Source organism: Trachinotus anak, unplaced genomic scaffold (assembly GCF_046630095.1).
Source record: "Trachinotus anak isolate AG129_WGS33_773 ecotype Australia unplaced genomic scaffold, CSIRO_AGI_Tana_v1 ptg000015l, whole genome shotgun sequence".
NCBI classification, from domain to species: domain Eukaryota; kingdom Metazoa; phylum Chordata; class Actinopteri; order Carangiformes; family Carangidae; genus Trachinotus; species Trachinotus anak.
This window is the reverse complement of record NW_027273866.1, coordinates 125,673-233,408: the sequence shown is the minus strand read 5'-3', so window position 1 is coordinate 233,408 and position 107,736 is coordinate 125,673. Positions and strand designations below refer to the sequence as shown.

The window sequence follows — 107,736 nt, the reverse complement described above, 5'->3', positions numbered from 1 at the left end:
TGACAAAAAGGTGGAAAGGCAGTGTTACTTTATAAAATTCTGTTGTGATGTATGAAGGAAAGTAAGAAGAAAAAAAGGATAATAACACAGGGAGATGCAGACACTCTGGTCTGTCCGTCACAGCAGTCTCAACTCTACAGTTTTAACCACGACATGTGAAATATGACTCCAATAATATTAAAGGAAGCTCTCTACCACATCTAATGGATATTTTGACAGCAGCCACGTTGGAAATCCGACTGCTGAACTGCTCAAACTGCAAGACAGCCAACCAAAATTGTCCGGGAGCCAGATCGTTGATCGTTCAGGTGATTAACTCAAACTGCACCTCAAACAACCACCGAGCAACCACAACCACAATCAGAGCAGTGTCTGCTCGGTTTAAGTGGACCAGCACTATCGCCGCCCATCAGCCAGCCAGTCTAAAGACTCCCTGGAGAACACTGATAAAATATACCTGTCCCCTAGTTTCGAGAGGCTGGTTTATTGTGTCTATTAACTTATGTAAGGTGATTGAATTGATACACCAAAGGCTTTTTAAAGTCTCTAAGTTTAGTGACTTTTGAAGCTGATTTGCAGTGAGTCCATGTCGATGTGACAGGCAGCAGCCCTCACAAAAATCCATTGTCTTCCTATGGCATGACCAGATTCCAGAAACCAAAGAGCAGGTGTTGCTTGCCCTTAACTCGATGTAGATATTCACAAACATTCAACATTGTTCTCGACCCTTGTCCCGCTCCAATAGCACACACACAATCAGTCCTGGTGGATGGGGTGGACCACTCAGGTACACAGTCTGCTCAGGTGGAGGACCTCTGTGCTGCCATTGTCACGCCTGAAGTGCAGTCCACTGACAGACATATAGCCTGACGCCTCTCTCAGAGCAAAAATCACATCGACCAGCCTGCCAGAAGCTTCTGTTCCAATACACCTCTATTCATTGAATTGTCTCCCTGCCTCCTTTATGAATACAGCCCGCGTCCCTCGTGTTCAATTACCTGAGTCAATATGAATGTATTGAACCCCAACATATGAGTCAAATCATAAAGTGTATATACAAGAGCGGGAACGTTGTGGCCACCTCAGAGGGGCAGTGAAAATTACATTGGTGATTTGCAGCCCAGGAAGTAAACAAAGTGGTAATATAAGAGGGTAATAACACACAAGTGTGGTTCCAGTGTGGAGAGCATCTGGGCAGTTGTAGCTTCCCACCAGTTTGACAACACAGAAGATGTGTTAATGCACTTAAAATGATAGAATCCTGTAAACAGACAACTTCAGTTCCACAATAAAATAAAAGTCTATATGCCACAATAATGCCTGTGTGAATGGGTTCACGTGAGACCATGTGTGCATTGCGTGTATGAGACAGCTGCTGCTTTTTGGCACACACACGCATACACAGCACACACACAGCACACATGCATACAGCACACACAGACACACTCAGGTAGCAGCTGAGCAGGCTCACCTGTCATATTAATAAAACCAGACAATCCCTTCCATCAGCAGCACAGCAGCAGCAGCAGAGGCAAAAACAGACAGAGAGACAGAACAAAAGAGCGCTGAGGGGAAGAGACGTGAGGGAGAAAATGAGCAGGGTAAGAGGAGGAGTTGGTAACACTCTGTGATGCCCATATTTATAATATAGTAGCGATACTTTATAGTAAAGGTAAATTACAAAGAATAAGAGAATTGGGTCTTGTATTAGCATCAATGTAGTTTGATGGTTGTGTCCAAACCTGTTTTCATTATATCAGTACACTTAGCTGTCATGACGGCATCATACCACAACCTCCTTTCATTATGATTAAAGAAGGTACAAGGCTGTTCAAAGAGCACACACATACATATATATATATATATATATATATATATATATGTGGTCTTTGAACATCCTTGTATATATATATATATATATATATATATATATATATATGTATTTGTGTGTGTGTGTGTGTGTGTGTGTGTGTGTAGCGACTCCTACAATGTAATTGTTTTCGTAAATTATTCAGATGAACACAATACAGTGACTGCACATCTGGGCGTCATAGAGGGTTTTCTCAAAGTTTCTGTTTTTTAACATTGAAGTTAAATTAATTTGAAAAAAAAAAACAACTGATAAAATAAGGCCAGAATTGAATTTAAAACATATGGCGAAAATTATAAATATGGATTTAAAAAAAAAAAAAGTACGATTATTTATTGATTGATTGGTTTATTTAGTGCCCAGTCCGTTTGAGCCTACAAAACACAAGACGGCAACAAAGATAGTGAATAACATACAGTTCCATAAATCCACAATGAGAACATTTCAAAAGCAAACAGAAATATCCGCTTATTCTAATACGCTTATTCTTATTTCACAACTCCTCCTAACTATAAACCCTACCCTGTTTTTTGGAGTCACTGGGCAGTCAGACAAGAGGATTGGCTCTGGGTGATAGAGCGATGACAATACTGATAAGATAACACAGCCCTTTAGAGACTTTCTGATTGTGTGTGATTGTTCTCTGTCTGTCTTTATGAGTGTGTGTCGATGTGAGGCTGCATGTTGCTGCTTGTTTGTGTGTGTGTTCTCTTGGCATCAGAAAAGGCCTTGGACGGAGTGGAGAGAGGGCCCAGGGGAGAAGGAAAAGAGTGAGTGAGTGAGAGAGAGAGAGAGAGAGAGAGAGAGGGTAGAACAATGAGGGGTGGTGGAAAATGACAGGCCGGGTAAAGGAGGGCTTCCTGAAAGCCCCACATCTAACAGAGGAGGCTGTGCCTTACAGAGAGACCGTCCGCCTCCTCCTCTTCCATTAACCCCTGAAGCTTCGTGGCCCAGGTAGAACTGATTCATTGAAGCCACTGACAGCTGCTCCATGGGTGGGATCCTGTGTGTTTACTTTTACCTGTAGACTCAGAGGACTCATCCTAAAGCCAATGAAAGCTCTAATGTGTCCTAACTGACAGCAAAATGAAAACACTCTCATGGACCCAGAAGATCATCTGACAACCTGGTGAGATTGAAGCTGATTAATCTAAATCTATTTCTGTCAGCAAAAATAAAAATACACTGATTTTTTCCCCCCTCCTTTTTTGCATAAATTAAATTAGTAAAGCATCCATGCTGCACTGTGGCTGAATTGTTGGTATCCAGGCAGCCTCAAAGTCCACAGAGTGTGATTAGGCTGATTACCTACATGGGTGAATTGACAAAACGTGTCCGAGGGAAGAAGTAGGAAATGCTCCATAAAGAATCTTTTGAGACAGACTGACAGGGCCCAGTGAGTGAGCACCGATTTATGGATGAAGGCACAAAAAAGAAAGTTCCCAGTGTTCATCGGAGGCCAGTGAATCCAAAATGAACTCTTTTTATGAGGCTGACTTTGCCTCCGTGATGGCGCTGGCACAAAGCAGCCAACAAAGGGCGGCAGTAAAGGGGGAGTTGTGACAAGATAGCGGCACAAAGAGAGAATCAACTTTCACGTGGCTGAATGCAGACAGGAGCCCGGCCCAGCTGTTTTTAATGACGATGCATTGACAGGAGGGCAGGCTATTTTTAATCGCGTGCACTTCTTTCAGACACACACACACAAAACCCCCCTTTCACCGAGCTTTGTCAGTAACCTGCGGTGACCTGCATTCAAGGCTGCGTCAGGGTCCCCTGCACAAAAGACACTGGAGGAGAGGGGAACAGGGATGTCTGCAGCTGGATGTCCAGTCCAGAGCCTGGAATCTAGACCACCACAGACCACGTCAGACCTCCATGATGGACAAGAAAAGAAAAAAAAAAAAACTGTAGTAAAACTATTAGAATAATTGACACAAGAATGTGTGCAGAGACATGTAAAGCCATACCAAGTTTGCTACATTTCAAGCTAAATACCTGTCTATAATATCTCTGCAAACACACACGCACACACACAAAGAATGTACAAACAAGCTGGAAAACAAAAGGCCCTTGTAACAGGCCTTGGGATCTTGATGAAAAATTCAAACAATATTAAATGGGGAGTGTCAACAGCAGACACACTTCTGCTGAGGGCCCTTCAAACAGACAGAGTAACTCGGCACACACATTACGCCGCCACAGTTCAACCTCTTAGCGTAATGATGATGGTAGCTTTAACTGGGGCACAGCTTTTAAAATCCCTCTCCCGCAAACACTCTCCTGAGGTGGTGGTGGTGGTGGTGGGGAGGTTAAAAGCTGAGGGAGGAGTGAGGAGTCTCTGTGTCCGGGCATGTCACTTCCTACAGATTTACCTGCCGGTGAACGTCATGGGTCACCTGGATTGCCTGCCGCCCCTCCCTCCCTCATCTAGTGACCACTTCATCAGGAGTCGCACTCCTGAAAGACGCAGATTAAGATATCACTGCGGAAGGATTCCAACTGTCCTCCTGCACAAGACGGAGCAGTAATGCCTCCTGACAGGCGAGCTTTAGAGCCCGGCCTCGGATTCTCACATCCATCAGTGATCCCTCATCTCGGCGCGTCGGAAAAAGAAACAACTCACATAAATATGTGGACTTCACTGCACACATGAGGAAAAAGCGCATGAGGGAGGAATGAAGGGCCACTCCACTACAATGTGATGCTTGTGTGTCTGTGTTTGTATTAAAGAGAGAAAGTTTGTATGTGAGGCATTCCATGTACTGACCCGACACGGGACCTCCTGTAGGAGCGTAAAAGACCCTACAACAACCAGGAGACTCTAAATAAGAAAAACTGTTCAGTGTTTTTGGAACAGTTCTTACTGTTTAATTTAATAACTGGATTTTTTGTTTTTATATCTACACTGTGTAAATTTCATCATGTTAATTTTCTTTTTGCTGAAATTTTAATTTCAGTTGATAGCTGATTTATATGTGGGTGTTTTGTGCACAATACATGCTTAATAAGCTTGTTATCCAACATCTAATACTATTATTGTCACCTTGTGTCTTATAATAATATTTAATGGCAATAAAATCCACAGACGTGCATTAAGCAAAGTAAACAAGCACAGACAAACAAACACATTTCAAACAGGCCAGGTACCAGTCATCTATGGTGTGTAGTGACTCACTGAGTGCAGTAAGATACAAATAACTGTTCTGCCAATACTAAGAGTTTATTAGGAAGTAACTCAAGTGGCAGATATAAAGAACACACCTCGTTACAGATATCTGTAACTTTCACCTCCAGTTATGGAGGGTAAAGAATTGTCAAACTGCAGCAGAAGACATGGAGATATCTTAACTTTTAGTCTTAAGTACAGGTCAAGCTGCAAAAACGCTAGGTATTACTTTTCCCATAGCGCAAATAAATAGGTACTTAAATGTGACATCATCATAGTTACTTTTACAGACTTGAGTGAACTGAACTTCATGTGTAAAATTGGTGGACTGCTCCTTTCAGGCAGCATTTGAAATAGTTTACCTGTTCTTAGAAAAGGAAGTGACTTCAAACAGCTAATCCTACAGAAAAAACACAGTCATTATCAGAGCTGTTTGCCATAAGTGTGTGTATCTGGCAGCGCTGGAGGGTCAGTAGCTCCTCCGCCACCTGTAGGCAGACAACCACACTGACTGGGAGGGGCTCGACTAGCTGTGGTCAGACACAGGAAACAGAGACAGCAGGTGCACTGTTATCACCTCCATAGAAAGGTAATGAAGCCACATCACAATCAGCAGGAAATGAAGCAGCACAGCTGAGCCTGATAGCCTACTCTGTAACGCTGAACAACATTTTCGACATGTATGAGGGGCTGCATGTGATCGCACATCAACACTCTTGATAAGGGAAAATTTCCCAACTTCTGTGCCTTGCAGTTGTATCCCTATTGTTCATGAGTGCTCCATGCAGACTCAAAGTGGTGTGACATTTACGGGCGCCTGCTTTGAAGAGAAGCCAACTGCTCTCCGAGCAGTAAAAGGGCCACCTGCTTCGCCTCACCTGCCCTTCTGTGAAGGCTTAGTGAATAAAAACTCCCGAGTTCTAGTGTCAGTTAGACCCTGCCCTGTAGCTCCTGTACAGTGCAGCACACCTTCGAAATCCCCCCCCAATTTTGGCTCTTGCAACAGACAGAAAAAAAGGATATAAAGAGGAGAGCTGTTTTCTTTTCAGTGTCTCCCCTCGGCTAAGTCTGGGGTAAGCCCGCTAATCCTGCTTGGTGTGATGACTCACAACGGGTGTGGCCAATGTGTTCCCAAAGATATCTTTTCCAGAGTCTGAATATCAATAGGAATGTTTATGTTGGCTTTGAGAATCATGTTGTGTGGCATTAATAGTTTCTAATGGCTGCTGAACCTCAATTCTTATGTTTATATTTATATGTCTGAACTAAATAAAAACAGAAAATAAATCATCATTTCTCATTTTTAGTCCATTTTTTTCAGATGGATGTAGTGTTGTACGAGTGTGTATGTTTCTGACACATGTGTGTGTTTGTGTATGTGTGAGAGAGAAGAGGGTGAGGGAGAGAATTGGGCCAGTGTCCCACCTAATTGTTATTGCGTCTGTGTTTGGCCTGGAGACAGTCGATAGGAATCAGCAGAGAGCCTGGGGGTGGGGGGTGGGGGGTGGGGGGGTTATGGAGGGCTGTGTCTCCCACTTCCCAGTGTCTTAGTTGTAATGCATCCCTCCACTAACAGGGATCAAGGTATTAGGGATTCAGGTTATTTGTATTGATTTTATGTGCTGTCATGCCGGGCTCGAGGACGCCCTCATATTTGTGGAAATTGCAAATTCCACCTCGGAAATGTCACCAGCGTTTAATCTCTTCCTGAGTGGTCAATATGGGACCCTCACTCTGGTCCGACCACGTTTATTAAACAGAGACCAAGCGTTCCCCCGGTTACCATGACACCATACAGCGTGGAGCGGGATTGGTCTAGACCATATGGTAACATGGGAGTAAGGAAGTCGAACTTCAACATTAATAACTTTTAATAAGATCTGTGTCAGTGGTTATGAGATTGTACACAGATGAGGACAGATGACTCTGGATTAGGTTCGGCACAGGGAGGATTATTCATAGTTGGATTTATAAATCCCACTGAGAATATAATCAAAGGTCATTCTGAAGGACTGCAAACTTACCTACTGTACTGTAAATCAGAGTAATTTACAACAATGGGCATTTAAAATGGTTTTTATTTCCTGTAAAAATACATATTAAAAGGAGAATTAATTTCCTGCCATTATTGCAAGACCAGGAGCAGCACTAGTACCGTCAGTGTCATTACTCTATGAGGACTCTTCAAGGTCTGCAAAAGCAAACTACTTTGTTGCATCTGCCAACATTTGCATGCTATTATCATCTTTGCTTTATCCATGTCATAGCAAATGTTTCTCTTTCTCCAGTGTTTACAGGAATGGCCAGGCCACCCCTCCTCTCTCCATTCACCACAATCAAATTTACTCTGGCTTGAGTACACGTTTAGTGGGGACCATTTGTTTGAGGCAAACACTTAGGGCCCTCGTATGTCATTGACCAGTGTCCACAAATATAATCCTATCAAGTTCAATCTTAGGATGTTCTAGGCTATTGTTTTCCTAATGCAATAAATGAAAATAATCCTATCCGGCTTGTTTTAATATTGAGCTATCTCCTTTTTTCAGTGCATTATGAACTTCCTCAAGTCCCCCTTCTATTTGTTTGAGTGCTGGACAAACTTGTTGATGATACTGGGATGGTTTCACTGAAATCCTATTGTTGACATCCACCACGCTTGAAGTATTTACAGTACAAGTAGAGGAACGGCACAGCTAACAAACACGAACCTGCCGGGTTGGGCGGCATGCGTGACCGTACCCTTTCTTGCTTGTTGATAAACCCCTGCTTCTTCCAAAAGCCCTCAGTTGACATGTACCTACAGAGAAAGCCTTAGCAAAACAAGCAGGACCCTTGTAAATATGCAGTGTCCAACAGTGGCACACGCAGTGTTGGCTTACATACTGCTAGTGGTGTTTTTCTTTTTACCTCCAAATTTGCTCGGAAAACTAATCATGGTCTGATAAAGCCCATGGTAAATATAGGAGAGATTGACACCCACATGTCAAAGTTTACATAGCCAGACCAAGTGTACATATAGGGCAGGAGAACTGTGGGGTAGAGTGAGGCTGAACTGGTCTGACCTCAGTGAGTCTGTGCTGGTGGAATAGACACTTTGTGAGAGAAGCCACAGAGGAGGAAGATTACTCACAGTCCCCGGCCAAGTAGGAAGACTGTCTGAAGAGAAAGTTTCCGTCTGCACATTGTGGTTTAACCAAAGGAAAAAAAAAAAAATCAAAAGATCAACAGAGTAATGGGTACATATATCGGAATATCAGAAAAAAAGGAGTTTCTTTTTTTTTTTTTTTAATCATTCAATGTGGTTATAATGTTTCTGCTGTTTTTCTTTCCCCCCTCCTTTGAAATACATTAAAATGAAGACTGGATGTCTTTCTTCTTGCCAGTCACTGTCAGCCATCCAATTGCTTGATAATCCACAGCAAAGACACTGCAGCTAACAGAAAAGGTTAACCCCTGACTGATGTGTCTGATGTTAATCTATAGATCAATTAGGGAGAGGCACACTGGGTCAAGCTACAGATATTGCAGTGGCTATTAGTTCCCCTATCTGCCATTATTACACAGTCACATGCTCAAACATTGCGCTGGGTTGGTATGCTAGGCACAGATGCCTAGGGTAAACAGACAGGCCTACAAGGCTTGCACAAAATATTGATCTGACAGCAGATGGGAACCTTGATATCAGCCATTCAGTTTTCCTGTGTCTGCGTATTCTTATGTGTGTGCATGTGTTGGAACATTTGTGGCAAATGTGTTTGGGAAAATATTTAAAAGCACATACTGTGTATTTGTTTTGCCTGACGTTAATCCAGAATATTTCACTTCCAATTTCAGTTTTAGCACATGATGCCATGCTTTGTTCTCCTGTTTGCAATATAGATGAATGCATATGGGCTGACAGTTTACAATTTATTTTTTAAATGTATTATTTACAATTTTTCATGCAAAATGTGTCAGAAAAGAAACATTTTGTATTGTTTATGCTAAAGTAGTTAGTTCATATTTCCGTTCTTCACCTCCAGACTGCTGGCTGTAGCTTCACAGATTTCAGTATTTTCCCAGTCCTAACCCTGAAATGAGTTCACAAAAGTTTAAGTTACAAAATTGACGACACAATGGGTTCTTTAATTTAACTCTAATTTACAAGATAATAGATAAGAGCTGCTACACATAAGATGTAGTCAGGATCAACCGTTCACATCTAATTTTGAGATTTCCATTTGATATGACGTTCTTTGACTTTTTTTCTTTCCAAATTGAACTTTTGCTCTCCTTCACAATAATCCAAACCTAGAGGCATTTTTTTTTCTCTCTCAAAAACACCAAACAAAGCACGAAACACACGAATCAGCTTCTTTTGTTGCATTAAGCTGCGTGTAAAAGAGGGAAGGGTTGTGAGTGAGAAAAGATGGATTGAAATTTTCCATTACTTCACTCAAAGCTTCTCTTTCAGTTTCAGTGAATTAGATGGATGGTAAAATAACTGAGGAGATGAAATGATACCTTGTCTATCAGCTGAATGAAGGAATAAAGTTCTTAAATCCTCTTTCGTTGAGTCTGAACTCTTAGATTTGTTGGGTGACCAGAATGGTTCATGCTGGGAAAAATGTCAAAAGGAACGACCCATTTATTGCCAAGGGATGGTTCTTTCTTTTCCAAAGCTGGCAGTAAGATTGAAGCATCCCATCCTAATGAAGAAATGTATGTGCTCTCAATGGTTATGAATAGGCAATCTCTATATATGAAATTTGGATTTCTAGAGAGGGTTAGGCAAGGTCACATATTTCTTCGGACTATCCCTGAGTGCCACAATGCAGCCAACTTGTCCAAATAGCACTGATGGGTAATCCAACATTCCTCAATCCTAAAATCTCAGGATCATCACAGCAGGGGTATGGAGGCATATTCATGAGTAATTATGTTTCTATATCTGCCTTCTCCGCCTCTCTGTGTTCAGAGCTCCATGGTGTGTTCTGGCCCTGGGGATCAATCACTCTGAGCTGCCTGGCCAAACACCACTGACAAGGCGGACGTAATGCAAAGCCGGTCCAGCGCATCCATGGCATACCACCATTCAATTAGTCTTGGTCAGCAGGAGGCATGATTATTCCAAAATTAGTGATTCTTTCCCTGGGTAAACAGGCCAGATTGGGATGTGTCATCCCTTGTGCGCCTTGCTGGTCACTGGGCCTCCACAAAGGGGGCTGGGGCCTGGAAGAGAGGCCAGGGTACAGAAGACTGCTTCTCCTGAAAGAGCAGCCCACTCCCCCTTCTCATTGCTGGACCTCGCGGCTCGACACAGCCCTCCCTGATAAAGTGGTATTTCCCGCATACAAAGGAGGCATCGGGCTTAATCCTCAGCCAACCCACACCCCCTTCTTTCTTCCCAGCAAGACAGCACAATGAGCGTGGACCTTGTCTTAATCCAAAGGTGGGCTATCACAGTAATCTGATAATACATGCTGATCAAAGTCTATTCAATGCTAATCAGGACAACAGATCAGCATTATGATCTAATTAGGGACACCCGATGTGCCACTGAAGTGAAATACCAGAGCACTGTAAACAGCAGAGGATGGCATTGAAATGATAGACAAGAAGAATAGGCTGAATGTAATGCTGTGGCATAATCCTAGCTCAAACCCACATGAACAAAACAACTAAATAGCAGCAAGTTAGATGAGACAGAATTAAATTAACTTAAGAATCATGCAAGATTTTACAAATCTTTACAATGGTGACTCAGAAAAAAACCCCAAAAAACTGACGATTTGGTTCTTCTCACAGGTTGTATGTCTTTCTTTTTTTTTTTTTTTTTTTGCAGTTTCATGGAAGCAAGAGGCTACTCTTGACATAAAAGATGATGAAAAGGTCAGAGGTCGGTCGTGGTAGTCTCACAACATGTCATATGCTCTACCTCAATCCACAGTAAGAAAAATAACAGAACTTTTTTTTATCAGCTGGAAAAGGGATATTCAATGAGCACTGCGGGTAGTTCTGATTTGTGTAAACCCATTGTGTACTTTTGTTGATTTTGCCACTCACGGTATGCCCAATTAGCCATGAGCTATTAACAAAGCACCAAATCAATTACCCACTTGCCTTTCGGAAGTTGTCGTTCTCCTCTGGGAGGCGCATCAGTCACGCCCTGCCTGCAGAGTCATCCCCTGCAACTCCAGAAATCTGGGTGGCCACGGCTCTTTCAAAACAGCACAATACAGCTTCTACATTTGGACAAACTAAGTCTACTATAACAAGGCTCCTAGCAATGGCTAATCCTATCAAAATGGACTCCTTTTAAAAAAACATTAAAAGCTAGTGCACACTAATGACAGTGATATGTTACGCAAGGAATGCAGCGAAGGCAGAAATCAGCGTGCAATGAAAATTCCTTGTGCGGCGACCAACATCCCTTCCACCTGGGCCTAAAACAACAAAGCTGTTTTCGAATTCAACACTGTTTAGATACTCCTTAGCTACGAAAATAAAGGCCAGATGTGCAGGCAGCAGCCTCATGTGGCTACATGTAGTCTACTTGTGTGTGACGACGAAAGGCAGCCTTGTCGACAGCCATTGCTTTGCAAACTGACTTTCCCTTTCAGACAGTGTACAAAGAAAGGTTTAAACCTTTAGTACTAACAAAATGTACAAACATCACTGGCACCGTGAGAGTTGAACTTGGCAGAACTTCAGTCATGCTGTGTTTATGTGTTTGAAAATATTCTATATCTATTACATTTTTCAAACTACAAAATGTTATGCTCAGTATTTTAAAGGCGGCATGTCCAGACAACAAAGTAGATTAACTGGATTAGTCAATGTACAAATCTGATGACTTTAAAATGAGTCAAAGAGAAAAAAAAGTTAGTCAGATTAAAAGCCAGCCCAACGTTTCACTTTAACCCCTTAGCAGCTTCTAAGTTTCTTGAACTTTATATGTTGTCCTCTGTGGGTCAGCTCAAGGCACTGCCCCCACCCCCATTCGTAGTCCAACTCCCACACACAGGCAAGAACAAAAAGACCCACCTCAGTGTGGCCCTATCAATGTCACCGCTTTGTGTAGCAGTCTTTCAGGGTACATGAAGTGTCTTTAGCCTCAATGAGATCAATAGCGCGGCCAACTGTGCAGCAGCTAGCGGCGGCAGCAGCCGCACAGAGCTGCAAGGCTGAGAAGATAAAGCTGATCAGACTCGACACAATGTCAGATCTCTATCTTTGATCTACTTGTGCACACTCTGCTTTTATTTAGAACTTTTCAGTCCGGTTTGTCTGTTGCGTTTGCTGTGTATATTGATGTGCCATATATCCATTTAGTTGAAAATGTCCCTGAGGACCTTTCAAAGTTTTCTGTGTACTCTGCTGAGCCAGATCTTTCCTGACAGTGACCTCAGTCAGCCTATAGGTACACTGGCTTGGACAGGTCAGTTCCATTGATTTCCCATTCCCTCTTGGCACAATAAAGACTGTCAACGAACCACTGAGATGTGTCCTTGACCAGAGTGTAACCCACGCAGTTTTATCATGTCTACTTTTGAGCTTTTAACTCAGTCAAAGGCTTGTTCATGGTGCAATGATCCATTGAATAAAATGCAGATTTAACTGTCCATTATTGTTACTTTGATCGTTCCCTTCTGTAATCATGTAAACTGTAGATGAATATATCATTATAAATAAATGGGGACCACCAAGTTAGACTTTAGAGGTTTCTCCTCTTTTTCCCAACAGTAAAAAAGCCCAAGCCTAATTTGCCATCATCAGCTTCTTTTGTTCAAACAGGGGCTGGTATTTGAGAATAATCCTCCCTCCATAGATGAAATAGTGCCTCGACAGGCAGCGGCAAGACTCTGTCAAAACCTTTTCCAGAGGCGAATCTTTGTGAGATCTGCAATGTTCAAGGCTGAAATATGTCTTGTTAATGACAAAACAAGTGATGTAAACTTGCCACCTGGCTTTGAGTACAGGAAATGTGCAATTAAAGCCCGGGCAAGCAGTTGGATGTTTGCTTTGTTTGTTGTTGTACTGAATGCTTTCCTCCGCAGTGGAAATTTATTTTATCCTTAAACAAGTGCTTAATGTATTATTAAAGTAAATCTACATGTGTTTCACTAATTTTCCTGTTATTTGGAAACACAATATGAGTTGAACTAATATATGAAAGTGGATCTGTTCCACTTTACTTTATATTCAGCATCTAGTTATCCTTTCAAAATGCCATGTGTAATGTCATGCAATATCTGACAAAATGACCTTAATTTAAAGGGCTGCCATTGATGTCAACACCAGGTAAATACCAAGTTGCAAATGTGCATTGATTGTTTAGATGCTCCAGGTGACACCATGCCAGTAGAGAGAACTTTTGTTTACCGCTCAAATTTCACAGAATGTTGAAGTGGCACTAAAAAATTATCGACATATTGCTAAAGTGTCTGTGCTAAAAGACAGATTGAATGATAAACATTATACATCAAGTTAAAAGTTCTTTTTAAAAATGCTTTTTCAAGTGTAAGAAAAATACAACATAAAACACATGCCCTCGAAAAATAAAATCACTGACAATGTGTTTGGAAAACAACCAAGCTGGCCAGTGTGTGCGGCGCAATTCAATAAGGAAATGAGATGCAAATTACTCCATACATCTACAGCATATTTAAGGAACGTTATTCAGTGTTTTGATCTAGACTATCCTTTGTTAGTTAAAATGTACAAACTATTCAAAAGATTTCTTTTGTTCTTAACCTTTGTTAGAAAGTGGAGAAAATATTTGGAATGCATTAAGTTCTGAAAACCGCCTGTCATGGCCGACAATAAAGGGTAGCCTAATAGATGTTAGCATTGATGGTAAAGAGGACAAAAAGAGGCGGCTCTCTGTTGTGCACAAACTGCCTGGCGCAACTAAAAATGAATCCATTTACTTCAGACTGTTTACTTTGTACTTTTGGCTGTAAAGGCAAAGAAAATAAAAAAACCCCAATTCACGAGGTGCAGGAGCCAAGGCCTCAACTTCTCTTTCACAGGCCACGTTTTTTCAGCTTTTTAAAAACTCACACGCCAAGCGCCCTGGCAGCCAGCGCTGACAAGATGCAGGGGAGAGAGAAAAGACGGAGCGAGGAGACAAAACCAAACACAAAAACAGTAACATCTGCAGGCGCTTCCAGCCAGACAGTTTGATGTGAATAACTCAGCACTTTGTGCCCTGACCTTGGCTAACAAAGGCGGGGTGGGGGGATGCCTCAGGAGCGGAGCGGGATGCCCTGGGAGGCAAGCGCCCAGAGAGCACCCCTGCTCGTTTCGCTGAGTTGGAGTTATTGTCTCCCGGCAGGGCGGAGAGGTGCCACCAGGGCACCCAGGCACTGCATGCCACTTAGACTGTCATAGTTTCAGCACAAAGATGGCCGCTTGTCAAATGAAGCAGAGCGGTGCTGCAGGAATAAAATGTCATTTTCAGACTGGTGCACTGCTGGGATCCCCGCATGCCACATGAATGAAGATCAGGGTCAGGCAAATAACTATAGTGCCTATAGTATAAGTGCCTGATACAGAGATTGGTAAATGTAGAGATAAATCAGTGCACGGGGGAGTGGATGAATATTTATCAATCCTGTCAGAGGACGCTAATACATACACAGATTTATTTCACCTCAGTCCAAAGTTAGAAAAGGCAAATTCCTCCCCATCAAATCAAAGGAAGACACAACAAAGCAACTGTGTACTTCAAGACTTAAATCTTACAAGTTCCTAATCCTTCTGAAGTCCACACGGGACCTTTGGTCTCCATGGCAACGGCAGGGCATTCAACCAAGTGATTGCCTCCAATGAATTTCAGATAAGACAAAATGGAAGTGAATTGATGTGATTTTAATGCAGAAGTGAGCGGTGGAGGGGAGGTCCACTCGGTTCATATTTGAATAAAGCAAACAGAGCAGACAAAAGGCTGACAGCCGTAAATGACATTGTCAGTACAAAAATTATCAGCCAGTTTACAATCTGTTTGCTCATGTAGAACAAACAGAATGTGTGTGGCATCCCCAGGCTTTGTGAACGGCAGGGACGGCAGCCGGCGGCGAGAGAAAAGCAGATATCAGCTCCCCCTGCAGCCCTGCAACAATTAGATAGCAATTTGACAGGCACACTCAAAATGTGAGTTTGTTATTCTCTTCCAAGGGCACCACATCTTTTTTTTTTTTTTTTTTTTTTTTTTCAAATCAAAAAGGAAATACATAATTGAGGTGTTGGGAACAAAGACAAATTGTGTGACCTATGGCCAGAGGACTTGCAGGGTGGGATATCACAAGCGTAGGGAGACACATTCCAAACATAAGACCCTCAGTTACCTAGCAGGGACTCGAATCAAGGTCCCCCTTTTCTGCATTGCCCTCCTTTGGTGGTAGGGGACTAACAGGGAGATCCTGCTTAAAAGACAGCCCCGTTAGGCCCCGTTCACTCCCTGCTGCCCTTTGTTGCATTTTGTCACTTGTTTTGTTTTGAGCTTGTTAACTTCTCTATAGCCGCATGGACAAGCAGCAGCTGGTGAGCTTGCGGTGGGCTGCAAGGCATCAATTTTATCCTGGGACAAGGAGGGAAAACAGGCCAGGCTTGCTTCTGACAGCACCTTGAACCTTCTCACTGTAATGTCATCTGTCCATGTTGCCAAGCAGCCATGAGCCTGGCACAGATCAGTGACTGGTGAGTTGTGCAAAGGTGCTACAGGACCACAAGCAATGTGACCTGTCATTGGTAATGTAACATATTTCCACTGAGTCCAGGGTTGTGAAAAGTGGCCTTTTCAAAATGTTTTTAAATGAATTTGCAGAGAAAAAAACTTGAAACATAAAAACTGGTTTACTGACTGCGCCTACAGGGGTTCACTGACAGTTCAGGTGTGTTCAAGTTATGTTCGGAAAATGCAAAAGAAAAGCAAATGTATTTAAAAGACGTCAGCAGCAGTAAAGGTGTGAATTCAGGTGCGACAAACAAAGCAGCCCTGGAAGAAATTCCAGCTGAAAAGTCAAGTCCAGCTAAGTTGAGTGCTTTCCTGCTGATGAACGATGAGATGTAGTATGCAGCCTTGTGAAGCACAGTTTGCCTGTCAGATCTGGAAGCAGCAGACAAAGTCGGTCGAGTCTTCTTGATACTGTGTCAAACTTCTCATCGCAGAAAAACAGCATGTCAGAGTGTTAATTGATATTCATCCCAAGATTCTCCTCCCTGTGCTGTGAAGCCCTGCTCTGTTCTCTGGTGGTGGAGATGCCGTTTAGTCTTATTAAAAACTTGTTTGATTAGCCGGCCCTGGAATGGAGGCTGTGGAAAGGTCTGGCAGCAGCAGATAAAAGGGGAATGATAAATAGGCGAAAAGCCAGCCGATTGCCAGTCAGCCACTAGAGCATCAAAACACATCCATTTCTCTGCAAAGTTGATCCAATTATTGTCAGCCACTCACAGATAGATACTATGCTTTACTCCTTTCATTCCAGGCTAAATTGCTCTTCCCCTTTTTTGCCGATACGGCAATCGGTCATAAAGGGCCAGCCATCATTAGTGCTGTTTGAATTGGAGCCCTGTAGTGTTTGGTTAAGAGGGTAAATGCAAATTTGATGAAAGAATAAGGCTGCATTTACATATCAGCCTCAGCTCACATGGGTAGGGTAAACATTCTGTTTATCTCAAGTGTCAATTTATGATTTCAGTTGAATATAAAACCGACCTTGGCCCAGTCGGAGCAAAAGACCAAAGAAATTTACTGTTGTTTAAACACTATTTATTCAAGTAGAACTTGTCAACAAATCTTCTATAACTAGGCAAATAAGAGAAGAATATCAGGATGTTTTACTGGAGAAGGATCAGAGAATCCCCATTTTAATGTTCACATCTTAATTGTTCCTCAATTTAATGATTTTTCATCCTAAATAAATGCCCCAATTAGTCATTATGTTCTTATTTAATACCTACAAATGAAATTTTATGTTCAAAGGAAAATGAGATGATGCCATGTTTAAGAACACTTTTAATTTATTGTATAATTGACAAAATCAAACAAATAGGTCATGGTTAAAAATGAAAATATAAAAGCCTCTAAAATAGACCTTTGACACATTTACACATTATATTTTCTTCCGCTCAATAACTGTTACTCAGGGGAATCACTGTGCCACACCTGAAAAAAATCACTCAAATGGTAAAAGTATGAAAAAAATATATGTTCTCATGTTAAGATGTAGAATTTAAAACAGTGAGAAGACATACTCGGTATATGAGGCACTCTTATCAATCTACCGTGTGAAAATCACCATTATTAAGTATTTGATTAATTCAAGAAATTTACCTTAAGTAGTTTAGAGAAGAGTAGATTAAACTGTCAAATAAAAATTTGACAAAATGTACACCCCAACAAAAAAAAAAAAAAAAAAAGTTCACACAAACAATATTTTATTTCTGCATAGCCACAGAGCTGAGTGGGCTGTTAAAAATAAGGCAAAACACTGCCATCTATGGCTATGTTCCTAGGACTGCTGAGGTCCTGTGCACCCAACACAAAGGCAATCAACTATTCTGAGAAAAAAAAAAAAAAAAAATTGTATGGCTTGATATTTGTAAATAAGATTAATAAAATATAATTGTAATCATAAAATTGTAAACATGCCTGACAATTCTCAATCTAGTAAAGTAAAAAAGTGTTTTGGAACAGTGTTCACACCAAAGTTTCTTGCATTGCTCACGAAGCTGACACGTTTTTGGCTTCCGAAATTGACAGACTGAAACCTAGATTTTCATCCAAATGGGCATCTGGTGGCCATATCCTTTAAGCAACACAATTCTGCACAAATCAGGGGTTCTGTCAGAGATTTTCGTACCACCTGCTGTGTATCTTCCCCTCAAAATGATTGAGCCTGCCTTTATTGTTTCATCATAATTTTATCTTTACAGTTTGTTGGCCAAAACACAACACACATTGCACATTTTGTACTTAAATGGGCAATATAATGATGCTTTAAGCGTCATATACAGTGCGCTGGTATAACTTACTGTATATCTTATGGCAGATACTTCATATCAAAGAAATTTATATTGGCAATAAAAACACATTTTAGGACTAAATTTTGACTGTGATTCAAGAGCGCATTAAGGCGCAATAATGAAGCGCATATAGCTGCCAGACTGGGGTAGCAGGTTGGCGGTGAAGCATAGAAGAAAGCCAGATGTCAGGGCTTCTATAGCTTAGGCCTTGACCAGGCCTTCGTCTGCGGCGGCCCTTTATGTAGCTCTCTGTGTGATGCACTGGTCCCCAATGGGAGCCCCAAGGCTTTAGTGGTGATGAGACACGATCTGTCCCGTCTGTCACCTCTCTCCAAGTTATTCATACACCATCCATACAGTCAGTCCTCCAAGGCCTCTAATCCCTGTCTCCCGAGGTGGAGTACAGACAGGGAAGCAGACAGCCAGGCAGGTTGCAAGTCTGCTCATAAGATGTTTAACACGCTGAGCATGACAGAGCATTTCACATTTACAAAATATCAGAATTGGTATCAGCGTGAGGCTGCAAACAGTGGGTTATTCCTGCAAGTGGAAATCCTGATTTGTACAATAATGTGCAAGTGCATGAGCGCTGAGATGCAGACATGGGACGTACACTGGATTTCCCTCCTGACCTTGCAGATACTGTGAGACCTGTTTCAGGGTTAGGAGTGGGGCTGTGCTTCAAATTCTGACTTTTTCTGAAATTTTCAGTAAGTTGTTTTTGATGAGTGGTGGAAAACAGTTTCATATTTTCATATATTGGTCATTGCAGAAAGGTATTATTCTTCATAATTAAAAAAAAATCCAGGAGAGAGCTGGTACATAATGTTTACAAACTCATCTTCAGTTTATGAAAACTGAGTCTAAGTAAAATATCCAAGTGGCAATATGCATTAAAGTCCCTAGTTGTTAGGTGGCATTATGAATTGGAGCTACTTCAGCACCCCCATGACCACACACAAGAGTAAATTTGCTCAGCACGTCATCTCCTGATGTTTACAAACAAATACAGAAAGAGTTTATGTAATGCATTTATTTAAACAAGACCTAAGAAATGAGCAAATAGATCATTCTTAGGGATTCTTTGCTTTGCAAACACACCTATTATAGATTGAAGTTTGACAGTATGCCAAAGTTATCAAGGTAAACTAGAACTGACTGACAACTGAAAGTGGTTTCTCTTTGTTCCAGTGTGTGTGTGTGTGTGTGTTCGTGTGTGAGTGAGTGAGAGAGAGAGAGCGAGAGAGAGTCAGCAAGGAGAACCATGCATGAAGAGGTTCAGCAAGTCTCACTGTGTGGCACTTATTTTACCTCCCTCCTTTCTGGAAGCACCATCAATTTACTGGGGACAACTTGACCACTCCCTTCAAGGATCAGCACAAAAAGACTGACCTGGGACAGACACACTGGGTTCACCTCAGAGCCCATTAATCAAGTGTCATGGTTGTGTGTGGATGAGGTCAGATCCTGGTATGTTGTGTTGCAACTGCTAGGTCATGTGCAGGGCACTGAATTACACCCACAATATCTTAATAATGCCAAAAACGGGTGATTTGTGTTGGTGTTTTCCAGTTGAATATTGATTCACTATGTGTGATCAGGAATGTTTGTCAAACTCAAATAGTATTGTTTTTCCTGCAGAGATTAACCTGTTTAATGCAGAGAGCAATCACCCATTGAGATCGCACTCCGTTGGTAGGTTGTCGACATTTGTGTGTGTACATGTTTGTGTGTGTGTGTGTGTGTGTGTGTGTGTGTGTGTGTGTGTGTGCGCGAGCAAGTGAGTGGGTGTGCGTGTGTGCATGTGTGAGACAAAGACCACCTGTGCAGTGGAGGGAGCCAGTGAATTTGGAGCCAGAGTGCGCTCTGTCAATTGGCATTTGATTTGTCACTCAGCAGACTCAGGCTCAGGCTGAGTCACTTAACAGGCCACACCCGCTTTTCTCCATCTCTCTCTCTCTCTCGCTCTCTCTCTCTCTCTCTCTCTCTCTCTCTCTCTCTCTCTCTCTTTCTGCCTTTCCCTTTTCTTCTCCCTCAACACAAGGTGTATCCAAGAGTTCACTTCCAGGCCAGCACTGTTGACACACATACCTTATTGCGCGTGGCTAACACCCATGTCTTTCAGAGACTTGTGTTAAGCTGCAGCAAGGAAAGAAAAAAATCATCATAGAATATAAACTCTTCATGATCAAGATTTGCTCTTGATTATTTCTTTGAAAGATCCCCAGGAATATTACTGATGCAAGCTCAGGCCAATATTTGAATAATTTGGTGCATTTTTTCCCACGGTGCATGCCAAAGCACCATTTCGTTTTCATTATTTTAAATCATAAAGAGGTTCCCACCGCATTTACAGGACCGCACAGCTCTGTATGTTGCTTTTGACTACGGTGTGACCATCTGCACTCTGAATTGTGGCGGTGGTTACATTGTCCTTAAATCTCATGTGAGAGTGCATGGTCCAAAGCAAGCTTTTATTTTATGCACACCTACCAACGTAAAGGATGTCTGCATGTGAAAGCAGAGCACCATAGTGCAGGTATTAGTGAAAGCCACATCTGAGCAGCAGTGCGGGGATGCAGGTGGCAGACAGTATCACGCTCAGAGAGAGAGCTGAATGGATGCCGCAGCCAAAAAAAGATCACAGATGCACACAGAAGCCTGTTTATTGTACACGCCGTGCCTTAGAGATGGTAACAGAGCTATTAGAGACCCAATTATGTAAAAGTAGTGGTAGGTAACACACTGTATGCTACTTGGATTATTCAAACAGCTAAACCTAAATGTTAATGTGCACTTTTACTTTTAATATTCTTAATTTTAATAAGTAAAAGGTTGAAAATACATTTTCATTTTATCAATCAAAAGCATTCCAGTAGGACAAGACGTTTGTCTGCATGCAACCATGACTGAGATAGCAGCGTAAACATATTAGTCTTGCAGTGAAAACAAAAGAAACGCCTGAAAATTCCTGACTGAAGTCGCATTCTGAAGTTGCTACAACGGGTTCATTCATGAAGGCTTTTAGGGTGTGGAGCTAAATGTGAGGCCAACCACATCAAACACTTGATTAATTGACGATGTGATACTGGAAGAGGTGTAACGTGGACTGTTGCTGCGAAATGTCTCAATCAGTGACTCTCGTTTCTCTGAACTTCATCCCACGCAGTGTTGCACCAAACTTAAATCCGGGTCAGAGTGAAACACTAACAAATAGCCCACCACTCCCTTTAGTAACAAAGCACATCTATCTGTAGCAGAGCCGTCTGACAAAGGGACAAAGCATGTCTGCACTGTACCAATGGGTTTCAGAGATGATCTCTGAATGAGCTGAAACCTCCCAGGTCAGGTGAGAGTAAGTTTCCCATGACAGAGAGGTCTTTGATGACACGTTTGGAGGCTTCAGACAAAAGTGTGAGACTGTTTTGGCTGTTGTATATTTCCTTTATGTGTGTCTTTAAAAAACCAAGTCACCAAGATGAAAAAAAAAGGATAAATATAAGCACAAGCAAGCTGCACACCTGAAAATTTGTGGTTTGGCGAGCCGGTTTAAAAACACCAGGGTCAGTTTTTGCGCCTGTGGAGACAAGCACGAGGGAAGGTCTCCATTGCAGTAAGCAGCTAATTGATATGGTGGCCCAGACAATAGGCGGGTGCCAGCCGGTCACATTCCTCACATGCCAGTCAGTCCGTCAGTGACCCTGAAACGGAGCCCACTTTCCCAATTAGGGTCATTAGTGTGAGCCAGTAAGTGCCCCAGTCACACATGGCTGCAAACCAGGCCCACTTCGGCACTGTGGAAAGACCCAGAGCAAGACAGCACAAAAAAGGGCCAAGCTCAGTGTTTTCACCTCACATGTCCATCAAGGCAATCGGGGGTTATTCAGTGCAGATGCAAGTGAGATTCGTTTCCCAATTGATGGAGTTAAAGTATTATGAGCCACTGAACATTTTGTAAAAGAAGGAAAGCTGCATTAATGATTCAGCGCAGGATGTCAGGCTTGTGAGTTTGTGAATGAGATAGTTGTTGGCAGTTAGAAAGTTGCTCATGGTTGAGTTAAAGGCGCCAGACTGACAGTTGTGGCAGTTGCTACTTTCTCAGTCTTGTAAAAAACAGCAGACCACATGACACAAAATAGTACGGTGTGTTTTCATGGATACAAGCCAGTGAATCACCTCCTAACCACCATTCCTTGTCGGACCATCTGTATGAGCTTTTAGGCCTATTATCATTCTTATGTCATATGGAAATAGATATTGATTCCTTGAATGATATTTTCCTATTCCTCACAATAGTCATCAGAATGATGGAGCCAGTTTAAATCCGGTAATTTGAAAAGAAAAGAGGCATTTGAATCTGCGGTCATATGTTTTTTTTAATTGTGTCTGGAAAATACTGTGACGTTAACGTATAGCAGATGTTGTTGCTCATTTGACTGCTAATTTGGTTAAACACTTTAAATGTAGCTCCGAAAATTCGTTTATGGATATGAGGAAAACGATGCTGATGTGCAAGCATCATCAGAGTTTGTTTGATGTGATTGGCTGTTGTAAGGCAGCTCGGATGCTTTTTGTCTGGCCTTCTCGTATCTAAATATTTGCCCTGAAACATTGAAAGTATAAAATATTTCACTGAGGGAGAAAATGATGAAGGTAAAAGTAATGACATGCTGTAGCATCATCACGCTTATGGTTGGCTGATGCTGCTTGGACTCTGATGCTGCTGCCTCTGCTATCAGCTCTGTGTTGTGATAGTTGTCATGGGGAATTCAATGGGGTTTAGGCTACATACTGACTGCTAAGACTAATTTAGTTTGAATTAGTAAGTAGACTTAATGTTAAGCTTGTTTTCCCTACTCAGGCAGAATTCTTAGCACATTTCTTTAAAGTATATACAGTGTTCTTTAGGTTTATATCCCTGTGGTATAGGGATTTCGTTTCTCCCTGCTACAGTGTGCAATGAACACTAATGTGCACCTGCATTCACTTCAACCATTAAGAGGCACTGGCTTTTATCTTGAGATAAGGTGCGCTGAGAGATTTGGAAGATGGCAAAACACTAACATAGTCAGTCATCAGCTTTCACATTCAAGAAACAATAAAGTGAAATGAGTGAAAGAGAAATCAGAGGAGTGAGAGATTAGTGCTAAAGCTGTTGCCAGGTTTGTTGGTGAAAAGAAGCCTCTCTACTGTGCAGCTGGGAGCTGTGCACATTCATCAGGTGAGATTCAGATAGCAAGTTGAGCCGGCTAGCAAGGTGCTGAAAGGTGTTAAAGCCCATGTAGAAAAGATGGCACCTCCTTATATGCTGTATAAACACAAAGCGTTTCTTAATACGACAGGTGTCAACAGAGGAATAAAGTCAGCAGCTTCTGATCTTTTCAAGTTCTGGGAATAGATGAGAAAAATGCAAAATGCATGTTCCCACCCAGTCCTTGTGTAGTTAAATACTGTGGTGTTTGAGCAAATAGGAAAACATTGTTATTTCATATAATGCACATCACTAACATATATATGTGTAAATGGACATCAGCAGTGTAGTGATTGACTGGAAGCTGTAATATTGTTCTAATGTCAATAAAGGCTCTAATAATACAAATCAGATGGTACAGAGTGAGTGTACTCAGTGCCTTTAGTGTGTTTGTTTGATGAGTTGTCTGGCTTGTAGTGTCTGAAGCCACTCACCTCGCTCTCTGTCATAAAGAGGCTGTTTGCACAGCGATCCTCAGACTTACTGCACATCATGCTGAAAAGTAGAGCACTCAAAAAGCTAGCTGTTGATCTGTTGATCTTGAAGGCATGTTGGTAAATCAAGGCAAAAAATAATAATCAGCCAGGTCTGTTTGTATAACTGCTAAGCCGACCAAGCCACCGCAAGTGAGTGACTATTGTGTACAACTCCAACTGTGAGGCCTTGCAGATAATCTTAGCAAAATGGACAACAGGGAACCATATTTGCTTAATGACAACCAGTCTGTGTTCATATACAGGCTGGTTGCATTAAGCAAATATGTGGTAGCCTGTCATTCTCACCTTCTCTGTTCTTTCTCTTCATATGGAATTCCTGAGGTTTAATTCTAAAAAAAAAAAAAAACAAAAATAAAACACCAATGCTCATTTAAAAAAACCCCCAAATAAATAAATTAGAAAGATGAAAATGATCAAAAAGGCTCCTGTGATAGTGAGCAACACTGCCCCTCAGTGGACATTTTGGCCCATAGGACACATATCTTGCTAGATCTTTTAATGTAAGAAAATATATCTCTCTGCAACTATAAGAAAAAAATCTAAATGACCAGACTTAAATGAACGCAAACAACTGGATTATTCCAACAGCCATCCAAACACACTTTATTATTACTACAGTCATATCCAGTGCTGGCCAGGCTATCACTACATACTCTCTTATTGTCTTATCATTGTTCCGACAGGTGGCCTTACCTAGCTGTGGCTGGGAAGCAGGCAGATATGAAGGGGATGTGTGGGGCAATAAAGCCATAACCGGCTGCTTGTATGGAGGAGACGTTACATACGGAGCACCACCTGCTAGATGTGAGGGCTCTTTATCACCAGCTGGCCAGTGTTTTATTGCACTTCTTTTACAGTGGCTGTGATTAGCAGAAAAGGTCAGGAGGAAAATGGAGAACCTGTCATCATCTGGATGTGTGATACCGAGTTCGTATCTGTTAAAACACTCAATGTGTCAATCAAGCCTTTAGTCTGTATGGGACAACACAGTGAGCTAAGTCTGTTTTCTCAGTGCCTATGCTGGAACAGGAGTGACCACACCTTATTCTGTGGCACCACCTTGTGCTGGATATGGTGTACTGCAATGGTTTATCGTCGTTTCAAACATATTCCTGCACTGTTTAAAATAAGGCTCTAGTCTGTAAAGACCAGTGTAGGCTTACTGTATGTGTGTTTTCTCAGTGACAGTGTCAGTCACACACTAAGAACACACTGCAAGTCAAATCTATAGGCATGTCTAACTGATGATAATGAGCTGTGGGATCCTGATTATGATCTACAGTGTGGATGAAACATTAGCATTTCATTTTTTCAATTATTATCTGCTATATGGATTTTTTTTTTCTTTACAAATGCAAAATAACTAGCGCAAACAAACCTTACGCAAACACAATAAAACATAAAAACTGCTCTGAAACTTTGATTCAGTTGCTGTCAAACGTCACCGCATTTAAATACAAATTCCAATCTACCAGAATCTACTTTTTGTTAATATAACAGAATAAAGAAGAAATTCATAAAGCACTTTTTTTCTTTCAAATAAAGTTACATGCTGACAACACTCAGTCTTAGTGGCATACTACCACAACATGTCAGTGTATTAAACATTTTATTTTGAAATTACCCTGAACACAGCAACAAAAAAACAAATATGAAGAAATATTATAACATCCAGCTCTGGTTCTTCACTCAGGTGTTTTAAATTAATGTGGCTGCTTAGATTTTGCCTCAGGTTATGGTTAAGGTTGAGTCTATAACAGATTTACAGCTTTTACTTTGTTTCATTCAAAAAAACTCAGTTTTATATAAAGAGTTGCTGGGCAGCGGTTTGAAAAAATTCTATTGTCCAAATTTCTTTTTAGAACATTTCTGGTACCAACATTCAAGAAGCAGTGGTTAGAGTTTGGGTTGGTTTTTACTTTCAAGTGCCAGTTTGCTTGCAAAAGAATGCTTATTGTCTTATCATAACTGATCTCTTTTTATATCAGTTTTTAAGTTTTGGTGGCAGATGATATGCACAGTTCTACTCATTAGGGTTGAGTAATGCGCTTTTGATGCCTCTTTCTACAGATCACGTCTAACACTGCTAACCTACTAGGTTCACATTTTCATTTCAGCAAATGTATAAATAATTATAAAATCATATCAATGTTATCAAATTAATCACAAAGCATTTTCAAATTTTCACATTTTGACATGTCAGATTAGGAAAAGTACATGTGTTGATAATTAAACTGAGGATGACTTAGTTATAGCAGCTTGGTTTCAGGGTCCTGGTGTTGTGCATGCAAGCACGCTATCACACTGTTGTGGTTTTGTGCCCTTATTCACCTAGTAATGTTTCTGGAGCACTGCAGAAGGAGGACTTAACAGCATTAAAGGCTGGTTCATAGTCTTCATCCCACACAAAAGGAACAACAAGACCACACAGCACAGAGGAGTTTCTGCAAAAACACTGATAATAACTAGTAGTAGGAGCTGGACAGGACAACAGAGCTGTGACCTTGACATCTACCAGACAGACTTGTCCATGACCAACCTGTTTACCTCGGTAAGTAACAGTGGCCTTAGCAAACTCGCACTTGCCATGATTTAGGGTTAACAACACAACTGCCAGGCTGAGAAGATGATCATCCCAGGTGTCTGAGTACACCACCACATCATCAAGATGGGAGATGGTGAGGCACATCTCCCAACACAAGATGCATCAGGTTCATTCCTCGTGCCAAATGCCCTTACTGTGCACTGCACTTTCCCGTCAAACCACTGCTTCATACAGCTCTGGGAGGAAAAGAGAGCTTCTTTTGCTACTGAGGAGGCACAATGCAGCAGTTCCCTACACTAGGAAAAAAAAATCCAACACATTAGTCCTTTCAGAAGAACCAGACTTGAACTGCTCTTTCAGCATTTTCATAGGGTCACACACATTGTGACTAAACACAATTTCAACAGGACTAGAACCAAGAGACTCCTGTTTAGCTGTTATTTCTTCATCCCAGCTTCTTCCTAAATCGTGTTAGTACTTTCTCAACACTGACTTCAGGGTTTGATGACAACGTTCAAGTGTGCCTTGTGACACTGGGTGGTACGCGCTTGACACCAAATGAAAGTCACCTAAAGCCAGTAAAGTATGTTTCAAACTTTTGGAGAGGAAATTAGGTCTTTGTTTAGTCTGCACAATGTTTGGTAGCCCGAAGGGGGTAAAGAACTTTGTTAGAGCTTTTTTATGAGACTTCTTCTGAGGAACACAGTAGTCAATGATGCATTCAAAAGGCTCATCAAGACGCAGAGGGGCTGTAGGCACTGCTTGGTTTGGCTACCCAACCATTTGATAAGTGTGGCAGGGTTTACAGGACTGGACCACATCAGCTTTCTAACCTGACACCTAGATGACCACACCATAAAGGCTCATGTGCTAGTGCTTGTACATGCTGTCAACAGCCTATCTGGTAAGCAGTACCCCCGTCCTCACCTGCATCATCTGCTGCTTCACGAGACTGTAAAAACCCACCTACGCATCAGTACACCATTATCCACCAAGATCACTTTTCTCGGCACTGATGATTGCCTCTCAGTATTCGTCAGTGTATTGTGGTACTTTTTCCCTTGGATGAAACAGAGGGAAGTGTATTGTGTAAATCTAATAATTACCTGATGATATAATAATTCACCCATCCACTCTCCATATACACATGCATGCAATCCAGGCTTTGAATTGTTGGTTCTCAGCAGAGGCTACTATCTGCTGCAGACACCAGTAGTTTATATAGGATTTACACTGACAGGCTACAGCCTATGATCACAACCTGAAGGACAATATCACCACCTGCAGATATAGTCTATCATACAGGATTCTAACCCTAACCCTAACACTTCTTTCAATCAATCACACACACACACACACACACACACACACACACACACACACACACACACACACACATTGATCGATTCATACTGCTCTGTACAGGTACAAGTAATATGTGTAACCAGTCTCATACAGATTTTCCATACATTACATACAAACAGATAGTTCCATACATTTGACGTAGAGACGCAATGATACAATAGCCAAATGTTTCACAAAACAATCAATCTTTTTCTGCAAGACAAAAATGCTATATGGACATAAACCTATATTTTATGAGAGAATGCCCCCCAGGCACTTCATCCTGGACGTGGCCTGAATGGTTGACAATTAGCTAAAAGTAGCCCATGCTTGAAACCGGTAAAAAAGTAGCTAATATTTAAATTGTAGGGGTGTTGAAGTGGTGACCTACCTGCCACCGGGTCTTTGCCATCCGCATCGGGTGCTGCTAAATTCCCACGGTCACCACCTGACCTGACGTCATCATAATGTTACAGACACAACCAGCAACCCAGTCATATATTGTTATTATTTTCAAATGATTTATATAAAATATAAGATTGAACACACATTATTAGTTTATTTTATTGAATTATGATAATTTAAAGAAAAGCAAATGAGACCACAGTTGGTGGGAGGGGTTGGAGGCCCCCTCGAGGTCGGAGGCCCCACGGGTTAGGGTTAACACAATGGATAATCTGTGGATGCGTCCAGCCATTTTCAGTGACTCAGATCTTTTACCTCTGCTCACCATTAACTTGGCCACTTTGTCTCCTCCTGCTGATTCGTTTAAGTACTGGAGGATATTTCATTTTATGTCATTTTGTAGATAAATAAAAAAAGATTTTAAAAAAATCATGCAATGCTTTGTGATTATTTTCTGCAGTTCAATCTCTTAAATTTACAATCGTTAGGCTATACTGTTAACTATATTATTACTGGAAATAGCTCAGTTGTTTCTACTCTCTAAAACGACAGCAAAGAGTGAACATAAACAGAGTGAACATTGAAATCAGGTCACTCTTTAAAAAGTCTCTGCACACCCGCACAGATCTTCTCACTTTTTCCGACTGAGAGGACCTCTGCACAGGTTGAGCTGTATCCTGCTCAGCAGGTGGATAAAACACAGGTACCAGTGTGATGTCAGTCAAGCGTGCTCTGCACACGCCCACTCAGTCAGGACAAGAGACCTAATCAGGCAACTGAAAACACCTTTGTGGCTGAGCGTGGGTGTGAGACTGAGCTGTTCAATGAGGAAGACTACCTCACTCCCCCTTCTCTTCCCTTCATTATTTCCTCGTTCACACCTCTTTGCTGCTTCATATATAAAAATATTACTTCTAATTCATTTTTCTTCATCTCTCTCCCATGCTGCACCCCCTCCTACTTGATGCAGTCCAAGTGTGGAAATATGGTCACCCTTCCTGCATTGAGTAACAGCCAGAGGTGTTTTTACAGAACCTTATAATGTCACAGTGAAGTTCACCTTTGACCACTTGGATATAAAATGTCACCACTTGATTTTATCCTTATGGACATCTGAGTTAAATTGTGTCATGATTAGTGTATGAATTCGCGAGTTATGGGCAATGTTTTGTGAGGTCACAGTGACCTTGACCTTTGACCTTTGACCACCACCATCTAATCAGTTCATCCTTGCACCCAAATGAATGTTTGTGCCAAATTCGAAGAAGTTTGCTCAAGGCTTTAAGAGAATGGGACAGATGGATTGATGGATGGACAGACGAGCAGATGGGTGGACATGCGTAGGCCTACATACTTACAGATGGATGGACGGACGGACAACCTGAAACCGTAATGCTATCTAACATCATATCTAATATAATTAGATATGAGTCTTAAATAATTAGATATAAATTCTTAATAACCTGTACAAATAAAGCCTGTGGATTTTCAGTGAACTTTGTGTGTATGAATAAACAACAAAAAATGGGAAACAAGACTCATTTATAATGAGATATAAAGAGTCATTTTTAATAGGATGCTGAATTCAGCCCATTTTGTGTTTTTTGGATTGGATTTAAAGAGGCTCTGGAAAGGCCGACCAATGAGTACTAATTTCATCAGAATTCCTTTCATGTAATTCACTTTAGTAACTGAATCACTCTGAATAAAAATACACATCTAAGAATAGTGCCATTTGAACATTGTGAAAAAAAAAAAAACATCTGTGACCCCTGTTTCCAACAGTTGGTGTGAAATATCTCTTGGCTGCTTTAACCATGTGACTGTCTCTCTTTAATGAGAAAACTATGGCCTCCAAGGGTTGATCAGCTGAATGGCAACATCAGATATACTGCATCACCACAGCAGCAACAGACATATAAAAATATCAGTGGAGTGTGGGAATATAATTTTGGTGGTTTACAGAGAAAGCAAACTAAAACTGAACTGGCCATCTTGGTTTGAATCTTTTTTAACTGAGGGAAAAAAAATCAATTTCTTTCAAATAACCTGTGAGTAATTTGGAGATTTTTGCATTTCTGTCTTCATTGTTTCTCCCTCATTATCATGACTAAGCATGCAGTAGTGGTCTACAGTGTATTATGCAACTTCATGTACAATGTATAGTGTTGTTTTCAGCTGCCAAATGAATTCAAGCCAATCATGAGTAAAGGCATCTCAGGTCACTGATGAAATTACCCAGAAATAATATCTTATGTTATTTAAAATGAAGAATTTGAATTTTCTGTTTAATTCCCGCTTGTATTTTGAAGACCACGTTCTGAATTTTTACTAAAAATATGTCTGTTCAAATGTGCCTCTAATCATGTATTAAGGAGCATCTTTGAATTATAATCAGTCAGAGGCAATTAAAAAGCTCTTCGGTTCTCCTCCCCTTGTTTTTTCTGACTCCCATGTTCTGCTAATGGCTTTGGATCATGGCTAAGCCTTACTGCAAATGGCTCTTAATCCAGTGGGCCTGCGTTTGGTTACCTGAGGGAAATACTATCCAGGCTCTGTGCTACCCCCACTGCAAGCCTCCAGATTAGTCCAATATATATTAATCCCCCCATTTATCTTTGTCAACTAAGGGCCAAAAATAATTTGAGAGAGAGTAAATAAAAGCGAGTGCAATAAAAGAGGCATGCCCCAGGCAGAAGGCAGGTGCTTGCCACCTCATACACCTCATCACTGGGATTGGTTCTCTAATGAACCTCTCCGTACGGTAAATATGGCTCTGCTCATTTTGCTCATCAACATTTCATGGGTGAGGTGATTATCCTTTTCAAGCAAACAAGGGATGTTTCAGAGTTTCTAAAATGGAAAATAGTCATCAAAAACACATGACTCTTCCAAGCCCGAGTGTTTGCCCAGGAGATGAAAGGAAAAGAGATTTTTTAAGAAAAGTGATTTTTAGAATAAGATCGGAGCCTGCTCTTGAAGAAAATAGAGGCAAGAGGTTAATCGACAGACTGGAAATAGAAATAACATCACGCCTTTTTTATTAGCTAAACCTTTATGTTGCTTAAACATTCTTCTCATGTGCTTGTACACACTGAGCAGCCCAACCCTGCAGGACGCGTCCAAACTTTGACATTTACTGTTTGGTGGGAGACTAATAAATACAACAGCAGAGTATATCACAGGAGGAATGCGTGTGATGTTTTGCCAAAAGATCCAAATATGATTTCAGCATGATTTCAGAAGGTTATTAGCTGCAGACATATTTTTAAAAGAAGCAGTAAACTTCAGAAGTAGGAGGTTCAGTCATCGGGGTATTTCTTTACAGGAGATTTTTCGGGGACGACTCAGCAGAAATGAAAGTCTCTGATGACTCTGATGCAGGGATGACTTTCTGTCCTGCGAGTGGGACTCATTACAAGTGACATGCCTCTGAGATACACCCACTGAGATGCTGGCACAGCCCCAGTTTTCTGACATGGTGCAGATACACCATCAAAGGTAGGGGTACCTGTGTAAAGGACCTCATGAGGACTGAGTGTGCTGCTGGACTCTGCTTTCAACATTTCATGGGCTTCAGGATTTTACCAGTGATCTTTACTGAAAAACTGGAAATCATTTCTTCTTCGGTAGATGTTTCTTCGTGGCTCACATGGATATGATTGATATGCAATGCAGAAAACTAATAACATCACATAGTGTTACAGATGTGCACCACTTTTCGCCGTGCACCTTTGGTTATGTGACTATTGTTTAACAGATTATTGTCTCAATTTTTTACTTAATTTTCTAAATTTGTATTGTATAAGTACTGTACACCTATTTGATTGCAAATTAGCAGTGAAGAACCCTAAGGCTGCACTTAATAAATGTTTTATATGAACAATAAGTCAGATGATTAGATGAATGTGAAAGTGGCCCTTTTGCGGTGACAAACAAACACAGATATATCTTCTGATTCTGCAGTCTCCCTCAAAGGGCGCTCTAAAGCCTTTAGCACCACTGTACACTTCACTGTTCACTGCCAGCACCAAGTGACTGGTCAACACAGTGGAGCTTAAGAGCCAGAAAAACAGAGCTAAATTCAGGAGGGTGAAAATCGACATTGTCTGGTTGACTCCAAATGAATACTAATAGTGCTCTGTCTCTGGATGTGGTAATTATTTGCTTGTATGTTAACTTTATCACATGAAATGTTTGTGTGTTATTTGTTTTCAGTGTGTGTGTTTTATTGTGGAATTTTGTTTCCTAGTAGCCAAAAAAAAAAAAGAAAAAAAAAAGAGACTGCAGCTTTAAAAATTCATGAAAAAGATTGTTTTTGTTTTAACATGTAACTTAGAAACTGAGATAGAGATATAACAAAAAGAGAATATTTTGCCAAATTTCTTACTAATGATTATAATCAAAGATTTCGACATCTGTCAACACAACAGATTAGTTAGATGAAGTCAAAAACTCCACAAACACCGGCTAAATGTGTTGTAAGTGTGAGTGGGTTAAAAGCCAGATAAGTTCATGAGGTGATCTGTATCTAAAAATGACCGAAACTCAGAAATATGTATTTAAAAATAAATAAATAAACTTTGACTAAATCTTTTCCTGGAATAAAACTACCAGTGGAATTTGCGGTCCCCAAAAAGTAAACAATTTTCCTTTTTTGGCAGAGAGACACCTCCCCAAAACCATCTTTTGTTTTGAAAAGTATTTCTTTTCTGATCCAAGATTTATAAGCTACCATCTGCCTGTGGGCAACGCTCAGCTGGATTATTTACCCAAAGAAAATATAGTGGTGAAAAATTCATGTCTGCATGTCAGTCTGACCCTTGGTCATCTCTTGGCTCCCACCTCTGTGATGAGAAAAGCCTTTCAGTGTTGCTGAGTGATGGGGTTTATAGAGGAGGCGGGCCAGACGGTCGTCTCTCTGCAGCCTGTGACATCCTCTCCTACTCTCCACCCCCCCCCCCCCCCCCACCCCCCCACCCCCCCCACTTTTCACCACATCAGAATACATGGCAGCCGCTGACAACCAAAACCGTACATGTGTTCTTTAAAAGTGCACGAGTGGGAAAAACCATTATAAATAATTTCATGTCTGTTTATCTCCTGTACCATTTAAAGGAGCAAGCAATTATTCTATAAAATAAATTGTGAAAACATTTAGACATCCATAATATCTCACAAAATTTTGATGGTGGCAGTATGGTTATCTGTAACATATATTGTATTACATCCTCTTCACAAATCACATTTCATTTATAACCTCATGACGTAAGTACTGTGTAATATTTGAGTGATTCCTCTGCAGGAAACATAAATGTTGTGCAGTTGATCAAGGAATTCAGGCTCCACCTTCAGGTCTTTAGACATTAACTGATTATCAAGGTGATGCTGTATTTCTGCAGCCTCTGTGTTGATCCACATTTCTCTCCTTGGTGGAGATGTAGGGTTTGATGTCACTCATGTGAGGCCTCAAGACTTCCAACTAGCAATAACTGTCAAGTTCATGAGGAAGTCAAATATTCAGTGTGAGGAGTGAAAAGCAGCCCTGTGCATCTGACTAGCTCAGGGGGGGGTTTCGGCCTGCCAACAGATTAAGTGGTCACTGAAGCCCACATGATGTGTTCTGTGTATTTCATATGAAAGTAGTATTTCCATAATCCTACATCTCTCTGTTAACCACTTGTCTAAATAGACATAAATCACCACTGAATTCCTGCTTTTATTTCGAAGGCACTCGCATCCAGAGCTGCTGTAGGAAATCTACAGTGGGACCAGAAAAAAAAAAAAAAAAATCACCAAATTATCTCCTTTCAAACAAAAACATTTACATTCACTGAACAACAAAACAACCTGTGCTGTTCTGCAGTAAAAGATTGCCCCAAATTACAGAAAATGATTGCCTTGTTTAACATGAACCAGTCCCTCTGCATGTGCACACACACACACACACAAACACCAGAGTTTCTCACCTTTCAGTTCCACAGTAACTGCTAATGTCCTCTGGGAAAGGAAACCAGCCACCAGTTAGAGGAGAAGACTTACTGAGTGAGCCATTCTTCCCTTCCACAGATGAGAAAGTTAATAGGTTATATCCTCGTCCTCAGCTGGGATTGCCATTTCCTCTCCCTGTGACCTCTACATCAGATGGTCGACTCTTACAGGAATCAAGGTGAAGAAGAACAAACATGAAGGCTGGAAACTGGAAGGCTGGACCCTGGCTGAGGTCTGTTTCTGGGGCTGAAAGGGCTGTGGGACTGGGGCCGCCTGCTCTGCTCCACTCCACTTGCCAGCCTGTGAGCGAAGATTGGAAAAGTCATCAGCAGGCCTCAGGCCAGGGCCCTGCTTGAACAGGGGTGGCCACCAACACAATGTCTCCAGACAAATGGCTTTTCATGATGTGATCACTATCTGATGCGCTGCAAGGGAGGGCGAACGCAACATAAATGGCACTTTCCTGTTGAAAGAGAAATCATGGATGATGTAACAGCGCTGTTTGAGGGTGGCCAGAGAAAACAGATATGAACAGGGCTCTGTCTGTCTGCTGCCTGGGCAGGCGGCCTCAGCCTAGGTAGCCTCTCTGTATTCAGAAAGTCAGTCATAAAAATTTGTGTGAGGTGAAAGATAGAAGTGGCTTTGCGGCTGCCTTCATGCTCGCTGAGTAAAGGGGTCAGTCAGTGTGGTGTAAAGGGGAGGAGATGTCTGTCAAGTTAAAGTAACTGCAGCATGCTGCAGAACAACTAAACACATCCTCTGTGCGTTATGTCATTTTGCCATTTGGAGCAAAACAGAACAATTACCAGACTAATTTATGCATTTGGATCATTTGAAATAGAAATGACTCCTGCCAGGAAAATACAGAACAGCTTGACTATGACTGTAATAAATGTTTAGACCTGGCTCCAGTTCAGTTCCCTTCAATATGACCCTTGCTTTGAGACTGACACGATTCCCTACAATAAGCTAACTGTGGAGTTGGCTTTGTGCAACAAATTTTTAGATCATATGATTTGTAGGCAGGGGTTGCCACAGCTTCTGCCCAACATGCCAAATATTGTGTGGTGCAGCATATTTAACCACTGATGTAAACCAGTTCCATATGGCACGGCAACGTGGAGTAAATGCAGAGACCACAAGAGGTCGCAACAGCCACACAACAGATCACATGATCAGCCGGCGGCAGACAGGCCTGCACACTGTCGTCCTTTATAGGGTTGTCTTACATGACATATTCCTCAAGTCAGTGTTCACGGTGTAAAAATATAAAATTTGCAAGGTTATGTCAATGAAGAATACACTGGATGGAGATAATAGATTATCTATATTTTTTCTAACAATCAAGTTTACTGATTTAATTATTAAAAAAAGACGATGTGTATTTTTCCATCTTTGTGAAAGAGAACCCTCCTTTCACCTGCAGCCACATGTTGCCCCCCCTCACCTCCAGCTGAAGCTCCCTATAAAGACATGGCCCTCTGCTTGCTCTTTGTGGTTCACGTCCCTGAACGCTGGTCCTCAGGTCAGACCACCGGTCCCTCAGGAGGAAGGTCCTCACCTCTCTCCCTTTAAAACAACAGCGGTGGCCAGGTCAAAGCTCTGGTTTTTGCTCTTTTTTTTTTTTTTTTTTTTTACTGACATTTCCTCAAGATGGCTACCAGCAGGAACAGCTGCAGGTAGAGGACTAACCACAGCTGGTGCTGAAACATTAACACTGTGATGTGAATGTCCTAAAACATTTGTAAAATCGTAGTTTCTCCTCTCTTAACGTTCAAAAAGGCTTGGCTAAATACACAAATTACAGCCTGTATGGTCAATATAAAAGCTTAATGAGAGGACATAACAGCTCAACTCGAATTTGTAAGTTCTGGTAAGTTGCAAGTTGGTTTTACTATAAAATGCCCATTTGTATTTTTAGGTACCAATGTTACTGGACCAGTATCACTCTCTGTGCACACACACACACCCACCCACAGGCACACACACACACGCAGACGTAGACAAATATGTTCGCCCTGCTCTCTCTTATTTTTGGAGGCGCAGTGAGATCTTTTGCCAAATACAGCTTTATACTGCCTGGCCTCCCATCCAAATGGCTCTATAACAGTTAAGAAACCTCCAGGGCCCACAAAGACCAAAAAGAAACAGAGGAAAAAGTGCAATTGGCAGCCAACCACACATATTCACTGAGCTCATCCCACCAGGCAGCAGTAAATCATTATGAAAGCAAAAGACATAGCGGTTGATGCTATCATCTAAGACCAATAAAGCGCCCATTTGTACGAACAACCTCCTCACATATAACTGTCACTAACTGTCACATCAGTAGACATTTCTACATGTGGCTTTCACGGGATCACGCTGTTTCAGTAATAGGACAAAGGCTGGGGGAATCCTCATGTAACAGACTGAGAAATTTACCGCTTTTGTCTCTTTAATCAGCTTCGCCCTTGTGATGCAGGAGCCAACTGACAGGGACTTGCCTGGAGGGCGTTTACAGCCTGTTCCCACAAGAAACAGGCAAAGAGACGATACATTGGTTACTAATGAATAGGGAGCAGGAGTCCTGATAGTGGAAGCAATCAGCCTTAAGTTTTATCAAAATGGAAATATCATGTTCCTTTTGGTAGAACACAAATGTGGTCTTCAGAGACCTCCTGTAAGAGGCCACTTGGCTTGCTCTTTTCCGTGCTCCTGGGATATTATTCCCCCTTGAAAAGTTTGATGTCCAAACAGCTCAAATAAACAAAATGAGAGGATATGATTAAGAAGCTTTGGTATGTAGGACACCAGAGATTTTTTGGTTCTTAGTTCACAGTATTTCATATCGTTTTCACTTTGATTGCAATTTTGCCTGTAGAATAGGGTTACCAGTTGTTTCAGTAAGTATTATCTGAGCATGTGGTCCCCTCCCGTGATGCACTCTGCCTGATGTCCTATATTAAAGGGAAGAAAACCAAGGGCGTCATCCTGTGACACGGGCGTCAGAAGGCACCTCATTCCCTCTGGGCCTCGCTTTGCCTTCGGCTCCAGAGGGGCGTGAGCGGTTTGTCTTCTGTTTGAAAGATGTGGGGCTCTGCCAAGTTCAACCCAGTGCAGAGACATTGACTACTATTAGCTGGCTTCCTGACCAGGATCGGGGGATTCACAGCGGGACAGGAGGGCCCTGGCGTGATGTTCCTCTCTGCCTCAGGCCTCTGCCCTGTGATCTGGAGGCAAGCTGAGACTGCAGAGCGCTGCCGTTTGACCACAGTTTACTCTGTGAGCGAGGGAAGGGGACGTGGCCATGCAACAGTATTTACTTCATCACTGACTTCATGTGGGTGGTCCCCCCCCCCTTGCTGGAATACAATGGCTGCACCAGACACTGCTCACTCACATACTGTCCTGCCTCATTGGAAAAGCCATAAAACATGAGTCGTCCAGGGCTCCCAGGCTGTGCATGATATATTCTGAGTTTTCTGTTTCCTCACAGATTACCTTACATTTGCTGGTTTTGTGCCAGAAGCCTAAAGGCATTTTTATCAATCTCTGTCTGTCTTTTCCCTGAAATATTTCCACTACAAGAAAATGTGATCTGACAAATTGAGCTCATTATTGTAGCTCATTAATATCATTTATGAAAAACATCCCACCCCTGATGTTTTGAGAAGCCCAGTGGGACATATTTTTTCTCAAGGAAAGAATCAGTCAGGTCCACTTTAGCAACGTGGCCCTTGTCATTAGTCCACTTAGCTGCCATGTGAACCTGAAGACACGGTGACGATACCAAAACCTGACCCACAGAGAGTGTGGGAGAGTATCTGCTGTGATTTTGATGTGTCGATAAGAACAGAGAAGCAGCTTTTGTTGAGCGGTCTGTGTATGACCTTGCTACATGACCTGAGGCAGTGGAAATGAAGCAGACCAGCTTTGTAATTTCTCTGAATTGACATCTGACCAGAGAGGAAATCTAGTCCAGTATGGCTTAAATTAATTCACTTCCATTTTTCATGCCTCACTGGAGATGGGAAGTTGCACTGTAAACCGAGGTCAGATCATCAAAGTGTTGGCTTGTTCACGTTAAACACGAATGAGTAACTGTCACTTGCACATTAGATCAGCAATAAAACAAGGCTGTGTACATGTAACATATTACATCACTGATTTTACCGTTGATAAATTCTTTAGATGATTTGGTAGAATATCAAATATTCCTTCAACAAAAACCTGCTTCAGCACTAAATTTTCACAGGCTTCTTCCCTATTTTCCTTCCTCTTTTTTTTAACAGAACAAACAAGTCAGACATACAAACACAGACACAAACACACATGTACGCGTGCCCACACACACACACACACACACACACACACACACACACACACACATACACACACACACAAACGGTAATGGAGATGTAACTGGAAGAGTTCTTGCAGCATATGGATGCCATTTGTAAGCTGCACTGAGAATGTATAGGTCAGTCTTACCCTTCGGTATCTCTCTATCCATCTGTTTTCACATTACTTGCAAATTATAGTGTCCTCCAGACCCAAATGAACATAAATCAGGCCGGTGAAAGTGCAGAAGTTTTCCCATCTGTCATAAAACAATGATTTAAAGTACGGGTTGTCAAAATATGGCGCTGTGAATTCGCCCCGCTCCCCAGCAGTAGGAACACAAAGCACCATCTCATCGGAGTAATTTATGGCCTCTGAGGGAACGGAGGGTGATTAGGGCTTAGGCCACCAACAGCCAGAAAAACAGTAGGAGCTCCAATAAGGATGGCTGGAAAACCTAGACTGAATTTATCAAACAATTCAGAGAAATCTATTTCTGTTAGGAGAGGAGAGCGAGATATATGGCCTGTTTAGTATACTGGTACATCACTGGAACATTTGGTCATACTGCATTTGTGAGTTTTGGAGATTCTACATTAAATAGTCGTAGCCCAGGACATGTGATGCATTGGTCAGCTGAGGTGCCAGAGGCCAAATCAAATATACAATGGGACGTTCTTGGATTTTAAACAACATATTCGTGTAAATGATGTCACCGAGTCTCTATAAAATTGTTTCTTTTAAAGGTGGAGTTTGAGGGTGAAAGCTGCTGTGTTCAACAGTGGCCGCAGGTTTTTTGGCATCAACAAACAAAAGGACTAGTTAAAAAATGCTTGTCTTAACCGCCTTTACCTTAAATGGCCTTTAAAAACTGAAAGGCGTACATGGTAACTAAAAGGCCACAGTGGGACATGGCTTCCTGTATGGTCAGTTAATATATTATGATTAGCTCAGTACCACAGTCAGTTAGAGGAAATGCAGGGGTACAGCTCCTGGAATAACAGCCAGTTACTGTCGAGGTGAGGTTTGGTGGCTCACAATTAATACTTCTGCTTATTGATACTTTCATGTGTCTCTAAATAAATACAGATTTCCTGTGAACCAGAAACGGGGGCAATAAAACCAGCTTAGGTGGTCACCACAAATCAATATGCTGTTATTCTGTCCACCTCAACGATGAGAGTTTTATAAAGAGAGGTTTGTCCTGCAGGCCTTTCTCCCTTCACGAGTAGTCTGTATGAAAATGAAGACTCGCAGAGATTTGAAGTTCCTTATTTATCTACCCAAACTAAAGACTAGCTCCTCTGCAGTCGTATATCAGATCTACATCATATCAACTCATCACCTGCAGCTTTCTCTACATGGGGGGCGTCTTCCATGACTGGGCAGGTATTGTTTTTGCATCTATTTTTACAACTGCTCTTCTGGGTCCCTGGCCAGTCATCAGCTCTGTGTGGAGGGAGTCATGCCCTCGGCCCCCACACAGCGTACAAAGTTCAGAGCTTTTCCTCGCAGGGCTAAAGGTGTTTTCCTCCAGAAGTTAAACTCTTCTCACTATACTGTCACTATGGGCATTGGTGCACATGCTGTTTATCGCCCTTATTGCCATCATTTTCATGTCATCTCTAATGTGAAATGTAATAAAAACACTGTGTTATGGAAGAGAATGTGAAGCTGAATGATTTGTATGATGAAGTATGGAGAGTAGGACATAGTCTCCTTAATTTGTATACTCAGCAAGGGCCTGACACACATTAAGTAATTCTCCACAAGCTTATTTGGGTTAATTGTGTGGCAGCTTGGCAATCTCCTGAACCACCCAAGCATCAGTTCCCTGGAGGACGTTCTGCATGTCCGCTAACCAATCAGCAGAAGGGTTCTGCATCACCGCCGGCGGTCCACCCTGGGATCCACCCTGGGATCCAAAGGCTGTTCTGGCCAAGCAGTTCCTTATTTCTCAGGAGAACGCCAATGCCCTCGCTGGGACTCTTAAACATCTGAAGCTGAGCGAAGTTCAGGGGCCTTTGCAGCCGCGGCCACACAGGCCCTGCTATCTGTTTAAACAGCAGGTAGTCCCCAGCTCTCCTCTGTTTGTGTCCATGGCTTCCTCCTCCAGTTAGGGGGGATTTTCCCATACAGTCCATCGTTCCGAAGGGGCCCTGTTTTCCAGGATGGAGGTTTATGGAAACAAAAACACACATTCACAATATGTGCCAGAATATTATTATTTTCGTTTATTCTTTGTAGCAGGAATAGTGATGCAGCAGATGTAAATCAGTGAACTGGATTTGGTTGAATGCAACAGGAATGCCATGTTTGTGCACTACAGTTATTTAGTAACACTTTTTGGGCCCAGCATTAAAAATAAAATTAACAAATTTTGAATGCTTTTATAAAGCAAATACTAATCAGAAAAAAAACACTAAAGATCCAATATGTCTGGGAGTAGCTGTGTCCACTGTGCAGCCCAACAGGTCTCCTCCATCAAGGTGGCCTCAGCTGGGTTTCTATTGCATCCCACGTCAACACCACTGACAGCAAAAACCACTTAGGGACCAACAGATCACTTTACCATTCCTTCAGCAGGAAGGGAAGCCACGAGGTGGGCGGTGGGGGGTTGGGAAAGGGGCAAAAGGCCTGCAGCGGTGCACACTGACAGACACTGGCCTGTAGGTGGTAGTATTGATGCTGGTTTAATAGTCGGACCACTGGAGGTACTGAAAATGTGCAGTGAAAAGGCACAGTGACAGTATTCAGAGGAAGACAATCATTTATCTTAAATAACTGCTGCTTATTATTTCATACCATTCACAATCCAGGCCCTGGGAATTTCCTTTCATTTCAATCATTTAATGTGTTGAAATAAAAACTCTAAGATATCTGGGAAGTGCCCTTTATATGAAACTAAGTCTGTGTGGTGCGTTCAGAGCCATCAGGTCAATGTAAAGATTATTATCTCTTTTAAAAAGTAAAAGTAAACGAACAATTTTTTCCCTTTTTTTTGTAAATCTGCCAACATTTTTGCTTCTTTCAAGTTAATAGCTTAATTGCCAACATTATGGGTTGTTCTGGGGCACAAGTGGAAGACATTATTTCATTTCAATGCTTCATTTGCAGCTAGGTAAATATAAAAACACCAGCTGAAATATTTCCGGGCATGTAAGATGTTTTGTCCGTGATACAGTTCTGGTGAAGCTGGGGTTCCCTGAAATGGGACAATTAATAAGAAATTAGTCAGGAAGGGTATAAAAAAGAAAGTAAGATTTGAATTTTGTCCCTAAAGACGAAACGCAACTCTAAAAACCTCTTATCATTTTCCTTCTTACTAAACATAACAGAGCCATTGTATTCAAATGTAAGCAACCTAAACTGATTATTAAGTCAAAAGTAAGAATTTCCTGAACTCTACATACAAATGGGAAGACTCTGAGCCTGTCTCAGCGCTCAGAAAGAAAGATCTTATTTGCGTGTATGCTTTCATCAAGTGGGGTCACCCTCAGTGGATCTCACCAAGCTGTATAATTCAGCCGCGTGTGGCCCAAAGTTTGTGGCCCAGAGCCCACCGCTCCCTCTCTCTGTGGGTTACCAAGGGTGAGCATACTCCCTGTGGTACCGCACACGCATATGCACAAGTGCAACACATGCATTTAAATACGCACAGATAGATCCATTCATGCCAATATATGCAGCACCTCTATAGTACGCCCACACAAATATTTGAAATGAAAGAAATATAGGCAGTTTAATTGTAGCTCTGTCTGTGCACCTTTAATTGAATTTTGTTTCAAATGAGAAGACAAAATTAGTTTTGTAAAATGCTTGCATGCCACATATTAAACACAATATATTTTATAATCATAAATAAACAAACTATGTAACATATACAACATTTTAGGGAATTTGGTATTAAAGCAAACCATCAGACTGGTGGACAAATGGAAAGTATCGAAGTGTTTGTATCTGGCAGCTCTCATATATACAGTAAGAGTGTGTGCCTGGCTGTGGAGCGTGTTGGCTTGACTCTGGTGAAGTAATGTAGCCAGGTGAGGCCAGGCGCCAGTAGAATTTACACAGTCACACCTCCACTAAGATCGACCCTGAAGATGTCTTTTAACATGGGGAAATGTGGCCATTCACAGCCAGCCAAGCGTTTCAATGAACCACATTAGCAGTTGCGCCATTGTTTTTCAAAAGGCAGCTCAGAACTTGCTTTGATGGCCGGGAAGCTGGTCCGCATTTCACTTTGTCAGTCTGATGAGTCTCTTTTCATTCTAATCCGCTGAGTCTTGCAACCTCCATGATATTGTAACGTGAACCGGGCCAGGATGTGGTTAGCCAAATGTGCTGTAGCCCCTTAAATGAACTTGGCATTCTCACTTTAAATTGTTTAAAAAAATAACTTGTAAATCAGTTCAGTAAATAGTTTAAATACAAAATGTGTGAAAACTGTGTAGCAAAGACGTGATGAATGATAGAAGTCATTCAGCAACTGTAAGATTTAAAGGGCAAGGAGACTGATCTAGTTTCTCACTTTAAGACAATATTTATGTCAGAAATATAATGTTTGATGTTGTCTTGATAGTAAACTGGAGTTTTAGTTGTATATGCTATGGCCGTTGGGTGTGTTCAATGTGTGTGTGTCTCCTGGAATCCTTTGAGCAAAATTAATATTCCACAAAGGGGATGTCAGCCATCTTTCATGTCCTCCGTCACTCATTCACAGCGAGTCATTTGTAAGTCACACTTTGGCTTTAAAGGGAGTCAGGCACTCACTAGAGAGGAATTCCCGTTGAGGGTAAAAATCCTCTGGAAGAGACCTATGATTATATCTATATTAATGGCTCTGTAAGTCTAGAAAGATGTTTTGTCTGCTAGATCGCACAAATAGAGCTTTTTCACAAAGAGGAGGGTCATCTTAAACTGATTAGGTTGCAGAAATATCAGGTTCTTTTTGAAAGCTTGTGCTGTGCCTTTGGTCTTGTTGCGCAGACCCTGATGCCAGATGCAATAAATTATTAGTCTAAATCAGAACAGAATGCCAGCTTTACATCAGGATAGTGATCCATGTCAAGGAAAAGAAAAAGCATGTTTGAAGCAAAGCAACGACCCAGTGTCAGGGTCTATCCCCACTAAGTCCCAGGCTATTATTTACTATTTCACATTGCACATGGATTTGGGTTATTCATGAAAGAGTAAAGAGCTTTGCGGGGACACGAAATGATTTAGTATGTTTTATTCTCAGCAAAAAAAAATATTAAAAGAAACACAGCAATGGTAAATAAAATCACACAGCCAGCTTTGTGGTGGTTTTTTTCAAAAATGCATAAACAATATATATATATATATATATATATATATATATATATATATATATACACACACACACACACACACACACACACACACACACACACACACACACACATATGTGCATATATACATAGATATAGTGGGGTCCAAATGTCTGAAACCATTTCTCCATTCAGACAGTGCTCTCAGACTTTTGGACCCAGACTTACTGAGCACTGGTAAATGATGCCATACAAATTGTTGAGGACAATATGTAAAAAATGAGAAATTCAGCATTTAAATTTTAATCTTTGCAAAGACTAAAAACAATATTCAGTTTCAGCCTTGATCATTTGTGTGTGTAACCCAATAAACATTTTTATCATTTTATAAACATAAAACAAACCAAACTCATATTGTGCAAAGTTATAATCTACATTTTTCTCATTAAAGTTATACTGTCTGGAATAAGATGCAATCTATTGCTCGCTCCCGCAAGGCCACAAAATATCGCTACACTTTAACAGGATATCGTAATCACATGGGTTTCGTGGGCCTTATCTAAAGCAGTGTGTCATTTTCAATATATCTGCAGACCATTTACTACCTCTGCTCTCTTGTTATAGCCACAGCAGCAGAGGGAGGTACCGATGGGAGACTTAGGTTTCTGCTCTATTTAAAAGTTTTATTTAAAATCTGGGCTTGCTTTCATTTGACCATTGCTCTTTGTAGAGGCTTAAAAAGTTTTATCTTCCAAGTTGTAATAACCTTCATATGCCCTGTACAGGCTTGAAAGGAAGTGTACCCAAATCAATTTTACTCCAATGCATTTTCATGTAATTATCACTGAAAATGACTTTGTTCTGAATCTGAAAAAAACCCATTTAGATTTAAATTTACAACTACTAATAGTGGAAAAGTGAGACCATACAATAAATATTCTCAAGAATATTTAGCCAGTGAAGCAAACCATATTGTACAGTGAATTATATACATACACTCAACAGTATATATTGATAGTAATATACCTGCAGTGCAATGGAGTTCCCAGCAGAAGTTACTCATTCAGTGCCAAACACAGTATACCTGTGTGTGTAACACACTCTTCCTACACTGAACTGCCTGTGCAACAGAATACAGTCATGCTGGCGTGGGGCTTAAGAGCCACACCTCTTCCAGAATGATAGACAAACAACTTGACACAGTTCAGTGAAAACCCAACACCCCCTCCCTCTTCTGTGGAGCCGTAAATGACTAAATAGGTCTACACAAACACTACCAAAACAAGTGTCATCTTGGCAAACAGCATCTGTGTCCATGGAGCACAGCAGTCTAGTGCTTCCAGGATGTACCCATGAGCCCCATGGGAGCTGTCAGAAGTCAGTGAGGACTAGGCAGGGGATATATGAACAAGATTTCCAATAAAACAAGGCAACTCTGACCAGCATGCAGGCTGCAAAATCAAAACCAGGTGAGCTGCCCATGTTCAAAACTATCAAATGAACACCAGATCATGATGCAGTTGGGGTGTATATGTTTTTCTTCCTCTCCCTGTGCTACTAAAAGACACAGAAGTGATGGGCTACATTTAGCAAACACTACACCTTGTTAGCATGGTAGAACGATATGTGAGAATGGACCAGAGCCAAAAAGAAAGAATTTTTCTGGGTTAAGCTCAGTCCATTGTCAGTCCAGTCCAGAAGTGAAAACGCTCTCAGTATATTAGCTATACCACACTCCTATTATTTCCTCTTATAGCACATATCATGTTAAGCATTTGGCCTTCAAACATTTTTGTACATTTGAAATGGGTTGGTATCACTTGTCCCAATCAGGAAAAATGTGATTTGAATAAGGCGAGGTGAACTGTTTAAGTGATCATGCATTTGCCATGAAATATGTCCTCATTAAGGATGAAAGATTAGGTTACCTTTTTGCAACAAAAACGGTAAACTGAGTCAAGAAAACACTTGGCTTTCAAATGTTTTCCTGCCAGGACTGTAATGCAATTTTCTGCACTGAAGAGGGCCATATTCAGAAATAAGCCCGGAGACATGCAAAAAGGCACACACAGAAACACTTTGCTCGGGGTCAGGAAGGAAGTACCTTGCCACTGAAAAGTGAGTTAGGAATAATGAAAAATACAAAAACAATCAAATGAAAACTAGTCTATATAAACGTAACAGGAAACTGTTGGGAGTTAGGACACTTTAGGGCTATTTCATTGAGGTTTACTTCCTTTGAACCTCAGATATAAGAAGACAAGAGACTTGTGAGAAAACCAAAGTACCACAGATGTGATGTAATGACACTTTAAATCTCACTCTAAAAATACTAACCGTTAATGTTAAACTGAGTGAGTCAGAGGTTCGGTAGTGTCCGTGGCGATGGTGGTGGTGCTGACAGCTTTTAAGAGTGTTGCCAGCTTGAATGTAGTTCACAGTTAAAGGAATAATACTTGGATTGCTGAATGATTGGCCGTTAGTCAACTTCGCTGCTGCACGCAGAGCATGGATGCTAAAATCATTTGTGTGCCTGGTAGATCATTCTGTTCTGTACATGCTAGCTATGTAGCATGTGCAGTGATAATATGTGACTGGATGGGCAAGAACGTGAGTATTTTAGCAACAAAAAGATTTTATGGAGGCTCATTAAATGCTCTGGAAGTATATTATAACTAAGCTTAAAGCTACTATATCCTATATTACCAAATAGCACCTGCAAATCCACAAATGTCCTCTCCTGTTGTTTGGAAACTTCACTTTGAGCTGTATTAAGTTTCAAAAGCTTTTCAGTCAATTATATGTTATTCCTGCATTTGTGTTATGAAATGAAATGTGATTGGCTAATAGCAGTGGTTGGAAGTTATTCAAAACAGAATATTTTTATGCCATATTACATGTGTATTTCAGGAATATCCACCACAAGATTTCCAAACCAGGCTAATGTGTGTCATTATGTGACACTGAGCTGTGTATACGCTGAACATAATGTTGAGATAATGCTAGTTCTCTACTATGATTCAGTGCAGTCTATGAATGCATTACTTAATGGGCAAAGCCTGTTTCCCAAAATATTAAAGCTGCACTAATCAATATTTTAATATCACCAATGAGTTAAATGACTATGTGTAATGTGAAACAGGTCACACTGAACTCTGCAGTTCTGTAGCTCTACGGAGAGTTTTGTCCTCTTTCAGCTAATTAGTTTTACTGCCCACAACTTTAATGTTTTGGTTCACTCCTCCCATTGTTATCAGTATAGTGTTACAGTGAAAAAGCTCTCACAACCCCAGTGGATGATACCTGTCCAGCAAATAGCAGACAAAGTCAGTAACTAGCTGGTGAACATTGTGGAGTATTTAGCATTTAGCAGCTAAAGAGCCAGATATTTCCCTTTGGAGTTGATGGAGCTAAAAGAGGAGTGACTATTAGACCTACAGTTGTCAGGTGGCCACAAACATGACTCTGAATAAATACCAATGTTGCTCTGTGTCTGTTGTGTTAATAGACAACTGTTTGTCTGTACATTTGCCGTTATAACTTCTAACTAATAATTTTATACCAGCTAGTGGTGTTAAATCAATAGGGTACATGGTAATGTCTTCATTTGCCTTGGATAACACCCTCAGTAAATACAAGATGCATCACCTGCCATTGCTGAGCCTGTGCGTGCACCTCTTTATAGGGACATCTTTGTATAACTGAATTGCCTTTCTGACAGGATGTAGGAGAAGTGCCCTAAAGCAAGGCGAAAAAAGAGCAATCAGATTAGGACGTAGTGACATCATCATCAAAACAGTTTTTCATGGCTATCATCGTGTGGAGCGACACAAAGCATTTGAGTGGAGGACATGAAAGGCCTGTGACAGCATTTTCTCATTTGAAGTAACTTAAGCTAAACTTTCACCTCTCGGTTGTGCTATTGGCTCTACAAAAATACCTGTTGTGAGAAGTCTGGCACGGTCTGTTTGTGGTTAAGTCGGCCATGGGTACCCCTGAGGCCATTTCATGTATTTCCTTCACACTTCGGTCAAAGCTCGTAATATGTGACAGATTATACCCCCAAAGAAGGACTGGAAGGAAAAGTACAACTGCACCAAATTTAGTGTAAAGTGTGTGTTGCGTGTACACCCTGCTGTTAGCATTAGTGGCAGTCATATACAGTATGTAAGATAAGGTTAGTGCATCAGAAAGCTGTAGTAAATGATAACGTATTTTATAATGTGAAAATGACTGATCGCTTTTGCCTTTTGAATCCCTAACCACAGTTTTTTAGTATTTGTATGAGTTCTGAATACTAATTCAAAAGACTATCTGGCAGTTTTAAATCTTAATAGCCCTCCCCCCACCCCCAGTTTCGACTCTCTACCCTTCCTTTTATATCTGTACATGTTCAGTCAAACCTTCTACTCTGTGTTTAAACAATGTCTATTTCTTTTGATATGGCATTGATAAAAATAAACAAATCTTTTAAATAATTTATGCAATTACTTTGACTACGACACTACATCTCTGTGACCCACATGTTGGTACTAAAGTAAACTATGCAAGTAACTGGGTAGTTTATGTAAACAGAGTGAAAATGGCTGCTTAGCCCAGTAGCAGCAGCAAATCCCTAAGTACTGGAGCCTATGATTAGACCCACTCAACCTTTGGAATAATAAACTTCAGCTTCTGGTCGTCCTTAATCAGACATTTAATCTCTTTTTTTTTCTAGATCAGAGTTGGTTCAAAAGCTCCTAACTGTCCTTTAATGCCCTTTAAGTGCTGCAGCTGAGTAGCCCAGTTTCATGTGCAAAAGCTTTTGCCAGCTATTCATAGTTTAAGATAGGGGTTGGATGAAGCAACTTGTCGTTGAGTTAGTTAGTTTCAGTACTGATGCCAGTTCATTGAGTCCGTTTTTCTGTCAGTGTCAGCTGCGTTTGTGCCTTAGCTACAAGGCTGTGATTGCCAAAATAAGAGCATTGTTAACAACACCGTCAATGTTATTAAAATCTAGTCTGCTTTTCGTGTGTGGCACAGTCAGAAAGTTCCCAAAGAGAGAATATCTTCAGCAGAACTGCACCTTAAAGGCCCCACTCTATCATTTCCAGCAGCTGCACACCATCGTAATGATAATTAGCTATATTGAAATGGGTGCACCTCAGCATTTTTTTGTTGATTTTAGATAGTAAATTGGTCGCTGTGTTTGTTTGCTCCACTAACAACTGAAGAAATAGCTGCTGTCCCAGTCTGGAGTAATCAGGGTGTATTCTGTTTGGCATGCATGAGTGCTCCTGAAGTCCACTGGGTGAAGGGGAACTACACTGGATTTCAGCCCAGCTGGAAAACTGTCCTGTGAGAAGCTCTTCAGCTGTGAAATGGACAGTCTGCATTTGATACAGCAAACAGTATGAGCTCAGATGAAATGACGAGACAGTGACTGAAAACCTGAAATCGATCCTTATAGAGGCAACTCGAAGCCTTTTGAATGTAAAGCAAAGACAAAAATCTTTGAGTGAAGCAGTGAAGTTTTGTTCCATTCATATCATGTTTGTTTACACAGTGATCAATTGGTTGCAAGGGCAGCAGTCAGCTACAAATTATGTGCGAGCACGAGTGCTTACCACGCCGCACTCACACTCAGCTGGTTTTGATGCAGGGATGGGATCATGGGACAAGTCTTGGACGGCTGTGAAAGGGCTGCGGACTCTGGCGGTGTGCTGCAATTCTCTGTGGGTGGGAACACACACCAGTGTGTCCTCAGCAACCCAAAAGCAGCCCTACAGTGCTGGAATAAGTAGGCTCGACCCCATGGCCCACGACGCAGTGGTCCAACGGCGCCTGTCGGCTGAGCCCAAAACACCATTTCTTCACCAGATGTATTTCTAAGATTTGGTAGTACAACAACTTCAAAGTCCAACTTGATTGTTTTTGATTGTATGATTATTCAATGCTGCCGTCTTTTTCTTTTATTTCTGGGGGGAAAAGATATTATCATTCAACCACACTTATTTAATTGCAGCAATTGGAGCCACTCTAATTGAGCCTTGCCTTTCATCTGTAATGGTAATGATTATGAGATTGTGTTTGTGCTGAGCAGTCTAGTCTGATGAGTAAGGGAGGAATGATACGACTGCTTTAGCTGAGATTTCATCTGCTTCTTGAATATTGCATTTTCGCGTCCCACGCAGTAAACTAAGCTACAGACGATCTGATTTAATACAACACTTATTTATGTTTTTGCAGATATCAAACAAATCCAAATCAGACGTGCACTCACATTGTTCTTCATCTTGGCATTTGTAGCTGATTGAATCTTTGTAATGGAGGTCTTGAATAAGTAAACAGTGAATGCCTGTTCACAATGTCAGCGTGCTTTGTCAGAGCCACGCAGACATTTAAAGAGCATCTTATCATGTTGATTTAAGCAATTAAACATGAAGTTGCCCTCTGCAAGCTCCGACTGACTGTATCATCTTAATTATTATCTACAGAACCTTATCCTCAAAGCGTTTTCTGTGGCCCGATAAAGAGAACTTATCACAGTGATTACGTGGTTAAATGTCTGGCTATTTGAAAAAAAAAAGTTTGAAATTGGGAAATGTAAGGCACAGTCCAACTTAGCCTTTAATGTGTTTGGGTATAGTGGTTTACAAATGCTTTCAGGGTGCATGTATGTCAAACAAAGTAATTAATCCTTAAACGATACCTCATACTCTAATTGTTGTGTGTGACAAGCACGTTTCGATTAAAGGAGCAGAAACAGACGGCGCTTTGACCCAGGAAATTGTTAGTGGGGTCTGAAAAGTAGGCAGATTACCTATCATGCTTTATGAAACAAGGTTTCATAAAGCACAGTGATTCAGGATTAAGCTTTAAGGGTTTGAGATCAATTTTAATATCAGAGGTATCTTCCTCTTTTTCCATCCAGTGGTGAAGATACAACTCTGCAGCTACAGTTGTGCATTTACTCACTAATATTCATCCTATGTGATTGCAGTCTTTTGCCCCTAAGTCAACCACATCCAGATCATGATCTAATCAAATGTGACAAAGCTTTTCAGGGAAAGATGGGCAGCGATCTGGACTCTACCCACGCCAGTACAGGAGCTGTTTTGACAAGGATTATCACTTTCATCGCCAGGTAATTTATAACAACCCCCAGCTTCTACAGACCTCATATCTCTCCTAAAGAACTGTGCTTACAAATACGAGAGCAATGCTGGTAGCTTGGTTTCTCACCTTCTGCTGAAGTAGGAGGGGGAAAGAAACCAAAACATTCAAACATCACGTTATCTTTGGCCCATATTGCAGGCTGACTCTTGCACAGCAGTCCGGGCTGTGAGCGTCTTGGCAGAACAATCACCTGCATGGTGACGCAAAAGCCGAAGAATTTATCCAGAAATCTTCATAAATCATCTCTTTATGTTAAAATAAACTCTGCCCATGCAGCTGTGATGGGCAGCAGATAGATTCTGGATGTTCTAAAGTTACGTAATTTTTGAAATCTTGTTTAATTCTTTTTCCAACAGTTTCTGTCATGTTCTCAGAATATTCACACAGTTCCTGCTGCAGTCCTGACAGGCACAGTAGCAAAGACATCATCACACGCATGGGCAAAGAAGTACGACATATGTAATGTTGATCATTCACAAACACAGCAAGTCCTGTCTTGACTATCACAAAAAAATATAATGTACAGACTCTCATACAACAACAGTGGGCTAACCTGAACTCCAAATCCAGACAAAGGTTTCGAGAATGTTTGTGATGTAAGCATGCCATCTATTCATTATGGACAAGGCAAATGTTTTCACAGTGCAGCGCTATCATAACAGCATCTGAAACAAGCACCTCCACCCCTTCCTTCAACATTAACAAAACCCTATTACACACAGGTAAGTACAATTAGACTGCGGCGCCAGTGGTCTGCCGAGTATTTTGAGTATTTTATATATTTGAGTATTTTAAAGCACTGCTGTAATGTACATTTTTACAATTATATCTTCACAGCATATTTTGCTATTTATATTTCCAATGTATCAGGTAGAAAACAGAGATCAGTGGGATGTTGGTAGATAACTAGTGTTAAAGCTCCATGATTTTATTCCAGAAACTATTAACAGCTATGTGTTACCACGGTTCTGGCAGATTTTCTTCAATTTCTCAATAGACTATCTTTAAATGTTAGCATTTGCAAGATGTCGACTACATTTCAGATCTACTCACCACAGAGTAATGAGACTCAGTCCGATGGGATCCTTGCAGGAATGTATGTTAACATATAATATAAGAAAAAAAAATATCAAAGACAGAGAGGCAACCAGAGAAACCATCCACCAATGTCCTACTCATGTTCTTGTCAGTCTGCCTGCTCTGCTTAAAAAGCACTGAAAGGACACTGTGCTCAAGCATTATGAGGGATTTCCTACACACGTTTGTTGTGCATCAAGTTGAAAATTATCACACAGAATTAGCAAAGACAGGGATAGACAATGCAAAGAAAGCCAAAAATGTGGCAGCACGAGATTTCCCTCATTGCTTTTTTGTGTGTGTGTGTGTGTGTGCTTAAAGTACAGTTCCAAAAAGCCACCCACACTTCACCACGTAGGGAGAAACCAGTCTCAAACTGGCACCTATTTATGGACTGCTACTGCCAGACAGAAATTCCTCCTACAGCGAAAAAAGCCCATTGACTGTGTAGCTCATCCATCATTCCAAAGCCATTGGCTTTGAAACAGAGGCAGCAAGGCTATGATTTGGTAACACACTTTGCTTTGAATGGTTTCCCCACTTATGCTTTTGACTTCCCTTTTAACTTTTTTTTCTTTCAAATAAAACCCTTCTCCTCTAAAGCACCTCGCTAGCTGAATGCTCTACATTTCGGCTGGTTCCCTCCATGGCTGAGTTTACGACCTTCAAATATGTGCAGTATGTGAACGCAGAGGTTCGTCCTGTGTCGTGTGAACTCCTCACTGGTGTGACAGGTTGGGGAGCTGATGTCATGAACTCAACTTCACCTGCGCAGGCGGCTGCTCGTGCAAAGAAAGATGTCGTGGCCCCTGCCATACCTTCTTTGATGCCAATTAACTAATCTTCTCACCAGTTCAGTCCAGGTATGCAAACATTGTCGCGCTATCTGTGTGAAAATCAGTCCACTAGTCAAAATGACGTTTATTCAGCACACTCTAAACCAAAACAGACGAAGCATTCCTCCCGGCGTCAGGGTGAGCTTCGAATGCCGGTGTGATATCCATTCACCCTGTTATTTTTGATCAATTAAGCCGTTGTTGATGCTGTGACAGTTGACAGTTCGACTTTGGCAGCTATATTGTTATTACAGTCATTTATCCAGTTGCAATCAAGTGTATGCTGGTAAGCTTTACATAGGGGTGGGAATCTTTCATTGTTTATTAGAGTAATGAAATGAATAGTGGCTGCCTAGAAAAGGCTATTTGAACATAACAGCTGAGGATAGCTAAAACAGACCTGTTAGCTGTAGTTAGGGATATAAATGTATTTCTGTTTGGGGCCGTCTGGCCTATTTTTATATTTCATTTCCTTCTGGCACAAGCCAGGTCTCTCAGCTACTGTAAGTCACTGCTCAGTTTAGCTGACAAAAAAATGTATGGGCTTTGATGCTGACCACTTCAGTGTGCTGGAAACAGGGACGACAACAACATGCAAACATGAAGGGTTTGGCACCGGTGGCCGCAGTAAAGTTTCTGCCCTGATTCTTCTAGAGATCACGTCAGTCAGAGAAGATGGCCAGTGTGCTTAGAACTGCACAGGCAGCATGAGGCAAAGCAGCCAGTCGGTATGCATGTCATATAGATAAAGGGTGAGAAACATGGGAGATCTTAGTGATATGGTGACAACAGCAAGCTGAGCTTCAACTTTACACACAAGTGCAGGAGTGCTGTGTCATGACGGCCAGTTACAAGATATATTCACCTCGTTCTTTTGCAATAAAACTTATTTTGACTTTCCAGCGGCCTCCTCCTTTCATTGAAAAATGCAGGAAAAATCTTTTTGTGGCCATAGACTATATTTTTTTGTACATAATGTGTTTACATAATCTATTTACAGGAACAATAGAAAAAAAAATAAAGCAAGGCAGAACATTTCAGAGATTAGGAATCTCTGGTGAGGATTGTCACAGAAATGGTGATGATTATATAAACAAAAATAAAAAGCATCACATGGGGCAAAGCATGAAGTTATTCAGTGCTTTTATTCACAATTTATCTCTACCAATAATACTTATGGTTTCAGTGCTTCCTGAAAACTCTACGCTAAGAGACAAGTGACAGCAGGCACATTAGAGTGGCAGAGTCAGGGCCTTACAACACTTAAAGAGTAAAAATCAGGCAGTGCGGTGCACTGTTGCACACTGACGATATTGTCCAGTAGAGAATTAACAATTAAGAAGAATCACTAATTGATGCACCCGGGCCTTTAAATTGAGCAAATAGTTATATCCAATAGTTAATATTAGCAATAGTTAATCCAGGTCGGTCAGCTCGCTGAGGCCGGAGCTTGGACAGCTACCAGCGGGGTCTCTTTCCTCCAGTTCACAGCTTTAACAAGTCTGATTTTGAGTGACCTGGGGAAACGGTTTAATGGCTGTTTCTTGACTGTGTTTCAACACAGTGTGGGTGGGTGGTCTGACGCGACTGGGCAGGGACGGCACTCTGATGTACAGAGCACTAAATGGAAGTTAGATGTTAAATGCAGAACAACAAACACTTTTCTCTTCACCATCCCAGGAAAGTACCAGATTACGTCACACTGTGTATTTATATGATGGTTCTAAATTGTTTGTTTTCTGAAAGAGGTTAGTCCAGTGATTTCCCACAGATAAGGTTTTGTGTCACATTATTTTTGATACTTTTAATCATACTTCAACTCTGTTTCTTCAATTTCTCTTCTCCTCACACATTTTTTTTGCCATAAGGTGAACCTGGGCTTGAAGGAAAATCAATTGAGAGTCTAGAGACAGATGACCCCCCCCCCCCCCATTATGCCAACCTGCAGGATGTCCTGTGAAGATACTGTAATACCTTTTCACAAGCCGAGTCTTAATAAACATCACAGACTTTTATAGGAGGCCCAGTGCCACATCTCTCTAGTTAGCTGTGCACTTTGAGAACATTTCCTTTCAGCCCAGTGTCTGCGTGTCAATTGTTTCATCTGCAATCAATTAATCATCATGTTTGTTAGGTTCACCTCCGCATCCCTCCCCACAGCTCCCGCCACGTTTACGGTCAATACAGCGCAGACAACAGGGTTCAAAGAAATTCTGCCGCTCAACATACTGTTTGACTTTTTATTCCCCTGTAATATCTTTATAGACAGATGACTGAGAAAATGTCCTTTTTTTTCCCTTTTTCGATGAGATATTTAAATACAACATGCAATTTTTTTTTACATAAGACAAAAATTAATTTCAGTAGATCAGTATGTAATATTCTAATATTAACAATATATCAAATGATTGCATGTAAGTACCCTGCAGCTCCTCTCGGCTCAGTGGCATGTCTTAGTTTCATTGTTTTGGTTTTATGCAAGGCAACTTTAATCTTTTGCTCTCATCAGTATTGTTTTCAGCTACAGCAGGTAGCTTATTTCTGTAAAAAAAAAAAAAAAGCCACACTTTACTAGCACCCATTACCAAACTACAGACAGAGTTAAAGTTATTGACTAGTTGGTGCATCATTTAGCAGTGAAAGAAACAGATATTTAAGGCACGAGTTGGTGGAGACAAAATCAGAGCTAAAAGGATGAATATAATATTAGAATATGAAAGGTGAATATTTTGACCATGTGGACAGAAACATGCAGGTTTAAATTTAATCTGACAATTTAAAACCATCACAATAACTTTATTTTCTCAAGCATTATTTGCCTGAACCACCACCTGAAATTCACAGAGGACAAAAAAAAAAAACAACAAAAAAACAAAAAACAAAAAAAACGTGTGCAGTTACACGTCAGCTTCTCAACCAAAGCCATGTTAATTTATTTTTACTTCCCTAATGGAAAAATATTCCCCCTAATTACGGTAAACAGAAAGTTGCTATTTCATATGGAATCATTCATGTTTGATGCCTGACTCTGATAAGACACTTTTGAAGTTTCACTGTATATGTTGTAAATTGTTTCTTTGAGCTTGCTCAAGTACCAAAATCACCCCTGCTTCACCCATGGGAATAGAGAGCAGAGCGGGTACCACTCCAGCACTTGGAATCTGGGCCAAAAGTTTCCAAACATCTTTTCCTGGTGCCTAAAATTAGCAGCATAATGAGGTAGTGGCTTCCTTTTCTCTGAACTAATACCCCATCCCTGAGGGACAGCATGATGTGGACTAACACTCAAGATCAACAGAAAAATCTCACACCGACACTTAAGACCCCAGGACAGAACATTTAAAACTGAAGAGAAGGAATTTAACTTGACTGCCTCCGATTCGGAGAGAGCTGTAGCACAAATATAAAATAGAAATATAACGCAAAGGCATAAACACATCAAGTGTTGCCAAATACAGGGTTCATATCCTCTTTCTTCTAAGCTGCAGTATTTAAAGGTTGCAAACAGGACCCAGAGCAGTTAAAGCTTTCTCTGCAGTCTCTGCAGTTCACCTTCCCTAAAAAAGAGTTTTATGTGAGCTCCAGGACGGCTGGGGAGAATGGAAAAGACATGCTTAAGTAGACTCCACTTCATTATTAAACCTATAGGTCACATTTAATTGCACTTGCATTAATCTGTTTTATTTCAACTAATGAGTACTGCCATAAATTTAACTGAAGGTGAGGAATTTTTATGACCTTCAGCAAACTTTTGATCAGGTGCTGAAACTGTTCAGGGGAAAACGAGTTGGAGAATCTTTACTGTGTACAGTACAGTGTCCGATTACACAACGGTTTGATTTTCAGCTCTCATTAGGAATTCTCCATCACACATAATGGATGCCCTTTGGGTTTTAGTAGACTGCTTTCTTTGAGGGCAAACTAAGGTAGGGACAGGTAATCTTACAAAAACAGGCTGCATAAGATTTGCACCTTATATTCTCAAACATAGAGTAGGAAAAGGCATTCTGGCACCATGCTTATACTACTTCTGTTAGGTTTTGTTATGGCAGTTAATTTTTTCCCACGTCTCTATTTTGATACAGGGATATGTGATGCAGTTCGAACACACATAGAAAATAAAAAGAATAATTTTAGTGTTAACTAAGGTTTTCTTTATGGTACGGACTTGAGGACAGAACAGTAGCAAAGCTTAGTTAGGTTTACATGACAAGGACATAACTTTATTTTAAGAATGTAGCTGCCTGGATAAAAGTCTGCATTCAGAGTAAAATTTCCACCCACAGAAGGTGATGAATCACAAGCTCATTGCTGAACCCCACCATTAAACAGAAACTGGACAAACCAAAACTAGAGTTTTGGGCTCTCCAGTCCTTTGGGTGTCCTGTAATATAAAATGAGTACAGCACCGATTGCTGTGATACACAAGTGTGCTGTGTGTGATTTACAAACATCATGTTCACAGTACAAGTTAAAATTGCTTCAGTGCCATTTGGGGCCTTTCCACAGGAAAAAGCCAAAGGCAGCTTTGATGTTAATGTGACGATTACTTAAAGTTACTTAGAGATCATGTCAGTCAGTAGTTTTTAATTCCCTATATTTGCACAGTTTGTCACGTAAAAAAAACAAACATTATTTTTTCCTTCATTCTTCTTCTCTAAGTGAAGTATGTTGAAAAGATATTGCTCTTCTGGAGAATGAACAGCTACTTCAAAGCTGCAATAACATACTGTTACACGTTAACATATCATCAACAACATAAGCTTTTATTTGGACCCATGTTTCTAGCCTCATGATGAATGTTGATCCAATATTGCTCCTACCTTTTAGCTTTGGTTTGGTCTCCACAAACTTTTGCTCCTTAATGATCCTGTCCATGTCATCCAGCTAGTCACCAACTCTGTCTGCTGTTTGGTGTCATGCAGGTGCTGTTTCTGGAAAGGGTGCTGATGACAGATATGAGATTGAACCTGAAACAGTAAAGCTGGGAATTGTAAAACCAAAACAATGAACTGAAACATGCTGAAACACTCTGTAGAGCTGAGAGGAAATCCAGAGTCAGATGATAATTCTGTGTAATTTTGCTGTTACGAGTGACCTCTTTCACATTACACAAAGTGGTTTGATCATTTGTTGTTATAAAGATATTAACAGAGCTTTGGACTTGAATCTCCTTTTCTGAGTCAGTTTGGCAGGACACTGTCCTGTGAAACCCATAGGTCGTCTGTGGAAGCAGCTTATTACGACCCATAGTTAAGTTTTATTGGTAGGCGAACTCTAGCGGCTTCAGTAATTATTATGGGAGCAAAGGAGGAAGTTAAATGATGCACTGTGTTATAAAGAGTGACAAAGTCTGCATGACGACGAGGTGGATAGATGGTTCCACAAAAACTGGAGACTGCTGTTCCTTTCCTTGTTTCTTTTAACCACGACTATTCCTTAACCTTAACTGCATGTGTATTATAGTATCATGACAACAAAGGTCCACTGACCTTAAGGAAGTAGTTATTTAAAGAAGCTATATGTAGGTTTTCTCTGCTTCCAAACATGAGTTCTTGCCAGGAGCAGATGTTGGTGGTGGTGATAATAGTAGCTTGCCAAGAGCTCCAGCCATTGTTGCATTTACATGACTAGAGCAGAGAATACACCCCTACTACTTCTTCATCCTCACATACTGAACTGAAAGCAGACTGGACGCTACAGTGACTCACTATCTCATAGTGGTATTATATGATGGGATGGGGCTAGCTGGTTAGCATGCTAACTTCAGTAGAAGAAAGAGCAAGAGTTAAAAATGATGTTGCTTTCCTCCACTGGAGACAGCTCTTGGCAAGTTAAGGAGTGAAGTTTGATGCTGAACTTGCAACATCTCTTTAAGAGTGGTGAGTGACCAGCTGTTTATGCTAACGTTGGCTATGTAGCAATAGCTAAAACTTTATCGCATCTTTAAACTCAGACCACAATATTTCCCTAAACAGTTTTTTGTGCTTAAACCTAACCAAACAGTGACCATTCCATAAGCTTAACAACATGTTAATTATTGTAACCATGGTGATAAATGTCCGCCGTAGGGGCACTATTTTACGAAACACTCCTATGGGTTGTTTCAGAGCGTAGGGACAAATATCCCGTATGGTCGGTTAGGTTGGAGGACTTGTTGTAAGAGGGCATGAAGAACTTTTTGTTTCCATGAACCTGTGAATATAAGTTGCCTTGCTCATTGAAGGAGAAGACAGAAATGAAAGGAAGAAATAAATTGTAAGAAAAATTATGTAATTTCAGTATGGATGGATCATCCAGTAAGCCATAATATTATCTGACGCCCAGACACGTAGCATCTCTCTGTGAACCCTAGACTTCCTTCAGTCCATTGACTCCAGGACGTCTCTACAAGAACTGAGCATGTTCTCAAAACAAACAGCGCAACCTGTACAGGAGTCCAGACCCGGACCTAAAGAGCCAGACACTGGGATTGCCTCTGACAGCTGTTTCCTGTTATGTAACTACACACAGCTGCTATTTCTAAGAGAGGGCATCTTAGAGTTGTAGACATTTCCAAGGGTCAAGAGGAAGAAAAATAATGCAGCTTTAATAGTGACCAACAATGGACCACCAAGGTTTCCTCCTCTGGCATGCAATGTTCTGAGTCACCAAATATGTCAACCTTCTTCAAGCATCAGGAACCAACTCATTTAATAAAGTTGTGGTTAGTGACAGTCAGCTTATGGCAACTCCAGATGATTACTTGCTTATATTGGTGGTGTATGCTGTAATTGTTCTTTCATATGAACGCTTTTGAGCAAGAATGAGACTGGGAGAATGAGACAGATGTCTTAATGGTTTACCGTTAGTGATCCACACGCAATATGTTGTTCCACAGAATGTAATTGTTCTTTTTCATCTTTTATTTCTTTTTTTTAGTTGTGAATGACACTGTACTGCTTCAGTACTGTAAAAGTGGCTGTCTAAGTATTTGCAATTGATTGTTGTTACCTCTTGCAAAGCATATAAAGTGAAAGCAGTTTGAGCACTTCCTCCTTTCTCTTAATTTTGCATCTAATATTAAAATAATAAATAGTTTCATACCATTAAAATGCACACTAAAGGCAATATATACAGTAATATTTATGTAAGGCTTTGTGAGTTAGTGTGATTAGGCTTCTTACAGGAGTTTGATATAATCTTCTAAACCCTTCTTCTTTGTCTTCATAGTAGCAGTAGCAAGAACAGCTGCAGAATTATAGTGACATTAATTATTGCACAATATCCTGATAATGTGCAGACGTGCTGTATTCTAAGACCGGCAAATACATCAGGGAAAGGATTTTTTTTTTTTTTTTTTTTTACAGTGATTCTGTGAGATATGTAAAAATAATACAGAGAAAATGTTATAGTGTCCTTAAGGCTTCAGGCACATTAGTTTCCTTGTTGACATTTTGCTCAAGAGAATAGAAGATAAATGAGGGAGCAGTAATGTCTGGGAAAAAGGCAGAATATTTGGCTGCCATTCTCTGTAAATATTGGTTCAGTTTGTTTGAGGTCCCTCCACAAAATAAACATTTTACATATTGAATAGATTATCATACTTATCCGACCTGCATACTGTATGATAGCATGTGAACGTGTCTTTAACCTCCATGCATGGCAGACAAAGAGAGACCACCCTTAGACAGAGAGGAGTGGAAGTCACTCTATGTGGAAGTTTGTGTCCTTTGAAATGCACCATTTGTGGCAGCTATCAGATGCAGCTCAGTGAGCATCACAGTCCAATCTTCACTTAGGACTTCCCAGTGAGCCTGGTGTACTTGGCTACTATTACTTCCTAAATCTCATAACTAATTAAAACAAACATTTGACATGTACATTATGGCAGACAAACCTCTAGCCTAAAAAAAGAAAAGAAAAAATTATTCCACATTAACCCAAGTGAATCAAGCAAGAGATTCAGGACATGAATACAAGTCAAGCCTTGCACGTCAGACAGAAGACAAAAGAGCACCAATTGAGTCAGACACACCAACATGGAAATGCCACGTTTCATGGGACCAGTCCTGGTTTCAAAGCCAATGGAAAACCGAAGACATGTCGCAATAAATCACAAGAGGACATGTAAATCTCTCCTTACAGATGTTTGTGGAAAGATTAGAACGGCAAGGCGATAGGTCATAACTTAGTAGCAGACCTTGTAACGGGAGGCAGATTGTAGCAGCTCACACACTGCTCCCACGGGAGCTGGCAGTGTGTGTAAGCTAAGCTGTTACTTTACCCAGTGAGTTTTTAAAGCATCACTGTTTCTTGAACACCTATGCCCATGATGACACGAAAAGAGGCTTTACACATCTATATTGTAAACCTTGCAGTTTAGTCAGGTGTTGACCAGCTAGCCAAGTCAGTCTGGCATGCTACAAAAAAAAGGCCTCGATCACATGCTGGAATGTCTTCATGGGTCAGGGGTATTTACTGATGACATCTGTTCTAGGTTAAAGGGCCACAGAAGGTACAAGTACATATGGAAGTCTCTTTTCACATTAGAGGGGGCTTTTCCTCCATGACTGCGGATGTCCAGGGTGTGTGTCCCCTGCTCCAGCCTTCCCCTTCAGCTCTCTGCACATGTCAAGTGACAGCCGTCCACGGAGATTCATCAGGACAAGATTTATGTTTTTAGCAGCCAGCTCTCATTTCTTAGTAGCCGTGCACACTGCAGGCAGTGTTTTTCTTCCTGCACATTCTTATTAGTTTAGTTTATTACAGCAGCACGTCTGGTGAGGTCATTTATGGCCAACCATGGTGGTATGACAAACTCGTTTATAATGGTGAGGCTTCAGCACGTTGGATGAGATCACTTGTGCCTTCCTCTCTCTCCTTCGCTGCCCAGACACCAAGCTCCGTAGGTAATGAAATCATCTGTTTATCTGTATATTTGTGCAGGAATACGATGGGCCGGGGATCACTGTTGTTGGTGTGCGATCGCTGGCTGGGGGGCCATTTTACACACTGCTGACTTTCTTCTCTCAGAGTTGCTAGACACCATTGAGATGATAAGAGAGAGGTGGCAGGTTGGGATGACATGCTGTTGCTGTAGATCAAAAACAGACTTTGTGAGAAGCTGAAAGCAGCAGTGACAGAAAACACTGCCCTTTTTTTTCTTGAACTTTTTATGCATGAAAATGTTGATCTAAGCTGTGTGTCCCTTGAATTTGAGAGATTTGATTGCTGCATATTTTCTTTTACCTGCGTGATTGTGTGAGTGTGTACATGAAGACAGATTTTTTTCTTTACTTATTTGTTGTTTTTATAAGTAAAATACAATCAATCTTATGTGTATAAGTAGAAGGTGAAGAGATGTTGAAGGATAATTAGCAGGTCAACAGCATGTGTTCGTCTTAGCGCAGGTTCCCCGCTGGTATTGAACTTCTGACCCTGGTCCCTGAGGGGGATGTTCAGACAAAGATAGAGGGCAGCAGAGAGATTTAGACGTGCTTATGGAACCTGTGTGGTCTCCAGATATGCAATGTGCAGTCCAACACACACATTCAGGCCTTGGCTGAAACTTAGACCTGATTCATACTGAGTATCCATCTGGTAGAATACCCAGCAGTGTTGCACCCAGCTCTCTGCAGTTCCCATTTCAGAGGAGAAAGCACGCCGACAGAAGGAAGCACAAAGGAATAAAGCTGTCCAAATGTCCAAATCCCAAATGATGAAGATGCCACATAATTTGCTTATTTTGAAAAGGAAGTGCTTGCTTCAATAGATGTGTATATTTAACACTTTCAGAATGAAAAATGACGGCAAAACAGGCATCATGAGTCAAGACTGGAACTTTTCCACTTAAAACACAGGGAACTCTACATTTTTCACATTAATATTTGAAATATATTTCTTCAGTTCAACACACAACTCAAACCTTGTGTCCATCCAGTTGTTGTACATACTGTATGTAGTAGTTAAACACTTAATACAGTGGGGTCCAAAAAGTCTGAGACCACTTTGGTCTATTTTCTGTATAAATATTGTATATAATTCAATAAAAAGATTCCATGAAGATGTGGCATTTCATCTGTTTTTCTTTTGCTTTCTCCATCACACAACACTTCATATCCATTTGTTAGAAACAACTTAAATGTTTGTTTTATTAAGAGAGAGAGATTAAATTGCATCGCATGCCTTGTATTTTGAAAGGCAGTGGAAATTTAGCTATTGTGAAAGTGGAGATGGTGAGTTTTTCTCATGAAGACTGTGCAGCACAATTGCTATCCTTCAATTGAGGAATGTAATGAGAGTTGTATCTGCGGCAACAACTTCTCACAGTGCGGCAAGGGGCGCGAGTGACAATAAGGAAATGTTACTCATCATTTCATAAAAGTGGATCATACCCAGACTCTTAACAGATATTTATGTTTTATGAAAACCAGTCTTGCAATTTCACCAGCAGAGTCGGTGCCGGGGCGTCTTTTACCAACTCTGAATGAAGGCAGCTGAAGTGGATTAGGCTAAATGTCCTTGGAAAAAAGGGCTCACCACAAGAGCGAAGGAAAAAATTTACAGCACAACACTGACCGCTTGGTTTATTCCAACAGATATGAATACTAAGTCTGGTCATTGTATCTTGCACGCAGAAATACTGAATAAAAATTGAGCAATTATATATAATCGTTCAACTGGATGATCAAGATTAGCTCAAGAGTGTTAAATCAATTCAGTTGACTTTTATTGGTTTTGACAGTATTTTAGTTACTGGACACAGTTTTGGGCTTGACTTTAAAGTATTAGCTATCTTGCATTACGGTACTGACACACAAAACTTCACAGTTTACTGTAGTAAAGTCAACTGCAGGTGAACTAGTGCGGTATGTGCCTGACAATGTTGGCTCCTACAAGTTTAATCAGGTTATCTAACATGAGAAAAATCCTCTGCTGGAGTAGAGAAGATGATATCAGGTAAGGAGATAAGTGCTAACAAGCCTCCTCTGTCACCTCTGGAGGGCAGCTGTCAGAAACATACACTTTCCATCTGTTTCAGCCTTGCAGCAGGGGTCAGTGGCTTGAAATAGGCAGACTATTGTGCTTCCCTATGGAGACAGATGTCAAGGTCAGTGTTAATGTACAGCTGCATTGTCTGCAGCTGGAGAGAGCTGAGGAGCAATCACAGCTATCCTAGAGTTGTGAATGCTGCAAAGACATTAGATGATTGCTGAAAGGCAAAATTATGCATCATCAGAGTTATGTCTTGAGTACAAATCAGTTTTTGCATTGTTGCCTTCAGCTTGTTTATCTTTGAGCATGCAAAAAAGCAAGCATGGATACCATTTCTATTTTCTTCTTTTACCACCCATGTGGATGTCTCCTAGATTGAGATACCTCCCTCCATTGCACACAGTCAATGTGCCCTCATGTAGGACAAACCCTACACAATCAGTTGGACCACAGCCTATGCAGATTTGTTGAGATTGGAGAAAGCACATTTTGTCAGTTTTGCACTGGCTGAGTAAAAGAATGATGCTGACGGTAATGAGGATAAAATGCGTGTTTGCTCTTGCATGGGTGACATTTTTCTACTGCAGTTTTTAATTGGTATGCAAAACACAATATTTCCTTTGAAGTGCTTGACAGACTTGCTGATGGCCCTTGAAAAGATTGCAAATAAAAGTATGATAGGTGCAGTAAAAATAGCAGTGAGTGACAAGGTTTTACAGTTCGTATCACATAGATGAGGAAGGAATGTTTGAATATCTGAGATAGAAAAACTCCAACTTTCTCCCAGCTGTTCCAAAAAACACTAGCTGAGCCCATGAGAGATCATGTTGTACAAGTTTGTGGGGATGTGCGCAGGACTTTTTGAAAATCATCAGCAATCATCTTAGCCACATCCATCCAAACCAGTGGAAAATAAATGATATGAGGACGTGCTGACATGTTGAAGTTTACTCTAATTCTCATTTTGGCTCATGCACCGTTGCTCTAGCCACAGAGGAGGATCTTCGCTCCCAACTGGCTTACTGTGCAGCACTGAAGTGCAGGCCAGCACAGTTGGGTCATTACAGAACTAAATCCAACTCACAACGGTAATTGCTGAATGGGTAATATTGGAGTTAAGCCCTTAACTGGATTCAGGAGGCTGACTCACTTATGATGCACAAGGACTTAAAATGAAATTAGAGGGGTTGTCACATTTTTAAACAACTTTATGAGACATTTTTATATTAGATTACATATTTGAACTCGTGTATATGTCTACATTTCTCATAAACTAAATATAGAACATTTTTATTGTATGTTTTTCTCTTGAATTTTTATGGGTCTACCTGAGGGGATGGGACTCCCTCCCACCTACATGCAGTGCTGATCTTCTAATCCCCTGGATCTGAAGGTAAACAGACAGACTCTCGGATGTAAAGAGGGACACTCACAATATTTAGTTAAGAGATTTCAGGCTGGAGGAGGGTTACTCACCTGAGCACTGGGAATGGCTTTTGTGTGGCTGGACAGGTCAACAACATATCCATTTTCACTAGCGGATGGGAATGTGTTTGCTCAGCCCTATCTCCGGTCTCATGGAAGCCCAAGGTGTTTCATCCTGAATGGATAATCTATCTGTGATGGTATCTTCAACCAATTTTTCACCTTGATTATCCAAAAATGGACCTGTTTGGTTTTAAAATATTTCAGTTAATGTGGTGTCTATTTTAGCTGTTTTGAACTACCATGAGCATCACGAGACAAACTCGGATCTTTGGATTTAATTTTAGCCTTACATATTTAACCAAAACCTCATTAGCTGTACAAACAGAGGTGAGAAGACTATTCCTTACCTGTTTAGGACAGGTCAGCACCTGTCACACCTGGTAAAGCTCTTCTCTCAGCAGCATATCATCTCCTGCTTTATCTGGTCTTTACTCAGATAAGCCAGTCTTTAATGGACATATGAGAAACTTAATATTACCATTGTACCAAGCAAAATGAGAGAAAGAAACTGAACTGAAGTGAACTGACAAAGTGTATGTCCGATTGTTCATTGCAATGCTGAAATGACTAAGGCACAATGACCTAACTTTCAGCCATGCTAGTGTGAAGGAAGGAATAATGTGTATTCCTAGTCTTGAGGTCTTGAGCCAGACCCAGCGGTAGAGTGAGATATAAATGGGATGCGAGCATTTTCATGTTACTCAGTATTATAATCTTACTGTTAATTGCAGCAGCTGGAGCACAGTATTTATTTATTTTTTTAAAAATGTTTTCTCATATCTTAAATTGGCGTCATCCTAACAACAACGGTCTTAGAGTATAAGTAAAGACCCGGAAGTCTCCAGCAGGGGGAGCGCAGAGCTGTTGAGCTGTGTGAAGGGGAACATCACTTCCTCCTTTCTGTCATCACACACATGAACTGAAAACAGTTTGCCAAATATCCCTCTTTTCAGGTAAGAGTTCCGTCACGATAACGGTTCATTTTTGTGAGTGTGTTAGATAAATGTGTACACATGCAGAGGGAGGTGTTTTTGTCCGACTATGTTGGCGCTTTGCGGAGTAACGAAGTAAATTATCTGACGACGATCAGGCTAGCTAACTTAAGCTAACCCCTTGCAACGCTAACCGTAAGCGTGTTGAAGCGTGTAACCTATTTTGTAGTTATGTTGCAGAAATGTCTGTATCACTGTATGAATGCACTGTTAAGAGTTGTATTTTTGAAATATGATTTTAAGTTCGTAAGCATATTAGATACAAGCTGCTTTAGCATATGTTTCAAACTGCTGTGCTGGTTATTTTACATGGCTTATTACTGATGTTTGTTCTGGGTCAGTGCTGTGGAGGTTTGGTGGGATGGCTGTGCATAGAGATACATGTACTGACATTTGTGGTTGTTGTATGTGGCTGTTGTGACAATTCAGTCATTATACACATGAGCTGAAGAAAATTTGTGCTTGTCATCTTTTACTGAAATATCCCCCTTTTCAGGGCTTTTACACTATACCAGCAGGGCTCCTGGGGTTGAAATGTTGGTCTGTCATGCTCAAATGTTAGCCACAGCTTTGATCAGGACAGAAATATCTCAGCAACTATTGGATGGATTACCATGAAATTGTGTGCAGACAGTCATAAGTCTCAGATGATGAATACTGATGACACTGGTGATCATCTGTCTTTCCTTTAGCACCACTAGCAGGTTGACATTTTTTGTTTTTGCCAACATGTCTTCAAAAATTTTGGATGGCTCACCGTGAAATTTGGTGCAAACATAAATTTTCTCCTCATGATAAATTGTCCAATGTTGGGGTTCATTGATCAAATGTCTGCAAAACTAATGATGTTCCCATCAGCCTTAGCTGTGCTTAGTATTTAGTGCTGTTTAGCAAATGTTAGTATGCTAACACACTAAATTAAGATGGTGAATAGGTTAAACATTACACCTGAAAAATATCAGCCGATTTCTTTGTAACTGTCATTGTTAGTATGCTAACGTCAGCATTTAGTTCAAAAAGCCCCACTGTGTCTAAGTACCAGTGCTGATCGGTGTTGTGTGATGTGAACATGACACCCGTGTGAACATGCTAATTTTTGCCCCTTTTTTGTGCTGTGATATCTTTCAGAGTTAACAGACACTGCAGACAGACCTGTCACCTGCCCAGCACAGTGCTGATAAACCAGTAAGTTTCAAAAACACACAATCACCAACCAAAGCGTCTCACAGTCTGCACAGCGGCTAGCAGCACAGTCACATCTTGGTCACTGGCAGTTTAAAACTTGGGCAAAGGATATAAATCCTTACACTTTTCCAGTATTGATATGCTACATGTCGTTAGCTCAGATAGATTCTCCACAATTCAACTGTGCAGTTCATTTTACAGAAAACATGACAACAAAGGTATAATTAATTCAGGTTTACCGCCATCATAAACCAGCAAGATGGCAAAATGTTGGTGACTCCTTACCTCTGAAGCGAGCATGAAGTCTGATTATCTGTCTACTCCTTGATTATTTATATTTCTTTTGTTTGTTTTTCACAAAAAATATTCCAAGTTGTGAATATTGTCATGGGAAGTTGTTGTTTTTGTCCTGTCACCTCGCCATTTGTACTGTGACTGCTGTCTGATCTGTTAGCTTAAAACCCTCATGAGATAGTTCTGGCCTTGAGCATTCATGAAGGCCTAGGCCTATGAAATCAAAATTTGATGTGGTTATGAAATCCTGACCAATGTGTGAGCTAACTAACCTTTTCTCTGGCTATGAAAAAATCAAAATCTGACTGGATAATTCTATTTTCATGGGTTTCAGGCAGTACCAGGCTAAAGGATGCTCTAAAAATCTATTCCATGGACGCAAAAAATTGCTATGTGTCTGGAATAAAAATATCTATCTAATCTAAAACTCCAGTCACATATTACAAAATTTCAAATGCAAACAGAAAAAGATGCCCACAAAGTAATCCTTTAATTTTACAAACATCGGGTACTGGGCTGATATTTTCACTTAAAATTATAGCTGCTTAAAGTAGATTTACTTGGCATGATTGATTGCAGTGATGACAGCATCTGCCATGATTACAGTAATAAGTCATTTTGGCTCAATTCATTACACCCTTTTTTTAGGGTCAGCTTAGGTTAGAAATTAGAAAACAGAGCCCTGGGTGTTGCTAAGAACACAGTATTATGGTTGACAGCTTGTCAAAGTGGGACCGACTAATTACAGTTCTCATCTAGCCTAGGGGAAGAGCAGTTTGTTCATGTTATTCATGTCTAATTATTATGACATGACAGGATGAGCAATTCCACAAATATCAGTCAAGTATGACAGCAGACACCCACTGACTGATGCCTTGACTTTTCTCTTGTTTTTTTTTTTTTTTCTTCGAGAAAATGTCTCTGCTACTGCTTATCAAAGACCACAAACCTACATTATGAAGCTTAACTGGGCCTCAACAGCTATTAAACCTCATTTGCAGTATCAGCATAGTATTTTGCAAATTATACACAGTCTACTCTGGATCTTGCAGACGATAAGGACTCTCCCTGGAGATTGCGGAAATGGCTCAATTTGGGCCTTTCAGACGCACTCACAGGGAGCTGTGCTTGTGCATCCAGTCGCCAGCCTAGCTGTACAGTATCTCTACCTGAGATCAGAACGCTCCAACAAAGAGTCAGCATTCACATCGAAAGATAGATCCCGGGGCTGGGAGGGGGCCCATGGTGTTCAGACTTGGAGTTGTTGAGTTGGGCAAGAATGCCTCACTGGTGCCAAGTTTTATTTTGGTGTAGGTCCATTGCAAGAGCAATCTCTGAGTGTGTGGCATTATGGAGGACATCCAAATGGTTAAGATGGAATTCCCTGATTGTTATTGAGACCTGAACCCCACTGTTCCTGAAATGATCTCTATCAGCCAGCACTCCTTGAAGCACACAGCTATTCATTAAAGATGGTTATCGGTAGGTCTGAGGCGAGAGAAGGGTTTTCAGGGGCAGTCAACGAGGCGAGATCATTGGGTAGCATCTAAGATCGGCTTGCTTGACATTTTTCTACATGCTCTTTCACAATTAACACAACTTCAAACAGTCTCACAGGTATCCTTTTGCCTCCTTAGATGTCACAGAGAGAAAAAAGGGCCTAATGAGTTTGTACTCATAAAACGTGCTCACAAGGATACAAAATTGCCTGACGTCCCATAACAAATAAACATAAAATACCTCTGAGATGCAACAAAAGATCAAGGCAGCGCTGCGAGGAATTAGCCATGCTGAACTCCCTTTGGACTCAGTGTAGCGTGAAGCTGCTATTATCTCTGTGAATGTCATATCTAGACCCTATTTTTTTCCATTACTGAGTAGTCTGTCTATCTTGCAGCTGGAAATCTGCAAGATTTGTTCATACAGCAGCTCATGCGTCAGTGTGGTTGAGTTGGAGCTGATCTTTGCTGGTTACTTTCATGGTCCAGTGATTGCATGTTTAAGTTAGAAAGCAAGGTCATTTATTTCTTAGGCATACATTACCAAGTCTGGATGTGTTTTCAGTCTGTCAGTGTTATGTCTTTTTTGACCTTTGTAGATTGATTCATAGTTTTTTTGTATGTGTGTGTGTAAAATCTCTAATCTCTGAGCAGCTTGTGCACTCTTACTGACCTAATGAAGCAGCAAACACTTCCTGGTTTATTACTACATGCTGTAACACAGAGCAGAGTGTGTGTTTAGGACTGTATGGTGTCTTGACTCAGCAGTAGAGGGCTCCCTTTTCCCTCTGAGCTCCTAATTTGACAGTGGTCACCTACAAAGGAGAGATCCCACAAACAACAGTATATAAGCTTTGACTTATCAAACTATAATGAGAATTTTAACTCTTGGAGAGTATCATGATCATGTTTTTTACAGCTTAAAGTGTGTAATGTTTGTGTAGTGTTTACTCTTAACACTATAAACACTAAATACAGGATCAACATATGTTTATACAGAATTTTTCTTACAATAACATTATTATTTTTCTACTTATGAATAACGCATTCCACAGATATGCTCCCATGCAAAGTAAAGCAACATGTCTGTGCTTCTACTCCGTATTTCAGAACAGTTTCTCATCCCAAGCTATCTGTTTTGACGGAGTGGGATGTTTGCCAGAGAGGAGTTCCCCTGCCATTAATCTTACTGTGGCTCTGAGTGACAGACCGAATTATCAACTAAAACTTTCAGCCACTTGAGACTGCTACTGATGTTTGGCTTTCAAGAAGAAGAAAGAGTGGGAAACCATTCTTCTGGTGGAAAAGAGCAGACGCCTGTGTAACTTAAGCATTGTGGAACCCCTCAGCAGCCCCGTAGCATTATCTGGACAAACTAATATTTACTCCAAGACAGAGCAAACACACTCTGGCTTTATTCAGTGCTCTGGCATTGTTGATGGATTAACTCTAAGGATGAAATCTAACTTATCTTCTCAGTTTGATCTAAAGGCTGCACTTCTTAGAGGGCTGCGCAGCATTCACTTACAAGTGAAATGACTAGAAACAGTTTTTCACAAAGAAGTTGACAACAAAAGACAATTATTGGTTAATACAGACTAGCTGATGTCAAATAAAAGTCTACATATGAAAAAGTGACAGATTGAGACAGAGATCTTTGCTTTACAAATTACTGATCAGCTGCTTCACCATCAATGTGCACATTATTAAGAACACAGCCTCCCACAAGGATGAAAACAAAATCAACAACAGTCTGTTTCTTTTTTTCAGCTGTGTTCAGAGGGATGGGAGATTTGCAGCAGTCTGAACATGAAACAGGCAAGTAACGAGTTGGTCTGAAGTCTGACCACAGTGCGGTGAATCTCCGTTTGAGTCAGGTCTGCTTTGAATAAAGACTGATTTGCCTCCCCCCCTAAATTTAGCCTCCAAAATTACACACCCTTCAGAGCATTGTCGGAATGCACGAGACTTGAAGGTCCTCCTTTCTCACCAGAGTGTAATGAGAAACTGCTTGTAGGGAACGCTGCTCATAAAGGCAAACACCTGCGATGATGAGACTGAGGGAATCAATCTTCCTTCACCCCCTTCCATCAACACCAAATAGAGAAACTAGATTCTCCTGACCTACCCATTCGCTTCGTGTGATGAAAGTAGAGACAACTGCTTTGCTGCTTGAGCCTGGAGGATGGATGGATGTGGGGAGAGCCTAATACCTGAAAATCCTCCACCATAAATACCAAAGAAAAATACAAAATAGCACATGCAAAATCCATGAATGACGCAGAGATCATTTGCTATTTTTTTTCCAGTTTGCCTGATCAAAGTTTCAGGATTCTGCTCCCTTGGTTTGCACCAAGGGAGCAGCGCTCAAATTTCGTTGTACTATGTATAATGACAATAAAGGCGATTCTGATTCTGATTCTGATTCACCATTGATTCATGTAGTTAACCAGTTATCCAGGCATGAACAAAAGTGACTAATATGTCATGTTTGTGTAGAATTGAGGCAGAATTTCAGTATTTATAGTGATGATATCTATGTATAAATGTTTGATATTTACTGGCAACTTGTTTGTAATTTTTTGAACCATGCCTTCCTTAACATGCACATTTTAAAATCCCCATACTTTCATAGCAACATCAAACTGACTCTTAATTAATTAATAATTGGAGAAAGGGTGTTTGAGATCATGCGGATCCTTGATTTAAGCAAATGTAGTAAAAGAAGAATTTAGAAATACTGCAATACAATTAAAACTCCTTAAACTGACAAAATGTACTTCAAGTATCAAAAGTAAAAGTACTTGTTCTGCAGAAAACTGTCAGATGTTTCATTACATGATCGGACTGTTAATACTGATGCATCAATTCATGTAGCATTTGACTGTTTATAGCTTGTCGAGGTGGAGCTAGTTATAATACAGTCAGGTAGTTTGGTTCAGTGGTTGCCAGCCTTGGAATAGGGCCTCCTCCAAAATACAGTTGAGTGAGGTATAAAGTAACATAAAATGGAAATAAGCAAAGTACAAATATCTCAGAATTTGAGTAAAAATACTTTCCACCAATTGATGATTTTTCTTAATGTAAATTATCTTAAAAGCTGCTTTTTAGTTTTCCATATAAATTCTTGTGTTCAAACGTTTCTTGGAAGTGGTCTGATCTAAGCTGCTGCACTGTGAATTCACCTTGCTTTTCTCAACATGTTTTCATCGGGTCAACCAGCCAGTCTGGCAGGACTGACTTTTCTTTGGGGGAAATGTCAGCCTTCCTACAAGAATTCCCCTGTTTACATTTGCAGGTGGACCCAAGATGGCATGATGGTGTATCCATGTACTGTCTTGTTTTTAATGGACAAAGCCTCAGCATTCTTTGGCACATATCGGCCCCCGAGTGAAACCTCGACGAATTCATGTGTGTGTTTATTTGTTTTTTCTTCCTTGTGACAGACAGACACACAGCCTTGGATTTCACTTACAGAGCAGCCGAGACCTTGTTAACTCAGTAATGGATAGCCTTGGTGTATGCAGAGACATCCTCTTCATTCTTGTGCCACTGAGAGCAGGAAGAGAAGACGAGCACTTCCTCTATCACTCTGACACTCACCTTTTGTCTGTCTCTGCGAGCGTCGCACAGAGAGCTGGTGTCTGTGCAGTGGAGGTGGTTAATGGCTTTCCTTTGGCTTTTCCCATGAAGAACCAGATGCAGGAAATATTTTTGCTTCATGCGAGTTGTGTGTGATGGTACTGATAAACAAGACTGCACTGGCGAGTTACACCACACACAGTACGCCGTATATAGGCAATATTATATACACTTATATATGATGTGTTAGAAAATTTCAACCTTTCTATTTTTTGTAAGTGATATTACATGACATTATTTGTTAATTTACATGATGGGAATAGAGTTTGAATGTTGATCATGTTTATCAGCATGGATGCAGTTGTTGGGATTAAACCTCCAAAGAGTCCATATAACTTCAACATGAAGAAGCACTTGAGCTGCATTCAATGCAGTTTGCCAAAGTACACACACTTTCTTTACTAAGCTACTAAAATGCTCCTCAACCAGAGAATAAAAAAAAAACGATTGTGTTTCTCATTAGGGTTTCACATCATGACAGACAGAATATTGGAGCTGAAAGACAGAGAGCTCACTAGACAATTGAATGCAGTTTAAGCATTTCTGCAGAGGCCCACCTTGCTATTGTGGCTTGGAAGTGTGACTGGTGGTCGACTCAGTCTGCAGTGGAGGGTGATGACTGAGAGGATCTCCAGTGTGGAGGAGCCACCCACATAGCTTTGTATCTTGTCTGCAGATGAGGCCGATACATTTCTTAACAAAAAATTACACCAGATTTTTTTTTTTTTTTTTTGCTTTACTGCATTTCAGCAATTGTTTCTCCACTAAAGCAGATGTATGTACTTATGTCATTACTTGTGTGCAAGAAGATTTGGCATCATAAAGGTGTTTGTTTGGCTTTGAATGAGGAATTACTTTCAAAAATCTAAATAGTTTAAGTAAGGCAGTGAAGCATTTTTATATTGTATTTATTTATTTATTGTCAGGATTGTCATCAGCTCGTTTAACATACACCTAACAACATTAAAACCTTTGATTTTTTTTTTTAATACATATTTTTTTATTTTGTGATAGTAACATTATCAGCTGAACAAACTACAATTTGTCTTTACAAAACAGGGTGGTGTAGTTTTATTGTTTTAATATGTAGAACATTTCTACTGTGTTGACAACAGCCATATATTCAATAAATAAGAAGGTAAAATGTTTACTGACTGACTTTGACTGTACATTTCAATTTAAGATATATATCATTCACGATACCTTTGCAGCAGTGGCAACTAAGTACATTTACTGTATTACAGGACAATTGAATGTGGAACAATTTTGACATTTACTTCATATCATTTTATGCTACTTTATATTTTACTCCCATATATTTCAGAGGCAAATATTGTACTTTTATACCCATCTACATTCAGTTTTGTGATGTCCCTCACTTGTATGTAGCTTTGAATAAAAACATCTGCCAAATGTAAATGTAAATTTAAATCTATATTTAACAGACACTTGTAGGTACCAGTGTCTTTGCAGATTAACATTTTGAATGCAAAATAGGAACAGTTTATGATAGCATGATATAAATATGAGGATTAAACTACCCAATAAATGGTGTTAAAATTATCTCCACTTAGACCAACTGCAACAGATAAATGCTGCTCATACATTAACATATCAGTAAATATAATATTGAAGGGGCCATTCTGCATAATGAGTACTTTCACTTTTGATACTTTTATAGTATCAAATATAACTTGACTTCATAATAACTAAAAACTGTATCTCTAGCGCTGAGCATATTTCAAAATCACCAGATAGAAATTTTCCCTAAATTTCCTTTTCCTCTTGCGTGCGCACCATGTCATGTTGTCTTTTGGTTATTTTGATATTGGTGTGATGTAATTAGGTCTGTCCTGTGGAGCCCTGCTCTCTTCCCAGTGGAGTGGCTATATCAGACCCTTCGTTCAGTTTAAACCCATGTTTTCGCCATGCCAAATTAACAGCCACCCTTTGGGTCAATGCTGCGTGCGAGTGCTGAGATGGGAGAGGCGTGTTTGAGTGAAAAGCGCCAGTAAGAGCAACATGCATGGTTCTCCACAACTGGCTGCACTCCGTACTCTTCAAAGGGCCTTCCTTCTCTCTGTGTCTCTTTTGCACTGTGAGCTTGTTTATAGCTGCACTCAACTGCGCAAGAGATCAGGCTTCCTGGGCCTCGCTGCTCACGAACACACCTAATAACCTGATGACAGTGTCAATATGGGAAAGGTCAGGCAGTTATTTATATGTTTTATTTCATCCTGGATGTTGCTAGAGTCAGTGGTAAGTTTGTGTTGATTTAGACATGAGCCTTTCTTGGTTATCAGCCAACAAGTTCCTTAAAATATGACAACTCATAGGGGCTGGCAGCTCTGACTGGCGCCATTGTCACGAACCCCTAGGGAGTGGCAGCAGCAGCAGGGCATGGTCAGAAGGTTGATTAATGACAGTCATTGTTGTTTGCTTCTCACCTTTTGTTGCATTATCTCTTCAGCTCTACATGGTGACACGTTTACTGCTGGTCTTGCTATTCACATATATACACACACTAGTATTCAACACCAGAGCAACAGGCTCTGCGTGCTTCAGGCCTGTACCACAGAACAACAAGCTCCAGTTCCTGATATCTGAATACAGAGGAGATGCGCACACACGGCTCACAAACCACAAACTGGGTCATCATTTCCTTATAATGAACTGACCTTTGTTTTGACCCTGGTCAGAGATGCAGTGAACTGAGTTAGCAACATGATGAGTGAGCCTCAAGCAAACGGCCAGTTTTGGTCTCATAAAAGCATTTTGAATTTGTTAGTTCAGCTTTATTTGTTCATGAAGTCCCATTAACATCAAGATCTCTTGAAGAGTGCCAAATTACACTTATACAAGATTAGTATACATCCGATATACAAGATTTAGGAGGACATTTATTATTAAGTGTATATTTGTGGCCCATGTTTATGTCTTCAGTAGGAACACATTTGGGCTGAGAGCCACTGAGGGTAGGAAGGTCACAAAATAGTAAGACACTTTGTTGGTTTTGGTCCTTTTATGGGATTTGTTGACAAAAACAGAAGTATAGAATAATATCAGGTCTAACATTGAATAAGAATACCCTTATTTTGTTACTAAGCATATTCCAGTGCATCAAGGTACAACGTCCAGAAACATCTTTTCAATCATTCCAAAGCTCCAACTGAGCTTCAGGCAGGATTTTCCCTCCATAAACCAACAGACAGTATGGTGGTTTACCACTCACATATTTGGGAGAAGAGTCATCATCTTATTATCACCTAATACGAATTTGAGCCAAAAATGAACTTGAAGGCAACACTTAAATCCAACGCCTTATAGGTTTTTTTTTTTTTTTTTTTTTTTTTTTTTTAGCTGGTAGCATTTGGCATGTGTGTAGCAGCATTTAGCACAGTATATGTCTCGGCTCACTTTAAATAAATCACAGATGGGCAGTCGGGCAGAACATTAATTCTATAGTCTCCACAAATTAGAGAGGATCCTGAGGACTGTCTCTGTCTTTGCCCAGAACGTCACTAAAATAGCCTTCCACTACAAAACTGCTGACAAATTTCCATTATGACAGTCTGTATTTTGACTTTCCAGTAGAAGACTACACACTCTTCTAGACGCTGATATTTACATACCGATTACTGACAATACACACAAATTACAAGCACTCCTCCAGTTTGACAAAAAATATGCTTGCTTTCAGGGGCAGTGCTTTCAAAGAGTTCATTTTAATTGTGTTTGCAAACATAATTTCATGCTCTTTTAGTCATCTGTATGTAATAATCAAAGCTGGGCTCTGAAATCCAATGTGATCCTGTGGTTATTCTCTTTATTGCTGTGTTGCTGTATCCTCCGAGGACCAAAAGCGGCAGAATCTCCTGAGAGCAAATGTGAAATGATACGTTTTCATTTAGAAAGCCAAATGTCATCATCATGTCTCTGTCCCTTTTGCTTTTAGAGCCTCTGGTTGATGTGGTGAGCTGGCGGAGCAAGTAAGAACATGGGAGGGAGACATTTATCATCCTCTAGACTACAGAGCTGTAACTCTGCCTGCTTGGAAATCCTGTGGACAGTCAATGGGGGAAAAAAACAGTCAATGGTGATTGCATTACAAGGATGACATCGTCATGGACCCGTTGCTTTGGTGTTTTAGTTTTGGGTGGTAAAAACATAAATGCGTCACTTACAAATTCAACTAATAACAAAATGTCACTATGGATCTGTATAGTCTTTGAGCCTGTATAACTTGCTGCTTTACATTCTCTGTCTTTTCACTAAATGCATCAAATGCTGTCACACAGTGTAAACATTATGCTGGCAGCTACGAGCAGAATTTTCATTTATGACTTATTTTCTCACATGCTTGTCAAAAAATTACACCCAGCTTGTCAAAGAGCGTGGCAGGTACATGTTCCAGCATTGTCCATGTTTGCATTCACTGCGTTTCCATGGCAAGTCAATTCATTTGAAATTTTAGACATGAGAACTGCAGGCACTGGCCCTCTTTTCAAAACGTGATACTTTGCCAACTTGCCACTCTCTTTTTAAAAGGTTTCTTGCGTATCTTTCTTTGCTTTTTTCAAGACCTGTCTGGCCTGCCGTGTCGCCTGTCCTGAGATGCTCTCTTGTTGATTTTCAGTGGTGCAGAGGCAGAGTGAACGAATGACTCCTGGCCAACCTGGGGTATTTCCCCCCTTCATCACAAAAAGCAGAGATAATGTAAAATGTCTTAAATCATACCCAGCAAAGTGTCAAAGACATAAACTGAACTTTGGTCTGTAAAGAACACTCAATCCCTCCTGTACACATGGCAGACATTGATGAATTGTTGCAGATGAAGATAGCAGCGCCTGTTGTTGCTTTTTAAGGAATCTCTGTCACCATTTCACTGCTGCTTGGATTATGAATGGTGCTTAATATCATATCCATTAGGATCAAGGAGGCCATGTCCCCATCCATCTCTCCAAGTATCTGTTTAAGCTTGTGGTATCTGAGAATCCTTTCAAGTTTAAGTTGCAGAGGTAACACACTTAAGGATCAGAGCACTGTACAGGGTTTAAATCTGGGCATCTGCACACTTGTGTTTTCAGTCGTACTCAAAAGGGAGAAATTGTATGTTTTTAAAAATATGTGATTACAAATCTAATAATTTCACGTAAGTAAGGTAAATAGCTTTAACTCCAAATAAGCATCCATAACTCTGCACACCAGAGTGTAAAAACAACAAATTGTAGGTAAATAGTTTTATAGAGACATTCAAAAATTGAAATAGACATATATATAGATGGTTCCACGACAGGAGTTTTACCTTGTGAATAGTAATTAAATGATGCGTCAGTGGGAACTATTTGAACAATATTTAAAAAACACTGAAATTCTAATTGTATTGGTGATGCTGAAAAGTGGCACGTTGTCTCGTAGCACCTATCTCAAAGTATTTACGCTAAAAATTAAATAAATATTAAGTTTTGTGTCCTGTACAAATAGGAAATATTTATTTAGAAGCAGCCCACCTGCTGCCCTTCCAACACAGAGGGTCTGCAGAAGACACGGTGGGGGGTATCACTTGCTGCCCTGATTGATGACCATAGGTCCCGCAGGAAGTAACCCCGTCACCATGAAGGAGTGTTTTCTGAACCCCAAGTAGTATCCGGGAAAACATGAACGACTCCAGTCAGGGAGCGCGTGTACTCATAGGCCATCTCAATGTTTGGATACACTCAGTCTTTTGGGATTTTACTGCAAAAGGGGAAAGGAATCAGAGACTGCAAAATAGAGTTCAGAGGGCATCCAAATTCCAGGGTGTTCTCCATAACTTGCTATTAAACCTGATCAGTGTCACAGCTCAGTGCTGTGTGTTTGGGACCTTGTTTAAAGGACTTTAGCTGTGTAACTGTTTGAGGATAATGTCTCAGAAATGGCAGATAAACATAAATAATTTTCTGTACATATCAGGCAGCATGATATTAGACAGATGCACACTTTAAAGATATTGCTACAGACCTCTAAACGCTGGTCATTGCCATACATTTAATATCAAATTACTGGCATACGTGGAGGGTTAAATCCATTTATCTTTACATTTTTGATCCACAAAATTTCAATGTATTACAGTAAATGTTACAGTATTGCCTCATTAAGAATTGCATATTTTCTGGTTTTGGGCTGGTTCAAGTTGAGTTGGAGCTTATTTCTGTTTCCATAGCCAGAATGAAGAAAACAGAACCCCACTACAAGTGAGTCCAAAGATTGTCAGTGGGAGTAGTTTCAAATGTAGGGGTTTTTTTCTTCATTTATTTAAAAGGAAGTGGATTTGAAATCACCAGCGTTAACTTGAAATCAACCTACAGACCAGCAATAAAACTATAAATATTATTCAAATGCAGAGGTTATATTATTACCCTCAAAACTGACCCTTCCTCCAGTCTCAGGGCGACTCACTGCTAAACTGTAACTCTCATTATATTAAATATCATTCAGTCAATCACCTTTTGCTTTTAGATAGTGTCAGAAAGCCTGAATCTGATTTCGGTGATCACTTAAACAGATATAATCAACGTTGGGTGACCTTCATCTCAGTTCAGTGAAAACCCAGTCAAGCTATTTCTTGATGAACCCAATGAAAATTACTGGATAAAACTGTGTGTTTTTGTGGTTATGAAGAAAACAGTAGGAAAACTACATTTTCATCAAACATTACATAATGAGTCATTCTAAGTTATAAAAATAGCATCATAAAATACTTCTCCCTAAATCGCATTCACACTGACTGTGCTGTTAAAAACCACAGAAATGCTGAGGCTCGCTCAGCCACGCTCAACTGGGCCTGTCACTAAACCTACTGTATCACACACATCCCCCCTGCATCAGTGAGAGAGAGCAGAGATAGCAGCTGTGTGCAGGACTTACAAAGTTCATTCAAGTTGTTAGAGTTCAAAGCTGCCCAGACAAATGGGCTAATAAACTACTGAAAAAATCATAAAAACTTTTTTTTTTAAACTTAGATTATCAAAGTTCAATTGTGATTTTGATTCACAATCAGGATAGAAATAAAACGTTACAAGGGAGCTTTAGATTTAAGGCAAACTCAACATGTTATTTTATGTTTTGGGCCGCTGCTGTTAATTAGAAGAAAATCTAATTTTGTTAATTCAATTTTTGCTAATTCTACATGATGAAACTAAATCTTTTTTCACATAGGTCTGACCTCAAAGATAAACAAATGTAAGGTCAATAAAACGTAAGGCAACACAACACCTTAAACTTACTGTGTATGGCCTCTACTGGGTTAAACCAATATTGTCAAAATAACGGCAGGTTACAATAATAACATTATAATACCTAATATGAAAAGATCTATGCATTGTGCAAAGCGATGTAATTATACACAATATTTTAGGTAGGCTGGCATTATTGGATAAAACCATCACAGGGTCGAATGGGCACCATAACAAAAGCACCAGGCTTATTACAGAAATGCGCACAAACAGAGGCGACATCAGAAAATGTGATCACACAGCAGAAAGCGGTGAGGAGGCTTTTCCTCAGAGTAAACAAAATATACAGGACACCGGAATAAAAAGTTTAGAGGGGGTGAGTAGAGCTCATGGGCCTCTATGGGAACATTTCTGGTCCTTTCTATGCGGGAGAAGATTCCCCGGGAGGCAACATGTGGGTGGATTTGCACCGTCAGCTGCTCCCCTTCATTAGCGCTGTGATCAGCCCTCAGATTCCCATCACGGCAGGTATCAGTTACAGCTCCGATAGCATCAGTGGACGCAGCCCCCCTGCGGAGACCACTGCGGGGCAAAGAAACCACGTTTCCCACCAAGTGGAGGTGTAGTGACACATCGGCGTGTCGCTCTGATAGTCGACATCGGGAGATAAGTCCAATTACGAAACCCTTTTTCATTTGAGACAGGCTTAGATTTGGTTCATAAGCTTAATTATATGATTGGGCAAAACTTGTTTTAGGCCATTTAAAGCCTCGGGGGAAACAAATCGTCGCTGCCAGTGCCCAGATTAAACTTCCACGCAGAGAAAGTCATGTTTCCATCGTCCCCAGCAGGAAGAAGGGCCATGGAATAAACTGCAGGTGTGGAGAGCTAAATTCCAGGCGATCAACAAGCGTAAAGATCAGAAATAAGGCGAGGTGATTCTAGGATGAGGCCTTCACTGGTTGCAGTACAACCGAAAAGCACTTGAGTGAGCACACAACTTGAATTTCCAGTATTCCTCCATCTTTAAACTCGTATCTCATCAACACTGGACTTTGATGAATAGACACAAGCAACGAATTTCGGTTCTACCATGCAGGAGCCAAACCGTGCACCTCTGCTGAAATAATGTGGGCTGCGAGACCATAGGATGGCATTTAAGAAAGCCTTTATTTTTGAATATTTACAATGAAATTATAAAAATATATAATTAAAGCTTTGGCAAATATTTTACATTTAGACAATTTCTTTCTTTGTTCACATCGTTGAGTCACTGTAGGATCGAGATCATGGCCACAAATTAATAGAATATATGGCGGGTTACAGAATTGCCCTTGGTTTTATAATAAAACATCGATGACAGACTGGACGGGCAGAAGTGTTTTTTTTAATCCTGCAGTCTCCATAAGACAATATACAGTCTAGAAACAAGAAGAATTTCAATGGAGGAAAAAAAAAAAAACTACCAACCAATGAGGGGAGACACCGATACATCCATGCAAGCTTACATTCATATGGCCTTGAAGGCCGATAAAGCTATACTGTATTCATAATGCATGTGAAAAGGCCTGTGTTTGACTGTAAGCTACAAAACACCCGGGGGAACAAGCCGTTAGTGTTCAGACTTACTGTTGGGGTTGTTGAAATGAGTTCAGTTAAATGGGTCTGGTAATTAAGGTGGTATAAGTCCCGGTTATGATGATGAGGTAGGGAGACTGAGTCCATGCACACTGTTCAAGTCTTCATGTTGCTGCTGCTGCTGCTTGCTCAGGGGGCTGGGGGGTTTTCTGTCTCCTGCACAACACAGAGAAGACACAGAGTCGTGGGTCCGTGCAACCTCTCATCCAAATGATTATTTACTCCTCAAGATAAACGCACCTAACGTCAATCATTTCACCTACAAGTTGCAGCAGGTCTGACCTGCATTTAACGACCAGAATATTCAGAGATGCAAACTTACTAACAAGCTGTTTTATTTATTTATTTATTTATTTTTTTATGAAGCTTATTTCCCTTTGTTTTACATGCGTAAAATGTCCTCGGACCACCTGGCAGACCGCCGGCCAAGTCTGGAAGGTCAATATTTAATAATTGACATATAATTAGACTTCATTTGGGATTTGGTAAATGTTTACACTCGTCGCGGTCAGTGCTTATTGCAAAAGTGTGTGTGCGTGAGAAAGGAACGGGGGAGGGAGAGAGACAGCTCGCCCCGGATCTCAGTTGATATGATAGGCCTACAAGAGACCTCGATTATAATATTAATGATAGTGATAATTATTATTATCTCTGTGGAAAAAAAAAACCTAATAAAAAGCAACTGCAGCCCAGAGAGAATACATTTTTTAAAACATCTGTTTTCACATTTAGCTGTGGTCCTCTCTACCTTCTCGGGCCTGCTGGTGCTTGAAGGCCATCGGCGAGTGGATCTCCCCTGCGTGCATCCCCATCCCGCCACCTGGGTGGGACAGGGCCGGGCTCTGCGGCTGCCAGTGGTGGTGGCCCGGGGCCACGTAGCCGCCCGCTGACCCGCTGTACACCCCGTACTGGTTGGTGGGAGAGTAAGCACACGCCGAGACGTAACTGGACAATGTCGAGGAAGGCTGCGGGCAAACGGATGAGACAAAATAAGCACAACCCCCCCCAAACGCACAGCACCTCTAACTGCGTGTGACAGCGGCGTATGGCTGCAGCAGTGGGTCTTACAGATTGGCGTCTGAGGAGCAGAGGGAAGCAAACTGAGGAATACATGAGCCTCACTATCATTTATTTTTCCATAAATAAAACAAGTTGGTTCACAGAAGAAGGTTTCCCCCTCTCTGTCACAGGGACACATTTAATCACAAGTAAAAAACACTGAGACTCTCAGGGGTAAAATCTTATCAAGCAGCAGCCTGTGGCCTTATGTGGCTCGGTCTGAGGGCTCCTGATATACGGAAACGTTTCACAGCTCTGCCACAGGCCTTTGTAGCGAGAGCACTCATTTACTTGTGGCCTCTGCCCATTTTGGCACTAAACATTTGGACTGTTTCCTGTAAAGACAGCAAAATAACGCAGATGTAGAGTAGCCTACACACTGTGCACGCTTGTGCAGTCTTGGTGTAGAAACCTCACAGGCTGTACAGATATATACACATATACATTTTTTTTTTTTACCTGAGCATATTTTATGTCGGCGTCAATGGCTGACTTGTCAATCCCGTTGACCGTGTGAGCCGCTGGGAAAGCTGCTCTGTTGACGCTACTCCACTCCTCCATTTTTGGTGGATATCCCTCCGTCCCAGCAATGGCTGATTTAGAAACAGTAACTTCATGTCAAAGATATATAAAAGGCAAAATAGCTAAAATGTGAGATAAATAAGATTTAAAAAATCAGTGCAGTCATATTTTTAGGTTCATAATTAATTATAGAAATTGTAGCCATTTCCAAAAATACTTTGCGTATTAGCCTGTCTGGGCTATGATTTAATTTTCAAAATCCTGGGCCTTTCTAAAATACTTTTTAAGGTAGGGCTACTAAAACAAATATGTTATTATAGTTATATTATATTATAATTATTATAATTATTTAGGTGCGTAATTGTTTGTGATACTTGTGCATTATAAACTTAGGCCTGACATTAAACTTCATGAAAAAAAAAATTGAAATAAAACAGCAGCATTGTTTTATATTATTATAACAGCATATATATTATATAATATTCCTCTTTCATGTAATAATGTATATTAATAATTGTATCGGCTTAGCCTACTATCGCCAATAAAACCCTATATTTTTATTATCATATGTTTGCGTAAAAGACGCAGTAAGTCATTCTGGTTTTTAAGGATAACAGTATCGAGCTATTTCAATTAGAAATATATATATTATTTTTTAAATTACATATTAATATGTAATTGTACATACATGCCTTTAATTAAATGTAAAATATTATTTGGCCATTGTGGCACAAAAATGCACTGGTCCAGGGCCATTTAACACTGAATGAAAACACTGGCTGAAGGACAGGCGGGGAAAAAAAATGGCTGTAATGACTACTTGAAGGATTAGAGGGGATATAGCAGGTGAGCAAGGTGTTTGCAAATGCATCATCCCATGAAAAGGCCTATTGAGACTGGCCTTACTGCCTTCTGGCTGAATGTTGAAACGGAGGCCTGTACGACTTCTAATGGACACACTGTCCCGCCTGCTGCCGGAGCAGGTTGTGCGGAGTGAGGTGGTAATTCATCACAGAGAATAACACGCTAATAACCAGCCGCACAGCTTTATTCAGCTCCTACTTGACAACAGTGGGAGCTACAGGGCTCAAGTGTGTGGCACTGAGACGCAGAGGCCTAGGATTTGTCACAGAGCAGAAAGCGGCTCCTCACCTGCAGGATCCATGAAGGCTCGTATGCCGAGGATGTTGCTGACGGTGTGTGCAGAAGGCCAGGCCCTGGATATGCTCACATGCCCCGCCGTCACCGGTACTCCAGGAGGGCTGCTCATTTTAGGCGACATGGTGTTGGGGTAGGAGTAAGGGTATATGTGGTTGTATGAGAGCCCGGCCTGCGCGGAGGCTTGCTTACTGCTCTCATACTGGTTGGGCTGGGACAGATTTCCAATCTTGTTGCGTAAAATCCTGCTGATCGAACTAACCGACGGGACATTGTACTTGTCACAAACTCCATCTGCCAAAAGCCTGTCCCGAATCTCCCAGGCAAAGATCCCGGGGTCGTTTTGTTTGTATTCCCTGATATTTTTCACCACGTTCGGCGTCGTGACCCGCGGTTTGCTTCCACCGATGGCACCGGGTAAGATGGAGCCCGTCTCGTTGTACCTCGCTAAAATCTTGCTCACGCAGCCGTGGGAGACTCGCAGTTGCCGGCTTATGTCGCAGGGTCTGATCCCGAGCTGAGCCAGCTCCACTATTCTCAACCGTATGGCGTTGGGCAGGGGTCGCCCATTGACGAACACGCCGCCTAACTGGTTCACCTCTCCATAGGTTTGCTCTGCAGGAGAATAGAGACACACACGTTACATATTTACACAGAGGTGCGCCACTGTCTGACTAACACAGCCAGCGAGAAGAGAATTTCCATAAGTGAGCAATGTAAATCCCTTGTGGCCAGCCGCAAAATATATATTCACATTGATCACTCAGTAACGGACAGGGCAACCTCAGAATACACAGCGTGCACCGGGCTGACACAGGCCAGCTCCTGTAGTTCACGCCGTAAATTGAGGTTATGAAGTTGTATCACAAGTGTCAGCCTACACGGGCTGGTAACCACTGGCTGGTAACCGCTATTTTGCAACTTTACAAAAAGTGGCTGTGCTTTACCCTGCACCATCCCTGCGTGTACACACACACACACAAGACAAAAAAAAAAAAAAACACAACATCAAAAATGGCGAGCTTGAGGAATAGACATCAGGAGCTCTTCAAAGAAACGCTCCTCATAGGGTAATTGGTGGTGTGTTTCCATTTAAGATTTAAAGCTTTAAGCAGACAGCAGTGTCTGCTGGATAGAGCTGGTAAAATCCACCATGAAATAAACTTGACTCGCTGTCGCCAAAAGACCTTCTTCATTTTGCACATAATGTGAACTTGGAGAAAAAAAAAAAAAAAAAACCCCAAATGCTTATTTCTGTCTTTACGCAGGCGTGCTGAGTGCGGACACGCTTCCATAAGCCCCCCTGCCACTGAAGCATGCAGATGGTAACGCAGCCTTACCCATTTGCCTATATGTCTGGAGATGCTGGGAAATGTAGGTGCCCTTTCAAATGGCTGAACGCGTCCGAGCGAAGGCAGAGGAGGACGGGGAGCTTGAGGAATGAGCACCAGCGGAGGGAAAAGAGACCTCTTTAAACTCTCCTCCGGCTGCAGCGTGCCCCCTTCTCTTTTTTTTTTTTTTTTGGAAGCAAGTGACTGCAAGGGACAACGGCGCCAAAGTGATCTTCATCCGATAAAAGCAAATTGAAGTTATCCCGGGGAGTCCGGAGTTTGCTGGAATTAATTTGACGCGTTCTCCACGTCAAACTTCGCTGTTATACGCCGAGACCTCTGCTCTGGTTTCATTGGTCGTCCTGTGCTGGAAACGCTGTCAGCCAATGCAAACCCCATCCGGTTGGAGCCGTGCGCCCTCCTTGAATATTTTGCATAGGGGAAGTGGCAGAAAGGGAAACGTTTCATCCAACATGCAGCCTTCTGCTGAGGACTTATCCATGATAGGAGTTATACACAAGCATGACAGCGGAGCTCAGTCCTTCCTGAACTGGTTACCAATGTTTTCAGCTCTGAAATAAAGTTCAACCACTTTTTTTTTACAGCTCCCATAAATACTGGTAACATATATGGTTAGTGTGCTTCACGGGGAGTAATATTAATGTATGAATTATTAAAGGAGAGGGCGTAATTAAGATCCAGTTGTATAAGTCACTTTATTTGATAGCCATGCTTGCAAGTGAGGCTTTAAATCTCTTTTACTTCAGAGGATTCGTATGAAATATGGATGAAGTTGTGGTCTGTGGTGTGTTGGGGGATTCACTTAAACAGTTATGTGCAAGTTGGTAAATTTAAAACCATGAGTGAATGACGCAGGCTTTTTTAAAGGCAATCTCTTCCTTGAAAATAACACCAATAAATGCAACAGAAATGATGTGGAAGGCAGTACCATCCTGACTCAGTAGTTTACATGCCAGTCCTACAAAAACAACATTTATACATTTTCCATAAATGGCTTTTTTTTTTTTTTTTTTTTACAAAATAAAATAGTGCTGTTTGGTCATTGTGCTGTATTGCATTTATTTTTCTGGTGTGGATCCTTCACAGGCCAGTCGCTGCAGCATCAGAGCGGAGGGAGACTTGCACCCCAGCAGCCGGGGTCTTTTTATAAGCCGGTGTCAGAGCATCAAACATGGGAAGGGGCTCATGTAATCGATACCTCTGTAGATCGCAGCGCTCCCAGACTATGGGATATCGACTGGATTCCTCAGACATACATTATCACAGCATGTTTTCGGAGTTTCCTGTGCAAGTTTAGAAGGTATCGTTTATAAGCTCGCAAAACGTTACTTGTAAAACTTAACAGTCGACCCAATGGTAACAAGGTGCAGTGTCCTTACCCCCCCCCCCCCCCCCCCCCCCCCCCTCACCACCACCACCACCCACACCCCCTCACCACCCCACCCCTCTCCTCTCCTCTCCTCTGTGTCTCCTGGCCACTTCACCATCCACAGATCTGGGAGCGGGACACATGGAAAGCATCAGGTTTGGGTCAGAGGAGCTCTAGGTTCGCTTTAAAGTGAGATACCGGTGATGGACTTTTTTTTTTTTTTTTTTTTCCCTTTTCTTTGTGGGCTTTCAGTTTGTCTGAATTTCCAGAGAGTAAACATCCTGATTTGCATGCTGCATTTGCATTCGCGTTGCAGGCTGCTGACACACGGGGCACTGGAGGAAACTTCAGAGAAATGATTGTTTGAATAACCGGTGTTTCGGATCTTCCTCCGCCTCTCTCTCTCTCTCTCTGTGCCTGTGTCACTGTCGCTCTCTCACCCCTCTGCTCTCCGTGTCTCTCCGTGTCTCCTCTCCCCCGCTCGGCTGGCAGGACTCCCCTCGTCTGGACAACACGGGAACTACACGGTTTCATCAGCACGAAGTCTCACCTCTCTGACTTGTGCATTGCTCCCGGGGTAGGTGAAACCCGTGTCGCCGTGTTTCAATAGAAAATAAAAGTCTGACATTTTCCTTGCATTTAACACGTTTAGCTTTTTAAACTGAGAGGAGGTTATTTAGGCTTCAGCCATGTCCCCGCTTTATTGTTTAGAGGCATTAGGCTGATCATAAATTGCGTTACTGCTTGTGCGTTTTTCTGTATTATGGCTCCGCAGCTCTGGGACACGAAGCTTTCCTTTAACCGTGTTCTCTCCATGTTAATGCATCAATTGTAGTGACGAGCCAATAATCGTTTTCTGACATAATGTGACAGTCTTTATAAAACTGGAAGAGCAGAAACATCAACACAAATATTCTTGCAGGTATTTATCACAGCAGTGGAGCAGAACTAGCATGAGGCCTTCACAGCAGTTATTTCGTTTTTGGTTTTTTTTTTTTTCTTTATTTTATTCTTTATTTTTTCTGTACGAGGCTGGTAGAAATCCTGCGTGTTTTTATTTCAGATGGTTTAAGTGATATCAAAGGCAAACGTGCGTGAAACAGATCGGTTGTTCCACAGTGGGATTTCAGGCCGTGGGTTAGAGAAACAACAGGAGTTCATACAAAAACCCAAGGTCTGCTGCGCGGCCGTTCTCTGCGAAATAATTATCTTTATGTTGTGTTTGGCTTCATCCGGATGTGAAGGTTGAAATGAAGGCTGCAGAAACGTATGGACACATAAAGGGAATACAAAATAAATCTCCACCTCCTGGAAGAGGCTGCAGCCCTTGGCGCAGTTGTGCGGATGCTGCGTGGGCCTATCAGGTGTGCGGCTTTGCAAACCGTCTGCTTAGGTTTGTCATGTGTGACCAAACAAAAACAACCTCGAACGGCTGCCCCTCGTTTATCGGGATGCAAAGTGTACTCATACAATATGTGCCCACATGAATATGCTGCAGCATAAACACAGACACCAATTGCACAGGTCCAGGTATTTCATGTTAAATGGGGATGGCTGGTGACTCACATGTGCCACACGCCTGCGCCGCTGAAGCGACGTGCGACGCCTCTGAGGTGCAGTTTTAGAGGCTCAGGTGACTCAACAGTCTCTAGCCATGTTTTTATTTTTCTGTTCATCCTGTGGGCCGACCTGGAACTTTAGAAACTAAAAAAAATCAGTGTGTAAAGTGATGGGCACATATTTTAAGGATGGGAGTGAACATTTATTTATCAATTTCCTGCCTAATAGATCCACAGCTTTCATTTCCACTAGGCTGCTGTTACGCTGAAATATTAGTGCGGGGGAGAATCTTTTCATTCTCATTTCCACTTTTAAACAAGCAGACTTTTTTTAAAAATACATAAATAATATTAATAGGCTATTAATTAGACTGTGTTCCCAGAAAATATGAGGGTTAATTCATATGCATGTTTTCTATTCTTCGGGTCAGTCTTAATGTTTGTCTTGTAATTCAAGCACAATGCGCCTTAATGTGTATTTCTTGGGACAAGATTACATTTATATTAAGTAGCTAACGCTAAGAAAAATCTACTTTCACTGGCGTAAAGAAAATATGCTTCATTTCGTCCAGGCCCGTTTTGGCTGCAAACATTTTTCTTTTCTTTCTTTCTTATTATTATGTTATTATTATTATTATTTATTCAGTTGAATGACTTAACTAACATCCCACAAATAGAAGTCTTCAAAGTGTGAAATCTCCTCCCTGATTGCCTTTACATCTCGCACACACACACACACACACACACACACGTTAACTCATCCGACCGACACCTGACACTCGCAAGGTGCAACGACCCCCGTCGGTAAATATTGATGTTGGTTTTAAGTGTCATCAAAGGATTCACTTCCTCCAGTGTGCTTTGTCTTTAAGGTCTTACGGCGAATTTAAAGTTCTGTTTTTCATTGTCCGACAGTGTAAGTGAGTCTGACTGTGGAACTGTGTGTGTGTGTGTGTGTGTGTGCTGGACATGATCTTTCAGCTGCAGTTACTCTGATGTTGCTTCATAAATTGCTTTGTAAATGTTAAAAGAGCTGAAATAAATAAAGGACACAAGGATATGCTTGCATCATTCGTGTTTGTGTGTGTGTGTGTGTGTGTGTGTGTGTGTGTGTGTGTGTGTGTGCAGATCTAATACAACTAAGGCCTCATTGGTTTCTTGGCATGAGAAAAATTTGCCAAGTATCTGGTAGCACTGATTCCATTAGTCCTGATAGTGTGCAGCATTTTGAACACTGGCTTCTCATCTCTCATCAGGTAAACACCAGAACCATGTTCAGATAAATGTGTCTTTCCCATTACAAGAAAAAAAAAAACTATATATATTTCTTGACATGGTTTCAATTTTCTCTCCACAACTGGATGAACCATGGCGTTTTATTGAAGAGCTTTTTTTTGTGCTCTAGTGTTTGTGAGTTTAGTGATCTCACTGCTCAGTATGGAAATTATTAGACAGGGTCCAGATTGAGTGTATTTAGCACACCAGGACCAAAATGAGGCTTTAAGTTTAAAACAAAGTGTGTTGGAGAAAAACCTCCTACTCCTTATATTTTCATGAGAACCAAAAAGATGCAGGCAAAAGCAAAATTCATGCACTTATTACAGAGGCTGCTCTTATTTGTTTGCTCTGATGGAAACAAATGTAACAACCGAAAGCCTGCAACAGCCACTCTGGCCCAGCCTATTTGAAAATATCACTTTTTGTAATGTGAAAACCAACGCATTAAAAAAGTTTCACATGTCGTCTGAAGGCTAATAAACCTTTGTTGCTCATTATTAGGAAGGAGAGGGGAATCACTGTTTATCCCGTTGACAGCCAACCAAGCCCAACCTGTAAAGAAACACACCGATCCCTCAGTTAAGCAGCCCCCCCTCACCCACACCCCTCCTCCTCTACAAAAAAAGGTTTGTCCGCTCCTATCTGATCCAGAGGTGGTGATGTGTAGTTTCTTTGTGCTCCTGCTGCTGAGGTTCTGCTAAAAGGAGGCTTGGAAGGCAGTGAGCTCAGTTCTTTTATAGCCACAGGACCCACTCTGAGCTGCAGAACACGCCTAATGAGGGCGTGCGGCGGTGCCATGTGAGACATGCCAGCTTTTACCAGGCTGGGTAATTGCTTGTGACCTTCACTAAACACGTCTCATGTGTCTTCATGTTCCGAGCACACCTCTAATTGTTACAGTAAGGGAGACACCTGAGGATTATGCAGAAGCTGAAAAAGACAGATAATTAACCCCTTCTACCTCTTTGTTCAGACAGGAAGTATTTGTCTTTTTGTTTTGTTTTGTATGTAATTGCATATAAAATAAAATAGTTTTTTGACATCTCATATTACAGCAATACAATATGAACTACAATAAGCACTATAAAAAGACATTTCTCTGTCACTGACCTGGTACATTAGTATGCCATCTGACAGAAAGTCCATCTGAAGTGGGAGGTTTCCCTTCATTTTAATTTCATACCATTGACTGTCCTTGGGAATCCATGACATACTTGTTGTGTGTTAGGGATGAATCTGGTTCTCATTTAAAGTGGAAACATGTTTGGAGGATTCAAAGCACTTTTTCCTCTCTGTTGCTGTGTTTCAAAAAACTGTCATCACAAAATATGAACAGACTCGAGTGCTAGCATTCAGACTCATCTCTGTTGCGGTACTATGACATCTGTTAATGGATTTTACTGACAGAGTCAGTGAGTTTTCAACACAGACATAGTTCTTCTTGAAAACAAGTAAAAATTTCACTTTGGATGTGCATTTTCACTTTTTTGCTGTAAACATCAGAGCATCAATAGTCAAGCTTCAGTCAGAACTGACATTCAAGTTTTCCTCTTAGCTTTCTTCATCAATAAATGCAATACTTCAAAAGTGTTGGGGGATACAAATCCGAACAGAAATGCCACCTCAATATGCACGGACAATGACGTGTAAAGCTGAAGGCATTGTGAAATTGTGGTTCTTAGTCTTCAGAGGAAGTGTTACATGCACAATGCAGCTTCTCTGTCTTACAGGCACGTGTGAAAACAACCGGATGCCCCATTCAAAAAGAAAGACCCAAGTGAAACATTAAAATTGCTGAGATGACATATCTGATGAAGAGAATAGGCAGTAAAAATATCTCTTGAATCTTAAACCGACATTTTTCCTGCACCTCTTCTATAGTGGCAGCACCAGGTGAGTTTGACACTGAGCTCTTCAAAGAAGGTGACACTTAAAACTAGAAACACTGACACTGTTTCTCATTTACAATCTGTCTATGTTAGTGCCAGATTACATGTGAGAATTCTCACAAGTGTAAACACTGAATAAGGTCAAACTATAAGACTTTCACTCTTGCATTACAGTTGCTATTTCTTCAATGAATGCACAATAGTAAGTTCTATGGCCGAAAAAAGAGGCTGCACTTATCATGATGCACTTAATTGAGATCAAACATGTGAAGTCTAAATGGAAGCAGCACCTATAATTTCAGTTGGATGACAACCTGTTCTGGAAAAGATAACTTTAAACACGTTTTACTGATAAGTATACACATGTTAAGCATCTGCTATCAGACTAATAAAGATTCAAGGTGTGACCAGTCTCTTTATCAGACATGGATTTAATTTACCATCACTATCTAGATAAAGAGCGGGAGGTCACGCACATTACACCGAGCTGAAAAATGATTAGTTCCTATAGATTAAAATCCAAAGGAAAAAATGGTGTAATATACAACCAGCCTGATTTACAGATTGCAAGCTGAATTATTTCCATTTCTTTGCAAAGCATTCAGCTGTAATACACGTCCTTGTCTCATCTCTTTTCTCAAGTAGGCTACATTTCCATTATCAACAGTCACTGACAGACAGTGTTGGCTAGACAGAAGCACAACAGAAAAACAGTGCTTTGTGTCAGTTATCATGTGGAGTTTTTGCTTTGTATTTTTTGCAATGACCGAAAAGACGAACAGAATTTTTAATTTTTTTTATTTTTGATGTTTTTGTTACGTTTTTAACTTGTCACATGAGAATTAGAAATAAAACCAAGACCACAGTGATCCTCGGGGCTGAATAATAATAGAGCAGTGTGAAAGCATTATGAAGAGCTCCCCCTGTGGCTATAAGCAGAACATGCAGAAGAAGTGTAAATGTAAATGTGCTGCTGCAGTTTGATATTATTATTTGAAGACCAAGCGAAGGAGCACTCAGTATGTCCCAAGGGGTCATGATGATTGTAAACATTCTTCTTGTCTTCATGTCTGATGATGGGGTTGGTTCAAATATTTTAGAGGGTTGGAAATAGACCGCAACACCTGCAGTTGGGACTGAATCATATAAACTTCAGAAAATATTGAAAAAAAGCTTCTTCTTTTTTTTTTAATGAGGTTTACATTCTGACAGGACTGCATAACTACTCATTTGTTTTGTTACTACATCATTAACACTCAGTGCTCATAGTTTATCCAGTCTGTTCAGCCAGAGAGATTTTCTGGGCTCATTATTAAATGCACCTTTTTATACTCCCATGCTTGGTTGTTGTTTGGCAGTGGGGCTTCGCTGGGCTGGGTCTGTTGTCAATTAAGAGGAGGAACCTTAATTACTTTTGGAGCACTTCAGACTCCATCCACGGCTGCTGCTGATTCATGCCTGCCCTACTTGGAAATCAGCCCAGGGAGTCGAAAAAACACTGGGTCACATGTGGAAAATGACATTAACCTTGTATTTTCAATGCACAATTCTGCTGTCATGTTTATGGTTAACGTCTCACTCTTAGCTTCAGTGCTCTTTATTTCAGTCATTGCATTGTCTCTCAGATGAAACCTTACTTCAATTAGTTTCTTCACTTACGTGGAGCTGTAAGACACCTGTAATAATAATGTGCAGGGATTCCTCAAATGAGCCTCTTTGAGCTGTAAATCCAGTCGTGTGTCATGACTTTGCAGTTGTGGTATAATTCTTTGCTTCTAAGCTTAAGAATGCCAGATCCATAATGGAAAAGTCTGCAAAGGGACATTCAAGGCCTTCTATCGGAGGCAGTGTGATATCGTTTTCCGCCAAACCAGAAATCAAGGCCTTGGACAGGCCTTTTTTATGTCAGGCATAGGGGTACTGTATGTTTTCTGACAGTTGCTCCTTTTAAGATTAATGGGCTTATGAAAACCGTGTGTCTCCGTCCAAAAGCCAAGCTCAATATCAGTCAGTGTTACCAGCATAATCGTGCTGTCCTGACAAAGAAATCCCAAAGACAGATTGAATATTGATGTCACAACACAGGACAATCAGAATCAGTGATTTTATGTGTGTGTGCGTGCACAGGACGACGACGACGGCTGGCAGCCATTCTGGATTTGATTTCTTACTTATGGGACAGAAAGCATGCAATCTAATTAATGTGATGCAGCTTTTGCGCAGAGACTTTTATATTTATGATGCTACAAATTATAATGGATCTAACACAGCTAAAATAGAAGTTCATGGGTTTCGAAATGAGGCAGAAAACCAGATGATCTGGCTCTTCTTCGTCTGGAGTATGTAGAGGTGCAGGGATCTATCCTTGTACTCTATCAGTGCACTGACCTCACTGAACCACAGCCAGATGCTCATAAATACATTCCCTTATTTCTACCCTTGTGTGGATGCCAGTTGGGCCGGGAAGTGGGTTTGTTTTGGGTGTTCTCAGTATATTCCAGCCAGAGCTACGCTTTCACGTTTCTCATAAGAGAGCTGTGCTGACTCCCTGAAATGCATATTTATTCCTGCTTGTGGTCGTCTGTCATGGCGGTGATCTGTTGAAAGCTGCATAACTCGGGTCCAGTGTCTGCATAGTGGAGACTTGTTTGTCCCGACACCTGTGGATTAATCAACTGGATGTCTCTCCTCCGTGAATTGTAGTGCCGTACTGTTGGAGTCCAGGTTCAAGAGTGTAAGCGTGAAAGCCGACTCCACGTTCTGGTTAAGTGAGCAGTTAAACCTGCCTCGGCCGATGTCAGAAACTCAACCCACATGATTATTTTTTGGTCACATCTGTACACATTGCCTTTCAGCTCTCAAACTATGCATATGTGTTATGCAGCTTGCAGATATTTCAGGAATCCTTCGTGTCTCTCATCGGCTTTCCGTTTTTAGAAAGAATAAGCATATGCCTTTTAAAAGCTAATTATGTAGAATTAACAAGCTCACCACGCTGAGCACAAATCAGGCTTATAGCATCGGGTAGAGACCACTTCAACCTACAGCAAAGGAATGGGGGACCTTAGCTCACTCATACTGGTGGTGAAATGTCTGACATGTTTGCGCTGAGTAGGGACAGACAGGCCTGCAACCAAGCCTGGACTTGCCGGCCAAGAAAAAGCCCCTCATAGCTCCCCCATTTTCCTCAGCATGGCCCTTCCTGAGTGAATGTACTGCATAACCCCACACACTCAGTCACCGGGTTTACAATAAAGGGCAAGTGTGTGAACCCACGTCACTACTGTATGTATCTGTGTGTTGCTTTGTTAATGCTGCCGCCTGTATAGGAATGACTGTAAATACAGAGGGAAGTTGTTAAGTTGAATAGAATAGAAAGCAGGCAGCAGGAAATACTCTGTGTAAAACAGGCAGATGAACACAGTGGAAGTGAAAGAACAGGGAAGGTGAAGTGGGGTCAGACTGAAAGCACATGAGAGCATGTGTGATGAAACTGTAGAGACTGAGAGACTGTACTTGAAATGAAAGAACAGAACAAACCGTTTCAACATTTGCCTCCTGTCTTTTGTCATTATTATTGTTTACTGTATCGAGTTTCCTTGAATGCAGCCCAGAGAGAGAGTGTGCCCTACGTAATCCATGAGATCTGTTCTGCATAAAAAGTACCAGCTCATCTTTAGCCTATACTCATCCATTTTTTTTCTTCTTAATTTCTTTTTGAGTGTTTTGTGTTGGTTGTCTGTGTACTCTTATTGAATTGGAGCTTGGTTGTTTTTCCTTTTTGCTGCAGCTGCCTGTGTCTTTTATTGTTATCAATAAAAGAGTTCATACCAAAAAAGAGCCAACTCATTTGATCCTTTCATTCTAGCAAAAGCTGCAAGTAACAATTAATTTACATTTAACTTTGCATCTTCAAAGTGCTTGTTTTGTGCCACCAACACTCCAAAACCTATAGATATTGAACACACAGTGACATTATGCCTACTTAATCTTCTTATTGATCGATTAAACCAGCTAATTGCCTTAGTTCTAACACTATTAGAGTATTATCATTAATATAATAATAATAATGCAATGCAATTGCTAAAAAAATATTGATAATAATATAATTTAATTTACAGAACATTAGAGTACTTAATCATTAGTAGAGGGAGACATAATTGATTTGTGCATTATCTATAAGAACCTGCATTAGTTATTCTTGTAATGGGTATTTGGATTCTAACTATTTAGAATATTGTGTATTCAGTTACTAGTGTTTATTGTACACAGTGTCATTTACCCTTAGGATTAATGTAATATTATCCCAGAGGACACACTCTACTGTGCCCATGAGGACAAAACCAAATATACAAACAAGATTGTGATTCATGTCAAATATTGTTGATGTCAGTTGTAATAATGATGGTGTAAGTGGTGGAGCCCACATGTGATGATGTTATCTGTTGGAACAACTTTGTGAAATGTAAAGAGACAAACCATGATTGCTCAATGTCATTGTTGCTGTAACCATATTTGAACTGTGTACACCCATATTACAGCTAATTATGGGTTTGGTCAAAGGTCTCAGTGAGCTTCACAGAAAACTCACAGTGTTATAGGATGTCAAGGAGAGCCGGTGTAATTAGAGGACGTTCAGAGTCACAGCTGAACTTTGCAACATGAGGAAATTATTCTCTCACCAACTTGTTGGGACTATCCTTTGATTAACTCATGCCCCAAAGACAATTTGTCTAAGATGATGAGTTAACTATCATTTCATGCAGTTTAGTGTTATTTTAACAGGTTTTGGTTATTGCATCAGATTTGTCAATGGAAAGTCTGAATGGGTGGAAACTTGTTGTCAACAACTGTGTTGATAAATCAAAGCCTCCCGGGTCTAATTCAAAGTACAATTATCTCAAAGGAAAGGCTTCTGTGGAGGTTTTAAAGTGAGCCCATATGCTGCAGACCACAACCTGCCGCCACATCTCCAGAAACATCTACAGAGATGGAACTCTGCGCTCAAGTGTTTCCTCCCAGAGAAAAACATGTCCCAGGCCTCCTGTCCAAGACAGAGAAACAATTACAACATCAAATAGAGAGAGCGCGGCACACTTCCCAGGATCAGAGGGTTGAGTCTTTCCTTGGCAGTGAGCAGTGATACTGGCTGAGAGCCCCTTTCACTCAAAGACATGGCACAGATTTCCCCATGACATAGTGAGCAGGATACTTACCCAAGAAGAGGAGGACAGAAAACTCAGGCTTTCCTGCACTTTGTCATTGTAATGATGCTGATTGTGATGTGATGATAATTCATGCATTTTGTCTTGGCCCCTTTGTTTTGTCCCTGGTATTTGGAGATTATATAAACCAGCGGAGTGGGATTTTGTTGTTGGGTTTTCCAGATTATATATATTATTTTGGCAAAACTTTTGCATTTTTTGATGGAAATATGGGTGAACAAATTAAATTTGGAGGTGGAAAATCATACCGGATGACATTGGAATCTGTGTCAAAGTGATCAGTCAATATTTTCCATTTAAATACTGAAGATCAAAGCCAGCAGTATGTTTTCCTCTCTCTCAATACTTTACAACTTCCCAGCCCTGTCTGAGGTGCTCAGCTCCAAGTTCAGTGGCTCCCACTGAAGATGTAAATCTTCAAAAGCAGGTAATGAATATAAACTATTATTATATGAATTATTTTTTAAAAAGGGGAAGTCATTTCCTAAAACAGCTGGGCATTGTAGTTTTAAGCTAACTTTACTCAAACAGGAGTAGATAGCCTGTTTGTTGGGGACTATTTTCAACCATGAAACACACATCTGGTACTGTAGTGAGTATTTACAGTGACAAGGCAGTGTTTGTGGGATTGACTCAAAATGAACCACAGTGCTGATGTTCAATAAAGAAACATGTCAGCCAGTGCAACTGTGGCTAACTGATGTGTTTTTAATAGTTTTTGGACAACAACAGTGGAGCTCTATGGCACACAGGAATTAGCTATATCAGGCTTTGGATCACAGAAAATACTTGTTATTAATTCTTTGTTGGTTTTGGTCTGTTCATGGAATTTATTGACGATAAGAAAAATGTAGACTCTCACCAGACATTTCCTTTAAACTCACAACAAGGTCGAGGATAAATGAGTCCACAACCTTCTAGTACAGCCATTGTTCCTGTGAGCTGCCGTTTCAAGTCTGCAGACACTACAGATGAGTCACAGTATGTAACTAGCAGTGAAAAATATTAGAGGCCCTTGTTGTTATATGCACCAGGAAGGAGTGAGCTTCACATTCAAGGAAAAACCAACATGTTCTCCAAACAGCTTCAGTGCTGCTTGGCTTACACTCTGCTGGAGGGAGGAAACACCATTCTCTCAAAACTCATTCCCTCATTTGGTGTTTTGATGATGGAGGTGGACAGTCGATTCAAAATCTCCCATATGGGTGAAGATGCCATAACATATGACTCAGATTATCTTCACAGTGATATGTTTCTTCACTCATTTATTCAGGGTTTTTCTATAATTTGTCACTTTTTAGATTTCTACCATTCCCCCTATATAAGATCAAATAAGGGAAAACTGCTTCTTGAGCAACTAAGGTTTTTTTTTCCAGATGTCTCATTGCGTTGAAAATATGGTTTATATTCAAAGGTGCTAAGACCATCTGATCTATATTTTGAAGTGCAGATAATCCACCGTCAGCTTCTGTAGGCTCTCGTGACTTTACACTGCGGTATGAAGTGTTAATGCTTGGGGAGTTAAGTCGTCGGTGTCAGTGGTATTTCTTCAGCAGTGCTGTGACCTGTCAACAAAGAAGGAACTGTCTGAAAGTGATACTCACTCTTCAGAGACCGTTTGACTAAACCAAGCGAGACGTTATTAGCATTCTGCAGCTAAAATGTTTGAGTTAAAGCTAAAAATGGATTTGTCACTGTCTCCTTGTCTTCGGATGATTCATTCTCAGCCATTCTTTGCCCTCTTTCTCTTTTTCTGAACTTGAGCCTAGACAAGTGCAAGCAAGTCCTGGAGCACAGGTTTGATGGGCTACTTTTAATCGTTTTCTTTTCTCAGCATTCACATCATGGAAAGAAAACAAACCTTTTTCCACCTGAATTGAGGATAAATGTCTTTTAATTAAATGAAAGGGGCATGATTTATTATCAAAATGTTGTTTTATGGTTATGGTTTTAGTTTAAAAATAAAAAATTACTCTTGTAGATTAAGCACAATAGGCCTAAGTTAATAGAGATGGGGCACCTTTAAACACAGTAGCGTAGAACATTTATTGGGCGGCCGTGCACTGTGAACGGAGGACCAGCAGTGAAACCCACCAGCACTTTGAACTGTGCCCTTAATTCTCGTACATACAGACATTCCTCCCACTCTTTTTCTTCACTTCATAGCACTCTGGGTCATATCAAGTTCTCAGGGAGAATGCAGATAGTTGTGATAGCATCGACAAGATGGTGCAAAGTGATGACACGTTTGCAGAATCAGCCTGTCTAACAAGGCGTGGGGGTGACTGAGAACAGGTAGTTGGTAGGTCATGTCATCATTTTTACGCTTTGCGGAGACTAAGGCATAGGCAGATGTTTTTCTCTTGAAAAAAATTACAAAATGCAGACTGAAGTGTTGGAGGCAGAGCTGCACTGAAAGCACCATCTCACTGATTAAAGCTCAATAGATGGAGCCAAAGAGCCACATTTATTTCTAGGAATGTCAGTAATATCAGACTGAAGCTGAATGAAGAGTTTTCAAGCAGTAACTGAATAAACAGCTTGTGTTTTGATAATATTCTTCCTGCTTACTGAACAAATGCTTTACAAGTCATCCAGGTTACCCTATCTGGACTTTTATAGTCAAACTAGTTAGACTGGTTGCGTGGCTGAGCTACTAATCTAGCAAGATTAAAAACGTCAGGAGTGGGAAGACCAAAAATCACAGCCACACATCTGTGTTGCTTCTTTCTTTGCCTTTAAAGTGTCCCACTTGAATACCTTATGTGCCATTAACATATCTTTAACTCCCGCCATTTGTATTAAACTCAACTTCAGACTTGCAGCTGGATCTCAGAAATGCTTTTACCAAACCTAAACATTAGCAGTCAAACTCAAAGATTCGATCATTTCTCCTTGTCCATTCTTCATGTTTGAACTTTCTCACTGATCCCTGGAGTTTACAGGAAACAGAAAATTGGTCCTTTTCCAATTATGTGACAACCCTGAATTACCATAGGATACTTTAGGTTTTCTGTTTTTAAAGAGAGGGTTTACTGTCAAAGTTTTTTTCTTTGGTGAAAAGATTTTATAAAGATTTACAGACTTATATTAACTTACAGGTTTGTTACATCACTGTAGAAAAAGTCATGGAAAACAAAATGCGTATCAGCTCATGGCGCACCCTGTTCAATTTGTTTTCATTTTCCAGACTGTTCCTGCCTCTTCACACGACACACAGAGATAGATGGTGAAGTATTATGAAAGACACAGAGAGACAACGAGAAAGAGATGGGGGGCAAAGAGGGGGGAAAGAGAGCATGACCGAGCTTTATTGCCAGATTGACAGAACAGAGACCTTGGAGTGAACTGCCTCTCTTTTGAGAGAGTTTATATGTAAACACCTTCAACATGCAGGTGGAAATAGGGGTCTGTAGGGGTAAATAAATAGTCCTGGTCTGGAGTTCTGAGCATTTTGCAAGCAATGGAATTTTTTCAGATAAACTTGGACTTGGAAAACTTGGAAAAAGTCAAGAAATTTTGCAGCTTCATCACTAAAAGAACTGATGAGAAAGTGATTACTTTTACATGATCAAATCAGAAACAGGCATCTGAAATCTCCCTTTTCCCTGCGGCAGCGCACTTAACTCAACCCTCTGTCATAAATGATTTAATCAAGCTCCATATCAGAGCTGAAAGGCTGTAGAATCACCGTCCGTTGAAACACCTCTGATTCCTCCAGAGCTGCATTACCTGGTGCGAACACACCACCATCTGGCCTAAAGTGGGAGTTGTTCACTTGACCTTTTTACTTGCGAGTGTTACCTTGTTATATTTTAATGGTAACAACCTCACAGTGTGAGTTTTCCTCTCACTCAGCAAATAATCAGGTAACTTTTCATCTTAGAAGGAAGAAATTATGATTGAAATTGTGATTAAATGTGTGAATCTCAGTGGTGATCCCAACTGCATGAGGAGTTCATTGTGTTAACACTGGGGAATGAGGGGAACGGGTTTCAGAGTGATAATAATATCATATAATAATATGGAAAATACTCAGGTTTGTGGGCTTTTTTTTTAATAACAATGTCTTGCTGGTCAGAGAATTTAAGTGCTGCTCAGTTTCCTCAGAGGCTGGCCTCATCTCAAATTACACACCATCATTTCATCATATCATCCACTAGATGGCAGCATAGGCTCATAGAAAAGGGTGTTCATCTGCTCCCTAAGAACAAGTCTCCCATAGCACATTTTCCTCTGTCCCTTTGGACTTATCTTTTATTTCTTTTTAATTCAACTAATTTCTAAGAATATTCAAACCCTTTTGATAAGCGTTGTTTACGTAGCCTAATGCTTTTGAAGCATGAGTTAAAAATGTGTTAGGATAACCCCAAACCATTCAGAGAACGAAAGGTGGGGAGCACGGTCTGTGATGTTGCCAGTGGGTGGCAGTCTTTACCCACGATTCTCAGAGTGGGTTTTACATCTTTAATCACCATCTCTTTATGGGATGAGAAAGGAGAAAACAATGACTCAAAACAGCAGGCGTCTTCTCTCGAGAGCTGAACTGTAATAATCTACCACTTTTATGATTTAGATATTGTGTCAGTTACCTCAGTTTTCATTTGAAAACGAATTTTTCTAAGCCTTGTGTGTGTGTTTCTCACACTATGCATCTTTTTTATGTTTGCATCATAAAAAAGGTGGTCAAAATATTTCTATAGAGTTTATATTTAATTTCTAAGCCTTTTAAATTGTACAGCATTTGAGTTTACTTTTTTATGATTAGGAACATATCAGTCACAGAGAAGGCTCATTCTGCCAAGGCCCTTCTCTGATTAGAATATGCGATGGAAAAAATTTTGACCCCACATTGTCATTGTTAATCACCACAACTGCTTTCATGAAAACGCCTCAGATGCTGGACAAAAAGATACAGAGACCAACACATTTAGCTGACTTCAGGGAATGTAATATCTCCATTATGAATGTCTGCACACAACTGCACCGAGAAGTTGAAAAGACACCTCTGATTGATGTGACACTGTATGAAAAAAAATATTGACAGCTAAGCCCACATTCCTCATCGGGTTCAGCAGTGTCAGCTTCCTTTTCTCTCCATCCTTCATCCGCTCAGCCCCGTCCCCTCCACGATGAAAGTCGAACAAATCTGCTGACATTGATCCTGTCTCCTCGGCTGGCCTAATTTCATTTCAGCCTGAGAGAGACGGCTATCTCCAAAGATCTAGACAGACAATTGTATTTACTATTTTCTTTTCACAAGCCAATAAAGGGGGAGCAGTTATTGCATCAGATTATATGAAAAAACGTTTAATGATTCCAATTTATAACTCTAGACTGAATAATGATACAGTTAAGAGCTGACAGGCCATGATAAATGAAGGCTCATATAAAACATATTTAGTGTGAAGAATGGCTGGAGATGAATTGCACAGTGATACAAACTCATGATAAAGAACAGTAAGAGCCACTAGAAGACTTAATAATGTGCTATTCATTTTGAAGTGATTTTGCTGGTTAATAAAAGAGCACAAATTAAAAATATATTTATTGTAGAAAGATGTCTGGGAATATTGCCCCCATGTCTCCAAAGCACCCACCCTCACCCAATCTAATCGCTCCCCATCTCCTTAGATTGAACCTATCAAGTCCTCAGTTTCTCTCTCCATCACTGCTGACTCTCAGTGCGTTTCGCTGTCTGCAAGTTGCTTGATTTAGTGCACATATATGATTTTTCTCCCACAGCATATATTACCAGCTCGTTCTCTGAGGGGATTCGCAGCAGCGTTTGCGCTCCTGCTTGGACGGCACTGCTGGAATATAAACCCATGACACTGACAGCCAAAGCAAAGCTAAATTACCCGCAGGGTGACGTATCACTGAGACTTTATTGTACAAAAGTAAATGATTTTGTAAATGAATATGGCTGTGGTTTTATATACATGCCTTATTGTTGCAGCATTCTTGGCATGTAGTGGTTAAAAGCATATAGTATATATGTTTTGTCTTAAGAAAAGAACCAGTGTGCATTCACTGACACTGAATGTGGTGAAAAATCATGGTCAAGTGTTGAACCTTTTAAATCTATGGTCAAGGACTAGAGTCTATATGCTGGTAATCGACCAGAGAATGTGTTGGGCTCTTTTCACTGAGAAATAGGACATTCAAGTTCCCAGATACAATGTCCATGGCAGTGTCTACATTAGGACACCACTCTGATGTCACCAGTGCTTTTCTTGAAAAGGGTTATACAGGTGTTTTGTGTTATTTATATAGAAGGGAAGGCCATAGTCATCCTTTTTATTTGTGGTGTGAAGCACTGTAAATGCGATATATACAGGAGGTCTAAAGGCAAAGCAGTCACACAAGGAATCCATTATTTTCCACCTGAAACCAAGGGAAGGCTACCTCCATCCTCAGGTAGCTTAAGAGACATATACAGGGCCCTCAGACACTGCCCATTGCCTATTTGTTGCTAAGGGTGATGCACATGGAGAGCAAGGGCGACAACCTCACCCATCCATCCACCCATCCATCCGTTTTGCTCGACAACATACAAATTTGAATAATAAAAGTGCGGAGCTAATGAGAAAATGTAAATTAGACCAAGGACAAGCAGACACTGGCCTTCATTTGATGAACAAGAAATGAGGAGCGAGGTAAATTATCCCAGGATCATGTTCACATTGACACCTGGGAGACAGATGAAGTAGAGGCCATTGTTTTTCCCTGAATGCAGATAGAGAGGGGACAGAGGATGGTGAGAGGAAGCGCATCAGAATAGGTGACCCACCCAGCTCTGTTTGTTGCCAGAAGAAGAGCTGCATCAAACACGGGGTCCGGGGGGTTGAGCAGGCTGTTGTGTCTACATGAGCTCTCCCTTTGACACTGACACAGATTGACACAGACCATGCACTCATAGATGAATATTACCTAAAGTACCATTCAGGACAATACTAATAGTTTTGGCATGTGTTGCAATTATATGGTTTTAACAACTAGGCTACCAGGTTTTTGTATAGTTTTGGTGTATAATGATGCTCACTTAATATCCAAGGTCTCTTGTAACAGTTTATATAAATGCCATCCAGTGAAGCTAGGCTGATCACAGAAATTATTTAGTTCATTTTCAAAATGAAGTCTTGGCCATGGCACCCTTGCTTTGACACTAATATATTATAATAGATATTTGAGATTATATCATGTTTTTTTCTTTGGGATCCAGTTTAGATGACAATACCATTTTGTTGGTCGGTCCACCACTTTGGTCCAATTTCTAAAATCTGAAGAATTAATGGATGAATTGCCATGAAATTTTGTACAGGCATTTATGGTCCCCAGGTGATCTATTCTAAAGATTTTGGATCCTCCTAACTTTACCTTTAGAGCCACCATGATGTTGGCATTTCTGGTCCAAATGGTTTAGATTATGTGTTTGGTCATATTCTAAACACAGAGCTACTAGCATGGCTGTAGAGTTGAATTCTGAGTCCCTGATTAATCTCAACCATAACCACTTCACTACCTCCTAAACTTCATGATCTCAGTGTCTGTTTGAGGAACCACAGTTTGGAGAAACATACAGTATTGTAGCCATCTGACCACCTCTACTCTATATGTACATGGTGTAACATTTTGGAAACGTTCAGCAGGTCTTAGTTTTGGATCCACGTTTCTAAAACTCTTGCAGTTGTAGTGATTTTAAAACTGAATACATTTGTTTTTACCAGAATTATCTCAAAAAACCTTTAGCACTTACCTCCTATTAAAGGCAAAGCCCCAGTTTTGCTGTTGAAAAATGATTGAGAAACAATGATGATTGAAATGTATATAGAAGTAGACTGGCGAGCTAAAGAGCACATAATAATAAAAAACGACAGTGTACTCAGTGATGTATTTGATCCAAAGTCAAAGTATCTAATTTGTTATAGAAACCACTCAGTCTACAGTATACTCAGAGAGGGTGAGCGACAGAGAACGGAAGGAAGTGAGTAATAAGGGCAGCAAAGCAAACCAGATAGAGGCCTATAAAAATACAGCGTCTTCCTCTCAACAGCCCCCTCCTTGAGATGCAGATCATCCGTGATCACCTGATAGTTCTGGACGCAGGGAGGGCTAAGCTCTCATCGACCTCTCAGAGACAGCCTAGCAACACCCTCTGCCCTTATCCCTCCGGACACCCACACACAGCCTCTCTCTTCTCCGCCACCTCCCCCAGGCCTCCCACCCAGACCCTCAGTCCTTAGAGAAGACCCCAGGCCAACAGCGAACAAGGGGCTCCTGAATGGGCCCTGAACTGCCCTTTGTCTGGCCCTACTGCAGAGTCCCTTTTATTTACACAGTCTTTAACGCTGTATGTTTTCTTGTCTCTTAATTGCATTGGCCTTTGCTGCCCCTTGGTCAATCAATACCATCTCTCAAATGACATCAGCAACTCTATTCAGGAGGACCTATCCAGGTGATGGGTGTTTCGTGGGAGAGCTTGTGGGAATGAGTCTTGCAAATGTAGACTCACAGCTTTTCTTGCCCCCCCCCCCCTCCCATCACTGACTCTGTCTATACATATATATCTGCCCACATATCACCCGAATAGCCGACTGTGGCAGTGTACAATATCTGTCTCTATATGTGGGTTTCTATGTGTCTATCTACAACCCTCTATGCCTTTGTTAATTTCCAACTGCTGCACTCATGCAGACATGGTGGCTTTTGGGAAGAGGGCGTGTCTTCTTCAGCTGCATGTCAGCTGGCTGGCTCTGCACTCCGGAGTCCGTGGGTGAGCTGACTGCATGATAAGTCTGGCTGATGCGACAATCATGGCCATCAAAACAATTTTGCTGACCCTTGACTCTGGAGGAGAGCGGGAGAGAGAGAGGGAGTTGACATGCCTTTACCACTCCTGAGTGTGTGTGACCAAGCACATTAATCATAAGAGGTCTAACCCTCTCCTGTGTCCAATTCAGCGATGATTCTCTAGTGCAGCACCATGGCAATGTTTAGACAGAGCTGGACATAATTATCTTTTTGTGTACTTTAATAAGGTGACATCCGAGTGTGCCGATGACTGAGGCGCACACGCTAAAAAACTGCCTTACAGTGATATTATCCCCTTCATTCTGTGTAATTAAAACATAAATAATTAAAAGCCACTAACTAACGTAACTGGTATGCAAATTTGATGATTTAGTGAGTTGAAGAACACAGGGATTTTTTTTTGCCAAATGGGGACCATTTAAAGTTGACCTTTGGAAATGTTATTTTGAATGCAATGTGATGGTGCTGTTTAATTTGAAGAGGTACTTATCTCAAAGTCAACATCTTACTTCTGTTTTCCTGACGCACACTCAGTCACCATATATTAGGCAGTAGCCTGGCAACCACAAGAGTAGAGCTGTACCAAATGGATATGTTTGCAATATGACAGGCCCAGTGTGCTCCTTACCGCTGACCTCGCCTGCCATTTTGTTTCTGTCCTGTGAAGGTGTCAGTGATAAACGTTACCTTGTCTCAGCAGGTGTGCCTGGATGGAGGGCCCTGCCGCACGGAGGGGGTCACCAACCCCACAGTGTTTCCCCCATTTATTTGAATAATGGGCCATTAGGACGGCTGGATATCCAATGTTAAAGTAGCTGTATGTGTCTCCTAGATAAAAGACATAATTACCTGAGAGAGGGAGGATGTGTTGGTGCACACTTTTCCTCAGCTGGGCTCCAGAGCTCAGAATAACACTCACTCCTACCATTAGGTGGCGACAGAGAGAGGTCTAGGAGAGGAGGGCCCTGGCCATGGCTTACACACAAACATCACCACAAATGCTGGATAAACAAACCATTAGTGCACAGCCAAATTGATTCAGAAAGTAAGTTTCTAAAAAGACAGCCTTGGAAATTCAGAGGCAACTCTGACATATTAGCACAACTTTGAGGTAATCACATAGTGTATTTTGGATTTCCAACATGGTTTAGACATCATCCCAGCTTGTCCTGTCTCTGCCAGGATGTACTTACTCAAACAGGTGACAGGAAAGTCATTCGGTTCCCGAATGAAGGTTTCCCTAAAACTACATGATGCATCTTTTAAACAATTTTCAGGCAATTACAGTTCTCATTGAACTGCATAATATCATGGTGAACAGATAGTGGGCAATTTGTATACCTTTGGCTTGCTCAGAGATAGAGTTGTGCTTTTTGGTCAGCATTGTGACTCCTTTCGCCTTTCATAATTCTAGTTCAAGAGAGACTTGCCATGCAGTCAATGAAAATGTGGATAGGAAATTTGGAGTGGTATTTATACGAACCAAAAAGATTGCCAATTAAAGATGAGTTCTTTATCATTTATTTGCCCTTGGGGTTTTATTCCTCAATTGCTATAACCTTATAAAAGCATCCTTTTAGCGCGAAGAATAGAGGCCCATTTTTGTGACCCCCTCAAATGCATTTCCATCCATCTTCACTGCCTCGAAAAAAGTTTTCACCTCTCCACAAAACATGTTAATTGCCATCGTGGGCCCAGTATAAAGAAGATATCTACACGTTAATTATCCAAATATGGTGGCAACCCATCTGCAGAAAGCCATTGAAATGACTAAATTGTGTTTTCTCCCTTTCGTCTTTCATTTTGGACACATT

General features: G+C 40.9%; 1 protein-coding gene and 2 long non-coding RNA genes across 3 annotated transcripts; 1 reads left to right on the top strand and 2 right to left on the bottom strand.

Annotated features, from left to right (window-relative positions):
- Positions 1 to 33,215: 33,215 nt before the first annotated feature.
- Positions 33,216 to 52,569, bottom strand: LOC139633214 (uncharacterized). The gene is made up of 3 exons (XR_011693705.1): positions 51,909 to 52,569; positions 34,062 to 34,383; positions 33,216 to 33,852 (listed from the first exon to the last, which is right to left on the bottom strand). It is a non-coding gene; the product is annotated as an uncharacterized lncRNA (long non-coding RNA).
- Positions 52,570 to 65,392: 12,823 nt separating this feature from the next.
- Positions 65,393 to 72,638, top strand: LOC139633074 (uncharacterized). Its single transcript, XR_011693680.1, has 3 exons — positions 65,393 to 66,186; positions 67,354 to 67,410; positions 70,974 to 72,638. It is a non-coding gene; the product is annotated as an uncharacterized lncRNA (long non-coding RNA).
- Positions 72,639 to 81,210: 8,572 nt separating this feature from the next.
- pax1a (paired box 1a) lies at positions 81,211 to 86,096 on the bottom strand. The gene is made up of 5 exons (XM_071498473.1): positions 85,777 to 86,096; positions 84,431 to 85,051; positions 83,216 to 83,349; positions 82,446 to 82,662; positions 81,211 to 81,853 (listed from the first exon to the last, which is right to left on the bottom strand). Exons 1-5 carry the CDS (start codon positions 85,778 to 85,780, stop codon positions 81,753 to 81,755), a joined length of 1,077 nt encoding a protein of 358 aa, XP_071354574.1. The 5' UTR covers positions 85,781 to 86,096; the 3' UTR covers positions 81,211 to 81,752.
- Between the last annotated feature and the right edge of the window lie 21,640 nt (positions 86,097 to 107,736).

Excerpts from the sequence above, each read along its gene's own strand:
- pax1a (XM_071498473.1), bottom strand. Across the intron at positions 83,350-84,430 it reads AGCCTTCATGGATCCTGCAG|CCATTGCTGGGACGGAGGGA; the intron begins GTGAGGAGCCGC and ends TTTCTAAATCAG. Across the intron at positions 82,663-83,215 it reads CCGACATAAAATATGCTCAG|CCTTCCTCGACATTGTCCAG; the intron begins GTAAAAAAAAAA and ends GTTTGCCCGCAG.